Source organism: Trichosurus vulpecula, chromosome 4 (genome assembly GCF_011100635.1).
Source record: "Trichosurus vulpecula isolate mTriVul1 chromosome 4, mTriVul1.pri, whole genome shotgun sequence".
NCBI classification, from domain to species: domain Eukaryota; kingdom Metazoa; phylum Chordata; class Mammalia; order Diprotodontia; family Phalangeridae; genus Trichosurus; species Trichosurus vulpecula.
Genome location: NC_050576.1, coordinates 168,420,377 through 168,550,906, shown reverse-complemented (window position 1 = coordinate 168,550,906; position 130,530 = coordinate 168,420,377). Strand labels below are relative to the sequence as shown.

General features: G+C 37.2%; 2 protein-coding genes across 2 annotated transcripts in view; both read left to right on the top strand.

Annotated features, from left to right (window-relative positions):
- Positions 1-16,494: 16,494 nt before the first annotated feature.
- Positions 16,495-103,176, top strand: MED13 (mediator complex subunit 13). Its single transcript, XM_036755966.1, has 30 exons — positions 16,495-16,631; positions 18,669-18,903; positions 28,557-28,725; positions 42,195-42,340; positions 42,912-43,109; positions 46,190-46,384; positions 48,249-48,411; positions 48,582-48,692; positions 52,704-53,384; positions 62,993-63,209; positions 64,496-64,577; positions 67,244-67,365; positions 74,602-74,692; positions 74,809-75,023; positions 75,301-75,497; positions 76,345-77,261; positions 81,481-81,648; positions 81,870-82,093; positions 84,712-84,901; positions 86,167-86,626; positions 88,605-88,821; positions 90,047-90,238; positions 90,454-90,677; positions 92,917-93,059; positions 93,679-93,837; positions 94,030-94,215; positions 94,994-95,142; positions 96,419-96,592; positions 98,527-98,627; positions 98,957-103,176. Exons 1-30 carry the CDS (start codon positions 16,566-16,568, stop codon positions 99,087-99,089), a joined length of 6,525 nt encoding a protein of 2,174 aa, XP_036611861.1. The 5' UTR covers positions 16,495-16,565; the 3' UTR covers positions 99,090-103,176.
- A 14,635-nt stretch (positions 103,177-117,811) lies between these two features.
- INTS2 (integrator complex subunit 2) overlaps positions 117,812-130,530 on the top strand; it is a 45,831-nt gene continuing 33,112 nt past the window's right edge. Inside the window, exons 1-7 of the mRNA XM_036755924.1 lie at positions 117,812-117,966; positions 119,243-119,549; positions 120,165-120,303; positions 121,770-121,872; positions 122,123-122,236; positions 129,446-129,576; positions 129,824-129,997. Coding sequence (XP_036611819.1) covers positions 119,254-119,549; positions 120,165-120,303; positions 121,770-121,872; positions 122,123-122,236; positions 129,446-129,576; positions 129,824-129,997 — 957 coding nt within the window. The 5' untranslated portion in view covers positions 117,812-117,966; positions 119,243-119,253. The remainder of the gene's footprint in view (positions 117,967-119,242; positions 119,550-120,164; positions 120,304-121,769; positions 121,873-122,122; positions 122,237-129,445; positions 129,577-129,823; positions 129,998-130,530) is intronic.

The window sequence follows — 130,530 nt, the reverse complement described above, 5'->3', positions numbered from 1 at the left end:
AGGTGGCTGTGTCAAGAAATCTCTTTTTAGAGGTCCAGTGCCTGGAAGAACTCTTAAACTCTTGAATTTTTAAGTTATTCATGAGACAGCTCTCAAAGTTGGTGCTTCCCCATCTTTCTTGTTCTATTAGAAGGCTAGATTCTTGGATTATATTGCCTAGAGGATTCACAATTCCTCCTCATCTACACAGAAGGTTGGGATTCAGGAAGCAATATTCTTGAATTGCCGTTTTGGGCTATAAGCAAGCAAATGACCTCTATGGCTACGTACTTCTTCCACAAGGTGCTATTATTGCCGATGGCTGAAGGTTTTAGAAGGGAGGTGAAAATTCTCTCTACTTGATGGAGTATGGAAGAGGCATAAAGGAAAAGGTAAAAAGTGAGTTCTCAAGAGTTGAGAGCACTCTCAAGAGCTAAGTTCCAACATAGCAAGGCCAGCTTGCCTTTGTAAAGCATCAAGGTCATGGCTGATCCTCAACCAGTCAATCACTCAGGAATGTGTGTCACATTAGTCCATTTCATTCAATGACCAATGTCTCATAGTCTCATCAGGTTGCTTAAGGAAGTTCTTCACTTTCATCAAATATTAACAATGACAAGAACTCTGTTATATTATTAAATTGTTTAAGAAACTCAGGGGCAGTTAAATGGCACAGTGGATAGAGCTAGGACTCTGGAGTCAGGAAGACCTGAGTTCAAATCCAGCCTCAGAAACTTATTAGCTATGTGACCCTTGACAAGGCACTTAACCCTGTTTACCTCACTTTCCTCATCTGTAAAATGAGCTGGAGAAGGAAACGGCAAACCACTCTAGCATTTTTGCCAAGAAAACTCCCAAAATGAGGGAGTCAGACTCGGCTGAAATGACTTAACAACAAAAAGAAACTCAGTTTGATCAGAGACACTCCAATCTGCCACACGTATGCCCTGTTATCTGGTTGCTTAGGAAAAGTCCCAGATTTGATTAGGGACTCCTCTGATCCATTTCTTCTTACAAGTATTATTACTATCCCTCTTCCCAACTATTGTTTCCTATTCATTAAAATCAGTGGGCATAACCATTGCTATTCTTGCTCTCATATTGTACCTGCTACTCTTGGTGATATCTCACTTAACGGTTATATATGAGCCATTTTCCCTCCCCCTCTACCTTCAGTTTAAAGCCTTCTTTACAACTATCCAGGCAAACATATTCTTTCTAGCCCTCATTAGATGTACTTTATATCTGAACAAAAGCCCACCATCCCTATATTTTAAAACCTGATCCAGGAATCCAAAACCCATTTTCTGACACCCTCTTCTTAACCAGCTAATCACTTTCCGTACATTTTTTCTTCTGTGGACACCATCATCAGTTGATAGCAGTAATGAAAATACCACCTGTAGCCTTAAGGTCTTCATTTTCCTACTTAGTACTCTATGTTCCCTAGAGATACTTTCTAGGTTTCTTTTGGTGGCATCATTTGTCCCCATATGAATCATAAGTAGTGGGGATTGGTTGTCTGGTCTGGTATGCCTCAGGGGGCTTTTCATCTTACCTTGTGTACAGATTATTGAAAAGACAACATGCCTCCAGAGTTTTCATTTCAGTTTAACATATGGCCACCTGCATACCCTTCAGAAAGAGATTATTGAATGCTACGATTTTTGCTATCTATTTGTGCCACAAATTAGATGCCCTCTCTTCTGTCAGCACCTGTGGACCCTCATCACCATTCCACCAAGCACAGGAAGCTGCTTCATCCTCAAAGGATCTAGGACCACTCTCCATAGGAAAAGCCTTAACAGATTACATAACTCCAGTGGTTCAGCAGTCTTTTTTCCTTCTCTTCTTTCTCTGTCACATTCTTTCACCTCCTAACTTTCTGACACAGGTTTGACTTCCTTCTGTCTCCTTGAATTCTTTTTCTTCTTTGTTTTCTTCTTGAAGCAACGGTAGTAGGGAAGGTGTGATGAACAGGGTGGCTCAATCACTTCAATTTGTCCATCCCTCTTTAGACACTTACTAGCTGTGTGATCCTGGGCAAGTCACTTAACCCTGTTTGTCTCAGTTTCCTCATCTGTAAAATGAACTGGAGAAGGAAATGGCAAACCACTCCGTTATCTTTGCCAAGAAAACCCCAAAAGGTGTCCCAATGAGTCAGATACAACTGCAATGACTGAATACCATGCACCCTACTTCTGACCCTACATAGGTTTCCCTATGCTCTGAGAAGTTGTATCAAAGGATCTGTAATGCTATTTTTTTTTTTAAAGCTCTGAGCCCACAGCCAGAGACGGTGCTTCTGGCAAAATTCCACAGTATTAAATCTATCTCTCTCTTCTCTGGGGATGCTCCCTCTCTTGATTGCCTCCTCCCAGCTGCACTCCCACTGAGAGCATCCTAACTAGTGAATGCTTGTGGTTAATGTGGTTTATAAAGATGAAGTAAACATTTAAAACAAAGGTTAACAGACTTCCTCCCTCCTCCCTGGATGTCCTGAAGAAAGCCTTTAGGCTCCCTTGAAGGAGTCCAAGGGAAGGAAAGAGATACAGAATTACCATTTTAGGGTCTGCAGTGGGGAGGTGGAGAGGAGAGGTAGGGAGTTATCACTTCAGGGCCTAGGAGTTTGGGGATTGGGAGTGATGTTTCAGAATCCATCCCAGCACTCCTAGAACGTGATCAGCCCAAGTAACCTCAGTCCCAGAGTCCTGCCAGGCTTTGTTTCCTTTGGCATCTGCCTCTACTTGAGCTTCTGCTCTCTCAATTCCATGGGGCTACTGCACCCCTCCTCTCCAGTTCTTCTGCAAATCTCCTCAAAAACTGAATTTCTCTTTGAGTGTGACTTCTGCCTCAGCTGACTTTTAAAGGTCACCTGGGGGCATGGTCTATCATTATTTGTCTTTTTTTTTCATTGCTTCCTTCCTAATTCACTCAAGGGAACCTCCACAGTGGCTCACCCATTAGATTGTGAGTGTGCCTCCAGGGCAAAGGACTATCTTTTCCCTTTCTTTATATTCCCAGCCTTAGCACACTGTGACTGGCACATAATGGATGCTTAATAAATTTTTATTGACTGGCTACATATTTAGAGTTAGTTTAACACTTTGTTATCAGCTCATTTTCTATTATTAGCTCCTGGGCTTTGAAGGAACAACTCTTTACATTAGGTATACTTCTTTCTCTTTGATAAACTAGTCAGAAGAAAGATCCTTCTTTTATCTTTTCCTGTCAGGCAGACCAATCTGCATTTTGTACACACATAGTTGTTATTTGGTTCTAGAAGAAACACAAACAGTGCAATCTTTGTGAATCACTAGAACATTCCCCTTGCTCTCCATACTTGCTGAAACTGAAATTCCTCAGTTCTCGATGGCTCTTGCTGCTAACACATGCTATTAACACATGCTGCTAACTGACACAGCAAACTGTCTGTTCCCCTCGCTGAAGGAGAGCTCTGTCATGGGTCCTCCTAAGCCAGGATTTTTTATAGCAGATTTTCTCACCTTTTCTCAAGTTATCTGCGTATGCAGGGCATTTGATATGCAATTAGCAGGTTCCTTGTAGCACCCTAACAAAAGCAGTAGCTATATTCTGCAGTTATCTTCAAGAAGGACTTTCTGTTCTGCTGAAAGTAAGGTGTGCTGTCTTTTTTTTAAAGCTACATTACCAAGTATACAGTTGTTTGTGTATGTTTTTAAGACTATAAATCATGAAGTCAGGGATGAGGATCTTCTAATGTGGTGGCAGGTCAAATTTTTGATTTGATATCAGCTTACCCACGGGGTGATGTTACTCTGGTTACTACTGCTGCAGCCCAGGGAATAATTTTCCCAGTGGTGAGTTGCTCTGGTTATCCAATTCAGCATGGAACCTCTTAAGGTTACAGTTGAAGACCTATAAATACTAGTTAAGTTAATCATTTGATCTACATTTCAAAGGCTATTTCTAGGCCCTCAGCAGTATAGTAGCAGCTCAGTGAAGAAAGGGTTTGGCTAGCACACCACTCATAAAATGTCTCAGGTTGATTCCTTATTGGGCTTCCCCTCCATGGTATTTCCCTAATTCCTTATTCTTTCTAGCTGATTTTGGATATTTTTTTTTTTTGCTCTGGAACTCAGGCCACAACTCCCTAAATAGCTGAATCAGAGTTATCTTTGTGAACATTTGACTTCGACCACTGCTTAGCTTCCAGTTTACCTGTGAATCTTGGATAGACTTTACCTTTCTCCACTTCTAAGACTGGTCTCTTCCTTTAGGTCTTTTAAATGATGCTAATCACCAACATATATTGGTCAACAAATGCATCATTTTCTTTCTTGGGAATTAAGGATCAGGCAGTCTTCTCACACCAAATCAAAACCAAACTCCTACTCCTACTTCAGAAAATTATAGAGCCACCAGCTGGTCTAGAGGGCCTACAGCTGGTGCCCTCAGAACTTTAGGGCCAGAGCACAACGTTCTAACAACAATTGGGCCAGACTACAGAATTATCTATGCCCTAGGGGAGCTTTTGAAGTCTTATAAGAAATGACTGTACGGGTCCAGAAATGGGTGGAGTCAGCAGCTCCATCTACCAATAAGCTAATTGAGTCCCCCAAATCAGTTCACTGGGTAGGTAGAGGACCTCCTGGGGTTGTTGGCTCAAAATAGTCTATTTATAAACTATCACATACAGGCACTCCCTACACAACAGGGTAGTGTCCTTTGTAGCATTCTTTGTATCAGGAAAAGTCATTCATTGGTCTACTCCCCACATCAGTTCTTTTTCTATTGTATGACCTGGAGAGGTTCCTTCAGAAGCTCAGGGAAGATTTTCTGTGGTCTAGGACTGTCAGATAGATAAAATATTGGACCATGCAGGGGCAAGGGAACAGTTACTTCAGGACTCTAAGCCAGGTTTTGTTATATTATACTCCTACCCTGTTCAATCAATGTTTAAAAGGCATGGTTAGGCCTTTCCATGCTTCATTAGCCCAGGTAGATGTGGCCAACAATCTACCCACAATAATCTGGCAATGTACTGGAAAAGAGTTACTGCTTCATCAGTACCTCTACCATCCTCCCTATCCACCTACTGGTAGAGTGATGCTTAATGTGGAGCCTATGTAGCGTTGAGGGTACCAGATCTGCACCATCCCCACTACACTGACTATTGCATAACCAATAAATGAGGCCATTCCTAGACTGGCTTAGCCAGCTCCCCAAGTAATGAAGTCTCAAGATATCCCCTTCCTGAGCAACTCTCATGCCAAATGAATCCTACAGCCCTCTCACCTGTCCATTTGTTCTTGACCCTTGAGATCAAACTTCCTAATTACTGGTGCTGTAGAAGCAAGATTTGGTGGATTTGGGGAATATTATGGACATGGTCCTTGCTCAACAAGACTAAATGTTCCTGGAACCCCATGTTCCCCCCAATTATCAATGAATGGGTGCTTGTTTCTATCTAGCCCACTGAATCAGGAGACTAAGCCCCTAAGGACATGGGAAGGGAGGCACAATGAATTGCTCAACCTGAGTATGAACTCCTACCCTTTCTTCTCCAGGTTCTTGAGGTCCACTCACTTGTTTTGCATAATCAAGATATCCCCTAAATCTCAAAGAAAGTTATATACTACTTCAGACATTTCAGGAAACATTGGGATTAATGGGGATAGGAAAATCAACTGGCATCCTGGGGTTTGTAATTTACAGGGACAAGTATCCCTCTCAGCCTTGAGTATGATTTGGCTATTATGATCTCTGAGCTGGCAAACTTTAGTCAGTCTGTGCAGGAGTTGTTAAAGGGTAACACAGAGTCTTCAAGAAAGCAGACTGAGTGGAAGGAACGGTGACTACATGAGCTGACTAGTAATATCAGTCCAGAGATGTCATCCCTAGTGTTACCTAAATCCTAACAAGCCCAGCTGGAAAGAATTGGCTGCTCTGGGGCAACAGGCAAAAGGAGAACTTGAAAGGAAGGTTGAGCTGTGGCAGAGAAGGGAGAGGTGGAAGTGAGCCATCCTAGAATAGAGAAATTCATACTGAAGCTCTAAGTTATAATCACCATTGTAAAGACTGAAAGAAGTTCAAAAAAGTCTACTCTTTTTCCCAATCTGCCCTCCTTGCGTCTGTCCAATAACGGGTACTGTAATACAATCTGTTTGCTCTTTTACCTAAGCACTTCCTGTATCCTGCTTGTTGTCTCAAATACCAAGAAACTAGTGGTTATTTGGAAATTCACAAAATTTAAATTAAGACAGAGAGCTAAGCGTCTGTCTGAATGTTAGGGATTTTCCTAACTTGGGGCTCTGAGCTATGTGGGGGAGGGGAGAGAAGGTAGAGGCAAGCAATGCCTCAGTGAGATTCAGCTCCACCCTTTCCAGAGGGGAGGAAGAATCATAAAAGACTGAATATCTTCCATAGCACCAGCCATTGGTGTTGTTTCACTTAGATCTCATGCATGCCATTTTGAACTCCACTACCTTGACATATGCTAAGTTATGCCCTCATTGGTAAAACTTCCTCCTTAGTACCAGGAATTAGGAATATATTCGGCAGACAAGTAAGACACTGTTAACATACTGGCCTTACAACTTAACTATCAACACCCGGAAAGCTGCCAACAGCACAGGTTCTTTTGATCTGCTTAACTAAGGAAAGCAAGGTGAAGGGGTTGACAAGTTTACTTTAATTCAGCACACAAATATCATTCACTTAGTTCAGGGGAAAAAGCCAGCATCCTGAACTTCAGAGCAAATTACAAACAAAGTACAAACATCAACAGACAGACCCAATACAATTCATAGTTACCAACATCTAGGTTCAGCCCGGGAGCTCAGAACAAGGGCTGGCCCAGAGTCACGCGCCACCACTGCTGTGGCAAAGAGCTGCAAGGAACAGACAGCCAACCCCTGGTTTTTATATCTTTTTCAGCGTCAGGGGTGAGTCACACATGCAACTCACCCACGTGACCTAGAATCGTCACAAAGAGGTAGACTTAAACCCACGTGGTCTAAAAGCCTCTGCTCTCCCAGACATGTAAACTAGGCCCTCCCTGGAGTTAGCCCCACCTTGGGCCCCACCTTAGTTGCCAATCCACACCCACTAAGGTTTTACACCTAATAGGGGTTTAGGCCTGGGGCTTAGCACCTAGTGAGGCTCAATGAATTACTCAAAGGGAACAAAAGCCAAACTATTCAAGGGCACTTGTTGAACTATTCAAGGGCACTTGTTGAACTAAGTGCTAAGGAGCCCATTTTTGGTTACCAACACACTTGCCCAAGGTCACATAGCTAGTAAGTGTGTCAAGTGTCTGAGGTCACATTTGAACTCAGGTCCTCCTGACTCCAGGGCTGGTGCTCTACTCACTGCACCACCTAGCTGCCCCTTGCTTGTCATTTCTTATACCACAATAACATCCTATCACAATCACATGCCACAATTTGTTCAGCCATCCTCCAATTGATGGGCATTCCCTTGATTTCCAATTCTTTGTCATCACAAAAAAAGCTGCTATAAATATTTTTGTATAAATAGATCCTTTTCCTTTTCCTTCCATCTCTTTGGGATACAGCCCTAGAAGTGGTTATGCTGGGTCAAAGAGTATGCACAGTTTTATAGCCCTTTGGGCATAGTTCCAAATTGTTCTCCAGAATAGTTGGACTAGTTCACAACTCCACCAAAAGTGCCTTAATGTCCCAGTTTTTCCACATCCCCGCCAGTATTTGTCATTTTCCTTTTCTGTCATGTTAGACAATCTGAGGGGTAAGAGGTGGTATCTCAGAGTTGTTTTTATTTGCATTTCTCTAAGCCATAGTCTACTTTCCATGACATGCAGGTTATGATGCCTGCTTGGCTCAAACCTCCCTTAATGATTTCTTAATTGCAAGGATTGCTGTCCAACCACTAGTGCAAATATAGAATATAGGGTGCATTAATGGATTCCAAATTTGTTTTGCTTGACTATATGCACTTGTTACAGGGGTTTTCTTTTTCTTTTTCTAGTGGGGGAGGGGACAGGGAATGGAAGAGAGAAAAATAAATGCTTAATAGTTGAAAAAAATGAAATTTAATTTAAAAATCTGCAGAAGTCTATAGAAGGAAGTAAGGAATGCAGGCAAGCAGAGCAGTATTGGTATTATCATTCTAACTTTAGTAATAGTTTTAAAATAAGCAGAATTTAATGGATTCATGGTTTTATATATGATCTTTCTCTTCTTTGTACATGGAAATACTGCTGTTCGTTGATGTGTATTGAGCTTATAATTTAAAAATAAACTTTTATATACTTTTGAAAAAAAAATCTAGTGTCAAATAATCTTTATGTCTGAGGCTCTCACATTACATAAAAGACCCAGGCACATTTTAGAGAATCTCTAGTTCATTGACTTCACTCAAATAATCTGAGTCCTTAGCTATCTGACAAGGACTAGTGTGTTATGACCAGCTCCCCTTGCAAACATATGGTTCACAAAACTCCAAGAATAAAGAAGTTTATTTATAGGTCATAGAAAAGCAACCAAGCTCACCAGGGAGACCATGGTAAACAATAATACCTACCTATGAGCCAACTGTCCCTCAAGCATCTGTATAACTATAGCCACTTATCATCACACCCTGGCCAATTTTTCTAGCAATTGTTGCCTCTGGTAGGGCTCAGTACCATGTGTTTCCTTCTGAGGCTCTATGAATCTCCAACAGGTTGAACCTGTGGCTGCTTCTCATCAGTATTCCCCTTCATGTGCATCTGGCACCATGCAATGAAACTCTTCTGTGCAATGTAACTCTTCACTCCCCTTTGGAGCTCTCTGAAAAGGGTGCCCAACATTTTCAGCAGCACTCATCCAGAGTTGTCCACTGCCATTCCTCAGCATCGATCCATGATTTTCAGAATGTGCTACCTGAAAAAAAAAATTAAAAAAAAAAAAAGAACGTGCTACCTGGGGGTACCTTCTGCTGTTCTTAGTTGGCTACTTCCCAGTAGCAAAGTACTTCCAGAGAAGCCTCCTGTCAGAGGCCTATCCTATAGCTCTGAAGTTGGGGTAGATTTGCAAAGAATATTTTGATAAATTATGTATCAAATAGTATGAGTAACATTTGATAAATTATGATTTGTTTCCTTTGTAATCTGACGTATTTTATGTAGTCACAAATATTCTGAGGAGTCCATAGGCTTCACCAGATTGCCAAAGGGGATCCAGGACACAAAAAAAGGTTAAGAATTCCTGATCTAGAAGAATGGGAGAAAAACATAAAATGAGACCAAGAACAAAAAAGTACAAAGCCAGAGGAAGAGGTCCACATGAAGCACAGTCAGAGAAACACCACATGGTGGGGGTGGGGAGAGGGGGTTGTGGGGAAATATTGGGAGCATCTAAGGGAAAAAAGTGAAAAGCATCACTGGTTGACAGTTTGTTTTACATAAAGAGTAAGTCTGAAACATCATCTTTTTATTGGAGCCAGATGGTCACTTTTACCTTAGAGACAGGAGGGAAGGATAAGAGAAGGTAGGAAAGACACTGAGAAGTTTTGAGTTAAGGAGAACTGAGAGACCTCCAAAAGGTTGGGTCTCATTTTCTCAATGAAGTAGATGAGGCCATTTCTCATGAGCTAAGGATTGATTTGTGCTAAATGCTGGGAATAAAATGACAAAAAGGAAACAGTTCCTCCCCTAAAGGAGCTTCCATTCTCCTGGAGGGATGTACATGCACACAGAAAAGTAAACAAAGGTCTATACAAAGCAAGCATTGGTGTTCTTAATCTAATCTAGATAAGACTTTCAGTCCTGAACATTTGGCTGGAGATGTTCCTCTGGGTGGAAAAATATCCGTGAGTGTTATGTTAAGAAAATGACTAAATTGTCCGTACCCTTAGACCCAGGAATCCCACATTGCTAGGCAGATACCCCACGGAGATCAGAGATAGATAGAAAGGTCCTATAGATACCAAAATATTTACGGCAGCAACATTTGACATGGCAGCAGAACTAGAAACTAACTTGCAGCCTTGGGTAAGTCACTTCACTGCTTGCCTTAGTTCCTCATATGTAAAATGGGTATAATAATAGTACCTTTCTCTTGTGGTTGTTGTGAGGATAAAATGAGATATTTGTAAAGAGCTTGGAAAATCTTAAAGTGCCATATAAATGTTAGCTATTTGCCAAGTGAAATAAACGGAACCAGGAAAGCAATATAAACAGTGACTACCACGAAGTAAATGAAAAGAATCATAACCAAAAAAGAAACTGAGTGCTGTAGAATTATGATGAACAAGCTGTGGCCCAAAGAAGACATGGGGAAATGTACTTCCCTCCCTCCTTTGCAGAGGTGGGAGACTGCAGGTATGGCATATTGTACATGCTAGCAGACTAAATTGATGTATTGGTTACTTTTATTGAGCCACTTTCTTTTTTGATTTTTTTTTTGTTGTTATAAGGAAGGGTTCCCTGGGAAGGAAAGGGGGATAGGGAATTTGGTGTTTTTTCCCAAAATGTCATATCTTTTCCAACAGATTGCCTCCTCATGCCCACTCTCTCACTTATCTTCAATCTTTCCCTATCTATTGGCTGCTTCCCTACTACCTATAACATGCCCATGTCTCTTCCATCTGGAAAAAAAACCTTCATCCATCCATTCTTCCCCCACCTGCTTTCCCACATGACTCTTTCTTTTGTGATTAAGTTCCTTGAGAAGGCAGTCTAGAAGAAGTGCTTCCACTTCATTTGCTCTCTGCAGTCTGGCTCCTGACCTCATCATTCAACCAAAACTGCTCTCTCCCAAGTTACTAAGATCTCTTAGTTGCCAAATCTAAAGGCCTTTTCTCATTCCTTATCCTTCGTGACCTCTCTGAAGTTTTTGATACTGTGGATCACTCTCTCCTCCTTGATATTCTTTTCTCCCTAGGTTTTTGTGACACTACTCTCTTGGTTTTCCTCCCACCTAGCTTACCATTCCTTCTCAGTCTTTGCTGAATCTTCAACCGGGTCATTTCTGCTAACAGGAGTGTGCCACAGGGCTCTGTCCTGGGTCCTTTTTTCTTCTCCTTCTATACTATTTTACTTGGTGATCTCATCTGCTCCATGGATTCAATTATCATCCCATGCTAATGATTCGCAAATCTGTTTATCTAGCTCTAACTTCTCAGCTGACCTCAGGCCTCACATCTCCAAAGGCCTTTCAGACATCTTGAATTGGATAGATTGTAGACATCTGAAACTTAACATGTCCAAAACCGAACTTATTATCTTTCCTCCCCAAAGCTTCCTCCTTTTGAAACTGCACTATTTCTGTTGAGGGCACCGCTGTCCTCCTTACTTACCTATACTCTCAACTTAGGTGCCATTTTTAACTCCTCACTCTTTCCTGTTAATTCTACTTTGTAACATCTTTTGTATATGTCACCTTCTTTTCTCTGACACTGCAACCCCTCTGGTATAGGCTCTCATCATCTTCTGCCTGAACTACTGAAATAGACTGTTGGTTGTTCTCTCTCCCTATTCCAGTCCATGTTCCGCTCAACTATCACAATGAACTCTTCATGAAATACAGGTCTGATCATGTCACTCCATCCCTTCCCAACTCAATAAACTCTAGTTAACTTCTGATCGCCTCAAGGATCAATATAAAATCCTTTGTTTGGTATTCAAAATCCTTTATAACCTAGACCCCTGCTAGCCTTTCAGTCTTCTTATACCTTACCCCCCTGCCCCCACCCTATAACCTTTAATTCAGTAATGTTAGTTTCTTTGCAGTTCCTTCAACAAGATACAGGGATACCTTGGAAATATTGCAGGTTTGGTTCCAGACTATTGCAATAAAGTGAATATTGAAATAAAATGAGTCATACAATTTTTGGGTTTCCCAATGCATGTATAAGTTATGTTTATACTATACTGTAGCCTATTAAGTGTGCAATAGCATTATATCTTTTAAAAAGTACATTAAATTAAAAAACTTTATTGCTAAGAAAAAAATGCTAACCATCATCTGAGCCTTCAGCAAGTCATAATCTTTTTGCTAGTGAAGGGTCTTGCCTTAATGTTGATGGCTACTGACTGATCAGTGTGGTTGCTGAAGGTTGGAATGGCTGTGGCAATTTCTTAAAATAAGACAGCAATGAACTTTGCCTCATGGGTTGACTCTTCCTTTCACTTGAACAGTTAGAGGCTATTGTAGGGTTATTAATTGAACCAATTTCAATATTGTTGTGTCTCAGGGAATAGGGAGGCCTGAGGAGAGGGAGAGATAGGAATGATAGGTCAGTGGAGCAGTCAGAACACCCACAACATTTATTAAGTTTACTGTCTTATATGAGTGGGGTTTGTGGTGCCCCCAAACAATTATAACAGTAACATCAATGATCACTGATCCCAGATCACCATAAAAGCTATAATAATAATTAAATTTTGAAATATTGCTAGAATTGCCAAAATGTAACACAGAGACATGATGTGAGCTCATGCTGTTGGAAAAATGGGTGATAGACTTGCTTGATTCAGGGTTGCCACAAACCTTCAAATTGTTAAAAAAAAAATTAGTATCTTTGAAGTACAATAAGGTGAAACACAATAAGGGCATTTTAACTGACTGTCACCCATGCTCCAGCACTCACTCTCTCTCTCTCTCTCCCTCCGCCCCCCTTTTCTACTTTCCCTGGTTTCCTTTAAGCACCAGTCTCACCTACCTACAGGAAGCCTTTCCCAATCTCTCTTAACTGTAATACCTGCCCTCTGTTGATTAATTGCAGCTTATCTTGTATATAGCCTGTTTGCACATAGTTGTTTGCCTATTGTCTCCCCCATTAAATTGTGAGTTCCTCAGGGACAAGGACTGCCTCAGTCTCAGCTGTGTTACAAGCTGTATTAGGCAAGTCACTTAACATCTCAACCTCAGTTTCTTCACCTGTGAAATGAGGATAATAATGGTATCTATGTAAAATGGTTATTGTGAGAATCAAATAGATAACACATCTAGGAATTTGTAAACCTTAAAGCAGTATATAAATGCTACCTATTATTAGCTATGGTAAAGCAAAAGATAGAAAAAGAAAAGCTATTTAAAAAATTTCCAACCTTCCTTATGGCATGTATACATACATACATACATATATATATATATCAAACCAAATGTTTAGGATTTCAGTGATGAAACCAGTTAGGCTCACTCTCAGAGAACAGAAACAGTTTGTGGCCAGGCCAGATTTGAAATACATCCAACCCAGTTGAAACTTCAAGGGATTACAAACTGCTGATGGGACAGGGCCTTTAATAAGCAGGGTTACAGTTACAATCCTGCAGATGAAGCATGGAGATAGGGCTTCTGTAGAAGGTTGAGTGTACATAGTAATTCAATGTATCTGTAGGAAATCTTTCTTCCAAAGAATTCAAATAGGTCATTGAAACAATTTAACTATTAGGGAAACTGGTTGGCACAATGGAAAGAGGTATGGACCTAGAGTCAGGAGAGATCTGGGTTTGAATTCCACCTTTGACTAACCCTGTATGAGTCTGGAGAAATGACTTCACCCCAAAGGATAGAAATAGTTTTCAGAAGAAAAACGAGAACATGAAACAAGTGCTCCAGATATTTAAGTTCATAATAAAAAGAATAAAAATTAATGACCTCAAAAATGCAAATTAAAACAACTCTGAGTTCTCACCTCACAGCCATCAGATTGGTAAAGATGATATAAGACAGAAATAGTCAGTGTTGGTGGAACTGTGAATTGGTCCAACCATTCTGGAAAACAAATTGGAACTAAGAGAAAAGTCACTGAACTGCTCATTCCATTTGGCTCAGCAGTCCCACTTCTGGGGCTATACCTTAGGAAAGCAAGGTCCCAAATAGAACAAAATACTCATAGCTGTACTCTTTGTGGTTGTAAAGGGAAAAAAAAACTGGAAGTACCTGCTTTAATTGAATGAATAAATTGTAGTATATGAGTGTAATATTATTGCACTGGTAAAAAAAAAATTAACAACCACCAAATTTAAGAAATTCAATGGAAAGACCTGCATGTGTTGATGCAGGGAGAGGAAAGAAACCAGAATCTAGAGAACAGTAGACACAATGACTACATTTGCATAACATAAATGAAAACAACCCTAAAAAGCAGCTGATCTGAGATTAAATTCGATGAACAGTCTTGGGGCCTGAAGAAGAGAGGATGAAACATATCCTTCTTCACAGTAGAGAGGTGGGGAAAGCAAGGTGCTCAACTGTCTAAAACCTTAAGATGTGGTTGCTGATAGGATCAGAATGTATGTAAAGCCCTTTGTAAGTCTTAAAGCATTATACAAAGGTGAACTACTACTGTTTGTCCATTTGTTTTGCTTAACTGTTTTTCTTTGTTAATCAATCTACCAACAAGCATTTGTCAAATGCCTACCTTGTTCTGGGCACTGTTTAAGATAGGCATTGTGCTAACCACTGGGGATACAAGCACAAAAATAAGATATAATCTGTGCCTGCAAGAAACTTGAATTCTGTTAGAGAAACCAAGTACGTGTATAAGTATATGCAAAATAAATACAAGACTTTTATTTTTTTGAGGGGGAAGGCACAGATAGCTGGGTGAATCTGGAAAGGAAGGCTTCATGTGCCTGATAGTGCCTGAGCTAAGCTTTGAAACTAGGGATTCCAAGGGGTGGAGTTGCTAAGAGAATTCATTCCAGGCATGGGAAGCAGCCTTTACAAAACCATGGAATTGACAGATGGAGTATCTGGAATGAGGAATTATGAAAAAGGCAAATTTGACTGGACCTTAGAATATGTGAAGGGAAGTAATGTCTGATGAACCTGAGAAAGCCATTTGGGGGGCAAGGTTAATGAAGGAGTTTGTATTTCCTCCTAGAAATGATAAGCAGCCACTTATTTTATTGAGCATCGGGGAGGCATGATCAGACCTGTGTTACAAAGGACAGTTCAGTAAGCACGAGTGGGGGGCAAATCAGGAAATGACTGTAATGTTTAAAAAAAAATACTTCAAAGACAGCCTGGCATAGAACCAAATCCTTGTTTCTGATACTTATTAGTTGTGTGACTTCGCCTCTTGAGGCTTCATCTGTAAGATGTGTTGGACTAGATAAACCGACAAGAAGGTCCCTTCTGGTCATGATTATATGATCAAATTTTTAAAAAAGTTTTTAAAGAAAGTTACTTCCTCTTTATGGACCTCAGTTTCCCCATCTGTAAAATGGGTTTAATAATCAGTGTTGCGGTGAGGAAAGCTATAGAATTCCTAGTTATTTTCCATTGATCGATGGCCTGCTCAGCGCAATACACAACCCGCAATACTTTGTACACGAAATGAGTTGTAAAGTTAACCTTCTTCAGCTACTGTTTCCATTTTTCGCTTTTTCAGTTCTGTAACTTCCCAGGAAGGTGCCAGGCCGGCTAGAAGCGCACTTACGGTCTCCGACCCAGGAGCACTTACTAGATGGCGCTGTTTCAGCAGCCACCCGCTTCCCAGGCCGCCCCTAGCGGCGAGCAGCCGGGGCTCTGTGGCTTTCTGGTCTCTCAATCCCTTGGTCCTTTCCTCTCTCTCTCCTCCTCCTCCCCCCCCTTCCCTAGAGCCTGGGCTCACGTGACCCCTCGGCGTCCAATGGGCAGGCGGAGAGGCCGAGCTGGTCCCTGCGGCCGCCATTAAAGCGAAGGGAAAACCCGTGAATTCGGATTAAAGGGGGAAAAACACCGCCCGCCGGGCCCACAAAATGGGGGAGACGACCGCGTCCGGGCGGTGAGGCCGCGGGGGGCGGTGGGGGGGGAGGAGCGGACGGGCAGCGCGGCCCGGCCTGGTCCGGGACAGGGAGGGAGAAAAGCGAAACCACCAGTGAAGAATGGTCACAGCCCGCGGACGCCGCCACCGCCACCGCCGCCGCCGCCACCACCACCACTACCACCACCGCCGCTGCTGCTGCTGAGGAGACTCCGGGCTTGAGGACGTCGCTGGAGCCGCTGCCGGGCCGGGGCTGGGGCCGGAGCCGCGTCCGCCTGCCCTGCCTGCCCTGCCCCTTCCCTGCCTCCCCGGCCGCCCTTCCCTGCGCCCGAGTCTGGGTCCGGGTGCTGCGGCCTCTGTTTAGATTTTTAATTATTTATTTTGTAATTTATTATTAATTATTCATCTCTCCTCTCGTGCCGCGGGGGGCTGCGTGTGAGTGCCAGTGCGTGTGTGAGTGACTGAGTGTGAGTGAGTGAGTGAGTGTGAGAAAGATCGAGCTCCCGTCGGCCTCGGCTGAGCCGGGGGGCGGCGGGTCCCCGGGGCCCGGCAGCGGAGGCAGCGGCGGCGGCAGGTCCCGTCCCCCCTCGTTCCCCCTCGTCCCCGGGCGGGGCTCCTCTCTAGGCTCGGCCTGGCCTGACCCGGCCCGGCCCGGCCTGACCCTCCGCCCCGGGGCCGCGGCCGGGGCAGCCGCCGGGAGTGGGTAGAGAGGGCGGGCGGCTGGCTGGCCCCGCGGCGGCCTCCTCTTCCACCCCCCTTCCCCTGCTCCCTCGCCCGCCCGCCCGCTTGTCCGCCTCCCTCCCCGGCGTCTGTGTTTCTCTCTCTGGTCGGAGGCGGCGGTAATGGCGGATGGTGGGTTGTGGCGCCGGCGGCGGCTGTGAGGGACGATGAGTTCCTGCTTCGTTCCGAACGGGGCCAGCCTAGAGGATTGTCACTGTAACCTCTTCTGCCTGGTGAGTGAAGGAGCGGGCGAGTGGCGGCTGGAGGGAGGGAGCGAGGGAGGGAGGGAGGGAGTGAGTGAGTGCCCCCGTCCCGAGGGGCCCCGGCCCCGGTTTAGGCCCTGGCGGCCTGGGCTAGGCCCCCTCCCCGCCCGCTGCTGGCGGCTCGGGGCGCCGCCGGGCCCCTCTCCCCCCATCCCAGCGTCCAGCCCCCTCTTCGGCTCGTCTTGAGGCTTTCCCCCCTGCCCAGGATCCCCCTCCCCAAACCCTTTTCCTCTCCTCCTCTCCTGCCAGGCCCCGGACCGACCACCCTTTTCTCCTGTTCAGCTGCTGCTTTCCCTCGGTGCCCATCACACTTTTCAAAGACTGGCTTGCCCTAGTCCCTTTTACTCTTTGCCCCCTTCACCCCTTTAAATAAGCCATCGTTCAGGGAACCCAAACCAGAACCCCAAACAAAACGGAACTGGAGACCAATTTAACAAGAAGACTTCTACCCCTTTTTTCTCCTCTTAACTTGCTCACCTTTATAACTATCAGGGAGTGCTCTGAAACGTTTCAGGGATGCCATTTCATAGGTTTTTTTTTTTCTTTTTTAATTATTACTTTGAAAACAAAGTTTTTTTTTTCCTTACATTTTTTACAATTTTCTAGCCATCTTGCTCTCACTGGAACATTGTGTTGTGTGTGAGTAGAGGGCACTAGTGGAGGAGGTGCTGTAGTGTTGCTTCTGAATGTTTCTATATTTGTGTATATTTTGGTATGCATTTTAAAATATTTTGAGCAGACTGCTCCTTGTTTTAACTGGAGTGAGATGCTTGGGAAAGCTAAGCAACTAAGGAGGAATGCATTGTGCCAGATTGACCAGGCCTGAAAACATCTCAACTGTTGCAAACTTTCTCTAGTTATAAATCTGAAACTCTTAGCTTTTGTTTTTAAATGACTAGTTTGACCTTTTTTTGTTTGCCTGTGTATAAGGGAAACATTAAAGGGATTTCATAGTCAGGAAAGTTAATTGAGGGGATGAGAGCACAACTAGTTGGCAAGTGTAAGCTGCCAGTCATGTATCAGCAGTTTCATTTTTGGCACCTCCAGCTTTGTACCTTGAAGTCAGACTGAAGACATGTTGAAATACCAGCTGTTAATTTTTCCCCCTATGATCCTAAATTTTAAAGTATGAAGAAATATTTCTTTACAGTTGGGCTATGCTATAGTCATCCTTTTTGAGGATACAGCTTTCTCTTGAAACTAGCTTTCGTCTTCTAGTTTCTCCAACTTCAGTTTATCTTGTATTTTGGTTTTTGTTGTTTTTTATGGTTGACAGACTAGTACAGATCTGACAGTTCATTATAAACAAATAATGGAGACTGCCTAAAACTCTTTGTGAAGAATTGGAAGGATTTTTCTTCAAATGCTCATTTTCGTAAAATGTTAGTTATTTGCAAATACATAATTACAAGATAGTAAAAAAATATAAAACAACCCTCAAGGGGTTTGAAGGAGGCAGTACTGGATTGCCTCTGGAATGGCAGGACGGGGACTGGGTTCACATCCTGTCTGATATATACTGTCTATGTAATCTTTGGCAAATCACTTAATCTCCTTGGACCTCAGTTTCCTTATCTGTAAAATGAGCAGGATAGGATTAGACACCGTCTGAGGTCTCCAAGTTCTATACCTTCTGATCCTATGACGCTTCTCACCCTTAAGGTGTTTTCCCCAACATTTTTGACTTTATAGGCAGCCAGTTATAAATTGGAATATTCTTTGAAGAAACACATGAGTGACTTCTGCTTGCAAGGCATCCAGAGGTTACAGGTGTAAGTAAGACGTGTCCTCTGTCCTTGAGGAGTCGTATATAGCAGAAATGAATTGTTCTCTAAATAAGTTAAATATTATGATGACATAAGTATAACCTACATAACTCTTTTATGTCTTATACTTTAAAGCTTTTATTGGAAAAGCATTACAATCTCTTTAAGAAACTTTAAAGGACACATATTTTGGCTCTATGTGAGTGTAAGCTAATGTAATCACACTTTTTTTTAACTTTAGGCTGACTTGACGGGAATTAAATGGAAACGATATGTATGGCAAGGCCCAACTTCTGCCCCAATTCTCTTTCCGGTGACTGAAGAAGACCCTATTTTGAGCAGTTTTAGTCGCTGCCTTAAGGCAGATGTACTTGGTGTTTGGCGGCGAGATCAGAGACCTGGAAGAAGAGAATTGTGGTTATTTTGGTGGGGTGAGGACCCCAACTTTGCTGACCTTATTCACCATGACTTAGCAGGTGAGAATAAATTTCATGTATTTGGAATGTAATAGAGCATTATGAACCTTTCGGATTGTATTAAAGATGCAGATTTTCTTATGTGACACTAAAAAAAGTTCTATCTTGAAGAAAGGAAAAAGGGTAAGTGATCATGGATGAAGCCAGACTAAACTGATTTTGATAAGATTCCAGTTTCTGTGAATATTGATCCTGCTGTGCTTGATTTGTTTTTAACGTTGTAGATTTTCTGTGGCAAATTGTAGAATCTTGAATGTCTCTCCCAGACACTAATCTCTGTAGGCTTCTGCATCCCCGCTATTAGTTTATTTCCTACCCAGAGAATGCATACTAACATTAACCTAAACAAAACAATTCAGAATGTAAATCTGGTGTAGGGCTTCCCTGGAGGTATTCTGAAGACCAATATAAATGACTTGAATTTTATCTTCCACTGCTGTTTTCTAGTAGTGAAAATAACAACTAATTTATAACTAGCATTTCAGGCTTCTAACTTTATGATGCTTTTTCCTAGGCTTAAAGTAATTGAGAGAGGCATCGTGGCATAGATATCCATTATGGATATGGAGAGGCAGTATGGATAGAAGTCAAGTATTTCCTCCAGCACATACTGTTGATACTATCCTGGGTTAGTCACTTAACTTCTCAATGCCCCAGGTGACTCTGAAAATATAAATAGCAGAAAATTGCTGATATGCATTGGTAGGAGTTTCTTTATTGGGGACTCTCTGTATTTGTGAAATCATAAGTCTGGCCCCCAAAAAGAATTGTTAGGCTTATAGAAAGTGATAATGTTTCTTCAGTTAAAAAAAAAAAAGATTATTGTTGCTTGTATATAGTTTTAGCCATAGGCAATTGTTTGAACGTTAAAAGTAATTGATTACTTTCTTGTTATAAGATGACAACTATTAAATGAAGTATTTTAATATCCTAAGATATTTGGATAACTGAAAAGCAGACCTCATTTTAAATTTAGCTATTACAAAGTATTATTGTAAATTGACTGTCATTTTTATTTATAAAGATAAGCTTATCTTCAGATGAAATGTAATCTAGGTGTGTTATTTTTATCTGAGACTATTGTTTAGTGAAGATCATCTTTTACTTATAGGTTATAGTTATCTTAACTTTCTATTAGGAACTGAGTTGGTAATTAGATTTTATTGAAGAATAAGATATATCTATGCAATAGCGAAACTGATTTTCATGTGTGGCTTGTGGGAAGGAATCTGTCATTACTTCATAATAGTACCTTATTTCTAAATATGTAGGTATCAATTTTGAATAACCAACCTTTGATCAAAACATCAGCCCTAGTGTAGATTATCATGAAGGCAATCCGTTTTTTTTTTCCTTCTCTATGGGCCTTGGATAAGTCACCTCACTTCTGAACCCCCCTGAAATGGGGGTGGTGTTTATCCTACTTGCCTCTTTGGTTTTTTGTAAATGTGCTATACAAATAAGGTAGAATTATTACTGTACTTAAAAACTTAGGGAGTAGTTCTGGTTATGTGAGATGTCCAAATTTGGAATAGTGGAAGTATCATTTGTTATATTTAACTTTTTTTTTTTAAACCTGTACTGATAGTTTTTTTTTTTTTAAGTTACTGTTAGACTTATTTCCTGAGAGTAGTTGAGTTGGTTCTAACCCTCATCGTATCCTGTTCAGTGAGTCTGTCAATCAGCCCTAAAATTTATTTTGGTATATGTGTAAAAAGTAAATTGTGGTGCTTTCTAATGCATAAAGCAAAAAAGTAGAAGTGATGACTGACTCCTTGGTATTTTTCTGACTAAATATGAATTTGGGTATATTAATCTTCATTCAAAAGTCTCATGGGCATTTATCACTAAAATAAATTTGAAGCGGAATTCCTTGATACTAGAACTTGCACTATTCTGAAGAAAACAAGCATTGTCTTAACAGACTGTTTTCTAGATCTAGAATCATGTTTAGTCAGCTAGGCAAGCCATTTCTTATACCCTCCCTATGCCTGAGGTACTGTTAGTAATCCCTCAGAATACAAAGAAAGGCAAAAAATAGCCCCTGAGTTTAGTGTCTGAGATTATCAGAACAAGTGAGTAGAACCTAGTTTTATTCTACACAGTCTAGCACAGTTCTAGCATAGAAGTCTAGCTGTGTATGAAGTACATGTTCAGTAAATGAATGCTGAATGAATTTAGTATAAAATGGAGTTAATAGTTTGGAAGTTATATGCTTTAAGTTAAGCATGCTACTCTTGGGTATGCATTGAAATTCCTCTGTGGATATTTTTGTTTGGGTGTCAAATTACATGTTTTTCCCTTGAAATTTTTAAGGATTGTTGTGTTTATTTGATTTCTAGTGTAGCAGCTATTTACCCATACTGATGGCATTTTGGGGAAAAGGTCAGGTCTTTAATGTAGTGAGCTTTTAAAAACTAATTTTTCTGAGCTCCGTTGTTTTCCAACTGATTGTTTTTTCAGCCGTTAAGCAGTTTGTGTTAATATTGAACCTTGGTTTCCACGTCCCACTCCATTTAAAATTAAAGCAGGCATCTTTTTAGTACTAGCTCTTTAAGGTGATTTCACTGGTATGAGCCAGTGTATCTCAACAGGTACACATAGCCAATAGGTGTCGGGCACTACTTGAATGAAATTCTTCAGACACCTAGGCTCATGATGTTTTACTGCTTCAATAAAGTGAGACTGTACTTTTTAAAATATCCCTGATACTACTTTTAAAGTATCAAAACAAGGAATTTTCCAAGTGTACTTTTACAAATAGCAAATAATTTTTGATTTATCAGAGTGGAAATGATTATTATGAAATGATCTGAAGTACTATTAGTATTAGTGTATGTGTGTATTCATTTATTCTTCTGTGTTTCACACAGTGTAGTCTGTGGATTTTATCTAATGTTTCAGTTTATACAGTACCTATTTACCTATAACAAGTTTTAGGTGTTTCTTAAATCAGACCCAAATTGAGGAGTAATGAGTTCTTTTTAGGTAGGGCAGTCTCGCCTTCCCCCTCCCCAAGTCTTTCCCCTCCCCTCCCCCAGGCAATCTGCCTCCCTTTTGGAGTAATTAGTCCCTCCTGTCTCTAGCTCGGCTCTCTCTCTCTCATCTCTTCCCATCTGTGTCACTCCATTGCTTTCTTTTAAGCTCCCCTGAGAAGAGAGCAGCTGGACAGTGGGGGTGGCATCAGCTGCAGGAGGCAATCCAGAGCTCAAGTGGAGGTGTAGCACTGAGGAAAGGGGAACCGGAAGGATCCAGATGGTAGCTGCAAAGCCCCATTAATTTAACCTGAGCCTATTCTGTATGGACAGTATAAGGTGTTTTGGTTTGTTTGCTTGTTTTTGGTAGAGTATCTGACATCCTGTCACTCAGATATGACTGTGCTTCTGCCTTCTCCATTGATTTGGAAGGAACCTTGGCATTTTCTTTTGCAAAAAAAAAAAGGGGGGGGAGTAATTTTCTACCTTTTTTACTTAGGTCATCGTAGTGATTATGTTGTCAGCTTTTCCATTCTTTAAATTTCAGTCTGACAATGGCTGTTCTAAGATTTTTTTTTTAAAAGTGAAAGTGATATACATGATATGAAACATATTTACTTCCAGCTGGATAGAGCCCTTCCTTAATTTTGAAGCAAACCCCATTTGATTATTCTGAAAATAGCTTGCTTTTATATGGTACTTTTAGCAGTTTTGTAAAAGTGCTTTATTCATGATAAACCCGAGAGCTCAAGTATTTTGTTCCTATTTTACAGATGAACCTCAGGTTGACTTGACGTTTCTAATATGTGGTTCTACCTTGCCTTACCTCTGGAAAGAAATATTAAATTAGAGGGAAGAAGCTCTGCTCTTATCCCTTATTGTCAAAACTGTTTAACAACCACCGAGTTTTAGTAAAGTAGTGCTACAGTTCAAATGGTGCCAACATGAGATAGTTGATTGTATTATTTTTATGAGAATAGGTTACTGTGCACCTTATATTTTTGAGGTATTCCAAACTTTTTTTTGGAATTGTGATGCCCCACCATTGCTTAATGATATTCCTTTTCAAGCAACATCAAAGACTTACTCCTTGGCTTTTTTTTTTTTTTAAGGCTTAAAGAATCTATATGTGTATTGGTACTTGTTCTGGTAATGTAGATTGTGGACCTTCTAAAACTTAGACTGGGTGACAGGAAAAATAAAAGGTCACCCTACGTCCAATCTGGTTATGAACATGGAACTTTTTTTAATTAAAATTTTACTTTGAGAATGTTATGATATGCTTTGAAATAAATGACTCCTGAAGGTGTTAAAGCAACCAGTGTCAGGAATTTCTGATTCTTTGGTTTCCAACTTTCTTCCACCTTTTATATAGGATATCCAAAAACTTTGAGATCCAAAGTTTTTCATTGTACTAAAATTTCATCCTTTCAAATGATTGAAGTTTCTTAACCTGTAAAAGAAAGATTTGGAGGGACATGGTAGATGATCTTCAAATTAAAGGGATAATATATTCTGGGTAACTTCTGTAATTTTTAGTTAGTCTCAAGCAATGACCAGAGGATGAACTTTATAAAATTGTAGATAAGATCCTGGCATTAGATGGACTAGATGACCTCTAAGGTTTCTTATGATTCTTTGCTGCTTTGAATATTGTTCTAAATGAATGGATCATGATTAGGGCTTGAGCATCTTTTTGTGAAATGTTTTCTTTGAATGATAATAGGATTTGACCTTAAATGGCTTTTTTTTTTTTTTGATTTCACAAATAGGTAAATAGCTGCCAAGGAAAAAGGAGTAAGTGCTGGTAACACTAAGATAAATCTGAAAATAATTCATTTATGCCTTCTAATTTGTCATTTCTTTTTTCTCCAAAATATTAACTGTCTGTATGGAATTAGTTTTGTGCCTTTTTTCTTTGCTGTGCTTTTAATTTTAAGTAGGAATGTCTTTTTATTGTTAAAATAAAGGTAAAGTTTGATATGCCTTTTTTTTTTTGTATCATGTTTTTCTACATTTTGTTGTATACTGCCAGCTAAGGCTTCAATACTTAATAAATATTTGTTCAATGAATGATTAGGTTAGCTAGGGAAGTTTTTTCCCAAGACAAGCACAGATGTGGACAACTTAAACAATTCTCTGTCATCTTAGAAAATTTGTGACATTTTCTACGGTATTGAAATTGTTTTCTTCATTTTGGGTTTCATTTGCATATCACATTGAATATTTTGACGGAACTGGATAAAAAATTTTTCCTTTGTGGCTACTCTAGAAAAAAAAGGAAGATACTCCAAATTAGTAGTCAAAAAATTTAGAGTTCTGTGTATATTAACTTTTTAATTGGTAAAGTTTTATTATTATGAATCATACTTGAAGGCTCTATCACGTTGTCAGTTTGTATATCCATTATTGCTGCAGGCATAGCTTGTTTGTGATTTGGTAGATGGTCTTTGTGTAGTGCTGTGGCCAAAAACTTCACATTATAGCCAACTTAATAAAGAGGCTCTGTGAAGTGCTAAGGTAGGTCTTAGAATGGCAAAGGAGCCTGCTAGTTGAACTTCTGTACCATTTGGGGCTTTTCCAAACCCAAGTTGTCAAATTTTAGGTTTGTAAAATAGTGAAAATTATTTCTGTCACCGCAACTCTGTGAGGTATGTAATAGTATTGACTCTTAACAGATAAGGAACTCAGAGAGGTTATTTGTTAGTGGCAAAGATCCAAGTTTGTATTTTTTCCACAATATTATGTTGCTTCTTAGAATTCTAGTTCTTTCAGGTATTGTAAATAGTTGAAAATAGAGAAACTTAGCTTTTCTCCTAGAGAGCCAAATAAATGGATTTGAATAAATTTTAAAGAGACATGAAGTTGTTGGATGAAGAGGCTTTTTTTAAAACCAGTCTCTAAAAGAAAGTTATTATGAGCAGTACAAATCAAACAGAATTATAAAATTGTAAACTCCAAGTTTATTAGCAGTTTGCTAAAAGGAAACCGTGGCTGTAAGAAAATTAGATAAAGTAATAGCATCTTTCTTACTCACTCTTTTTCTTGTTTTTTCAGTCTGTATACTTGCCAGATTTTGTTGTAAAGCAAATTCTTTGTGGTTTTTACTGTTGAAGTAAAGAAGGCACTGTCTAGTTTGTAATGTGAAATTTTCAGATTCAAATCTGAAGTAAGACCTTACTTTACAGCCAGAAAGAAAGGTGATATGAGGAACTGCTTTATAGACAGGAATACAGTGTGTCTACGTGGAGATACTGATTTGGGGGTACAACTGAATCTGATGTATAGGAAGGCACTTTATAATGGTTTGGTCTGTGTGTGAGTTTTACACATAATGCAGCACAATGTTTTGTAACTGGACAGAGTTCCTTAAAGGCCTTATTAAAATTTCCAAGATGTTAATTGTTTGGTGCTAGTCTTTTTTTGTTTTTTCAAAGTAACAATGCATTGAAGGCATCCTTGTATTTTTTTAAAAAAATAGGTTTTACTAATACATTTTATTGTATCACAGCAGGCACTTCCCCAAAAGATACAAACTGACTTACAAAATACATCTGCCCTCACCAAAAAGGTTAATTTATTATTGATTTTTAACAGGGAAGAATGTATCCTTTAACTTTGCCAGTGTGGAACTAATATTGGGACTACTGTTGCCTGTTATAGACATCAATGAATGCAGTTAAGATTTATGCTCATTACTTCCTAGGGAAAGTGAATTTACAGTACTTAAGACAATGCCACACTGTAGTTAGTGTTTGCTTAGTCATTACCATACAGTTGTAGAAATACTTCAGAGACTTGTTGGCCCTCGATTAGCCTAACTGGTGGTCTGGCCTTCTCTTTGTTTTATGCAAAATTCCCATTAGTGTTAATGAGAACTATGGGCACTTTAGGGCTTAGGGAGACCCCCCACTGAAAGCGTCAAGTTCTCCTAAGGTTCGTGAGATATAATTAGAATAATGGGGGAGAGATGCTTGGAAATTAATCAAAGACGGGGAGGGCGGGGAGGGGGAGGACGGAGTTTAAAAAGCAGAACCATCAGGTAAACTAATTGCATGTAAGATACGAACTATGTAAATACCTTGGAGTGAAGTTTTTACTATATCAATAACTTATTTTCTATTTACATTTTAAGATTAACTTTTTTCTGACTTGAAATTGCTATAGAATAGGGTCCCTTAAATTACAGTGAAATCAACTAATCACGGTGTCCAATTTTAAGAACGGACATGGTGTTTCTAAACTTGGAGCTTTTAAGATAGTTTGGCAAGTATTTCAATATAATTGATTTCATTTGTAATCATGTATTTAAAACGTTCTTCTGAGAATGGGTCTATAGGGTTCACCAGACTGCCAAAGGGGATCCATGACACACAAAAAAATTAAAAGCATAGCCTTGGAATGTGTTAACTATTTTATAGTATTGTGGAGTTTAGAATTTTTAATCCTTATTTATATAAATATGTATAAGTATATAAAAAAGCAATCTTAATTTTAAAAAAGTTATTGCTACTTTAGAGACATTAAATATTTGTACAGACAAATCATGAATATAACTAATACAGTAGCATACATGCTTCTCAGGAGCTAAGGATTTTTTGAGATAAAGAGAAAGCATGTTAAAAATAGTTTACAATAAGATTAGGAATCAAGATATGGTAGGCTCAACACTGGCTTATGAGCAAGGAAGAATTTATAAAATTAAGTAGTAGTATAGATAGTTGACGCAGGAATCTGTTCATATGTCCGTTCTTAAAATGATCCTGCAGGGACAATTGGCTGGGCCTCCAAGAATATTGGTGTAAATACTTTATTTTCTCAGCTACACCCAAATATGCCTGTAATTTAGATCATTAAATCATTTAGGTAAATTGGCATGTACCTTTTTTTATACTGCCTAAACTAATGTTTTTAATTGTGAATGACTGTCAACATGAGTTTATTTATAAAATAAAGTGAAACTTTAAAAGCATTGTGGTTTTAGATGGAAGGGCATATCCATGTAATTAGTATGGGAGGAAATGTTCCATTTTATGATAAATTTAGACATAAAATATCAGTGATTAAAAAGAAATGGGGCTCTTAATTTTGATACTAAAGATTTCCAAAATGGTTTTATTTTTTCCATTTGACTCCAAATCTACATTTTAGAATGACCAGAAATAGTAAGCTTTTAGAAACACCATGATTAGTTGATTTCACTGTAATTTAAGGGACATTTTAAAGAACAACATAAAATCAACTGTTTAACCTTTGTAATGGTTCAGAGTTTATAGTGCAGTTAAAGTCCACTATCATTAAGCTTTCTAGTTAATGTTTGTTTTGTTGTATTGCCATGTGTTGTGTAAGCTCTGAATTAGCAAGTGTAAGCTCTGATAGCTACACCCTTTAATATATGCACAGCCAACTTTATTTTAAAACCTATTGGTTTTTTCCTTTGTAATTAAAAAAAATTAGCTATTTCTGTGGTGTGTGTGTGTACATGCACGCGTGTGCCTGCGTGTAAATAAGTTTTGCAAATTTTAAAGATGCTGGCTATATGCATGTTGCCCCCAAGAGGTTACTCATACTTACAATAATTTAAATGATGTAAATAAAAATTCCAGAAGTAGTTTTAAGAATAATCCTGATAATTTGTAGCAAGATTTAGAACTTTGCTTTCTATAAAGGGGTTAGAGAATGAGAATGTTTGTAATGAATTATACCCAGAATAGTCTCAACTATTCTTAGACTTGTATTTATTTTTAACAAGTGGGCAAATACCCTTAGTTCTCAGGATAGTTAATACTACATCTTAAGAATTAGGATGATATAATGGAGATACTTATCAGAATCAATAAACAAGTACTTTTTATAAAATTTGCTTTTTAAAAATAAGTTTTTGGAGAGATTTTTAAATTTAATAATATTCCTTGGCAATTGGTGATGCAGACTGGACTTATGATTTCATTGGTCTAAGCAATTCCTGGTTAAAGGAGTTTCTTTCCATGAATACAGCTTAGCACCTTATCTGCAACTTTTAGGGTTAGAGGGTTGCCTAGAACATTTAAAGATTAAGTGACTTCTTTAGGGTCTGGTCACCCAGTCAGTAGTGTCAGAGGTAGGACTTGATCTTTCTGGTACTGATGCTAGTTAGTTTTCTATCTGCCATGCTTTTTCTTTATTCCTAAGAATTGCTTAGTTGAAATGGCAACTAATATGTTTAGTTGCTAGTTATGTAGTAGACGAGAATTTTTACCACCCACCCCCCAAAAAAGTAATTGTCTACTGACTATTTGAAGTGGGGGGGGGTAGGAGGCAAAAAAGTTGAGTGAGAAAAGTTAGGACAGTAACTAATAAGTAAGACAGCTTTTAAAAACCAGTATTTTAGACATAAGTATTTCCTTTGGAACTTAACAATTAATGTGATTAAAATACTTAAGATAACTTAATGGAACAATCATTTAATAAAGCCACTATTTAAGTTTTAGTCCTTCTTGACTTAAGTTTTGCGATCCTATTTGTTAAAAATGTCATATTATATATGGAAAAATATAAATTACTATGGTTTTGGATGTCTTGTGGAAGTAGAGCTCATGAATACTGAATTAGAATATAACTTCTAGGTTTTTCTGAATAACCTATTGCATGACTTTTTTTTAAATTAGTGGGTTTTTTTTCTCCCTGTTGGCCTTGTAGAAGAAGAAGATGGAGTGTGGGAGAATGGACTTTCCTATGAATGCCGTACTCTGCTTTTCAAAGCTGTCCACAATCTTTTGGAGAGGTGTTTAATGAACCGTAACTTTGTACGAATTGGCAAGTGGTTTGTGAAACCTTATGAAAAAGATGAAAAACCTATAAATAAAAGGTAAGATATCTTGCTTTAACTTTCATTTGTTATTTGAGTTTGTTTTTCTTTGGGGAAACAGTTATAAAGAAGATTTGGAATAAGATAAACTCTGAAGTTTAGATCTGTAGTTGTCTCAAAATAATGGTATAGTCATTTCGTATAGTAGAAATGTAAAGTGAAAAGAGGAGTAGGTGAAGAGATTACATCTACTAAAGTGAAATCTTCTTTGGTTGGTAATCTAAGAAAATTAGTTTATCAAACTTGTTAGGTACTTGCTGTGTGCAAAATACTGAGGATACCAGAAATGGAAAAAAATTAATCTTTGCCCTAAAGGAGCTAACAGTCTAATGGAGGATGTGACATGCACACAAATAAGTATGCTATAAGTTGTACTATGACAGAGACCAAAGATACAAGATCTTGCTTTGTAAGAGATCCAAAGAGATAAGAAATTGAGAACAGAGGAATAATTTTCAGCCTGGAAGAGTATTGTATTTTGTCTGAAAAGTCTTTGTGTAAAATCATAGATTTAGAGATCATTTAGTGCAAGACCCTCATTTTATGGATGAGGAAAGTAAGGGCCGGTGAGGTTAAGTGACAATGCCAAGATTGCACAAAAGGAATAAGTTGTAAAGCTATTGATGAACCCAGGTCCTCTGACTCCAAATCTAACTTTCTGCTATACCGTAATGATTTAAGATAGTTTATGAATTACATCGAAGGAATAAAAGAATTTCTGTAGACAGCCACATAGGGAATCTGGCCTCAGAAGCTTTTACTAGCTGTGTGAGCCTGGGCAAGTCACTTAACCCTATTTGCCTCAGTTTCTCCATCTATAGAATGAGCTGGAGAAAAAGATGGTGAACCACTCTAGTATCTTTGCCAAGAAAACCCCAGATGGGGTCACAGAGTAGGACATGACTAACAACAAGAACATGGGGAATAGCCTGTGTAAATGCATAGAGGTAGGTGAGCAGAAAATTCAGAGGGGAAAAGCTAGTATTGTAATTTTCCTGGGATGTGTAAAGATTAGTGTGAGATAAGAGTAAATTGAAGTACCTAAAAACGCATCTGGACCATTGAGCTCGGTGTTGGTGGATAGTTGTGGGAGTGGTGCCTTAAAAGCTTACAGTGATGTGGAAAGGAAAAACACGCTATACAGCTATAATAGACAGTATTAAGTGCTTTAGGAAATTGTAAATTGAAATGCCATGAGATGTTGTCAACATGAAGACCATCGAAAACTTTATGGAAGAGGTGGCATTTGATTTAGACCTTGGAAAAATAAAAAAGAAGGAAGTAATATGTGACAAGCCTTGAATAATAAGTAGAAATTCACTGGGCAAGTAAGGAGGGACAATCTAGTTGTGGGGGCAAAGGCAGGAACATACATTGTGTGGAATCAAACAGTAGAGGATTACTTGAAAAGGTAGGGCCATACTAGATTGTAGGCTTTGATTGCTAGGTAAAAGATTTTGAATCGTACTCTAAATCACAAAATCTCAGCATTGGAAGGGACCTTGAAAGTCTTACACATGACTGCTCAGAAATCTCGCTTCACAGCATACCAGACAAGTAATCTAGCTCTTGCTAGAAGACTTCTAGTGTGTGTGAGAAATGCTATTCCTCTCCAGCATAGCTCATTCTTTTGTATAATTCTGACACTCTGGCTTTGGGACCCTGAGAAAGTCACTTAACCTCTCAGTGCTCTGGGTAGCTCTTTAAAACCTTAAATTGCTGAGAAGGTGCTAAGCTGTAGTTGTAGGAGTTTTTCTTAACCCAGAAGTTTGCAGAGCTAGTCCCTAGCTTTAATTGTTGGAAAGGTTTTCCTTACATTGAACTAAAATCTGCCCTTATTTGCAACTTTGATCTTCTAGTTTTCCCAAACAGAACAAGTCTAAGCCTTCTGCACGATAGCCTGATGGCCTTTAGTCTCTTCCCTATTCTGGTTCTCTTCCTCTGGATGCTCTTTAGCAGACTCATGTTCAAGTTTGTCAGAAACTTTTTAGGTCTTAATTTTGTCATCCATCATGTTAACTATTCTTCCCAGATTTGATTCATCTACAGATTTGATAAGTACACTAAATTATACCTTAAAAGGATCAGTAAAAAGTTAAAAAAATAGCAAGAAAGAACCCCCTGGAGCAGTGTATTAGGGATCTCCTTCCAAGCTGACATTGAGCCATTAATGACAACTTTTTTAGATCTTGGCCATTCAAGCTCCAAATCTTGTATTAACTACTATCATCTAGCTCACACATCTGTCTCATTAACAAGGGATTCAGTACATGAGATTCCAGCAATAAGAAGCCATTAAAATTGCTTGGGGAGGGTCATGGCCAGATCTTTACATAAGGAAGATTATTCTGGCAGTAGAATGAAGGATGGATTGGAGGGCAAAAAAAGAATGGGAAAGACCTGTTAGGAGGCTATTGAAATACTCTAGGCAGGTGTAGTGAAGGCTTGTATTATAGTGAAAGTAGTAGTATTAGAAAAGCGTTCAGTATTTGATTGTATAAGTGAAGTCAGACATCTTCATTAGGAAAATTATTCTGGCACTTTGTGAAAGGCATCTTAGAAAATGGAGGGACTAAAGATAGACCAGTTTAGAACTTTACAGTAGTCCAGACAAGAAATGGGAAGGGCCTGAACCAGTTTGGTGATTTTGAATGTGGAGAGAAAGGGATAGAACAATTTGGGGAGGTTCAAATAAACAGAACTTGACAACTGTTTGACTGTATGTAGTGAAAAAGGAAGAGTTACCAATCCAAGAGAAATAGCACATTTGGGAGGTGGGTGGTTTTTTGTTTTTGGTGAGGGCAGGGAAATGTTCAGGTGTTTTAGCAGGTTTAGGGTTGTGGTGGAACTTACAGGGGGAGATAACAGTATACAGCTGTAAATATGTAAAACAGGAGCTCAGGACAGAGATTAGGGCTGGATGTATAAATTAAATCTTCTGTTCAGGTAAGGTAGTGGGTATGGATGAGATCTCCAGGAGAGATTGAGAAGGCAGAGGACAGAACCTTAGAGGACTTTTTTTGAATAGGAGCAAGACTAACTTGTATCATATTGTACATAGTGTATTCTTGGAGACATTATTCAACCTAATGTGTCCAAATTCATGTAAAGAAAAGTTTTTTTACTCTATAAAATTCTTCAACCTTTAAGGAGTTTACAGTTGGTTACATTTTCTTTTAACATTTAATAGTATTTCATTTTTTTTCCAATTACATGTAAAGATAGTTTCCAACATTCATTTTTGTAAGATTTTGAGTTCCAAATTTTTCTCCATCCCTCTCTTCCCTCCCCCCTCTGCCCTCTCCAAGATAGCGAGCAATCTGATATAGGTTATACATGTACAGTCATGTTAAACATATTTCCACATTAGTCATGATGTGAAAGAAGAACAAAAGGGGAAACCACGAAAAAGAAAAAACAAAAAAAATGAAAATAATATGCTTCAATCTGCATTGAGACTCAAAAGTTCTATCTCTGGATATGGTCAGCATTTTCCATCATGAGTCTTTTGGAATTGTCTTCGATCATTGTGTTGCTGAGAAGAGCTAAGTCTATGGCAGCTGATCATCAAAGAATGTTGCTGTTACTTTGTACAATGTTCTCCTAGTACTCATTTCACTCAGTATCAGTTCGTGTAAGTCTTTCTGAGTTTTTCTGAAATCTACCTGCTCATCATTTCTTATAGAGCAATAAGAATACCGTTGCATTCATATACCACACCCAATTGATGGGCGTCCTCTCAATTTCCAATTTTTTGCCGAGTTGAGGTTACGTTGAGTAAATTTGATAATACTACTTGGCGTGGTAGTTTTTGTAGATGGGTATACAAAAAAATTTAAGAGAGATCTCTTTGGAGTGTCAGTAGCCTCCTAACAAAGACTTGTTGGTGTATTTTAACTATGCTATGTATTTAACTATTGTAGTATAGTATGTAACTATACTATATACTGTAATTATTCAGCCCATTTTGAGACAGAAGTGTAATTCTCCCTTTTCTAATTTTGACAAAGATTAATTATTAAAACTGGCCAGGTAGCTTGTGAGAAACTTAATTGGACCAAGGAAAAATTATACTCAAAATCATTGGGAATTGAACAATATGAGAAGAGAAAAAATATTATACTTCTTGGGTTCCCCTTATTCTTGATGTTGTTCAGTTGTGTCTGATGCTTCATGACCACATTTGGGATTTTCTTGGCAGTGATACTGGAATGGTTTGCCATTTGCTTCTCCAGCTCATTTTACAGATGAGGAAACTGAGGCAAACAGGATTAATTGACTAGCCCAGCGTCACACAACTAGTGTCTGAAGCTGGATTTGAACTCAGGGTCTTCCTGTCTTCAGGCCTAGTTCTCTAGTCACTAGGCCGCCTAGCTGCCCTCATTGGGTTCCCCATCTCCTACTAATAACTGTCATAGGCAGAGAAATGAGCAGGGGAAAATGGGTTTAAATTTCTGTGATTAAATATTTAATTCCTATCTTTTTTAAAAATTCAGCTTCAGGACATTTAACTTTTAGAATAGCCTACCCAACAAGATAATAGAATGCTATCTGAAATGATCTTCAGAAGTTGATTAGAAATTAAAAAAACATGTTAGGTGGCATAGTAGATAAAAGTGCCAGACCTGGAGTCAGTAAGACCTGCATTCACATACTGAGATGCTGGCTTTGGGATTTTGGGCAAATCACTTAACCTTTTGTCTGTCTCAGTTTCCTCATATGTAAAATGGAGTTAAAAATAGCACCTACCTTCAAGGGTTATTGAAAGGATAAAACGAGATATTTGTAAAGTGCTTTGCAAACTTCAAAACACTACACAAATGCTTGCTATTATAATATTTATTATTTTACCCACTTTTACAGCAGGGGGCTAAACAAGATGATAAAGGCACTTTAACAATCATCTTAGAGCAGTGCCTTGCATATGGTAGGTAGTATATATTAATTGAATTGATTTTCCTGGAATCTTTGGTACTTTTAGTCCCGTTCCCCCCAACCATTTGCCTTATTGCTTGCTTCTGACTCCCTCCCTCTGATTAAGATTTCCTTAGGGGCTAGATCTCAAAGCATTCCAGTGTCTTCCCACACTGGGCAATTTATGGATGACAAGCTTAGGTTTCTTCTCTACTCCAACTTTTGAGTGGTCAGAACTGGCCCCATCTGGATCCTGTCCTCTTCCCTCAGGCTTGATGAAGTCCTGCACGGATTTCCACGTGCACAGTGTCCTGTTTTGGTGACCTGTCCCATTCCTTCTTTTCCTTAGTTCTTTGGCCAGGCACCAGCAGTTCAGAGCCTGCTGTCTTTGTCACTGGTAGTTCAGAGCATTGAAGCGAGTTTGGTGCTTCCAGGTTGCAGTCCCTAGTAGCCTTTTCTCCAGAAGGACTTTGGCCACACTGGCTCTTGAGGCCCAAGGAAACTTCCATATCCAGGAGTCAGGGTCTCTATAGCACTGGAAGGAGGGAGAGGAGACTGAGGTGTAGGGATGGGTTTTGATATTTGATATAGACCTGTGTTCTGTCCTTGGTTCTGCTAGTGCAGAGGTGGTGTGTTGTCCTGAGTGAGCTCAAGGTCATTGAGCATCGGTTCTGGATTTTGGGTTGGTTTTTTTCCAACTTTTTTTGGATTTTTGGTGTCCTGGGCCATGGAAATAACTGAATTTGCTTTATCTTTGGTACATAATTTATTTTGGGGAGGTTTAAGAGGTTGTAGGGATTAGAGAAAATGTCTAGTTCACTATCGTGTTGCTCACATGATGCCCCCCCCCCGCCCCAGTTGAATTGATTTAATAAAGAAATACATATTCTGTTCATTTTAGTTGTAGGACTTTTTTGCTTTCCATGGAAGAGTATTTTATCAAACTTTATGGGAAGGAGGAAGAAACATTAGTAGATGAGGTATTCTTAAGCTATTCTGTTAATAACTGTCTTGTTATTTTCTGTGCTATTTTTTTGGATGTGGTTCCCATAGAGAATTATTACAAGTGCTTATTTAGTTCATTGATATCCATGTGGAACTTACTGCAGAAAAATAGTTGAGTCTACACTACGTGTTAAGCTTGTATACTCATAAATTCCTGATACATCTAGGAAGATATTTATGGTAGAAAAAGTTCATTAAGATAATAAGATAAGCTTTAGATATATGCCATCTAGTAGGTTAGTAGTGTGTGTTGATACATGAGGTTTGCATCTTCATCAGCTGTTTAAATTTCCCCAAAAAGCATAGAAAATGTTATCTTCTCATAGAAATTATTTCATTTTACTCTTCTTCAACCATAGAGGGAGAATTATAATTGACTTTTCTGTTAAATGAATATAAAAATATAATTCTGTTATTAAATCTATTTTTTGGAATTTGTACTCTGCAGTAAAAAGCTGTTGATCTTTGCCCTTAACTTGAAGAGGCACTGTAGGTTGGTGACTCATGAAAGATGAGGTGAATCCCTGCCAGGTGTAAAACAATAAAGACTGGGTTAGAGACACAGTTAAATACAATCTCTAAGCCTGACCCAGGGACTAAGTGCCTTTTAAGAAGGTGATAAACTATTCATTCAATGTGTAATGAATTATGAGATACTTAAGCATTGTGGGCAAGAAAGAATGGGAACTTCCCCCTGCCCCCTTTTTTTAAAGAAAGAAGAGTGTCTCTATGGGATTTTTTTCCCTCCAAAATGAAACCATTATGTTTATGTGTATGAAAACCACTAATTGTCAGGAAAAACTCCTGAAGGCCAATTACTGAAATGGAGTTTAAATGGCAGATTTTTAATCAAGTCTGACTCTAGTCCTAATTATTTCCCCTTTAAATATAGGGATCTGTTGGAGGTAGCAACACCTGCAGGTGGAATTTCATTCCACTAAACTAACTCAAGTTTTGACAAGTACAGGGCTATGACAATTACTACATTTTGTCGTCCCTTCTCTCATAAGCCAGATGAATCAGTTATTGTGTCCTTTAGACAGCCGCGTGGAGAGGACAGAGCCACAGCAATGTCCCAGATTGCCTAGAAAAGACCCATTTTTGTTAGCAATGGACTATTTAGATTGGGGTTATAGTTCTTGTAGTTTCCACAGCTTTCTTCTTGCTTCCCATGTTTATCTGTTCTAGACTGGAGCTACTTGTATCTCCCCTAGTGCCAGTCATCAAGGGTAAATTATATATTAATTTTGTGTTCAGTAGTTGTCTTTTGATGAACAAAAACTACTCTGGCATAGTGTCTGGAATTCTGGACTTGGAGTCAGGATTGTATGGCTTCATACTTAGCCTTTATCACTTAATAACTTTGTGACCATGAGCAAATTAGTAGTCCCTCTGAAAGAGTAGGTCATAAACTGGTTTGCATTCTGCATTGGTAGAATATGTTCCATCAGTGTCAGAATCACAGATCCTTTTTATATTGACTCAAAAAAGGATATAATAAATACAATTCCTAGTTGTCTATACTGCTCACTTTCTTAGGAATTTGAATTCCATGTCTTCAGACTTTCCAGGCATTTTCATGAGACAACTTAATTGTTAAAAATTATTCTCCTCTTTCTGATGAGAAAAAAATATTTTTGGCTATCCTTTGAACAAAATTCACTCCTAGTAAATATAAATTGAAAACAAGTATTTAATTTCCCTTAAAACTGTAGTTTGCTCATTAATTAAAAAAAAAAGTTGACTGCTCAATTAACAGTCTTCAGAATGGGAATTTTAAAAACATCTAGATATATAGTCTTTCACAACATGAGTATTGTGAAAGGGTTATACATAATGATACGCATGTGGCCTATGTTGAATTGCTGGACATCTTAGGGAGGGTGGGTAGGAAGGGAAGAGGGGAGAGAATTTGGAACTCAAAGTTTTAAAAATTTTGTTCAAAAACAAAAAAAAAAAGTTTTTGCATGCAACTGGAAAATAAGATACACAGGCAATGGGGCATAGAAATTTATCTTGCCCTACAAGAAAGGAAGGGAAAAGGGGATGGGAGTGGGGTGGGGTGACAGAAGGGAAGGCTGACTGGGGAAGAGGGCAACCAGAATATATGCCATCTTGGAGTGGGGGGGAGGGTAGAAATGGGGAGAGAATTTGTAATTCAAACTCTTGTGAAAATCAATGCTGAAAACTAAATGTATTAAATAAAAAAATATTAAAAAAAAATCTAGATAGCTCTTAGAACACAGGCAAAGCTGTAGGGCATGAAAAACTGAAAATAGATTGCACCCTATCAAAAGCCCTTGCAATGTGGTGTACCTTCAAGTGACAGGAGCACTCCAGTGCTTGCAGTTGCAGGCCAGAATAACAACGTTGTTTCTACATATTCTTCAATGTATTGCTCAAATGTTAGGTTCTAGAATATGTACAAAAGGTCCATAGATAATAAAGCTGTTCAGCCTTACCTGGATAGATAGCTTTTATCTTTTCTTGGAAATATATTGCACATATTTACATCTAAAAGTGTATTGTTGTTACTTTAATAATAATATTATCAATCTATTCTTGAAAGCTTACCGTAATGGCAGGGCTGCATAAGGGAGTAAACCTCTCTTCTCACTCCCCCCTCCTCCCAAGAGATTGTAGCTTAGCATTTCTTTAGAGTAAGTGTGACTTAGAGCACAAAAGAGATTTGACTGAATTCCCAGTAATAATAGCTAATGTATAGTATTTTGAGGTTTGCAAAGCACATTACGATATTATCTCATTTGATACTATCTGTCCTTAAGACTTAGATAATCTAGTAATGCTAAGAATAGATTGGCTGTGGTAGATTGTGTGTGTGTGTGTGTGTGTGTGTGTGTGAGATTTGGGTATTCTATAGGCATGTTTTCATCTATTTAGTTTGCACAGTTCTAATACTTAAATAGGGAGTATTCCATTCTATACTAGGAAAAATATGGTGTCTCTTTTCTTCATTTCCAAAATGCTATATACCCCATCCGTGTTTGTTATATGTACGTTGGGTTCTAAGTTCCTAGAAAGCAGAGATTTTTTTTTTGCATACTTCACCCCTTCTTGATATGATAGGTGCCCAAATATTTTGTGAATAAAGTGTCATAAAGATAAAAATGCTGTGAAGTCTAGAATAATACCTCAAAATAAAAACTACTCTGAATTCAAGGTATAGTGCTTTATGTCGCTGCTTATTGGGATTTTTTGCCATATAGAATTAAAGGGTAATGGTAGTAATAGTTTTTAAACTATAATACTGCATTTAATTTACTATAGCAATATTTAATATTAATTCAGAAATTGAAGTAACTTTTCAGGATTTTACATGTAAAAATATTCTCACACTTTGCACAAAAATGATTTTATTTTTTAAAACTTTTTTTTTTAACAACAGTGTTAATGAGACTGTATTAAAAACATGTGCTAACAGTATAGCCAGTAATATTTTTCTTCTACTGTAGACAGCTGGAATTGAAAGCTGCTGTAAGTAGGACAGTGCAGGATAAACAGCAGGAGCTGAGAGCAGTGATCACATGACTGTCTCTTTGGAATATTGGGTTGCTACAGAGACTTCTAGGAGACATATTTAGCACTTTACATCAGAAAGCTGTATTCTTCTTTCTTCCTTAAAAATACAAATGGTCATTTTAGGAGAGTGAAAGGAGGAGTATCAGAGGAGGGGAATGGTCTTCTTGTGGAGCAGTGTGACTTAAACTGTCTTGAGAATGTTTGACAACTAAGACATTTAATTTAGTTTTTGTACATTTTGTTTAGGTATTTGTTTGCATTTTCGTTGGAGTCAGAAAAGAACTAAATGATGATTTGTTAAATTTTTCTTTGGAAAATTTGTTAGTATGTTTTATGTATTAGCTTAAGAAGCATATTTCCTTGATTGTTAAGGGAGGAATTTATGTAAAATTCTGTTCTCTTAGCCTTTGTCTTAGAAATTTCTTTTTCAGTTAACAAGCATTTTTTTTTCTTCTCCCTCCTACCTGTTCTCCCCTGAAGAAAAATAAAAACTATACATACTCTTGTAACAAATGTCCGTAGTTGAGCAATAAATTCATTTATTCCCTTTGTCTTTGAAGATATAAGAACTTGAAGCATTTGTTTTAGGTTACTTATACTTGCAAATATTTGCAATTCAGATTTTTAAAAATATGTTATAGAGAAAACAGTTCTTAATCATTTAGTTGTAGCAGACACTCTTTGATGTTTAAAAATAACCAAACAGGTTCCTGTCCCTGTGATTTTAAAAATTCGTCATTTATGTTTTATCCCTTTTTTCTTGATTTTATTTTAACTTCATGATCTTTCAATTCTCATCTCTATTGTATTTTTGTGTATTTAGAGAGCTACTAATGCCATTTAAAAAAAATCTCTTTGATAAATTTGTAAGAAGACTAATGTTTCAAAACAGTTATTCAAGACAGTCCTTTATTTTGTTTTTAGCACTAGCCCCCATTAAAGGTCAGTTTATCATTTGTTGTCATAGTTCTTTATTACTATTTTATCTTGCTCTGAGTTTCCTACATGTCCCCTTTAGTTTTCACATAAATATTTTTGAGGAAAAAAAGTGAGCTTCTGTAGATCTATCCATTACATAACACATTAGAAATATCACTGTTTTATGAATTTATCTTTAGTGATTAAAGCACTAAAATGTTGATGGTTTTAATTCTCCTACCATCTTTTCTGGGTAAATCACTAACATTTATATAGTGCTTTAAGGTTTGCAGTACTTTGCCAGTGTTATCTTATTTCATCCTTACAACATGTTACCCTTTTTGGTAAGTCCTGTTATTTTCCTCATTTTGCAAATAAGGAAACTAATTCAGAGAGGTTTAGAGACTTGTATAGTATCACAGGGTTACTGCCTGAGGCAAGATTCAAACTTTGCCAGCTTTACCATTCAACTAATCATTTTAGGAAATGAAATGTAATGCATATTACTGTTTCCCTGCCTTACTGAGAAAACAGAACTTAGGATAAAAAAAAAAGACATGAAGGCTAGGTATATTGATAGTTAATCCAAAGGTATAGAAAAAATAAAAATAAGGTTTGATAAATATCCAGGTTTTATAGTAACTAGTATAGCTAGTTGTCAGGTATTCTGCATATAGAATGTATCTTTTGGTCTTTTACAGTACTTTTTCCTTTTCAGGTGTTTCTGGGAGAAATGAATATATTGTGCTAAAAAATTAAAGTTAAAAAAATCCCTATATTCAAATGATGACAATTGCAAGATTTTTTTAAATTCTAAGAATTGCATAGTTATCATATATTTAAAGAATTCTAATGACATAGAGGTTTTACCCAATTCTCTACATTACAGCAGCCTTAATTCCTGAGAGTTGACATGCAAGAACACAGTGCTGACTTCTGGGTACAAAAACTTACAGGAAAATTTAATTATTTTCTCCCTATTAGTGAAGTAAATAAGGATGTCAGAATTTGTTTACTGCCAGTGAAAAAAATAATGAAAGGAGAAACTTACCAAACACAAAAGTTCTGAAATATCTTTACCTCTCAAGGGAAGAGAAATATTGGGAACTTTGACTTTTTTATGTAAATAGACACTGGATTAAGGTTAATGGAGTATGATTGATTGTCCAGAGCCATAGTGTTTTGGGAGGAGGTTTATTAATCCATTATAATTTAAAGGAGATTGCTATTCTAAATATTGATACCTGGACAAGATTAGCTCTTTTATACAAGTAGACAATTAACATTTGTTTTGAAATAGGGACTTTTTTTTTTAGTGGCTTATTTTAGTGGCATATTTAGAATCAACAAGCATTTATTGAGTACCTACTGTGATCCATTCAACATTGAGAGGGGCTGGGCCAGACAGACAAAAACAAAGCAGCCCTTACTGGGAAGAAGTTTAAAGGCTCCAAGAGTGAAGCTTGCAGAAACGCTGGTAGAGAACTTAGCTTAGTTTGGAGCTGTATGGATAGATATGTTCTTGCTGAATCATAGAAACAATCCAAATTTTTAAATCTGCTGTTAGATTACTGAAAAGACAAATATAGATATGAGTCCACAAGCACTTATTTAGTGTGGGCTCTGTGCCAGGAACTGTTAGGTGATAGGAATACAAAGACAAAAATCAAGTAGTTTGCCCCTCCAAGGAGCTTGTGTGCTACTAAAGGGAGACAACATGTACATGTTTAAGTATATACAAACTAATTTGGCCAGAGAGGCGCTAGCAACTGAATGGATCAGAAAAAGCCTCATGAGACGGGGTATTAGAATTGAGTGTTGAAGGAAATTAAAGATTCTAAGTCATGGAGATAAGGGAAATTTGTTCCAAGCATATTTGGGGGTAGAGCAGCCTGTGCTAAAGCAAAGACAGTAGATGAAATGTTATGTGTGAAGAACATCTAGAAAGCCAGAATGCTGGAGGGGAAGTGAGATATAATAAGCTTGGAAAGGTAGGTTGAGGCCAAGTTATAAAGGGCTTTAGATGCCAGAGGATTTTGTTTATTTTAAAGGCAATAGGGAGCCACTGGAATTTGAGTAGAGGGAATGACACAGTCTGATTGGTGCCTTAGGAAAGACATCCTTGTATAAGATGGGTAATATAATATTTACTTCTGCCTGAAAAGTGGCAAGCTCAGTAACTGTTAATGAGTGGGAAATATAAGTGGCCTGTCCTGATGACTTCTTTTGAGTCAGGATTCACTACCACCTAAATCTTATATTCCATTTATAGAGATCAAAAGGCTAGTCCATTCACACTTTTATCTAAGGTGTATGTAGCATTAGCTTAAGTGAAGTATCTAGTTAAAATAATAAGTCTGTTTGCTGGTGGAGATTCCTTAGGGTCTTTTTGATTGATAGCCGCCATACTAATCAATCGACTTTATTATTTGTCAGTTACACCAGTATCCACTCAAACAAATATTGTTCACTTCCCTGCTAGCTACCTCTAGGTATTTTAATGAAGTTCAACTTGGCTATTTTTTGAAGACTGCTAGGTTTTTTAACCTGTTGTGGAAATGTACAGGAATTATTTATTTTAATATGTATATAATATAGTGACTAAATCGTGAGTAGGATGCATTTAGAAGAATTGTTTTTAAGAATGAAAATGTGAATGAAAAGGTGGAAAAAGAAAGAGTGCATAAAGAAGGTGCTCTTCTCCTCTACATTATTTTTTTACCTCATTCTCTTTCCTTCCTCTGTTTCCCCCTTTATTCTTGGAGTTGACTCTTCCAGGAATATGATTGTAGTACAGACTAATTCTGTGGATGTACTTATCTGCATCCTGGGGCATTTTTGCTTTGAACACTGTACAACTCTTTGCAACCTGCTCACTCAGATAAATCTTTTTAAATGTGCTATTTGATGGCATAATTTCTTGGTAAGTAGCAAGCTTGACTAGCATCAAATAGAGTAAATGGATCTGTTACACAAACAGGAAATATTTGGTAGTCATATCAAAGTATATTTTGGAAAACAAACCCTAGTTTTTTATTTTAGTCACATCACTTTAAAACTTAACTTTTACTCTTTTTTTTTTTTTTAATCAGTGAACACTTGTCCTGCTCTTTCACTTTTTTCTTGCATGGGGACAGCAATGTTTGTACCAGCGTGGAAATTAACCAGCACCAGCCTGTATATCTTCTTAGTGAAGAGCACATCACCCTTGCTCAACAATCTAATAACCCTTTTCAAGGTATGTTTCCTTCAATTTTGTTTTCCCTTTTTGGACAGTTTTTCTGTCAATTTATGCCCTAGGAATATCCTTACTAAGAACAGAAATTTTCAGTTGTGAATTCTTAAGGCTTCTCCTTCTGAGCCTTTCAGTAATTCTTTTCTATTACTGATGAATGAAAACTTGTCATAGCTAAGTATTATCAGAAAGCCCTTGAACATAGATATTAAGATTTCATATTAATGTATGTCAGTGAGGTATGAAGTTGTTATAAGATGAATCCTAGTATGGGATTTTTTGGGTTATTATAGAATTCCTTTTTCTAAAATACTATAAAAGACATTTTCTGTACTGCTGACTAAAACAGTCTGGTATGATATCACTTTTTAAATGCATAAGGGACTTGATTTTAAATGTTCATATTCTATATTCCACATTCATCTTTCCTCCCTCCCAGTAATACAGCTCCTTGAGAGCAGAGTCCATAGTTTGTAGGGACCATGATTTTTTGTTGTTTTTCTTGTATGATAGTAGCATCTAGTAGATGTTTAATAAATGCTTATTGTAATGACGAGACTTTTTGTGTTTCTAGTTATTTTAAGTCCATTTGGATTAAATGGCACTCTGACAGGACAAGCATTCAAGATGTCTGATTCATCCACCAAGAAATTGATAGGTGAATGGAAACAATTTTATCCTATTTCATCATGCTTGAAGGAGGTATCAGAAGAAAAGCAGGAAGATATGGATTGGGAAGATGACTCTCTAGCTGCTGTGGAAGTTCTTGTTGGTATGCATTCTTTACATATAGGTGCTAAAGAAAATTTTTTTTGGAGAAACATGGGACACTTTCAGTTATTTTAACTTCCTTTCAATGGAGAAATACTGTTTTGAAAGCATAAACTTCTCCAAAAGTTTCATTATAACGTAACAATGAAAGAAGAGAAACATGAGCATATCTTCAGAAATACTATGATAAATATGCTTAATAATAAAGCCAATATACTTAAAGTAATAGTTTAACTGATGACTCATGGAATAACACTTAGATGCAGAAATGGATTTATAGAAATAATAATGAATTACACTAAAGGTAACAGTATTGCAAAATATCTGAAATTTCCTCAAGGTGGGTACTTCTTCCAGTGGCACAGATCACAGTCCACCCTTGCATATTAACCTTTTATCCTTGAATTTTTTTTTTATAGGATCCTTCCTAGAGGGTCTAGTCAACATTTTGAAGACCTATTCATAAGTCTTTTTAACTGTTTTAAACTGCATTCCAACTGCTGTTTAGTTATCCTGTGCTCTCTGTACATGACCACCCCACATCTTTTCTGATTCTGTTTCTTTTGTAAAAATGATCATTAGTGATAAGCTAAAACCTGCTTTCACCTACCATGCATTGCTATTATTACCTGCAATTTTGATTCTTTGTGTGTAGTAGCATTCACAGCCCTATGTAGCATCATTGAGGGAATAATGGTCTTAATTTGGATTTTGTGTTAGGAGGTAAGTTGAAATTAATATGAAAGCACTGCAATTTTTCCAGTGCAGCCCAGCACCGTATCTCCTCTTGTAGTATCTACCTAAGATGCATGTATTTATAGATTATCCATCCAACTCTGAATTTGGTCATGTGGCTTTTTTTTCCTGAGTAGATTGTTAGTCTCATTCTTTTAAGTGACTATGGGTCTCCTTGAGGAGACCTGATATTATTCTGGGACTTGATGCAATTATCTCAATGCTATCTACAGAATTTTAGAAGACTTCACCCTTTTCTCTTTCCACTAGGTTGGCTTCTACAGCAAAATACCTTTTACCTAGTGTGTGGATCTCCCTTTTTCATGGCTTGCTTTAATATAAATAACTTGATTCAGCAATATTCTGATGATGTTTTATTTAGCAATATTGTATGATATGTGCACAGAAAAGTGCCTTTAAGCTCTTTCATTCTACCAACTTGAATGATTTGGAAAAAACAAAACACAATAAAGTAACAGTGCAATCTTATATTCTATTCATATGTCAATCAGCTATGTGATTGAAGATGTGATGTGCTGTAGAAAATTGTTGGCAAAAGGCTGCTTCTCTTCTTTTTTATTAAGGATACTCTCAATTCATGCACAGATTATTCACAAAGATTTTACAGCAGTTAGTGGACATATGAGTGTGTTACTGCTACTGCCACTGTTGCCTTTTAGGTGATAATAAACATCCATTATTTTTTCCATTCTCTCCACTCCTGCCCCCTAGCATTTAATATCTTCTCTTTGAGAGTACTTGGAAAAATTAGTCCTTGTTTTTCATCTGTATCTGATCTGCTTGGTGTGGTATGTGTTCCATTGGTTCTTCCCAAATTTATCTTGAGTGTCATTATCAAGTCCTTAGAAAGCACATTGAAAACTGAGATATCCATATGCAGTGGTTTAACTGTTCTTGATGATAATGGATCCCTACAGAAATACTGGCAAATCTTCACCCCCACCTGCCCCGTGTGTCTGTAAGCACCTTTCCAGTTTCAATTAGGATGGTCCACTGTAGTAGCCTCTTCAAATTTTCTGCAGACTTTTCCCTTTCACTTTACTTCATTATTTTGAAACTAGATAGGCCTTTATGTTCTGCCATCCTCTTCTGTAACATTTTGTAAATGAATTTTTTAAAAATTCTAACTGGTGTTGCCATTGGCCATGCCTCTCTGCTTGGCAGAGGAATTAAGAGTTTTGCAGACTGAGTCTGTGTTTCTAGATGCTTGGCTTCCTTATGGAGGCAGCTTTTTTTTTTTTTCCTTTGGTATAGAAATTGGTCCATGTCAATTTCTTTTCCAGTATCCATTTCCCACAGTTTGGTGTCAGTACCTTTTTTGAGTAGGCCAGGTTGGAACTGTTTTAATCACATTCAATTATATATAATTTCTCAACTTTATCTTTTGGTAGCGATTTTGACATTTTGCTCTAAATTAGTTGGTCTGACTGCACACATCCAACTGATTATAAAATAATTCTTCTATTGTACTTGAATATCCAGCACTTAGCATGGTGCTTGGCACATAATAGCCATTTAATAAATAATTGTTGGCTGATGGTTGGTAACCAGTCCTCTGCATTTTAGGGATTGTAAACCAGGTTCATTCTTTGTGATATGATTCAATGTTTGCCATGCTCAGTACCTTCTAAATTCTTTTCGAGGTTGTAAATAGCTGGACAGCAATGGTGTTCCCAGTGATTGGAGAAAAGTTAAATAGTGATGTGAATATAAGAGAATGTTATACTATAAGAAATATTAACTACAAGGAATATAAAGAAATAGGGGAAAACAGGTGATGTAAGGTGAACAAATTAGAACCAAAAGGACAGTATGCATATGTGTTGACTACTGCTATGTAAATAATAACAGAGATATTAATACAGTCAGGATAAACACACAGAAAAGGTTGAGAGGGATGTGGAAATTAATAAACACTGAACAAAATACTAACAAGTTTATGGTTTCCATCAACTTTTTCTGTATATTGTTATGGTAATTACAATAATTTTTTTGTCTTGTTTGAATATTGACTATTTAAGCTAACAACAATGAAGGAAAAAAGCAGTGTGAGGACATGATCTTGAGGTGTTTTTTTTTCCCATATCTATATCTACATATACACATATATAAAGAAAACACTATTGTCTTCTTTAGATCTATTTATACCTGGATGTATAAAATTTTAATTGTCATAGCCAACTTGAATTTCACTATTCTAGTTCTGCTCTTAGTATTTTCATATACTTTCACATATAGAAAGACACATGATTTTGGTTGCATTAAAAATCATAAAACTTGTCTTTAGCAATTGAGATAAATACTTGACTTTTCCCCTTCCTTCAGCTGGTGTGCGAATGATCTATCCAGCATGCTTTGTGTTAGTTCCTCAGTCAGACATTCCTACTCCTAGCTCCGTGGGATCTTCTCATTGTTCAACTACTTGCTTGGGTGTCCACCAAGTGCCTGCTTCTACAAGAGATCCTGCCATGTCTTCAGTAACTCTGACTCCACCTACATCCCCTGAGGAAGTCCAAACAGGTATTATAATTATAAATAACTTATTTTCTAACTCTTAATAGATTTGGTTTTTGATTGGTGACTTCAACATATATATTTTTCTTAGGGATATACTAAGTTCTAAAATTGTTTTTGCCTTACTAATTTCCATTTTTAAAATGTAAAAACATTATTACATTTTTGTTACTTAGATCAAAATGCTAACTATAAACTTGTTTTGGTAGTGGAGCTATTATGAAATAAGAACAATATTCTATAAATATTTTTTTTAAAAAAGCAATGGAGTAGATGTCACCAACTTTTTTTGGACATTTACTTGGTACTTCAGTTTCTTAATTTGCAAAATGGGGAAACATTCTCAATTGTAGTGTTCAGAGAAATAAAAAATGTGAATATTTTATATACTTTGATTTGTTTTGCAGTTAGCCCTAGTTGGACAACTCTTTAGATTTTGTTTATGCACTCCATCTAATGCTATGAGGAGAAATTTAATGAGTTTAAAGGCAAATTAGAGAAGAGTAGAAATGACTTTCATTGTTCATGGTTTAGGCTATATCTAACATTCTTCATTAGAAGGATTTACGTGTACAAGGTCTTTCACACCTCCCTTTAAAGCACTGTGTAGCTAGAATTTGCTCTCTTACTCATCCTTTGTCATTTGCCAGTTGACTTGCTTACTTTTCATTATATGTGACAACCCCAGACTGGTTAAAAAGTGAAGAAAATATTAGAATCATTCATAGTTAAGCCAAAAATGTTCAATTCTAGCCTTGAGTTACTTGACTGGTGCAAAAATCTTTTAAACAATCAGCCCAGAGAATTTCAGATGCGTTAAGATAGCTAAAATATTTTTTTAAAAAATCATTTTCTCTAATTTAAAGACTTCCATTTAGGTTGCCTGTGCATTTAGAGATGGAGGTGATAAACAATCTAGGATCATGCCTTGTACCTCTTAACACTGGCTTTGGTAGTGCTTTAGGGATTGACCTAGCGTGGTTAGCTAGAGCATTCCTGAAAATTACTCCCACTGGGTGTGGGTCCATTCTCAGACAACTACTAAGAGCTTGTTAAATAACATTCTTAAGTATGCTAAGCTCAGTGAGTTAGGACAAGCAATTCAGTTCTTTTAGTTTATAGGCAGGTCTATCCCTTTTCAATAACCCCCTTCCAAGATACTTTTTAAAAATACCATTGTCATGTTGTTTTGAGGGGCACAGTTACAAAGGCAGGTATCATATTTTAAGTTATGCAATATTAACTAGACAAATGAAGAGGTTATTAAAAATGGGGACAACCTAGCTTTTATATTAGTAATATACACCAATGCTTACTGCTGTGTATCCTGGTTTGAGAGATACTTTTCACTGGAGAGAAATGGTAGTAAATGGGAAATGTGCGGAGAATGGTTGTTTCCAAGTTCCATGCTTTCTGCAAAATAAAATTGCCTGATTTCTCTTTCTTCTTCCATGAATGAAGAATATATCTATACTGCTTCTGTATACCCCTTACTTTGATGTAATATGGCTTATAGTGGCAGTATTTTTACTATTTAAAAATGCATCTTCCCCCCCCCCACCTTGTTATAACTAGTTACTGCCGTCTAAGTGCTTGCATATTTAATTGGTTGTTTAAAATAGTCCTTTCTTAATGGGTACTGAATACTGTCTCATTTTTAGAACTTCTGTTTTTAAGATTTTTTTTCCTGTGGCTACTTAAACAGTATTTTAAAACAAATTTTTTAAAAATTTATTTCTTTGTGAATGGATTCATTGAATACCTGGAATCAGTTTTGTCAGAGCAATTGATTAAAAAACAAACCTATTAAAACAGATTCATTTACTTTACTTCTTCTACCCTGTATTCTGTTTTTTTTTTTTTTCCACAGTTGATGCCCAGTCTGCTCAAAAATGGGTCAAATTTCCTTCTGTTTCTGATGGATTCAATTCAGATAGTACTAGCCATCATGGTGGGAAAATACCCAGAAAACTAGCCAATCAGGTTGTGGATAGAGTTTGGCAGGAATGCAATATGAACAGAGCACAGAACAAGTATGTATTTCTATTAAGTTTTGAAATGGTATGTTGAAAATTTTCATTTCCAAGACTTTAAAGTTTTAATTGCTTATTTTTCCTGTTTAATTCTTTATTTTTAAAGCATTTATTTAACTTAAGCTAAGGAGTACAAAATAATGTAATTTCTAAACAATTTCAAATCTTAGGAGGAAGTATTCTGCTTCATCGAGTGGTATGTGTGAAGAAGAAACTGCAGACAAAGTTGCATCCTGGGATTTTGTTGAGGCCACACAGAGGACAAGTTGCAGCTGTTCAAGGTAGACTCAAAGTTGCTAAGTGGTCTTTTAATGCTGTTTGACAGAACAAGGAAGTGAGTAAAGAGGTTTTAACTTTAGAACTTTCAGGTCTAGGACATTTTCTCTTATTGATTGGAAAATAACAAATCACAAAATGGTGGTTTATATCAAATGCAGTGAGAATTAGTGTCTGTATGATGAAAGTGGTGTGTAAGAATTTACTTCCAGTATCAACTCTTATAAACCAGTAGCAATGTTAAATATAATTATATCCTCTTTTTCCCATACTAATGTGATTTAGTATCATTTTCACAATAAGTTTATTTTTAACTTCAAATTTTGTTTTTTGGTAGGGTTGTCTGGTGAAAGTTGAAATGGTAAAGAGGTGTTGTGAATATCAGGTACTTTAAGTTGAGTTTGAGTCCCTAAGCAAAAACTTTCTCAAGGGGTTCCACTTTAATTTTTCTTTCCCTCTAAATACTTTCCCTGTACTGTTCTGTGCCCCTAGGTACCTCTGGAAATAGTTGTTGTCAAGAACCAAGTTGCATTATGTGTGAAACAACTCGTGGTATACCTCATTGTTTAGAAACTTAAGATACTGACATTTACTGTTTGTATAAATCAGCAGATGGAACTTGTAGAAATTTCCTTCTCTTCCGTCTCCTCATTGGATTATAATTTCCTTGAAGGGTAGACCTTATATCTTCTTAATGTTTTTATCTCCAAGACCTAGAACAGTGTCTTTTGTATTGTAAACACTTAAATGTTTGGATTCAGTTTCTTTACAGGATTTAGGTCCTATGAACAGTATGGTCCAGTAAATGTGTTCTCTTTATTCATGTACTCATGTATATGAACTCTTATCTCTTGTGTTTGTGTTTACTCCATTCAGATGACTTAATTTTAAAAATTAAGGAAGAAACTTTGAATAACTAAAGAGGCTTGATGGTTATTCTGGTATTGTCAGAGGGTTGATTAATTGAGTAACATCTGTGTATAGAAATATTGAGTTATGTTGTCATTTTTCTTTTGAATCTTTAAAGAAGCAACCATAAAAATTTTTCTAGCTCAGGAATGCTCTCAGGCTATCTTACTAGAGCCACAGTGGTAATCACTACTAACCAAAAGAGCCACAAGTCTCATATCCTGAAGATTCTAATGTAATATAAAAACAGATGTTATAGGCCTTAAAGAATTTCAAGCTGAAAGGGACAGAGTCACATTTAACTCTTAATGCTTCTGTCTTAATGTCATGACTTTTCTTAGTGAATCTTATTTTGAGTAGTAATATTTACTCAAAAATTACCGATTTAACCCCTCCCAATACATTTTGAAAGTTTATTGAATTTTAAAATATGATTGGTTAACCTTTAGCTCAGAGCACTTTTTCCAGGAGAATATATACTTTTCATTTAAAAATGAATCAGTAAAACCATAGTGTTAAGAAATGGGCATTAGATAATACATCTCATGAGGAAGACTTAATATTGATTTTAAGACCTGGCAAAGACTAATGTGATGAATGTAGATGTAGTATTAGCTAGCTATAAGAAGAGACTGAAAATTACTTGATATCAGTAAAATTTATACCAGGCTTCAAAGAGTTGGTTTTTTTTTTGTGTGTGTTAATCCATAATAATACAGCACTTAAACAGAAACTTTGATAATAAATGCAGAAAATTGAACATTTATGCATGAGTTTAAAACATTAAGAATACAGAAATTTTTCTTCAATAAAAAGCAAGGAGCCAGTTTGCAGTGGCAACACTAAAAGTATACCCACTGAAAAAGAGGGACTGGGCTGAAATACAGAATAAAAATATGCACTTAAACTACTTTTATATAGTATTATAATTTCTACCAATTGTAGTTAGACAAATTGACAAACATAAATCTCCAGTGATATTTCTGAAACAATGTCAAATGAAGAAAGCAAAACCAGAAAAACAAAATCAGTTTTAACTGTGACCATATATTAGGGGAAAAAATGAATAGAGATAATATTAGTATGTGCTTAGACTGTTTGAAAAGTTATTATATTTTATGCATTGACATTTAGTTAAATATTTAGTTGCAACGTTTAATTGCTTTGTTATATTGATAATTATTGCTTTGATAGAATTGAATCTATGATCCTATCATTGTAGAAACTCTATAGTGGTGCCAGATAAGTCTATCTATACCTTTTTATTTCTGTGTAACTTTTGTGCATCTCCTCCTCTAAATCCTTAACAGGGAATCCATGCAACATGCCAGTGACCTCTAGATTTCAACATGTTGTAGCTATCTGTGGATCACATTGGCAGTACATTGGATTTCCTGTGTTTTTACTCTGCGACCTTCTCTTTTTGGGGGATGGAGGGTTCAAGTGTCACCTCTCATCTTTTATGGTGCTCCTCCTATGCTAATTTTTTTTTGGTTATATGTTGTTATCTCCTCATACCTATCTTGTTCCTTTTCATTATCCTTTGGGAAATCCTCCACTTTAATCCTTCACAAATTGTGGTATTTCATGACTGAACCATAGAGTATCCATCACCAGAAAACTGTTGATGTTAGAAAATTTACTTGCTTTAGGGAGTAACTTGGGATTATTAAAAGCACTTTGTGATTTCCCAAAGCAGTCTATTTCAACCTAGATGGTTGATAAGTTTAAATAAATAATTTAAGAATAAGCAAAAAAAAAAATTGTATACATTTATATTATAAGCAGTTTTCCAAGTGTGTTTCTCTACTTTACTATGTACCTGTAAAATATTCAAAGTAGTGTTATCAAGATGAAAGGGTAAAAAGCTAGACCTTATTTTTTTTAACTTGTTTAACAGGAAGTATATAGAATGCATACAATCAGTTATATGTTGTTTTATAATGTGAATGGTAGCATAACTTTTTTGTTATTTGGACTTAATCACACCTACACATAAAATACTACTTATTACTATATGTAATAAACTTGTAGGTGCTAGCTGAAAAATTAATCACAGAATTTCAGATTAGGGACTTTAGCAACCACTTAGTACAAACCTGTACTTGAAAGATTCCTATCTAATATACCTGACAAGTGGTCATCCAGTTTTCTCCTTCCTTCTTTGGTTCCTGGAAAGGGGGGAGGGCCAGGTTCATCCTTTGGCTTTAGGTTGAAATTGTTTTCCTTAATAGCTATTGACTCTGAATTGGTGGTGTCCTGAAACATGCCAGCAGAATTTCTCTTAACTAAACCTCCTTTGTTTAGGACAGGTAGCATGCTGCTCAGATTTCCTGAATTCTCTGCTGGGCACTTTTTACTCTGCGGTTTTCCTCATCCTTCTCCATATTTCTGAACCCACAGTTATAGATATCTAAATTTTGTCATTTCTCCGTTCCCAGATGTTTATTCTTGTATTATTAGCATTCTCCAAACAAAGGAACCCCTCATCAAGACATAGTAATTTGATTGGGGGGTGAGAGTGTGGTTGTTTGGGAGAAAGGAAGATGGTGATTTTGCTGATGAAATACAAGCTAGGGTTAGAACCTAACAGATTAGATATTTCGTGGCTTCTAGTCATTTTTAACCCAAGGAAGCTTTGGATCATTGTTTGGGGGAAATCCCAATGGTCACTACTTTAAATTCTAGGTTTGATATGATTTAAATCTAGCATCTCTCTGGGCTCAAGTTCAGAGAGAAGTTTGTCCACAGTTGGAGTTTTGATAGAGTTGGTCGGAATCATTAATACATCAGTCATAATTATTGATTTTGCAATATCATTGAATACTTATAATAAATTTTAAACTTCACTGTAACATTTGCCTGGTTTGAAAAGAATTTAAGGAAAACTGTTTTTAATCAGAAGCTCTCTGAGCTGCTAAATAAGAAAGGATTATTTTTTACGAACATTTCATTTAACGTTTTTTTTTAATTGCAAGCCACTGAATAAAGGCCCTCATCTTCCTTTTATTTTGAAGTTCCTCACCTTTTAATTTGGAAGGAGCAATAACATTAGGTATAACAGTGCCCTAACTTTTTTAAACCTTTCTTTGACTTTCCTCCTTTAGGCACAAAAATTTCAAACCAAGAAATTCTGGACAACAGGGGCAGGCACCACCTGTAGGCCAGCAACAACAAGCAGCTCCCAAGCACAAAGCCACTGAGAAGCAAGAAAAAAGTGAAAAGCCACAGAAACGTCCCTTGACTCCATTTCACCATCGTGCATCTATTAGTGATGATACTATGGAAACAGATACAGCGAATCAGAGGCTGGTGATCTCTGCTCCAGACAGCCAAGTGAGATTCTCAAACATCCGAACTAATGATGTGGCAAAGACTCCTCAGATGCATAGCACTGAAATTGCAAACTCCCCTCAGCCACCACCTCTTAGTCCTCATCCATGTGATGTGGTTGATGAAGCAGTAACTAAAACCCCTTCAACTCCTCAGAGTCAACATTTCTATCAAATGCCAACACCTGATCCCTTGGTACCTACTAAACCATTGGAAGATAGGATAGATGGTTTGTCTCATTCTTTCCCAGCACAGTTTCCAGAAGTTTTGGAGCCTACAGTATATGTTGGTACAGCTGTAAATTTAGAAGAAGATGAAGATCATAGAACCTGGAAGTATTACAAGGTCCCAAAGAAAAAAGATGCGGAATTTTTACCACCACAGCTTCCAAGTGATAAATTCAAAGATGATCCAGTTGGACCTGCTGGACAGGAAAGTGTAACATCAGTTACAGAGTATGTATTTTTATAGTCTGTTAATATAATTTTAACCAAAATGGAAAAATTGTTTTATCCAAATTCTCTAGGGCTCCAGTGTTGGTTTCCAAGTAAAATTAGCAGTTTGCCAATTTGAAAGATTAAGCCCCTTCATTAAATTCTAGGGTCACTAAATGTTATATGTAGTTGACAAACAGTAATTCCTAGGAATAAGATGCTCATTTCTTTCCATTTCTAATTTCATGGGAGCAACCACTTATCTCCAGAGTGCCTTGAAATCCTCAGATTTTCAAGTCAAGTTAATTTTAATTGTAATTGTGAAACACATTTGACATCAACTGCATTTTCTAATGCATTCTACCCTTCCCACACACCTTCCCAGCAGCAGGCCTCATATATTAAAGAGGGCTTGATCCTTATAACAGAATTATTTAAAAAGAAAAAAAATTTGTTAAAATTAACCAACATATATCAGGTACAATGGGAAAGGTGCAGGATTTGGAGTAAGAGTGCACGAATTTAATTTGCAACTGCTGTTTGCTACGTTCATGACCTTAGACAAGTTGCTTTATCTTCTCTTAGCCTCATTACCTCATGTCTAAAATGAGGGGGTTGACCTAGATAACCTGTAAGGGCCTTTCTTGCTCTAAATCAATGATCCAACGTTCCAAATCCCAATGTTATATACTGCATTCCATGCTCATAATCCCCTGCTTCACTAAAGAAGGGAAGGAGGTGATTCTCCTGTCTTTTCTTTGAGATCAGACATAGTCATTAGAATTTCATAGCGTTCAGTTTTTGTTATGGTTATATTTTTTTATTACATTGTCATTTTGTATGTTGTTTCTCTGATTTTACTTAGTTGTCTTGATATTAGTTTCTCCAAGTCATGGTGTCCTTCTCTGTAGTCATTTCTTAGGGCACAGTAATAATCCATTACATTTGTGTCACCCTAACAGTATGTGTTTGGGAGCTGTTTAGTCTTAATCTTAATCTTGGGTAGCTGATTTAAATCGAATATTTCCTTTTATTTTATTTTTTTAAAAATTTGATTGAGGGTAGAGAAAATATAGGAAAATTAAAAATCAGAATGAAGCCCGGAAGATTTAATTTCATCAGTTAAGTGGTTCCCTGTACTTTATTTTTTTTATATCTGGCTTCTTTATCTGTACCCCAGTCTGTTTGGGGGTGGTGGGCTGATTTGTGTATACATGATTAGAAAAAGTTCTGCTATTTTCTACTTCAAAAATGTGGGTAACGTTTTCATAATTAATGGAAAATGTTTAGTTTTGGATATTACCTTTGCTAATATATCATAATGCCAGTTGATTAGAGGTGGTAAAATTGAAGAAGTTACCCATCAGTGATTTGACAGGGATGATGTTAATGACATCTAACGACAGATATTTGTATATATAAAAATATATGTATACAAATACATACATACTCCGTACTCCACCTATTTTGTGGGTGAAGCACTTTAAAGCACAACATCACTGAGGTAGGTTGTGCAAATAATATTTTACAGATGAGGAAACTGAGGCTTAGGTTAAGTAGTTTGTCTGCATGCTGAATAATTCTGACTCAGTTGAGTGTTGTTTCTACTAAGTTAAATAGACTAAAAATCTGAGGTTTAATTACTATATATACACTTTGATGGGTTAGAAAAAAATTTTTGGTCTTGATCAGCGTATTGTCATTTCTGTGTTGGTGTACCTCCAAGCTCTTGAATGTAACTTTTAACATATATTTGAATCCTAGAGTATAATATTAACTTAAGTTTTCCAGTTAGTTTCACTAGAGACACTGTCTAAATATTTTAAAGAGCTTAAAAAAAAAGTGCCTAGCTTTCTCTCAATTAATTACATGAGTCTCAGACCATAATATTAGTTCTTCAATAGTGAATAGAATCTTGCATATGCTGTTTTTGCTTGAGAGGATTTCAAATTGATCAGAGTGGTAACATTCAGGTAATACTCAGCTCCCTGAGGGTAGCAAAACTAATTGAAGTAAAAGTCAGGCTATGTTCCCTGTGGAACTTGTAATTCAGACAAATCCAAGTGTTCACTTAATTCCTGAAAAGTAACTTCTTGGTTTTTTTTTTTCATTGTGTCCTCCTGGTGATATTTAATCATGCTTATGTAATTACTTCACAAAGATAAAATGATCCATTGACTTAATTTTTCTGGAAGCTTAATTTTATGCTTTTATTTTATATTTAGGTTGTGACATAACTCCCCTTTCCGTGTAGTATTTTAAAAATACATTCCATTATATTTAATACATTCCAATACATTTAATACAAAGTAAAGTGAATTTTTGCTCAGATGGTCATACTTTTTACATCTCTTTAAAACTTACATCATTTGTTTTGGAGAACTATATGTCTGTTGAGTGATGTTAAAATAGAAATTCTGAAAAAAAGTTTTTCAAATTAGCTAAGAATGCAGATTGCAAGGAACGCGTATATTATTAAAGTTTTTGGTAGGTGAGAGATTAGGAGAAATTACTGGTTACTTACATTTAACAGAAACTGGATACCACAGAGCCTGCCATATAGTATATGCTTAATAAATGTTTACTGATTGATTGGATAGTGGTTTTTGTTTAATCCTGGTGAAGATTATCTTGGACCTACACAAGAAGTGCTGACACTTGATTAGCTATGTGGGGAGACCAGAGAGAATGATTTCTTTTCTTCATTTCCTCAGCTTCAAATCTGGGTGCTGATAGTTGATCAGTGCTTTGAAGGTTTTTGCTTTAGATCTAGTGTATATTCAATGTTTTATTTATAGTTTTTTACCTTCAGGGTTTCCAGGGTTTCATTATTGTCTTACTTATCTATGATCTTTCATGTACTGTAATTTTCAACTTTATTTTTGAAGAACAGAATTTCAAAGCTGATTGCTCTTGACTGAAGTTATTCATATTAGTTCTTAGTTTTCTAAGTATCAGCTTTCTCTGAGGATGAATTTTGATTAAAGGATTTTTGGGGTGGGGAGCACTTAGCCTATCAGTTGTAGTTTCTGTGGTTTTTCATATATTTGAGTATATACACACATTTATTCTAAATGCTCCAGCTATTTTGAACTTAATCTTTGGTTTTTGTTATTTTTTGTTATGTTTAATTGTAGTATAAAATCAGTTAAAAGTGGCAATGCTACTTTTTCATTTTAAACTGTTCAATTGCATAGTTAAGCCTTAGTGTGTACCCTAAAGTGTTTTCTGGTGTAAATTGAAATGTCCCTAAAAACCTAAACTCAGACAAATACTGCAGCATGTACACACAGCAGGCTAGCTCCCATCCCTTCTCCTAATCCCTGTCATTCATTCTTTGACTTCGTTCTCATCTGCATCTACTTCAGCCCTACTGTCTCTGAATCTTCTATCTTGCTCTGTACTCTTCTTCTATTGTGTCCTCTGATATACTAATCATTAAGATACTTCCTTTCATCTTCTTGAATTCACAAAAACCTTTCCTTTTCTCCCCAGAAAACATTGTCCCTAGTCCTTCTCCTTAGTATAGAGTATTCCCTCTAGCTAGGGTGGGGAACCTGCGGCCTCGAGGTCACATGGCCTTCTAGGTCCTCAGGTACAGCCTTTTGACTGAGTGCAAGTTTTACAGAACAAATCCTTTCATTAAGGGGATTTTTCCTGTAAAACTTTGACTCGATCTTATGGGGCGCCTTACCTGAGTTCCTTAGCTGTGAGTATTCTCTCTCTCATCAAATTATTATGTATATACTTGTCTGTTTACATGTTTCATATTACACTCTTCTCCCTTCTCCCCTCTCCCAAATAGACTATAAAGGGCCAGCTACATGATGCATTGGATAGTGCACTGGCGCTGGAGTTGGGAGGACCTGAGTTCAGATTTGGCCTCAGAAACTTATTAGCTGTGTGACCCTGGGCAAGTCACTTAACCCTGATTGCTTCCAGGAAAAAAAAACAAACCACCTCCAAATAGGCTATAAGCTCCCTCAAGCTTTTTGTCTCAGTTTTGGCTCCTTGCACAGTGTCTTGTATGTATGGGCACTTAATAAATGCCTGTTGGATTGGTCTCCAGGTGTTATATTTTATAGTTAAGGCATAATTTAGCACAACTTTTTAAAACTATAGTGTTTAAAAGGATGAATACTAGATAGAGTATAGCTGTACCAAAATTCAGTTTAATTAATTTGCTTACTTTGTGCAAGGTACTAGTAAGAAAACAGCACCAGCTTTCAAAGCCCTCCATCCTTTGTCTTCTTTACCCCTCTGCCTCCTTTAACAATATATTGATCACTTTCTTTCCTTGATACCCTCTTCTCTCTAGGTTTTTGGGACTCTCTCTTGGTTCTCCTCTTACCTATCAAACTACTCCTTCTCTATCTCTTTTTGGATCCTCATCTAGGTTTTACTAACTCTTGTCTTAAATGTCCCACAGAGCTCTGACTTGAGACCCCTTTTCCTTTTCGTCCATACTGCATTCGGTGATCTCATCAGCTCCCATGGATCTCTATGCTGATGATTCTCAGTCTTTGTATCCTGCCCTCACCTCTCTGGTGACCTCCAGTCTCACATTTCCAGTTGCCTTTTAGACAAGTAGGCCAGTATATTTGGATGGTAGAGTGCATGGAGAGGATTGATATGTTAAAATCCTGAAAACTGGGAAAGGCCAGATTGTGACGAGTTTGAAATACCAAACAGAAGTTTATATTTGTTCCTAGAGGCGATAGGTAGCCATTGGAGTTTGGAGGGAGAGATGACGTATAGTCAACATATACTTTCAGAAAATCACTTCGATAGCTTTCTGGAAGATGGATTGGAGTGGGGGTAAGATTTAAAGCAGGAAGTCCAATTAGAAGGCTTTTTCAGTAGTCTAGATAAGAAGTGATGAGAATCAGCTAGGGTGATGGTGAGTGGAAAGAAGAGGATTTATGTAAGAAATGCTTTAGAGAAAGGAATTAAACATAATTATATTGTAAGATGAATGGGTTTGAGGAGCTGAAAATGATAGGATATTACTGAACTTGGCTAACTGGAAGGATGGTAGCTCTCAATAGTAATGGGGAAGTTTGAAAGGGGTGGGTTTGTGGAGAGATAGACAATGAATTCGGTGTTTGGACATGTTGAGTTTGAGATATCTACAGGACATCCAGTTTGAATAAGTTCTTGGTAACAGAAGGACTAGCTCTCAGGAGAGAGACTGGGGCTGTGTGTGTGTGTGTGTGTGTGTGTGTGTGTGTGTGTGTATCTGGGAAGAATCTGCATAGAGACAATGATAACATCATCATGAGTTTGAGTTTGTAGAGGGAGAAAAGGGTTTATGACAGCCTTGCAGGAGGATGGGGTGGGGGTGGGGGTGTCAACCACAGTTATTGAATGTGTATTGGATGAAGATTCAAGGAGACTGAGGAGATGAGAGAGGTAGGACAACTAGAGGGAACAGAGTAATTTTACTGTGTTTATAGAATTTTCCTTATTTGTTTTAAACTATTAAGATCTTAAATGTAGGTGGCTATATTAACAAGTTAATAGAATAGTTAGATGTAGAAAATAGTCATTTCAGAATGAAGTGATGAAGAAATTTAGAACTGTCTCTTGCACAGATTTAAATAAACTATGGATTAAATTGTCTCTTCTAATGCAATAGTATATACACTAAAGACCTGTAACTGTTATGTGAGTGGCAGCATGGAAGAGTGAATGAAAGGCCAGTCTTGGGGTCATGAAAACTACTAATATTTTTATTGTCCGTATAATGGAGGGAAGAAAATAAATTTATTTCTGACTTGGATGAAGACATGGGTTATATTTTTATCGTATTTGCTGGTAAGAAGCAGGATATGATATCCAACGTATTAAACAACAGAATCAGGATCCAAAAATATTTCAATGGGACAGAACAATGAGTCTAATGAAATTGTTTATCCTTATAAGATTTCAGTTCTACGTTTCATTTGAAAGAAATTAACAGTTAACATTTAAAAACAAAAATGGTGGTTTATCCTGAACAAATAAGGTTAAAATCGTACTTTACTACGTTAAACTGATCCTGAAGTACTGTATTCAGTTTTGGTCATAAGATTTTAGGAAGGCTGTGGGTCAGCTGGATGAGAAGCAGCATGATATATTGGCTAGAGAGCCAGTCTTGAAGCCAGGATGATCCAAGTCTGGATCCCACTTTTTTGTTTTTGTTTTTAGCAGGGCAGTTGGGGTTAAGTGACTTGCCCAAGGTCACACAGCTAGTACACGTGTCAAGTATCTGAGGCCGGTTTTGAACTCAGGTCCTCTCGACTCCAGGGCTGCTGCTCTACTCACTGCATCACTTAGCTGCCCCTGGATCCTACTTTTGATGTCTATTGTCTGGCTGTGTAACCTTGGGCATGTCATCACTTAATGCCTCTGCATCATAAAATCCATCTTCCTGTAAGATGCACCATACAAACCACCACTTGCAGGAAGCTTTTCCTGATTTCCACTCCTCCCCCCAAAATACTGGTGCTCTCCTTGCCTAATTTTGTGTATTCTGTATGTTTTGTCTCACTCTTTGTATATTTATCCCCAGTGTCTGGTGCAAGTTTAGGTGCTTTAATGCTTGTTGAATGATAAGAGTAGAAGCCCAAGCCACCCTAGATAATGTCTGTAGCTGAGATTAACCTAGAAGCAGATAGATAGTACAGTGACTAGAACACTGGACTCTGGTCACCAGAGTCCAAATCCCACCTCAAACATTTACCAGCTGTGTAAACTTGGGCAAATTATTTAACCTCTAGTTTCCTCTTTTGTTAAAAAAAAATGGGAATGAATAATAATAATAATAACAACAACAACAACAACAATAGCAATAATAATACCCACCATCCAGGGTCATAAGGAAACAGTGAGAGAATATTTGGAAAGTACTTCGTAAACTTTAGAAGTGCTGAATGTAAATCCTAGCTATTAAAATAATAGCCGTTAGTCAGTATTTGAGCTTTTGTAAAACTTTCCATCAGGAAGAAGTGAACCTGGCTATCAAGTCACAGTTATTTGGTTAGGAAATTATAATAGCCTGTCTTTTTGAATTGTTCCCTTTAAAAAAAAATGATAAATTTTTTCTACTTTTGTATCTTTAGAGAGGTATTACTTTATGGTTTTACGTAATTGACTCCTTAGTTGCAGCATATGTAAAGGCATTTTGTGCATGTATGCTTGAATGTGAATTTAACTTAAAGTTGTACTTTGTGACTTGAAGGTTAGTGATATTTCATGGAATATATTTAAATTTCATGCATATCCCTGTACTTGTAGGAATCATTTGCCTGTAACACTTAATATTGTGATTATTGAATACTACTACCTTTTTTGAAGGCCTACAAAAGTACTACTTCTTTTCACTTTTGAATAAGATGGCCAAAAAGTGGTCTCTTTGGGAAATTTATCTAGTTTTTTTGTCCTTAGGTCTAACTGTGCGGTTGGCCAAGTATGTCTTAATGAAGTTATTATGCAGTTCAGGAGTTACCTATGTATAAAATGTAACAATCTATGTAACAGGGTAGAGACAAGGTGTTTTTTTTTTTTTTTACAACTTTTTTCCCAATTACAGGTAAGAACAGTTTTTAATATTAATTTTAAAAAATTTTTGAGTTCCAAATTTGCTGAACTGGTAAGCAATTTGCTAAAAGTTACACATGTGCAGAGAAAAGGTGTTTTAATCCATTTGCTTTCTATTAGACTAGGGTTCTGCTAAAATACAGAGGAAAGCTTTACACTTGCTACATTGCCTCCATACTACATAATCAGACTCTTGTGTATGTGATTAGTCACTTGTAAATACATAATTGTAAAATGTTTGGGGAAAGCATTGTGGTCAAAATTGAAATATACATTGAACTAGGAATTAGGAGACTTGGGATTTAGTTCTGACTCTGTCACTGACTAGCCCATGTGGCCTTCATCAGATCACTTCAACTTTTCTTTATCTGTGAAATAGAGCTATTAATAATTGTGAGAATTTAAAGAATCAATGTGTGTCTAAGCATGTGAGGAAGAAGTACTATAAATGTGTTACCTTGTAAGATCTTATTTTAGCTAATTTCTGAGAATAAGATATTTTTGAATTTATCAAATGTATGTGTTCTTACAACGTTGGTCAAATTGCGAACCCTGTTTTCCCTTTGACTTCAGTTATTTTCTTATAAGGAATAAATATCTGGTAGTCTGAATTTAAATTTTCATTGATAGGTTTAAGCTAGTAGCCTAAGGTCTGTGGCATTTACTTTAGTATTGTAATACTTCAGTTGTCATAATACTAATTCTTGTGTAGACTTTAAATCACTTCTTTAACTGGTGTCTCCCTTTTGTGCTTCCCATCCTTTCCTAGAATATAAGAATTCCCCCAAATGTTAAGCACTTAACATTAAGTACTATATTAGGCACAGGGGAGATTATAGGTTTTTCCATACTCAGAGCTTCACAGATTTTTACTCCTTTTGACTGAGTATTTATGACTAAGGAAGCTGGGCTTTAATACTACATTTCACCAGTCAGTGGTGGTAAAGCACCAAGTTAAACCGATTTACAGTGTAGTATAAAGTCTTTAAAATTAATCTGACCTCTACTTTATCAATGCTATAAAATGAGTTTACTTAAAACAAGTACCTTTGGTACTAAAGGAAGAAAAAAGACATTAGAAGTAGCAAAGACAATAGCTTCCTCTTGTGAGATGGCAAGTGTAAAAAGATTGCCAGCTTTGGTTTTCACCCTCGCATAAGGACTTGAGACCTCTAACTATGGAAATGTTCTGAATTCTGATCGTTCTTTGATATTACTTGAATATTTTATTGTGTAGAAGTGCTTAGGATAGTGGATAGAATACTGAGCTTAGATCTAGGAAGATCTAGGTTCAAATTTTGTCTTTGACACTCTTTGTGCCTTAGAGAATTCCCTAGTACTTAACTGCTAAATTGCTAAAAAATTTACTGGAGGGAGTTCCTCCTTCCCTGGTTCTGTAAGAATCAATCAGATTCGTCCCAAGAGTTCTTGGGTTTCACTTGTTAATCTCGTACAGTACAAGTAAAGCTGTTGGTCTCAAACTTAGAGCAAAATGGAGTACCTATGCCTATATATTCTCTGTCCCCCTCACCCATTAACCTAGCAGAATTAATTAAAAGGCACGGCTCTTTTGAGGAGATAATAATGAATTGATACATAGTTTTTATTATAATCAATTTATAGCAGAAAGTTTTATCGTGTTTAATACTATAAAACTAGCCCATTTTGATTCTTCAGTCACTGTTACTAAAGCAAAATAGGTTCAGGGACACTTTAAGAAAAGGGCTTGAGGCATAGTACATTGGGTAATGTTTAAATGCTACCAAATTTCAAAGTAAAGGTAGTCTTTCAGGAAACCTGTTTTATTTTTAATGGAAAAAAGCTTAAACTAGATCTATGTTCCATTCCTAGCTTCTATTACTAAGTAGCCATAAGACTTTGGATAAGTTCTCTAAGCCTCAGTTTCCTTGTCTCCAAGACAAGGTTGGTATTGAGACTCCTTAAATTGAATGATTCCAATTTTGGGGAGGGGCATTTGGGAGGAGAGAGAAAAGCATGTATTGATATAGAGAAACAAAATTTTCTAATTTTATCTTTATTTTGTCCAGGTTAATGGTGCAATGTAAAAAACCTTTAAAGGTTTCTGATGAATTGGTGCAACAGTATCAGAGTAAAAATCAGTATCTTTCAGCAGTAGTATCTGATATGGAACAAGAAGCTGAAATTGATCCATATGCATTTGTTGATGGAGATGTGGAATTTCTTTTTCCTGATAATAAAAAAGATAGGCAGAACAGTGATAGAGAACCTGGGAAAAAACATAAGGTGAGTAGAGAAAATAGTGCTTTGAAAGGCGGTTGATAATTTTATAGGGTATTGTCATCAACTTTTCTTCTTTGTTCTTTTTATACTTTTTTTTTTGATTCAGAGCAATTCTATCCTTGCAAAGATTTTGTAAAAAGTGAATAAGTTTTTAAATGATAGCTACTGTTGAAAATATAGGGGTTTTGAAATGCTTTAAACAGGTCATGGATGAGGAAATCTTTCCTTTTTAGTCTCTCTAAAACATATTCCTAATATGGTAAGTTTGTCAAGGTTCATGGTTGGAAATTGGGTATTTTGAGTTGATCAGGCCTGTCTCCTCCTCTTCCCTCATACCCCAGTTGCACCCTCTCTACAGTTTAGTAAATGAATGAAGAAAAGAACAAAGTTAAGTTCAAGGCAGGTTTTGTACTGAGGTCTTAATGACACCAAACCCAGCCACCGTCTATCACCCTGCTTCTATTCTGATTAATGATGCTGGAGACAAATTACCAATATTCAGAGAATTAGAATGAAATAAAATGTATGGAACCAAAGCTATGCCAAACACAATTTTAATTTGTTGTACTGATCAAGGGTAAAGTTGCTGGGTATTAGAACTATTTTGCTTGAAGCCTAGTTTTCAAATTTAGTCATCTAAATTTAGTGCAATAGGAAAGAAAATATAAAAACTAAACAGATATTTGAATACCTGCTGTATGAGACATGTCAGAGAATAGATAACATAACATAATAAAAAGAACAAAGGTCTATAATTCAGGGGACTAGGGCTCTAGATCTGATTCTGTTCCTAACTTGCTATGTGACATTGGGTAAGTCAAGTGACACCTGTGTTTCAGTTTCCTCATCTGTAAAGTGATCAGCTGGAACTAGCCAATCTCTGAATTATTCTAAACCAAACTATTTTATATTAAACACTCCAATGAAAATAGAAATTGTTTGTATTTGATGTATTGCTATTGCAAAAAGGAAGTTTACACTTAGCATTTATGAAAATATTTTTCACACTTGGTACTGATCAAAAAGAGAGCTAACCAACAACAGTATCAAAAAGCTAATTGATTTCCAAAGTCTGTTCTGAGATCAGGCTTATTAACCTATACTTTTACACCTACATCTGCCACCCCAAACATTTAACTTACCAGTATTTTCCTGTAGTTATGGTAATCATTAAATAGTGTGTTATTTCTAGAAGAATTGATGTGTTTCCTATAATGAATGTATTGATTGAAGATTGGAGGGCTTTTTAAAATGAAGGTGCTAAATGCTTTCCTCATTCTCATTTGCAGGCAGAGGATGGGACGTCTAATGTAACAGTGTTATCACATGAAGAAGATGCTATGTCATTATTTAGTCCCTCTGTCAAGCAAGGTAAAAATGATATTTTAGAATATATCTTTTATTTTCAACTTGGCAATAGAAGTCTTACACTACTTAATAAAAAAGAAGGCCTTCTGACTTAAAACTTAAATATAAATTCTAATACTAGGTTTATTAACATCTTTATATTATGAGCAGTTTGAGATTATGGAGTTTCATATTGTAAACATTGAAATTTACTCCTCTGTAACCACTTAAGAGAATTAAAAAATAAGAAATCTTTGAAGCCTTTTTTCCCTTCCCAGAACTCAGTAAATCAAAAGACAAAATGGTGTAGAGAGAGCTGGCTCTAGAGTCAGGCTGACCTGGATTTAAGTCCCACCTCTGACACATATTTGCTGTGTGACCCTAGGCAAGTCACTTAACCTCTCTGAAAGAAGACTTTCTAAGACTTTTCAGTTGTTGAATAGTTGCTGATCTGTTTTGGTGAAGGGAATTCCTACACTAATGAAATTACAACTCCTCTCCCCAACCTCTAAATAACCCTTCAGTAAATCAGACTACCTGAATTTCATTTTTACCTCATTTGTTTAGGGTACAGTTCTTATTTCTTTACATGTATTAACTAACTGCTTGTTAGGAAAAGTGCTTTATTGTATTAGTGAATAGACTGGTAGGGAAAAGCTATTTGCTAAGGACTCCCTATGGAGTTCTAAGCTCTGTGTCTGAGTGAAGTTACTCATGAGAGTAGAAGAGAAAACTAATCTGAATCGGAAAGTGCAAATGTTCATGTATTGGGTAGGAATCTATGAAACTACATGTTAGAGAGCTTGACGGTATAAGAACATTTAGAGTTGCAGAGCCTTGGTTGTCACCCTTGGACAATCCCCTTGGTTGTCATCCCAGTGAATCCTTGAAGGAAATGCAAAACTGTCAGAAGGTGACTCTGGGGATTCTGTTCAATTCTGAAAGGTGAGGCCATCCTACAGTTGCATCTCAAAGGAGGAAGAGTTTTAATTCACTCTGCCAATAGACCAGGAACCTTGTAGAACTTGAATGAAGTGTATTGCAGTCAGAATCTTATAAGTTAGAAGAAAAAATGGTGTTAAACTCTGAGAAGTCCAGACTTGAATGTCTTTATCACAAAATGTCTGGTTTTTCTACAACCCAACTTTACTGGATACTATTTTCAGATTTCCATTTATACGTTATCAGTTTAAGCAGCTTGAATTCTAGTAACTTTTATTATCAAAATGAGAAGTTGAATCTTAAGTAATCTCATATTTACTAATTGAAAGACTTTTGAATACTTGGTGTCTGTGAACAGTTGACTTGTTTGCCTCTGGCCATCATCCAAGATGTCTTGGTCCAGTAATGTCATTGGGGAGATTTCCGTTTGAATGTTTACCACCTGAGATGTGCTGCCATTTTCCTTCTACCTTTAGAGATTATCATTGTACCACACTACCCTCCTTTCTGCTCCATCCTTTTTTAGGCAGTCTTTCTTATGTACATCTATTTAAAAATAAAAACAAAAACACCTGACATTTACATTTATATTGTTCTTTAAGGTTTGCAAAAGCACTTTAAATACCTTACTTCACTTGAATCTCGTTACTCCTACCTAACTACCTTAAGAGGTAAAGGACTATAGCTGTTACTCCCATTTTACAGATGAGGAAGTTGAGCCTTACAGAATTTTAACTTCCACATGCTCTCACAAGCTAATGTCTCTTTTGATTCCAAGTCTAGCACTCTATCCACTATTCCTTACAGCTGTTCTATTCCAGCTGTCATACTGGATTTTTCTCTACCATATGGGGTTGTGACCCACAGTTTAAGAAACACTGAAGGGGTTGCGAGTGGAAAAAGTTTAAGAAGCCCTGCTACAGAGAATGGTGGCTTAGATTATGTGAAATGTTATATGAAGAATATTTGGAACCCCTGGGATATTGATACTGAATAGAGAAGACTTGATAGGGGAAAATAAGTGAGACCTAGAATCATAGGATTTAGAGCTAGAAGGGAAATTGGAGATCATTTAGACCAGCATAATCATTTTAAAATTGTTAGACTTCTTTTATAGAACTCTAGTAGTCAGATTTAGAACCATCAGGTGGAACTTAATTAGAAAGGACAAGGAAGGTTTAAACTAATTACAAGAAAAAAATCTTGGCATTTAGGAGTGTCTAGAAGTTGAATGTGCTCTTTCATGACATAGTGTGATCTGTTCCTAAAAGTGTTCAAGCAAAGGCTAACATACCATCTGTCAAGGGTATTGTAGAAAGGGCTCCTATATTGAGTGTGAAGTTGAGACTTTAATACTCTAATTCCTTTTCCTTTTTTTTTTTTTTTTTTCTAATTCTTATTCTGTTATTTCAGGAAACTTTTTTCCTCTTCATTGCATTTGTGCTTTGCAAAAAATCACATTAAGTGAGTTTTATGTTTTTTCTGTTTTTTTTTTTTTCTGTTTTTTCATTACAAATGTTTGGTGTTCTAACTTCATTGCTGATTAAACCAACTTCATTGCTGATTAAAGTTGCACAAAAGCTTAGCCACAACACCTAACTTCAGATGTTTAAGGTTTCAGAAAGCATTTTAAAAAACAAAAGCCAAATTTAAGAATACTGCCTCTTTTATAAGTTGGAAGCTTCCTCTAACTGATTTAAGTAGCATGTTATATTACCCATCATATAATTTTTGCTCGTATTTTATAGATGCACAACGTCCTGGTGGTCATGCCCGTCCTCCATCAACCAGCCTCATTTATGATTCTGACCTAGCTGTCTCTTATACTGACCTTGACAATCTCTTCAATTCTGATGAAGATGAACTAACAGTGAGTGTTACACTGCCCTTTTGGACCATCATTTAATCTGGACTTGTCACGAATTTACATGAAATTTGTCTTTCTTTTAAAAGATTTTTAGTGGATTGGATTATTGAATGGGACACTTTTGAAGGGCTTGTTATACTGGATAATAGAGCTAGTGGTACTATTACTGTGTAAACCTGGGATATAAATGCAAAAGCACCTTATGATTTCTGCACACATAAGGGAGTGATGGCCAGGGAGGGATGATGAGAGAATCGTTTGAGGATTAGATTGACAAACTCCATCCAGGCACTATGGTAGAGTTGATTTATTCTTGGTTCCAGTACTAGAGGGGTGGAGAGGAGGCAGTGGGATACTGAAAGAGCTCTGTGGCAAGAAGGTTGGGGGTGCATAGGGGAAATGAAGCATGATGGCTAGGGCTTTCCTAAAATAGTGGTCCAAGATGGGTAACCAGTCAAACGAGTTAATCAGTTAAAAGGTGGAACACCACTGAATTGGAGAAGTAAGAATCATGCTAATCAATTTCATTTTAATATTATTTAACCTGTCTGATACAGTGTTCTTAATATTAACAAAATTGTGCTATGTGATTGTGTACTTTTGAATTAATTTGACTATGCCAGAGACGTTGGAGAAGGAAATTTAGTGTCAATAGAAATGCCCATTAAAAGACTTTATCTTTGGTTTGTTCCCACACCTTAAAAATAGTGCTACATAGGGCAGAAGGTTGTATATATTGTCAGATGTAGTCTCTGTATCTAATGTTTTGGCTTCATTGTCTTTTACAAGGGGAGCCTCAATTTCTGTGGGGGTGAGGGAGGTGTATTTACAGAAATGACTATGATGTAAAAACAAAGGTTCATGTATGTAGAGCTGGAAGAAATTTCAGAAACCAGCTTCCCCTCCAAGAAGAGAATTGGATTAGCTGGTCTCTGAGATACCGGTACAAGAGGAAAAAGGCCCAGGAAAGTTAAAATGATGTGTCTCCACAAAGTGCATAGGTAGTAAGTAATGAGGCAGGATTTGAACCCAATTCCCCTTGACTCCAAAGGCAGTACTTTTTCAGCTGTAGTAAACGATCTCCTTCCTTGAGGCAAGCAGCTAGGTAGCACAATGGATAGAATACTAGGCCTGGAGTTATGAAGATCTGAGTTCAAATATGACCTCAGACACTTAGTAACTGTGTAGCCCAGGGCAAATCACTTCTGTCTGCCTCCTCATCTGTTAAAAAAAATAGGGATAACAATATTTCTGAGGGTTGTCATGAGAATAAAATAATATATTTTTAAAGTGCTTTGCAAAATTTAAAGTGCTACGTAAATGCTAGCTATTATAGCTAGAGATCCTTATTTTTTTATATGGAGGAAAAAGTATGTAAGTAGTTAAAATTCATGTTGTCATTAAGCTGATAAGTGATAATGACTCTTCCTTTGAAGTTGCAAATCACCATATTATAGAAAATTTCATTGTGAATGGGCAAACCCTAGTTCTGTTTTAATTATTTTTGTTTCTAAACATACTTTTCTCAATGAATCTTTCCCTGTTCCCCCAAATACTGTTTGTAACAAAGAAAAAAACCAGTTCAGCAAAGCTAGCCAATATATCCTCCAAGTATGACAAATATGTATTTCCACATTTGTAGTTTCCTAGCCACCTCACCATTACTCCCCCCTCCCATCTTTAATCCCCCAAAAAATTTTAAAAAGGGAACTCTAGCATTTAATTCTATAAACAGCCATTTCAGAAAACAGATGATGGTTAGATTCCCTATACCAGGGGTTGGTAAACCAAATCCCACCAAATCCTGCTCATTCCTGTTTTTGTACAGACTGCAGGCTAAGAATGGTTTTTAATTTTTTAACTAAATCTTTATTGCATTTAAAAATCATTCTTGGGTCACACTGCCTTAGACTCTTATGTCTTTGGAAAATTAATGAAATATAGACACAATCAATTGGCACAATAAAAGAAATTGCAAAAAGACAACTTGGGAGATTAAGGTGCATGGTACCTTTCTTATACTAGAACAGGGATTTTTAACCTGGTGTTCATGAAATTTAAAAAATGTTTTTAATAACTTTCAATAAATTTCCTTTCTAATCTTATATATTCAATATATTAATATCACACATCTTTCCCTACAAACCATATCTGTAGTACAAGTCTTTATGTACTGTTGCAACAGATTTTTTTTTAAAGAGGGGAAAGAGAAAGTGTTATTTATATTAGTCATTTCAACACTCTACTCACACTGAACCCTCTTTTTTGACAAAGAAAAAAATTAGTAAAAACATCAAATAGAGTGACTGCATTTAGCAACATAAGCAGTATTGTAATCTAGTAGTTCTCTACCTCTATTCCATGATGGTTAGATTTCATTATTTCTTCTCCAGGCCCTTTATTGCTTTTTTCCATGATAAAGCTTCCCTTTTAGTGATTTTTTTACTTACCTTTCTATAGTTATTATGCATATTCGTTTGACACTGATTATTTACTCAGTGTGAGCTGGTAAAGATCTTTTGTATTTTCTCTGAATTTTTTTATTATTTCTTACTATACAACAATACTTCATTATATTAATTTGCTATAGTTTTTTCAGAAATTCCCCAGTGTTGTTGTTCAGTTGTGTCCAATTTTTTTGAGACCCCATTGGCAGTTTTCTTGGCAAAGATACTGGAGTGGTTTGCCATTTCCTTCTTCAACTCATTTGACAGATAAGGAAGCTGAGGCAAACAAGGTTAAATGACTTGCCCAGGGTCACACAGCTAGTAAGTATCTGAGGCTAGATTTGAAGATGAGTCTATCTGGTTCTAGGCCAGGTACTCTATTCACTGAGCCACCTAGATGTCTGATTCCACAGTAGATGAGCATAGTTATTGTAGTGGCTATCTACTCTAATCCATACACAAAAGGAATCCCCACAGTAACATAACCAATAAGTTTGTCACCTATCCACTGCTTTAAGATCTTCAAGGAGGGAGATCCCATCATTAATTGAGACTGCCCATTCTACTTTCGGAATTGCTCTTAACTGTTGGGTAGTTTTCCCCTGACAGTAAGCCTAAATAAACTTCTTTGTAACCTCTACCATTTGTTTCTGGCCTCTGGAATCAGAAAAAGTTAATCCATCTGTATGACAGCCCTTCAAATGCAAGAAGATGGCTATTATGTGTCATCTCTCCTACCCCCAGCCTTGAGTCTTCCTTCTCTTTTCTATGCCCAGTTTCTCCAACTGATTCTTACATAATGTGGACTCAAAGCCATTCACCATTCTAGTTGCCATCCTGTAGACATTCTTCTTCATCTTATCAGTAGCCTTGGTAAACTGACACCCGGACTGAAAACAGTACTCTAGATGAGGTCTGAATAGGACAGAATCCAGTGGGGAAACTATGCCTCTCAGTGCCATCCATGATCACATTAATTCCTCCTCCTCTGCCCCCCTAGCGTCAAACAGACTGCTGAGTCATTAACTTTGTGGTCTCTAAAACCTCCAGATGTTTTTCAGAACAGCTGCTGTCTAACCATACCTGCCCCATATCATATTTATGAAGTTGATTTTTTTTTGTATTGGCATTTAATTGCATTTATTTATTTTATATTTGCATTTATCCCAGTTGAGTTTTATCTTAGTATATTCAGCCTAATGACTCCAGCCGGTCGATCTCTTTTTGGATCCTGACTCTTGCCTTTTAATATGTTAACTGTCTTTCTTAAATTTGTGTCATTTTCATATATGGTGAGCATGCCATCTATTCCTTTGTCCAAATTATTGATAAAAATGTCAGCTAGCACAAGGTAAGGTGCGTATCCTTGGAAAACTCCACTCAGGGTCCTCCTGTTACATTGACATTGAACCATTAACTATTCTTTCAATCTATCCTGTCATCCAGAGCCCCCATCCCCCCTCACCCCTCCAGTTATTTGTTAGAAGGTGCTGTTTATATGTCATAATAGAACATTTATGAAGCACTTAGTATGTTCTAGGTACCCTTGAGTGCTGGGAATACAAATACAAGCAAAAAGACAGTTCCTACCCTCACAGGACTTGTATACTAATGGAGGAAGACAGTTTATAAAAGGGAACTGGAAAGTGATCGGTTATGGGTGGCAGGGGCAAGGCTGTTGGGGAGAAGTAAGAAAATGTAGTTAATATGTATTAAGCACCTACTTCAGGCTAGGCACCCTACTAAGCATTAGGGATACAAAGATTAAAAAGGGTTCTTGTTCTTGGGGAGCTCACAATCTAATAGGGGAAGACAACATGCAAATAACTTTGTAAACAAGCTACATACAGGATAAAAGGTAATTAATCAACAGAGAGAAAGTACTAGAATTAAGGTAGATCTGGAAAGATTTCTGTAGATGGTGGGATTTTAGCTGGAAGGAAGAGATAGGGAGAGAATTCTTGGCACTAGGAAATAGCTAGTGAAATGCTTTTAGTAACAAGGGTGGAGTGAGGAAGATCCTGGTGGCCAGTGTTGATGGACTGAAGTGTAAGGGTGGGGGGGCTAAGGTGTTAGAAGTCTGGGAATGTGGGAGGGGTATATTGGTTATGAAGGTTTTTCAATACCAAACAAATGATTTTATATTTAATCCTGGAAGTGATAAAGAGATGTTAGAGTTTACTGAGTAGGTGAGGAGGTGGTGCGAAAAGTAAGGGAAGAAATGACATTGTCAGGTCTGTGCTTTAAGAAGATTACTTTGATAACTGAGTGAAGGTTAGAATAGAGGGAATAGAGACTTGTGGCAGGGAGACTAACCAGCTGTCCATTTCCATAATCCAGGCTTAAGGTGATGAGATCCTACACCAGGGTGGTGGCAGTGTCAGAGGACAGAAAGGGGAGTATACAAAAAAAAAATACTGCAGAGGTAAAACTGACAGCCCTTGCCTTCATATTAGACATGAAGGGTGAGAGAGAGGAATTGATGATGATGCCTGGGTGATGATGGTGCCTTTAATAGTAATAGGGAAGTTTGGAAGGATGGATGGTGTGCGGGGGGAAGATAATGAGTTTTGGACATGGTTGAAGATGTCTTGGGGATGTCTAGTAGGCAATTGGAGATGCTCAGTTGGAAGTCAGGGGAGAAGTTGGGGCTAGATATGTAGATCTGTGAATCATCTGCATAGAGATGATAATTGAATCCCTGGTAGCTGATAGATCAATAAGTGAAATAGTATAGAAGGAGAACAGAAGAGGTCCCAGGACAGATAATCCTGTGGGACACCCATGGTTAATAGTTATGCTGGACTGAGAAAGTAATGAGATAGGTAGGAGAACCAGGAGAGGATAGTGTTATGAAACCTAGAGAGAAGAGGGAATCAAGGAGAGGTTGATTGATGGTGTCAGAGGCTGAAGAGATTTCAAGAAGGATAAGGATTGAGAAAAGGCCTTTGAATTTGGTAATTAAGAGATCATGTCAGACATGAGAGCAGTTTTGGTGGAACAGTGTGATAGAAATCATACTGTAGACTGTCAAGAGTATGAGGAAAGCACACATTTGGCTTTTTTCAAGGAGTTTAGCCACAAAGGGCAAGAAAGATGTGGGACAATGGTGGAGATGAAATCAATTAAGTTTTTTGAGGATGAGGAGAAATGCATATATTTGTATGCAATAGTGAAGCAGCTAGTATACTTAGAGATATTGAAGATGATTGAGAGAGTGGGGATGATAGAGGGGCCAGTCTACTAGAGAACACTGATGAAATGAATTCACTTATGCAGATTAGAGGAGTTAATCTTGGTAAGAAGGGCCACCTCCCACCTCTTCATGCGAGACAGAAATGGAAGAGGAAATATTGGCAGAAAGTATGGTGAGTTGGATAGATGCATTCCAGATCCAACACAGGAAGCACAGTATAGGTGTACCTGTGGCTTCAGTGCTGTCATGAACTAACTTAGAGTTAGTTAAGGAGGTATAAAAGGATTGTCTTATAGCAGTAAGGGCCCTAAATTTGTCCAGAGTCAGAAGTGGAACCAAGAGAGAAATGAGCATAGATGGCCTACACACTTAATGAAATGGTGATTCCATCCAGGGCCCCACCAATCAGAGACAAGAACTCAAGAGTAGAGGCATCTCTAGGGTGAGAAGGCTGCTGGTAATGAAGGGGAAAGCCCCAAGAGTCAGGATAGAAGTGAGCATGGATGTCCTGGGCCCCTCATGAAATTATGATTCCAGCTATGAATATTAGTGTATATTAGATTTTGTTTCTGTCTTTGAAGACTTCCTTAGGGTATATACTCAGAAGTAGAATTGCTAGAATAAAGACAGTTTAGTGACTTTTCTTACATGATTCTAAATTGAAATCTAGAACAATTGAACTATTTTACAGCTCTATCAGCAGTATATTCTTTTTCTTGTTGGCCCAGAGCCCCTCTAGTATTCTCGATTTTTGTAATCTTAGTTTGGATGTGGGTGGTAATTTGCATCTCTCTTATTAGTGATTTGGGGTGTGGTTTAATGTGGTTGTAGTTTGCAATTTTTTAAAATGTTCATACTCTTTAGCCTCTTATTAATTAGAGATTGGGTGTTGTTGGAAAAAGCTTCTTGATAGGTCTTTCTTACTCCACACTCTTGCCCCCGCCAGTGTAGCCTACATGTGGATGCTAGAACAATTGCTCTTAATGCATTGATTTGATTATGTGGCTCCCTATTGCCTACGAAGTTCAAATTCCTGTCATTCATGGCCTTTCTACTTTGTCACCATCCTATCTTTCAAGACTATATTTCTCCCCTCCAAGTGGTCAATGCTCCCACTACATTGTGTTGCTAATTTGCTCTTTGCTGTCCTACCTTTATTGCTTATACTGAACCCAGTTAGAATGTCCTCCATCCCACACTTCTTAAATCCCTACCAAACCTATAAAAACCCAATTCAAATTCTACCCTCTTCCATGTAGTCTTCCCTTCCTCTGATAAAAGCTTTCCTCCTCACGCCTCATAAAAATACTCTTTTGCTTTGTAACTCTAATGTACTGGCCATGTAGTTTTATAATGTATTATAGTCATTTATATTTGTGTCAGTCTTATCCTTTTGGACTATAAGCTACGTGAAAACTGGGAATGCATCTTTTCTAAAGTTTATGTCTTTACTGTCACCTCACAGACTATACTTGTTAGGTGCTTAGTAAATGTTTAACAAATAAAACAAATGTTTTGTTGAGCAGGCATTCATTTTGAATTATTAATGACCCAAAATTGCACCAAATAAAAACTTTCATGTAAATTTTTTAATAGCCTGGCTCTAAAAAAACACTGAATGGCTCAGACGAGAAATCTAATTGCAAGGAGTCAAAGGCAGGAAATTTGGATCCACTATCATGCATAAGTAAGTTCCCTAAATAATTTGTTGTATTTTTAAATAGATGAAATCTTAAGTTGGCCACTTTTAATTTTAAACATTCTCTTGATGTCTATTTTATATCAAATGTGTGTTTCTGATAGGCACTGCAGATCTTCATAAGATGTATCCAACACCACCATCATTGGAACAACATATTATGGGATTTTCCCCAATGAATATGAACAACAAGGAATATGGCAGTATGGATACTACACCTGGAGGAACTATCCTAGATGGAAATAGTTCCAGTATAGGAGCCCAATTCAAAATTGAGGTTGATGAAGGATTCTGTAGTCCCAAACCTTCTGAAATTAAGGTAAATGAGTTTATGCAAAAGAAATTTTCATAAATCTTTACAGTCTTGTAGTTAACAATACTAACTTTTGGCATTGACTATACTTTTTTCCTCCCAAATTTATTATTAATAGAATTGTAATAGTAGAATTTCCTTGTTAGAAAATGACTGGATTTGGATTAAGAAACCTTTATTTATGATTTTTTAAAATTTCCACTTAAAATTGACTAAGTACTTAACTACCTCTCTTTGAAGTTAGAAAAGTAAGACATTGTAAGTTTGAATTTTTATCTTATAGGATTTTTCATATGTCTATAAACTGGAAAATTGTCAAGCTCTGGTGGGATGTTCCATGTTTGCACCTCTAAAAACACTCCCCAGCCAGTGTTTGCCTCCTATCAAGCTTCCAGAAGAGTGCATTTATCGGCAAAGTTGGACTGTTGGGAAATTAGAGTTGCTTCCTCCAGGGCCCACCATGCCTTTCATCAAAGAGGGGTATGATTTATATCCATGTGTTGTATAAAACTGAATCTTGAGAGAAATACATTGTGTATGGCTTTTTAAAAAAGACTAACTCCTCCCAGGTTTTTCCAGTTTTTAATTTCTGTTTGTAGCAGCAAAAATTGATGATATATTAAAAAATGCTTTTGGGTAAATAATATGACATTGGGCATTCATTTCTTCCAAAACATCTTTCTTAGCATGCCTAAACTAATGGTGTATTTTGATTCACTGCCTCATATCTTTAATTAGGGAAGAGAATCATCTAATAATTTTTTTTAATAGTGATCATTATTGCTTCTTGAATCATGTAGTCCTATTATACCTGTACAAATTTCATATTCGAGACACTTGTAGGTGTTTTGGATGTGATTGTATGTAAGGCAGCTAGATGGTGCAATTCTAGGGTTCAAATCATGCCTTAGATACTTATTAGCTGTGTGACTTTTGGTGAGTCACTTAATCTCTTTCACCTGTTTCTTCATATTTAAAATGAGGGGGCTAGATTTATGCCTTCATAAATCTATAGTCCTATGGATGCTACTTATTACATTACAGTTGTGTGTGTTTCATTTATTTTGACAAGTCCTTTCTAGATATTTTGTGTGAGGCTGAAATATTAACCTTTCTTCCTAAAGAAGTGTTGTTGACAATTTTTTAATTGTGTAGACTGGGTACCATAGGGATAGATTTTTTTTTTAATTGTACTAGTTGTCAAACCATATTTTTTTTTAAATAATTATGAATATTTCTCAATTCTAATTTCATTTTCTCTTTTTCCTTTTTTTTTTTTAAAAATTTTATTTTTCTATATGAACTTCTCATCTGGGGAATGTTACAGTGATGGAAGTGCTATGGATCAAGAATATGGCCCTGCTTATACTCCTCAAACTCATACTCCTTTTGGGATGCCTCCAAGTAGTGCACCTCCCAGTAATAGTGGAGCAGGGATTCTTCCTTCCCCCTCCACCCCTAGATTTCCAACTCCACGAACACCAAGGACACCTCGTACACCTCGTGGAGCTGGTGGGCCTGCCAGTGCTCAAGGCTCAGTCAAATATGAGAATTCAGACTTGTATTCACCAGCTTCCACCCCATCAACGTGTAGACCCCTAAATTCTGTTGAGCCTGCAACTGTTCCATCCATCCCTGAAGCACATAGTCTTTACGTAAACCTCATTCTTTCAGAGTCAGTAATGAATTTATACAAAGACTGTAATTTTGACAGTTGTTGTATCTGTGTCTGCAACATGAACATCAAAGGTGCTGATGTTGGAGTTTACATTCCAGATCCAACACAGGAAGCACAGTATAGGTGTACCTGTGGCTTCAGTGCTGTCATGAACAGAAAATTTGGAAACAGCTCTGGATTGTTTCTTGAAGATGAACTAGATATCATAGGACGTAACACTGAATGTGGTAAAGAAGCAGAGAAACGTTTTGAAGCTCTCAGGGCTACCTCTGTTGAACATGTCAATGGAGGACTGAAAGAACCTGAAAAATTGCCTGATGAGTTAATATTATTGCTACAAGATCAGTGCACTAATTTATTTTCACCATTTGGAGCAGCAGACCAAGATCCTATTCCCAAAATTGGTGTAATTAGCAGCTCGGTACGTGTTGAAGAACGGGATTGTTGCAATGACTGCTACCTTGCATTAGAACATGGACGTCAGTTCATGGATAATATGTCAGGAGGAAAAGTTGATGAAACTCTTGTGAAAACTACATGTTTACATCCCTGGGCCAAAAGAAATGGTAAGTGTGCTAGCTTAATGTTTTGGTTTTTTAAAACTTTTTTCCTTCCATATATCTGTTTGTTTTCAGTATTTATCTATTACAAAATGTAGAGTTTCTTGTATAGCTAGCATATCTCTCTAAATGAGAAATTGTGGTGTGTACTACTTTAAATTTTTCGGGGAGACTCAGACTGGCTTTTATTATTAGGTACCTTTTTACAAGATGGATCCAGTGACTTGAGTTCCTCTTCATATGAAGAAGGAATTGCAAATGTTTAGCCTGAAGAAGAGAAGACTAGGCAGGGTTATGATAGATGCTTTCAAGTACTTGAAAGGCTGTTTCGGTAGGGAAAGGATTAAACTTGTTCTCTTTGACCCTAGGGGCAGAAATGGAAAGAATTGGTAGAAGTTGCAATTAGGCCAATTTAGGCAATATGTCAGGGAACACTTCTAACGGTGAGAGCTGCCCCAAAGTGGAATGGGCTGCTTCAAGAGGTGGTGGGTTTCGCCCTCCTTGGAAGTCTCCAGGCCTAGTCTGAATGACCACATGTTGGGTATGTTATAATGGGGATTCATTTTGTATGTGAATTGCACTAGATGAACACTGAGGTCCCACTTCTTAAATAATATGATTCTGTGCTTTTTATTAGCAGTAAGTCAATCCATCTGTGACTGTGTATTTAAAGTTTTCGCAACAACACACAGGAAATAATTCTGTCCTTAGGCTGGTACACTTGGCCTAGGGTAGATTACTTTATGATACTTTCAGTAGAAATAAAGATATTCAGAAAAGTGAGTTTGGAGGCTGAGGAGGGGAGATGAGTTCTGTTTTAAATAAATAATGCCCAATAAGCAGTTTTTAATGCTGAAGTAAGGCTTAAGAAAGAGACTTTTTCAATCAGTCATTAAGCATTTATTAAGCACCAAGTATGTGACAGCACTGTGCTAAGAACTAGAGATACAAAGAAAAGGAAAAGACAGCCCTTAACGTCTAGGTAGGAGCTCACAGTCTAATGGGGGAGACAGTAAACAAATATGTATAGATAAGTTATATACAGGAAATACATACAAAATAATTAATGGAGGGGGAGGCATTAGAATTCAGAAGATTGAAAGGCTTCCTGGAGAAGGTGGGATGTTAGCCGGAACTTGAAGGAATGGACCGGTAGTAAGTAGAGATAAGGAGGGAAAACATTCCAGGCTTGGGAGACAACCAGAAAACATCCTTGGAGCTGAGAGATGGAGTGTCTTTTTTGTGGAATAGCCAGGAAGGCCAGTGTCACTAGATTGAAGAACATGTGGCGGGTTTTAAAATATAAGAATACTGGAAAGATGGAGAGGGAAGTATTTCATATTTGATCCTAGGGGTCATATGAAACTACTGGAAATTTAGCATGAAGGTGACATGGTTCAGCCTGTGCTTCAGGAAAATCACTTTAGTGGTTGAATGGAGGGTGGATTGGAGTGGGTACAGACTTAAGGTAGGCAGACCCACTAGTAGTGCTTTTGTAATAGTCCAGCTCTAAGGTGATGAAGTACCAGAGTGGAGGCCATGGGGGACATGGCCATGGGGGATAGGGGTTGGGAATAGGAATGTGTTCAAGAGATGTTGCAGAGTTGAATCTACAGGTTTTGACAGCAGATTGGATTGGGGGTGGGGTGGGGTGGGGGCGAGAGGCAGTGAGGAGTCAAGAATGACGCCTGGGGGACTTGAGAGGATGGTGTTGCCCTCTATTGTAATAGGGAGGGTAGAGTGGAGGAGAACTTAGGAGGAAAGATAATGAGTTCAGTTTTGGATATGTTGAATTTAAGGTGCCTACTGGACATCCAGTTTGAGATGTGTGAAAGGAAGTTGGAGATTTGGGACTGGAGGTCAGCAGAGAGATTAGGGCAGGATAACTGGATCTGAGAAATCATCAGCATAGAGATGATAATGAAATACATAGCTGATGAGAGCACAGAGTGAAGTAGCAGAGAGAGAAAAAAGAGCCCCCAGAATAGAGCTTTGTGTTTCACCCGCAAGTTAGTGGGTGTGACCTGATGAGTTTCCAGCAAAGGAGACTGAGAAAGGGGAACAGGCTTTGACTAGATACATAGATCAATTAAACTCATGAAAGCTGATGAGGTAACTGAGAGGAAATAGGGTCCCAGGACCTTTGGGTATATCTACAAATAGGGATCATGCTATGTAAGATCATCCTTTAAAAGAGATTGAGAAGGAGCAATCAAGACAGGCAGGAGGAGAACCAAAAGAAAGTTGTGTCATCGATACCCACTGTGGAGAGAATATCTAGGACGAGAGGGTGGTCAATAGGGTTACATCCTCAGATCAATAAGGGTAAGCATTGAGGGTGGGGGGAGGAGTTTGATTTGACAGTTAAGACATCATTAGTAACTTTGGAGAAAGCATTTTTCATTTGAGCAATACCTTACTGTTAAAGTATGTCTCAGGAATTACTTTCAGGGATCACTTGTAATTAAGAGCTAACATTTATTTAAAAAAAATTGTTTCAAAATGTGGACCTTGAATTGTTTTGTCTTGTGTTGGTTTAGTTTTGCTAATTCAGTGATTCCCAAGACTGTTTTTTAACAAATCCGTTTTAAGTTGTTATGAAACTGTACATTTTAATTATAATAATCTGCATTTGTAATTTCATTTGGAATAGAGGTGTTGGCTTGCCATGAAGACTTAGTCTCAGAGACATAATGACTTCCTGGAGGTCCCTGATACATGCCAGCTCTGTGACCTGGACTAGTCAGTCAGTTACCCTCTCAGTGCCCTAGGCAACTCTCTAAAACCATAAATTACAGAGAAGGTGCTGATCTGTATTGGTAGAGAGAATTTCCTTCACAGGCATTTGCTGCATCAAAGAAACCACAGGTCTGGGCCCTACTCCTTTTCCCCCAAAAGGATATATCATGAAATCAAAACCAAAGTAATATTGGAATTCACTGAGATAGGGAACTATTTTGTGTCCCAAATAGTAAAAATGTTATTTCATGGTCTTACTGTAAAGTATTTACTTAAATAAAAACAAATAGGGTGGAATATTTTGGTATTTAACAGATTTAAGTTGGAGTATAAATGATACTGCTTTGAGGGGAAATTAAAACTAAAATGTTTGAATTAAGGGTAATATCAGGCCAAAATTGGAAGGCAACTGAGTTAGGGAGAAGAAGAGTACTGGGAGAAGAAGTGATTATATCATGGTTATGGAAGCGGGGAACTGAAATGGCATGGCAGTGATAATGTAAATTTGCATTCTACACCTTCCTTGTAGCTAATGATTTTATTTTATTCTTCCTTAGCCATTGTTTTTTAGAAAGTTAGGAGAAGAAGGGAACTCAGCAAAATTATCCTTTCTTAATAGCTGACATAAAACTCTATACAATTTACAATTTACCTTCTTATTTGATCCTAAATAGCTCTGGGAAGATAGACATTAAAAACAGTACCTTTGCCAGTTTTGCAGATGGGGAAATTGAGACTCAGAGGGATTCAGGAGTTAAGTGACTTTCTCATAATTATATAGGAGGTGGGATTCAAGACCATGTCTCTCCTGACTCCAACTCAGCAACCTTTCCTTCTTAAACGCATGTGATTAAAGTAATGAAATACTGAAGGGCAGGTCACAAAAAGGAAAAAGAAATGGGGGCATGGGCAATCTGTAGATTAAGCAGTAACTGAATAGCTGAATAAAAAAAATTGACTTGAATGTTAGTAGTTTGAACAGGCCTGTGAGGTATCATATAGCTCTATACCAGAGTTTCTAGAGTTATCTATTTTTCATGATACTGTAGGAAAATTATATCACAAGAGAATTCCAAAATCCAGGTTAGAGTTAATGTCTCTATCCTCACTATGTAGACTTTTTTTCACCAGGACTGTTGATTTATAAATAAGATTAATATGGAAATTCTGTGAGCAGTTTAATGTGTCTAAAAGACAGAGGAAAAGAAATGAATTTGATTAAGTTGTGAAGTCAAAGAACAACTTGTATAGTTCAGTTTTATCAAATATCAGAATTATAGGAGTTTGGTTTTTTTTGTTGTTGTTGTAGGTCCCTAGAAGAATTATCTGTCCAAATTTTTCCAGATAGTTCTTTGCAGAAATAGGCTCTTTATAAGTAGAAATTTAAATATTCATGATAGTGAATGATTCTGCTGGATTTAATAACTTAATATTTTATTGATATCATAGAGCTAAGATAATTCTTATTTTTGTATCCTTCTTATAGCTATAGATGTAAGCATGCAGTGTTCACAGGATATCCTTCGAATGCTCCTGTCCCTTCAGCCAGTACTTCAAGATGCCATTCAGAAAAAACGAACAGTGAGATCTTGGGGAGTCCAAGGTCCTCTTACTTGGCAACAGTTTCATAAAATGGCTGGCCGAGGCTCATATGGTAAATAACATGTATGGAATTATTGATTGGCTAAGGGTCCTTAAATTACTGTGATCTTTTGTGAGATCTTTATTTAAATTTTAATAAATTTTTTAAAAAATCTGTAGTGGCCCCAATTAAATAACTTAATTTTTAGTTTTGTACACTGCTTCATATTAATCTAAGAGTCAATTTCTTCTACTTATGCATATGCTCTTAATGCACTTTTCTTTTTTTTAAAGGAACTGATGAGTCCCCAGAACCACTGCCAATTCCCACATTTTTGTTGGGATATGATTATGATTTTCTGGTGCTCTCTCCATTTGCCTTGCCTTATTGGGAGAGGCTGATGCTAGAACCTTATGGATCTCAAAGAGATATAGCATATGTTGTACTATGTCCAGAGAATGAAGCCCTTCTGAATGGAGCAAAAACCTTTTTTAGAGATCTTACTGCAATATATGAGGTATGTGTTCAAAGTGAGAGGTATGGGATTTTAAAATATCTTATACTTTGTGTTGCTATCTAAACCTAACCTGTGAGGCAGGAGACTCAATTAAGATGTGGTGCTATTGATGCCAAAGTGGCCAGGTGTTCAGTTTCTCACATGGGCCTCACCACACTCTGTGATCTAGTTTACTAGCCTACTTACCATTTTGTGCACATGACACTACATGTTCCACCTTCACACCTTTGCTCTGGCTGAACGGTGTTCAGAACGCACTCTCACCTCATCTTTTGCGTCTTGTAATTCCAGTTTCCTTTAATATTTAGCTCAGTGAATTCCTTTCCTTTGTCCTCTCCTCCCATGCCCACCATCCCCTCCCCGTCCCCCCATTGCTAGTGCCCTTCCGCCTAAAACTGTTTTGCATTTATTCCTTATATTCATTTTGTTTACAGTATCTATATACTCATATGTATGTTATCTCTCCATTTAGACTGTACATTCTTTGAAGGAAAGAACTTGTTTCACCCTTGTCATTCCAACACTATCATGGTACCTGGTACTGTGCTTAACTGATTTCACACACTCTACATTCCAACTAAACTGGCCTTGCTGTTACCTGGACTTGACATTCTGTCTCCTGCTTCTTAGCAGCATTTAACTTTAAGGTTAAATTCAGGTTTCATGTCCTTGGGGGACGCTTTCTCGCTCCTTCTAGTTATTAGTATTTTCTCCTTCAGGCCATCTTATATTGACTAATCTATGTAAATATTACATCGCATAGTAGAAATTCCTTGCAATCAAGAACTGTTTTTCATTTGTCTTTATGTCTATAACGTCTATCACAGTGCTTTTTATACTTGTTTTTTTGGTCTAGAACTGTGATATCATCATTATAGGATTGTTCTACTAATGCACATTGACAACTCATTTGTAATTTATAGTCTTAGAGAATTGGCGTGGTATACTCAGGTTATGTAATTTGTGTAAGTTCAAAATTCTAGTATGTCAGAAGTGAGAGGACTTGTAGCCTGATTTTCTAATTCCAGGGTCGCTTTTCCATCCACTATTCCATTCTACCTTGTAGGTAATAGATATTTAATAAATATTTGTTAAATTGAAAGAAAAGCTGATCCATTGCACCCGTAAACTTAAGCAGCTGACTTCAGATGTTTCATAGTTCACACAAAGTTTTCAGGGGAGAGTGGAATAGCATGACCTGCCATCATAACAACTTATAGCATATGTTGTGTATGAAGAATAATATGTTACTTTATAACTGACAGATTGGCTTTATGTTTATATTTGGGAAAGGGATGAAGAGGATATATATGAGAAAATACAACCCTTAGTATTGTATTATTATGATTTTGGCCCTGGCTTGCTCTGTGGCCATAGGTAAGTCACTGGGTCTCTTTGGACTCTAGTTTCCTAATTTGTAAAATAAAGGGGATGTTTCAGCCCTAAAATTAGAATTCTTTGTTTTTCCTGACTTGCTTCCTTACCAGTTATTTCAAGTATGCATCTTGTCAGTTTGTGTGGATGAAGTTAAGGTTGGGGTGTTTGTGTACACATACATATATAGTACTAAGGGTTGTATTTTCTCATTTTAGTATATTTTTATTTACCTTAAATATACCAGGAAGACAATTTCTATAAGAACTTAAGCAAGATCTTCCAACTGATCATAAATTTCAAACATGTACACATAATGACAACTATATAGAGGTATTAAGAATTTCATTTATTTCAGTATAGATTTTTGTTGTTGATATTATTTTGGCATTTTAAGGTAATTTTGGGGAAGGGGGAAGTATCTCTGATTTTATGTGTGTAGAAACTTTCCTCCAATCATTTGGATCAGCAACTCTCTCACCATTTAGTTTCTTACCTGAGGTCCTGGGAAGTTAAATGATTTGTCCATTGTTATACAGCTAGTGTATACTAGAGGGAGGACTTGAAAACACAGTAGTCTTTCTGACTCTAGGACCAGCCCCTTTATCTGCTATATATCACATTGCCTCTCAAATAAAGGCTAAATACTCAATTTAAATGTCTAAACATTTTTTATTGCCCATCTGTTTCTGCATTTTACAGTTTATTATTACCAAGTAATGTAGTTTTGCAGGGCAACTAGGTGGCACAGTGGAGAGAGTGCTGGGCCTAGAGTCAGGAAGACTCATCTGGCCTGACACTTCCTAGCTGTTTGACTCTGGGCAAGCCACTTAATCCCATTTGCCTCAGTTACCTCATTTGTCAAATGAGCTGGAGAAGGAAATAGCAAACCACTCCAGTATCTCTGCCAAGAAAAGCCGAAATGGTATCAGGAAAAGTCAGATGCAATTAAAATAACCAGACAAGTAATATTGCTGTAATTAATTCCTTGCTACTTCACTTTAATCATCAATGTGTGGTATTATAATTTTGAGTGAGAAAAAATGAGTGTATCTAAAATTCCCAAGCTAGACCTCTAACAGCATGTATCATTATTGCTAACCTTGGTGCCATAGGCCTTTGGCTTTCCTTTAAAAGGGACTAAGGGGATGATTTTTCCTTATTTTTTAACAAATGCTTTCAAAAAAACATGTGTCTGTATATACTATGATGAATTCACTAGTTTTGTTGTTCTCTTTATGTAGTCCTGTCGATTAGGACAACATAGACCCATTTCACGATTATTGGCTGATGGGATCATGAGAGTTGGATCTACTGCTTCAAAGAAACTTTCAGAAAAGTTGGTAACTGAATGGTTTTCTCAAGCAGCTGATGGCAACAATGAAGCATTTGCTAAACTCAAGCTGTATGCACAAGTCTGCAGATACGACCTGGGTACTGAATTTATATTACTGCAGGGGATGGTGGAAAGGGAATTATTTGGGAATTACAAACTATTCACATATGTGACATGCATTCTTTGATTATTGGGCCTGAAAAGCATGAAGGATTTTTACTTATAACTCAAGGTTAGTAACTTTATGAATGGATTGAAATCAGAGACTTGAGCTTGTACAACATCCTACAATTCATTGTTCACTCTAAGGATAGTACAAACTACATTACTGTTGTCTTGTAGAATTCATCAACATAAAAATGAATTTTGTTGTTATTTCTATTTAGTAGCATTTTATTTTTTTCCAATTACATGTAAAGATAGTTTTTCAACATTCACTTTTATAAGATTTTGAGTTCTAGTTTTTTTCTTCCTTCCTTTCCTCCCCTCCCGAAGATGGCAAGCAAAAAAATGAATTTTTTAAAGGCAGCATGTTTACCTGACAGATATCCGACAGAGTTTAGAATTGAAACACTGAAAGGACTTCATTAAAGGTGCATTCATTTATGAAGTTTATATCAACAACCTTAACCAACCTTAGAGGAAGGCTACAGTTTAGTCATGTTACTCATTTTATTATATGGCAAAACTTTGGACTGTTGCTGAAAATTTGCTAGGAAGTACTGTGTATCTCTTAGCATATTTTATCTAATGTTTGGTTCATCAGATCATAGATTTAGAGCTAGAAGGTCTTTAGAAACCATTAAGCCCAAGGTCAGACAACTAACATCAACACAGAATTTGAACTTAGTCTCTGACTCCTGTTTAGTGTTCTCTCCACTTTGCCACTTAGCTGTCTCAAGAAAAGTACAGAAATACTACCTTATGAGAAATGTTACAAAGGGAAGTTCATTTGTCTTATCACCCATTAATGACTTCCGAGGGGTAGGGTTGTAATTTAGTAATAAATTGCTTCATAGCAGTGATGTTTACACAGTGTTAAATATACAGCAAAGTCTTCACCTTTTAAGTTGATAGCCCTCTTCAGAAGAAAAAAGGAAAGTTTCTTATTCTTTGAAAATAGAATTTTTTTTAACTTGAATGATCATTTACATGATGAATGCCACTTTACATCTTCATTTTTAACCGGTGTCTTAATTTTTTTTATTGTGTAAATACTAGGAAATGTTATCTTGCACATTACGGATGCTTAACATTTATTACAAAAAATTGATTAGAATTTTCTTGTTAAAATATTAAAAGGAGACCAAACTGGTCAGTAAAAATTAAGAATTTAATATACCATCTGCTCTGTTTCCTTTAGGTCCTTATCTTGCTTCCCAGCCATTGGATAGTTCTTTACTTTCCCAGCCAAATGTGATTGTCCCCACAAGTCAGTCTCTCACTACTCCACCTCAGCTGACAAATACTGGGAATTCAAGCACTCCGTCTGCCGCCCCAGCAACCACAACTAGCAGCACTATGACTATGACTTCAGGTAGTTCTGTGTCTTCTTCAGTCGCCACAACTAATTCTACTTTGACTACAACTTCATCATCATCCTCTTCCACCAACATAAGCAGTGGAATGTCAGCCAATAAACAAACTTCATTTCCACCTTTTGGAAGCATGAATAATGCTGCTGCTGGATCTATGTCTACACAACCAGCCACTGTTCAGAGTGCCCAGTTAGGGGGGCAACAGCCCCCAACTCTACAGACTTCTGGGGTTTCTGCAGAGGCATCCTCTGGTCCAACTCAGCCACATCCAGAAGTGTCTGAAAGGTAAAAAACATTTATAAATAAGAAGTAACCTATGTTTGGAATAAATTTTAGACTTTGTTTTTTATTTTCCCTTGGGAATTTAATTTTAATGAAAATTTAACCTGTAATAGTTTACATATACAAAACTTTAAAACTTGAGGAGGGGTTTGTGTATTTCCTTAATTTTTTTTTAAGGAACTGAGTTCTAATCCTTTGGGTCAGAGTTTACCACATACTAGGTTAGAACTCTGCATGCACGAGTGATCCCTTTCCATCTCATCTTAATGAAATTGCCCACTGTGTCATCCTTACTCTCTCACCAAACTTCAGTCTCCTCTTGTCTACTGGTTGTTTCCCTAGAACATACAAACACCCCTATTCTTTAAAAAAAACAGCAACAACAAGAAGAAACCTCTCACTTGACTGGCCAGCTCCATTAGCTATTGTCCAATATTTCTTCTTTTTATTCCTAAACTCCTTGAGAAGGGCATCTACATAATTGGTGTCTCTACTTCCTTTTCATTTGGAGCTTTGAACTTCATCATTTATATCTCCAGATTTACTGAAAGTCTCTTAATTGTTCAATCGAATGTCCTTTTTTTTAGTCCTCCTCTTTCTTGACCCTTCTGCAGCCTTTGTGACACTGTCAGTCACTTTTCTAGGTTTCTGTGTACTACTCTTTCCTGATTCTCTTCCTCTCTGTCTGATTGTTCCTTCTCAGTCTCCTATGCTGGATCTTAATCCAGGTCATGCCCATTAACCTTGGGAGTCCCCCAAGATTCTGCCTTAGATCCCTTTCTCTTCTCCTATACAATTTTCTTTGGTGATCTCATCAACTCTCATGGATTCAGTCATCTCTTTGATGATGATTCCCTGATCTGCTTATCCACCCTTAAGTTCTCTTCTTAACTCTATTTTAGTATCTCTAACTGCCTTTTCAACATTTTTTTGAAGAACTCTTTATGTTCAACATATCTATAATCAACACTATCTTTTCTTCCAAGCCTTCTCTTCTTCCCAACTTTATTGTTAACTCTTGAGAGCACCACCATCCTTCCAGTCACTCAGGCTGCTAACTTAGATGTTATCCTCAGTTCCTCTCCTTTATGTCTCTCTTCTTCTCTTGCCCACCTCCTGTCCCCCCATTTCCAATTTGTGGCCAAGTCCTTTGATTCTACTTTTGTAACATCTCTTTTATACTCCTCATTCTGTCCTTTGATACTGTTACCACCCCAGTACAGGAACTCTGTCACCTCAGGCCTGGATTATTTCAGTAACTACCTGGTCAGTCTTGCTGTCACAAGTCTCCCCCCCACTCTAGTTCATCTTCCACTCAGTTGCCATAGTGATCTTCTTCAAGCACAGGTCTGACTAGGTCATTCTCCTATTCAGTAAACTCCAGTGGTTCCCTATCACCTTGAGGATCAAATATAAAGTCTTCTGTTTGGCATTTAAAGTCCTTCATAGCTATCCTCCTACCTTTCTAGTCTTATATCCATGTACTTTATACTTCAGTGACACTAGCTCTAGCTTCCTCGTTATTCCTCAAAGGAGGCACTCCATCTCCAGACTTTTGGCATTTTTTCAGGCTATCTCCTATGCCTGGAATGTTCTTTCTCTTCATCTTCGCCTCCTAGTTTCCTTCAAGTTCCTATAAAACCTTACTTTCTAAATGAAGCCATTTCTGTTGTTTTTTTTTTTTTTGAGGGAGGAAGGCAGGGCAATTGGGGTAGGAAGCCATTTCTAATCCTCCTTAATACTAATGCTCCCCACCCACCTTAAGATTATCTTCAATTTGTCCTATATATAGGTTATTTATACGTAGCTGTTTGCATGTTGTCTCCTATTATACCATTAGCTCTTTGAGAGTATGGATTATATTTCACCTTTCTTTGTATCCCCATAACATAGCATAAAGCTGTACCTGGCACAATAATAGGCACTTAGTAAATGCTTATTGACTGTTGACTGACTCTTAAATTTTCTTTTTAAATTGTAGCACTATGGATCGTGATAAGGTGGGAATCCCAACAGATGGTGATTCACATGCAATTACTTATCCACCTGCAATTGTTGTTTACATAATTGATCCTTTTACATATGAAAATAAAGATGAGAGCTCTAATTCTAATGTATGGACCTTGGGTCTACTTAGATGCTTCTTGGAAATGGTCCAAACTCTTCCACCTAATCTCAAGAGTACTGTTTCTGTACAGGTAAGGGTGATGTATCCTAAGTCGTTTAAGATTGTGTGAAATAGCTTGGTGTTTGGGTAAAATTGGGCATTTTAAAGGATATTCTTTACTTTTCTGGATTTAAATCAGTTTTCTAAGATGTCTATATAGCAGCAACAGCAACTTGTTGCTTATGTGGGAGGGGACAGGAAGAGAGAGGGAGAAAAGAAAATGTGTATGTGTGAGAGGTAATGATAATGTAGGAGAGTGTGTGTGTATTTTAATATTTTCCATCTGATACTTTCTGGACAAAGAAATTAACATGGCAATCTGACTAGCTTCCAAAAATGTTTCATTTACCTTGTCCACTTGCTTGCATTCCCCATCAGAAACAAGGAAAAATAGTTATATGGAAGTAATTGAGGTCTGTGGTGCTAAAGGGTGGGGGGTGGAGGAGGTGACAAGGGGGAGGGGACATTTGATTTCTCTGTTATACATAATAGGGTTTGTACAGATTTAAAGGAGATTTTGACACATCTCTGTTGTCTGTTACAGACTATACCAGAAGTAGCTAAAAGTTGGGGTGAGCTAATACTGTTGTAGTTCTTAAACTCAGAGCCTTTGATTTTTATCCAGGTTGACTGTTTATCAAAATCCTTTTAACTAGATAAGAAATTATTAGGAAGCTTCATTTTTTTTTTTTAGCTATACTTTATAGCCACATTTCCCAAATTGGGTTCCATGGAATCCTGGTTTTGCACATGTGAATGTGAATAAGGTTCCATGAGAAAATCAATGCTAGCTCCAAATGGTCACTGACATCTTCAATGTGTAGCCTTGTTCCTGAGACCGGTTGGAGCCAGGGGGAGGACAGAACAATTTGTTGTACCTGGAATAGGGGAAGAAGTAGAGGAACCTGAGAGTGGTGAGCACTCATGGTGGTGGGGCATCACCACTCCTTCCTTCATTGTGACAAACCTTAGATTTTTCTTTCACCTGCATTGTGATTTTTTTCTCTCCACATTCCTTTGTCTTCCCTCAGCAATTACCATCATTTATGGGTTTCATCAGTATATTTCAAGACTAAGAGTGTTCTGTGGCCAAGTAGTTTGCAAAAACACTGCCTTATCATTTACTTTGGTTCTCTATCAGTGATTGAGTTCAACATTCTGCCAGAATATCAGTCGCATATATTTGACCAAGAACATAATCTGATCTCTGGATTACATATTCAGCATTTGTAACATTATTTGTCTGCAATTTCTAGATTGTCCCATGTCAATACCTGCTACAACCTGTGAAACATGAAGATAGACAGATCTATACGCAGCATTTAAAATCTCTGGCTTTTTCGGTCTTTACCCAGTGTCGGAGACCACTTCCAACATCAACCAATGTAAAAACGTTAACTGGCTTTGGGCCAGGTTTAGCGATGGAAACTGCCCTTAAAAGTCCTGATGTGAGTATTTTTCTTGACCAAGCAAACTCTTAAAGGAGTGTAGGTTTAATTTTTTTTGTCTGTGGTTAAGTACAAGAAAAATACTTTATTATCTTTTTATCATTTTCATTTCCTGATTATCTTGTGGGTTGTTTTTTTTAATAGGATCTCAGATTGTCATCATTAAAATTATTCCTTATGATGGCATTTTAGTACCTCAATTTCCTGTTTTACAGAGACCAGAGTGTATTCGGCTTTATACTCCTCCTTTTATTCTGGCCCCCGTGAAGGACAAACAGACAGAACTAGGAGAAACATTTGGAGAAGCTGGACAGAAATACAATGTACTTTTTGTTGGCTACTGTTTATCTCATGATCAAAGGTGGCTTCTTGCATCGTGCACAGATCTATATGGAGAATTATTAGAAACTTGCATCATTAATATTGATGTTCCAAACAGGTAATAAAATTTCACTAAGTGTGGGTTTTTGTGAACTTTTATTTTAAATAGTTTATTTTAAATAGTCCTTAAATATTCTCATCAAATTGCTTCCTATGAGTAGGTTTAAATAGCATCTTTCAAATTTGTTTTTTTTTTTTAAGACCAAGAGAAGCTAAAGGGAAACCCCATATTTTAGGGTTTTCACTTAACCTTTTTTTTCTTTTTTATTAGTTTATTTTGAATATCTGCTTCCTCTTTGAGTTTCAGAGTTACCTCTTTTTAGTTCTGTATGTATATTTAGCTATTAAGTCTGTGAGTATTTCTTGATTGCCTAATACTGTATTCCCACCACTTTGCTAGGCTTCGTAGGAAGATAGAAGACATGAACTTCATTGGGAGGCAAATCTAACATGCAGTGAACAAACTTAAAATAGTTTGTTTTGAGTCAACTTTAATTAAAGGCCTGATGGCATTTCAGTAGAATGGTGGATCTGGAATCAAATTCTGCCTCCAGTGCCTATTAGCTATATGGCTATGGGCAAGTCACTTAGAGCCTCAGTTTCAACATCTATACAATGGGGATAGTATGTATAAGTTACCTAACTCAGAGGGTTGTAGTGAAGCTCAAATAAGAAGGTATGTAAAGCATCTTGTAACACAATTCAGAGTGTTAGATGAATAGTAGTAGTTTTTAAAATTATAATTATTTTAAAATTTTATTATGGGTAAAAAAAATTATTATGGGTTTGGTCATCATAGGATGGTTGTGATAGAGTACTGGGCTTAGAGTCAGATCTGGGTTCAAATCCTGGCTTAACTACTAAGTAGTCCCATGACTTGTAAACAAGTCTCAACTTCTGAGATTCAGTTAAAATAGGAATATTATAGTACTTACCACATATAGTGCTGAGAAAAGCACTTCAAAAACCTTTTAAAGTGCTCAGTAAATGTTAGTTATTATTCCCACAAAAATGATACAAGGAGGTCAGTAAGGAATAATGTATTCAAATGAATGGTTTTTTTTTTTAAAAATCTAGTTAGAAATGCCATTTTTGTTTTGCACTTAATAGTTATATTTTATTATGGTGTGAGATTGGACATGCGGATGGCACTTAACTACTTTATAATTTGAAAGTAGAAGACTTGGGTTCGAGCCCCAACTTTAGAAATTGGTGGTGTGATCACAGGCAAAGTCATTTGACCTCTCTGAGTCAATCTCCTTACCTGTAGAGTGGTATCATGAGGAAAACACTTTAGTTATGTAGAAAATCTACCTGTAGTTTTTTTCCCTTTCCTTGACAAATTTGTAACTTGACATTTTTTAGATACTTTGTCCCAGAGCTAGTAAGTTGCAAAGGTGAGATTTAAACCCAGGTCTTTGGACTCCACATCCTTTGCTCTGTGGACACTGGGCCAAACTGTCTCTGCTCTGATTGGGAATCGCTGTTTTAGTTATCTCTGTTGGGTTATTGAATAAATGAAATGAAGCATTTGTTAAGTGTTACTGAGTGCAAAGCGCTGTGCTAAGCTCTAGAGATACAAATAGAAAATCAAAACCCTCCTCTCAGGGTGCTTACGTTCTCATTTATTGCAATTGATTTGTGAGCTTTCTTGTCAAAATTAATAACCTGAGAGGTTATACAGCTTACCCTTGACATTCAAATAAAGTGTTGACCTTTTTTCCTGTAACAGAGTGATTTGCTTAGAGGGTTGTTTTGGACAAGAATACTATCATTCAAAAGGACTATCAGTACAGTTTGCAAACACTATACTGACAGCCCCCTAAAGTTTGTGTTAAAGGAATTTGGTATGGAGTTTTTAAACATTAATAATGAAATTGAATTTTGATATCTTGGTTTATAGGTATGCATTCGTTGTATAATGGGCACATTCTTATTACGTTGTTCTGACTAGGTAAAACGAAACAGTGGTATGACAGCCATTCTGGATGTAAGTTTGTATCAGTTCTAGATACAAGTTTTCTGAGCTAATTTGACCATCTGAACCAGCCACAATTGAGAATATCTGTAGATAAGGTTTTAAACCTAAAGCATGATCAGTTTTGTGAGCTAGGCTTAAAATATTTGACATGCCTTTCCTGACATCTTTTTCTATACAACTTCCTCCTGCCTTTAACTTAGGTAGTTGTACGTATTTTGAAAGAGGTTATTGAATAAGAGTAAATAGAAAAGGTTTTCCCTCCTTTGTTAGCTTCTTTGGATATCAACAATTATTTCTTTTCATTTGTCCCTCATAGAGCTCGTAGGAAAAAAGGTTCTGCTCGAAGACTTGGTCTCCAGAAACTGTGGGAATGGTGTTTAGGACTTGTACAGATGAGTTCTTTACCATGGAGAGTTGTAATTGGTCGCTTAGGAAGAATAGGGCATGGAGAATTAAAAGGTAAAAATTTGATTTCATTAATTTAAATTGCTTTTATGTATGAACCACATGAGCATGCATACAAACTTCAGAATCAGATTGTAATTAGATTCTATTTTTTCTAACCGTTTTTGAAAATGGTTAGAAAAAATAGAATCTAATTACAATCTGATTTTTTCTAACCATTTTCAAAAACTCCAAATTAGCTTTATATAATGTGTATCATTGGTTACTACTAGAATAATTTTTAAGAGCTACATCCCAAAATATAAGATGGAAAGGCTTTTTTTTAACCTTATAATATGCTCATGAGTATTATTCTGCCTTTGACTTTCTTGTTGCATTCCTTAAGGTTGTTACTCCTTGTTGTTATTATTGTTTAACTTCTAGCTCACCCACCATCCTTTGTGCAGGTTCTCACTTAGAAACATCCCTTAGAAATTGGGTAGACACTGTAAGCTAAGGGAATAAAGAATGACAAGAGACCATAGCAAATAATTATTAGCCCCTGCATTTGAGAGAATCCTCAATTAAACCATTAAATGGTTTTCTCTTGTGTTGTAAATTTTATTCCTCAAGTTAACATTATCATCATTGATACATTGCTCGTGTACTATTTCTTGAATGTTATTACCCACAGATTGGAGTTGTTTGCTGAGTCGCCGCAATCTGCAGTCTCTTAGTAAAAGACTAAAAGATATGTGTAGGATGTGTGGTATATCTGCTGCTGACTCTCCAAGCATTCTTAGTGCTTGCCTGGTAGCAATGGAGCCCCAAGGATCTTTTGTTATCATGCCAGGTTAGATATCTTGCTTATATTTGAATTATTCTTTACTTCTTTCCTGCCTTTAAGTTTGTAAATGTAGGGTATGCAAAAAGTCTTAAAACAAAGCTTAAAATCGCACATATACTTTTGGAATACCTTATATTACATGAGACTCTGTTTATCCTGATTTTTGCTAAAGGAGAAAACTTTCTGGTTCTCTTTCAGATTCTGTGTCAACGGGGTCTGTCTTTGGAAGAAGTACCACTCTGAATATGCAGACATCTCAGCTCAATACCCCACAGGATACATCATGCACTCATATACTTGTATTCCCTACTTCCGCTTCTGTGCAAGTAGCTTCAGCCACGTACACCACTGAGAATTTGGATTTGGCTTTCAATACAAACAATGGTAGGAGTTTGTGCAAGCTTATATAAAAATTAATAAAAGAACATATTTTAAAATTTATTTTGCATTCCCTTTCATGTTGATTCTCACATGCTAGAATTTTAATAACCAAGTATCACAAAATAATTATAGATACCTCTGAGTAATAATTGTATCCCTAGTCAAACTTCTATCAAAAAAAAAATGAATAAGATTTCAGGGTTACTGCTAATTCTCTTGCACAATTCCAAATGACTTCTCAAATCACTTGGTACAAGTATTCTCTCAGTATTTTATGGATTTATACTACAATTTGAATATTTTCTTTCATAGTGAAGAAGATTTGGGGTCTGCTTTTTAAAAAAATGGTTTCATTTATAGGTATATGATAATAATAACCATAATTTTATAGAGCTTTAAGGTTTGCATATATTTTTACATATTATCTCATTTAATCCTCACAAGAATATAGTGAGGTGGGTGCTGTTATTGTCCCCATTTTCCAGTAATGAGAAAACTTGAGGAAGAAAGAGTAAGTATCTTGCCCAAGGTCAAATAGCCAGGAGGTGTCTAAGGCAGGATTTGAATTCAGGCCTTCTTGACTGAAAGGCCAACACTCAAACCACTATGTTAGCTAGGGAAATAAGGTATGTTTCCATGTCTACCCCATCTCTATATCTCTGAAGGTCCATTTTAGTGAGCTTAAATAATAGATTTTCTAGATATTTTCTCAAAAAGAAAAAAATTCTATGGAATTTGGAAAATATTTTATGATTTTCTCCCCAATTTTTTTTCTATACAGATGGAGCAGATGGAATAGGTATTTTTGATCTGTTAGACACAGCAGATGATCTTGACCCTGACATCATCAATATCCTTCCTGCATCCCCAACTGGGTCCCCTGTACATTCTCCAGGATCTCATTATCCTCATGGAGGTGATGCTGGCAAGGTAACTACCATAATAAAAATAGTTTGTCATCCATGTGGCAGGTGTGTTCTTTACTCATTCATCTAATAGTATGTTATGCATATATACATATGCACACACATATGTATGTGTGTATAATATAAATATAATCATGCATAAAATAAATTTCTTTTGTCTCCTGGATGTTGACAATAATTGTTCAGCACTTGTCCCTTACTCTTCCACCATAGCTATCTCAAATTGCATGTCATGGAATGCATCCTTTAAGGCTTGATAAGTACTCTTATAATTATGACCTCTATTGTCTGTTTCATTTAGTTTTTTACAAAGTGCTGATAGAAAGCTACAAGCCTTTGTTTACAGTTTCTCTTTTATCCTACCATTGCCCCTACTGATCTCCAGGACCACATAAACTTTGAAGTTCTAATTCCAAGTTGCTGCTGCTCTAGGCAGCGATAGTGCCACAGATATTTTTGTAGTCTCACATATTAGGAAGCTACTCAAATAGCTTCTGCAAATAACAGAGTTGTACTTTTGAAATGCAAGTTTAGAAAAAGGAAAATTAATTATTCTTTTAATGTTAATACTAATTGTATAGTAGACTTTCCCGGATACCCTGGAGTAGTCTTTCAAATTCCTTTTACTACCTATTACTGAAACTATTTTGTAAATGAAGGATTGGGCTTCAAAGCCTGTCAATTATAACTGGTAATATCTATCAGAGATTAAAAGAAATTCACATGAATCATAAGCAAAAATTGGTCTTTATTTAATAATGACATCAAATATTTTCAGTGTGTCAATAGATATGTCATTTCAGTAGTACTGCTACATGGTCTCAGGATTCTTGCTTATGTTTTCCCATGAACTATACACAAAGAATCCACTTTCTGTGTCTCTCAGAACAGCACTCAGGATTTTTATGTGTTATCCCTCATTCTTGCCACATAATCCACCTCCTTTTCCAGTCATATGTTTCCTTAGTGATTATTTTGTCATATACCATAAGCAAAACGCTGTATAGCTTCTTTGTGCCCATACAGCTCTTCATTGCCTTTTGGCACTTTGATTCCTCAGAGGTTGTATTAGATTGCCAGCCATCCAGCATCAACAGAAAAATAGGTTAAAAAGGTTGGAGTTTATGGTGAGGAGTGTTTTCATAGCATTACATGTACTACACAGTTTCCCAAATGCGATCCAAAGAGCCACACCAAACATCATAACTCATATGTTTTTATGTGGATGTTTCTTTGTTACTCTTAGAAGAATTCAGTTTTATCTTTTGTCCATTCTAAAGGGTCAAGGTACAGATCGGCTGCTTTCAACAGAATCTCATGATGAAGTAACAAATATCCTTCAGCAACCGTTGGCCCTTGGTTACTTTGTATCAACTGCCAAAGCGGGTCCCTTACCTGACTGGTTTTGGTCAGCATGTCCTCAAGCACAACATCAGTGTCCCCTCTTTCTTAAGGTATTACTATTTCTATGCCTTTTATGGGGTGCTAATTGATAATTTGGGACATAGGGGCAGAGGTGTGCTGGACTCCAGGCTGGCAGTGGATGGTTAAATTTTCAGCGTTCTACAAATCTAAACTTGAACAAAGGGATAGAGAAAATGTTAATAATGCAGATTAAATTTAAAAGTGTGTACTCTATATATTTTGGGAACGAGAACCCAGTTAAATATTTACTAGCACATCCCTGTGTGGGGTTAACCACGTTTTGCAATGTAAAATTTTAAAATTATTTATTTTTTTTTTGACCCTGAGTCCTGGGGGCTAATCATATAGGTGCCAAACTTAGTGCAGACCACCTGATTAGCATAGTTCACTATAACCCCTAACTCTTGTGCTCAAGCAAATGTCAGACTCGACCATCAATGCTGTATTAATAATAGCTAACGTTTATATAGCACTTACTATATGTGCTTGGCCCTGTGTCCTTTACAATTGTCTTATTTTCACAACAGCCCCTGGGAGGTAGGCATTATTATTGTCCTTATTTTACCGTTGAGGAAACTGGGGCAGACTGAGGTGAAGTGCCCTGCCTAGGGCCATACTGCTAGTGAGTGTCTGAGGTCATATTTGAACTTAGGATTTCTGATTTTAGGCCTGGCACTCTATTCACTGTACCATCAGTTGCCTTATTTGACTGTCCAAACATAAACATTGTAGTCATGAGATTCTGGAGTGGGGAAGGACCATAAAAATCATTATCCTGCTATCTAGTCCCACCTATGTAGTCTCTTTGTCAGAGAGATTGAGAGGCTGCCCTGAATTCCGCTGGGAGTTGGTGCAGAATGAGGTCAGAGCCCCGGTTACCCTCACTGCCAGTGGAGTGTTCTTTCTCCTGGACAATGCTGCATCACTTTAGAAGGTGATGGTTTGTACCATCTTCCCAAAGCTCCTGACAACTTCAACATTATTTTAGCAGCACACTTTTTATGAGTAAATAATAGTTGCCTATTAAGTTTTGTGTGGTAATACCTATGGAAAAATGTCAAAATCAGGCAGTGAATTCTTATGTTCATGCATTCGTGAAAGATCATGAAAGTCTGAAGTTCTGAAAGTCCATACTAATTGACTGTGCTAACGAGATAATGTTATACCTAGATAGTTTCCATCCTTTATATTTTGTTTTATGCATTTCAAAACATTATACTGAGAAGGCTTCATCAGAGGGGTTCATGACATACAAAAAAAAGGTTAAGAATCCTTGATCTAATGGATTTGAGCTCTAGAATGCAATGCAGCAACCACCAAGAAACTATTTAAATTCTTTTGGTATGCTGAAATTTGTTTATCCTGAATATTACTTGTAGGACTATAACGTTAGGGGTAGGATAGGCATATTTCCTATCTTCTAGTAATCCTTAGCTAGTGACAATGTCAGCACCCTTGGTTCTGAATAATCAAGTAAATTAGAACTTTACTTTCAGTGTTCCTTTTCTTAGGTTGTACCCTTTCTTCCTGCCGCCTTCCAGGTTCAGGGCCCTGGGCAATAGATATGTCTATGTATTATGGCACTATTGACTTGAAAACAAAAGTGGTTCATCTCCCAGAAGATTAAAAATAATTGTATTTGAGATTTGACCTCTAGTGATTATTACTGTATATTTTGAAGCTAAAGATCTAGGCAAGTTGATAATAATAAAGTTACAGAAATCTCTGTTCAGACTGGTTGCCTTATGACTGAAAAAGCAACAGAAGCAAATGAAAAGACACTACGTAGCATCTCAGAATTTTGTCATCATGCCACATAAGGAAACCATTTTTTTTTAATGACTCCAATTAATTGTACGTAGTGAAAACATTCTCATTTTACTAATCTAGTTCGGTAACAGAAGAATAAAGGCAAAACCAATTAATTTTCTTCAAGGCAGTTTTGTTTCATTTTCTTTCCTAGGCCTCTTTGCACCTCCATGTGCCTTCAGTGCAATCAGATGAGCTGCTTCACAGTAAACACTCCCACCCACTTGACTCAAATCAGACTTCAGATGTCCTCAGGTATTGCCTTTCTTACCATTAAGGTAGAAATTTGATTTTCCTTATGGAAAATTCCTATGGCTTTATTCATTTAATTTTTGTTTTGGATGGAACTCATGTAGAAGACCCTTTCCAAAAAGAACTTTTGGATAATTCAAATAAGTGCTTCTCTCCCTCCCACCCCTGCCCTCAAGTAGGCTTATAAGACTTTTGAATACTTTTTTACCTCCCTTCTCCCTCTTTTTTTTTAAAGTAACTTCAGTTGAAAGAAATGGAATTTAGCACATAAAATGATTATAAATACTGCATTCTAAATAAAACATGACTTACGATGTTTATTTGTTTTTCAGGTTTGTTTTGGAACAGTACAATGCACTCTCCTGGCTTACCTGTGACCCTGCAACCCAGGACAGACGGTCATGTCTCCCAATTCATTTTGTGGTGCTGAATCAGTTATATAACTTTATCATGAATATGCTGTGATCTTCTGAACTGTGCAAGAAAAGAACAAGGAAAAGGGATTTTATTTCATTGCAGGACTAAGTTATAATCTTCTCAGTGCAAGTCATTTGTGATGGGGTATCATTCTTCTTACTTCTACAAATATTGTTTTGACCCGGGGGGAGGGGGCTGTAACCCTGCTGTTTTTCACTGATCATATACCGAACTCTTTAGGATTATGATGATTGATCATACAAAATGTATTGTAACATTTTAGTAGCAAAAATTAACTTTTTTTTTCCAGTCACAGTATTTGTGAAAGTAATGAGCCATAGTGCCCAGTCATGTTAAATGAATATTAAAAGCATGGAGAAGAGACACAAGGAACAATGAGTTCAGCATATGGCTTCAGAACATCAAGATGTTCTTGTATTGGATTATAGTACCTAGTATTCAAAAATGCCTGCATCTTATTTATTGTAAGTTTTTAAATGTATAAATTGTCTTATATTTCTTAACCTCTTTTATAAAAATTTTCCTAGAAGGTTTATACTGCCTTCTTGCTTTAAAGCAATTGGTCTAAAATATATGTAATCGTCTTAATTAAAAGTTGCAGTAGGGTTGCTTTTAGAGTATTATTTTTTTGTAAGGGGGTGGGTGGGACAGTAAATTTGTATTGTCTTGATGTACAGTTTAATGGGGATAGAGGGGGGTTAATGTCCATGCCATTGTGTGTGGAGGATTTACAGCTAAGCTGTAGTTGCAGAGTACATGTACAGTAATGAAGTTCACTGTGTTTATAAATTGAAAAGGTACCGGGTCTTACAGCATTTTATATATCACACCTTTACAGAGTAACATGATGGCAATATACAAGTGATATTGTTAGGTGGTTTAACTTGTAGTGAGAATAAAATTAATTCTTCAGTTATATTTTGTACTATGGTTTAGGGCTATGACTAATATTTCAGGCCTTTTCCATTAATAGAAATTTAGTGTTTATGAAATACTTGCTACCAGATACTGATATCCTGATGTTAATATGTAATTTTTAACATCATGCTAAAAAGATTATCAGTTTCAATGCCAAGTTCTAGGTATGCTGATGTTCTATGACATTATCTCCAGGGTCTCTACTACAGGGTTGAAATTTAGTCCAGCTCTAACCATTTTACAAATATTTTTAAAAGCAGTCACTCTTGTTTTTTTTTTTTTTTTTTTTAAAGATCAGGTATGCGTGGGTGTGTGGGTGTGTGAATGGGGGCGGGGGGTGCGTGCAAGCAAACTGTGGTGTAAATAGATTCTCAGTGAATTCTGGTATTCAGACTCTATTCCACTAGTGAAATAACCATTTTCTAAACTTCTTAAACCTGATTCCCTTTGCCTTTTTTATTTATTTAATTTCCTTGGTTTGGAGGTGGCAGTCCCAAACACTAGAGTCCATACTTTTCATCATACAGCTCAGATAAGGTGCATGCCACGGAGGTTCTCACCTCCCTAAAGAAGGGACTTGAATTTGAGGGACTTTAATTCACCCCTTCCTTCATCACAACTCCCCCTCCCTCTCCTATTACCCCTCCTTTTTGCACATGCCAAGATGATAGCTGCAGTTATGCAGCTTCCACTCCCTTGAAAATCCCTTCTACAGTGCTGTTCACATGAGAGCCCATTAGCCTCCTATTTGGAGGTAGGACTGACTTGATTATGTAAAATGCCGCCTAGTCTACCTATTTCTTGGAAGCAGTCTGGTAAAACTCCTATTAGTACACTCACTAATCTTCTACAAGGACAAAATCACTTGTATTTACAAAACTCCAATTTGGTTTTTTTTTTCCCCTGAAACTCCTATTTCGTAAATACAAAATAACTATCTGAATTATCACTTTCATATGAACAACCTAATTTCTTTGAATTGTGTATATAAAAATAATAGCAACTCTCATTTTTTGTACAAAAAAAATGTTCCATCGATGACAAAGGTTTTCAGTCATTTCTTCAAAATAATAGTGCAATCCAGATGGTCAACTTATTTTGATATTGAAGTGTAAAGATCACATCTCTGCATTAATTTTTAAATTATGCTAACACAATACAGAGTCAGTTGGCATGTTTTGTTCTGTAGCTTTTTAAAAACTTGGCTGGGATTTGAGGGAAAAGAGGCTAATTTGGAATTTCCAGAAGTACCCCTTTTTATATTTTAAACTCAGCAATGACTGTCCTTATTTCCATTGTTGAAATTTATTAGCCTGAAGTGAACACACCTTCAGCTTGAAACCAGGTAGAAGTAAAATTTTAAACTCTTGACAGTGATTTTTCTACTTGTAGCCATAAGAAGGAACCAGGTTCCTAGATATAGACATCCAGGAGCATAATATACAGTTCAATTTATGTGGGCTAAATATTCCCCAAACAAAGGATTTGCTGATAGGATTCCTTCTCTTTACCTCTCTCCTTTCCAATGCTCTCCCTTTCCCCCCACATGTCAACTGAAAGTCAAATTGAAAATTATCTAATAGCCATTAGGAAAGGTCAGGAGACCCACTTCAGAAAAAAAAAAAAAGAATTTAAGATTTTTATGCAGGATGATGGATCTGCTTGACATGATATCCATTGCAGGCAATGGAAACATTCAAACCAGCAGCGGCAAGAAGCATGCTAAAGTTAACCTATTTGGCTTACTTTTAAATAAAATATTTCTTACCTGTTGAATCAGTTTTCTCAATAGTGATTAACATTCTACCCCTAGGGTGGTAATGACTAATTTATTATACTGACTTATCTACAGAACTGTCACAGATGGGTAAGAGCAGTTTTTTAAACGTGCAAGCTAAATATTACAGTTTGTACCAATGGATCATCACCAACTTGAATCCTTGTTCATTACAGTGCTCATATCTGTGTTCTGTGCAGTTGTCCATTAGGAAGCAGGGTGGAAGTTCAGTATTTGAGGATTTGAAGTGATAGTTACATAATGTCTGCTTCCAGCCAGTCAGAAACATCTAGCCATACTTTTCTTATGCAAGCCATTCAGTTATCAGGACTGTGAATTAACACTGTATGAATAAATTTCTGTACACCTTATTGTTTGGCCAGATGGCCACCAAGTGTACTTATGTGTAATCCTTAAATTTTAAAGTAGCTGTAATTTTTAAATCTTTCTAAACTTTTCTGAAACCACTAAAATTAAGCTCTTACTACTTAGTCAAATATCCTCAGCTGTATTCGTACTCAATTGTCAGTATGGCACAGATTACTGTATTAAAATATTCTCCTTTCGTCTTCATATTTACCTTCTGAGGTAATTTTTTTAACTTAATGTGTTACTACAAAGATTTGCAGATCTTTAATCAAGCACTATGTTAATACTGTAATATCAAAATACTATGTCGCATTATTTAAAATGTTCAAATTGAATAGATTAAAAGGAAGTTTTTAAATGCTGTTGCATCATATAATTTGCTACACAACCACCTATGGCATCGCATATCAGTCTAATACATTTAATGTTACACAGAAGTAATGCTTTGGTCTGGGTTTCCTCTAAAGAATTTAGTTTGTCTAAATTAAGTAAAAATGTTCTTGACTTACTTTTGTTTGTCAAGAAAAAATATCAGCTGGATATCCTTTTTGGTTTTTTTTGTGGACCCAGAACTATGGTTCAGATTTTTATTTATGTGTTTTCTCTTTCAGTGGAGTATTAACTAGCAAAACTGGATTTGGGACCTAAGATACTCCTCATGTTGACTTTTTCATGAAGTTTTAAAATAGCTTTAGATTTCAAGGTAAACTGGATTTGCGGACCTTAAAGTTACGGGTTTAAATTGCAGATTGTGACATCATTACTGGACATGTCAGCAGCATCATAAACCCTCTCAAAACAGCTGGGTCACTTTAAATAAGGGGAGTTTTTAAGTTCTTATTTAGCAATGACATTTAGTATGGTCCAATTGTGTTTTTTTAACATGATAAAAAAAGAGAATAAGGAACAAACACTATTGCTGCCGAATGCCATAAACACTGAGTTGTACAAATTGTGATTGAGGAAATGAAAAAAGGTTTATACTTTTTAAAAAAAAAAAAAGAAAAAGAAAAAAACTTCAAATGGAATAAATTATTCATGAAGCCTTCATTGTGGTGTCTCATTCTATTGATCATATTTTTATCTCAAGCTTATGCAAATAATAAGGAAGCAGCTATTTGTAACACATCGTCACATAAATGGGAGGAACATTCTAGAAAGCAGTTCATGAGTTCTTCAAAACACTTTTACCAGCTCATTAGTCTCTGAAGTATTCATTTAAAAACAACTTCTAGATTTTAAAATCACATGTATATACATTTGTTTATGCATACATTCAAATATGTTCGAGACCATTTACCTTGAAAAACTGATTTAGTTGAAGAAGGTAAAAGAAAACTATCATTTAGAATCAACACATAGCCTTCTTCCAGCTTCTAGTTTCAATGAACTGGCCCAATGTGTTTTGCATACATGAAGTGGGGCATAAGACAATGCATTTGTTTCTAATTCATGCTGCAAATTAGCCATGTTCTATCAATTTTGATGGAACCAGTCTTTGGACTCTTTCTGTCTTAAGTTTTTTTTAAAAAAGCTGATCACATGACCATAGCTGGAATTTGTTGCTGTCATTTTAAGGTAGTTATGAAGGGATGAATTTTTTTAAATTAGTAATTCTTTAAAAAAAAAAGTATGTATTGTTGAAATTGAAAGTATACAGTGGATAATGCTGCCTCCTACGTTTTACATCATTTTTTGATCACTGACGATTTGCATTGCTTCTGATTAATTCTGCACTTCTACTGCAGTACGATATATTTAAATAAAAATGACTGAATGCAATATGAAGCTTCTTTTTTGTATTCACTTACAGTTGCAAACAACTTTACTGTTTTTAATTTTCACTTGAAAGCTGAGTAACTTCTTGCTACTAAGGGATTATTTATCCAAATAAAAATATTTTTTGTGACTATAACCCAGTTAAACTTTCCTTTACTTGAGATTACATATGCTTTTGCTTTAAGGACTTGAGACTGCTGTGTTGAAGGAAATCATATTAAGTTAGCACTGTTCATGGTTTGATATCAGATATTGTTAATTTCCTGCCAAACTGCTTGAATTACGTTTCTACCACAGTTAGGACTTGTTGAACCATTTAAGTATTACCAGTTTGCAAAATACTGTTATAGTGCTGTTTCTCTTACCCTTCAAGCAGGGAGTTTTAACCTTTTTTTTTCTGTTATTGATCAATAGGACAATTGAGTAAGATCTATGGATTCCTTGGATCAATGTTTTTAAATACATAATACATTTAAATACATAGGAAGCCAATTATGTTGAACAGTTAACAAATGATTAAAAAAAGTATACAGACCCCAGATTAAGAACTTGTGCTATAAGGGACAGCTAGGTGGCGCAGTGAGTAGAGCACTGGCCCTGGAGTCAGGAGGACCTGAGTTCAAATGTGGCCTGAGACACTTGACACACTTAGTAGCTGTGTGATCTTCGGCAAGTCACTTAACCCCAATTGCTCTGCCAAAAAAAAGGTTCTGCCATAGATGATCAGAGCCACAGAAATTTAAAAATGAATAAATGTAATTTAGTAAATTCATGATTTATTGTTCTAGAAGATGTTATAATGCTTAAGGAAATATTTAGTAATTGAGTAGTCCATGCCATTATATATGAAATGAGAGCCCACAATAATACAGGCTGGTTTAATCAGTACACTGGTGGTAGAATTTAGGTACTGAGATAGAGAAAGATGTACGAGACATTTTGGAATGAAAGTGACTAAACGTTGAATCCTAGAAATATTAATTTCTAGGGTAAATAAGATGGCGGGTGTGGCTACTGACCCTACTAACCCACATCATAATTGCAGTCTGCCTAAGTAAACCATCTTTTGAGTTGCCACAAAATTGATTGCTATCGGTGCTGGAATGCTGGGTCTAGACCTTGTGTTCTCGGACAACTTATGAACCTGGATTCAACTCCACTAATATATCCAAAGGGACTCTAGTAAAAGTTATTATACTTGGGATTTTGTTGTTTTCTAAGATTTGGTGATAATTTCATAGCTGAATTTATAGTTCTGCTTTGGCAGAAGTTATAGTCTTTGAAAATTGCTATGCTTTAAAGTTGTTTAAATTTAGATAATAGTATAAGAAAGTTTATGGTAGGTTAACAATCAAATGAAATGGGTTTTGGAAAAAATCAATGTAAGGAATCATCTATAAATATGGTAAGCTACATCTACCCTGATTTAACAAAATTTAGCTAGTTCTGATTAGGTAAGGTGGGTTTTTTCTTTTTTTTTTTTTAAATAAGTTTATTTTTAGTTTTAAACATTCACCTCTATAAGTTTTAAATTTTCTCCCCTTCCTTCACCTCTGCCTTCCCAAAATGGCACACAATCTGATATAGGTTCTACATATACATTCCTATTAAACATTTTTACATTAATCATGTTGTATAGAAGAATTGGGAGTAACTATGAGAAAGAAAAAACATAAAACAAGAAAATAGTTTGCTTCAATCTGCATTCAGACTCCATATTTCTTTTTCTGGATGTGGATAAGGTGGATTTTTTTCTAAAAATTTATACAAAACAAATCCTCCCTGGAGATCACATGTATACAATAACCAAAATTAGGTAAGACAACCAATTTTTCAGTAGATTCTGATGTATCCTATATTTTGTTTGTTTATCTGTGTTGCTGAAGCTTCTGCCAATTTTTCCTTTTCCAAATCTGTTTGAACTCATCATTTGTGTGCTCTAGAAAGTGTTTGAACCTAGGTCATCTTATAGAAACAAATCCAGTACTCTTTCCCTAAGAGTATTTTTCCCTCACTATGATGTAACAATGTGTACAGACAAGTATACACTTAAAATGAAAGATAGCAGAATTTGAAATGAACTTAAAAGGGGCCATAGAGTTTTAGATGTTCATTTACTTCTACTTTACTGCACAGTGTTTAGTTAAGAATGTTATGTAGTCATTTGATTATAGTCTTTATGGATGGTTAAGTTTATAATAGTATTGAGTTTGGGGGACTTTACTACTTAAACTCTAATGGATCCTAAGCAGATCTTTAGTTTTCTGGGTCTTAGGTTCCATATTCTGTAAAATAAAAGGGTTAGACTACATATGACTTCCATGGTCCTTTCAAAAGCATTCTTCATTTTTAAAAATCTCTTTAAGTCACTAATCTTTTTGGTTATTGATTAAATCTCATTTACTAGATGTTTTCTTTTTCCTCGTAATGGCTTATATAATTTTCACCTATGTTTGGAGAAAAGACCAATCCAAACATTTAAGCAACTACTATGTGCATAATTAGTGATCTACTTTAATATCTCTTGTGACCTTCTAGGTCTTCAGGTGTGGCCTTTTGACTGAGTCCAAATTTTACAGAACAAATCCTTTTAAGGGGATTTGTTCTGTGAAGTTTGGATTCAGTCAAAGGGGCCGCACTTAAGGACCTACTAGGACATTCGTGGCCTTCAGGCCGCAGGTTCCCCATCCCTGCTTTCTAGGCTCTTGAAGGCTACTCCAAAAGAATATAAGCTTTGGTAGCTTCGACCGTGTTGGAAAGGGTGTAGAGAACAGTCCTGGCAACCAACTGCTTTATGAGGGTCTGCCTAACTAAAGGAAGAAAGGCTTATTACCATTAGCCATCTACTTGTTGATGGAGTCTTTGGCCATGACACAAAAAATATAAAATGATTCTCAGTTGGGTATAGCCCCCTCTGCTCCAGGAGTGAGCAGTGGAAAAGCATTGTTGGCAATCAGCATTAACTTAAGTGTTGGCACTCTAAATGTTAGGTCTTTGTCCCATTAATGAATAAATGGATAAATGATTGGAGAAACTAAACCATCAGTCTTGATATTTTTGCCATAAACCTGAAAAAAGGAAGTTGCAACTAAATGCATTGATGGCTCATAGGCAATACTGAGCCCAATAAAGAGTTGGTCTTACTGTGTTTAAAAAAAAAATCTTAGTTTTATTAGCACTTATACGTAACCATTTCAGAATAAATATATTCTTTCCCATTTTCAGCTCAGCCATCCTGATAACAAAGAATGCTAAAGGGGGAGAAGAGGAAGCAGTTAACAAAACCAACCAATTTAACTTTTTCACCAGCACATGCAACATTGTATACCCATATACTATCCCCAATTATATATAAGGGAGAGTCAGTCAATATTAAGTGCCTGTTATGCCAGGCACTGTTCTGTGCAGGGGATATAAAGAAGGCAAAAGACGGTGCCTGCTCTTTTAAAAATTTCTTTTTCATAAATTAGGTTTAGTTTTCAACATTCATTTCCATAAGTTTTAAGTTTCCTCCATCTCCTTCTCCTTCCCCCTCCCCAAGACAGTGCAATCTGATATAGGTTCTACATATACATTCTTATTAAACATTTTCACATTAGTGCTATTTTATAGAAGAATTAGAACAAATGGGAGGAACCATAAGAAAGAAAAAAAAAAGCAAATAGTATGCTTCAATCCGCATTCAGACAGCATATTTTTTAAAAAATTGCATTCCAAATTCTGCCCCTCCCCTTTTTCCCCTTCCCTGAGACAGTAAGCAGTAGATATAGGTTATACATGTGCAATCATGTAAAACATTTCCCTAATGGCCATTTTGTGGGGAAAAAAAAACTTGGAACAAAAAAGAAAGTGAAAAATAGCATGTTTCAGTCTGTATTCAGACATCAGTTCTTTCTCTGGAGGTGGGATAGCATTTTTCATCCTGGGTCCTTTGGGATTGTTTTGGATCATTGTATTGCTGAGAATAGCTAAGTCATTCACAGTTCTTCATCATACAATATTGCTATTACTGTGTACAATGTTCTCCTGCTTCTGCTTCCTTCACTTCATCAGTTCCAGGTTTTTCCAAAATCATCCTACTTGTCATTTCTTATAGCACAATGATACTGCATTACAATCGTATACAACTTGTTCAGCCATTCCCTAATTGATGGGCAATTCCTCAATTTCTAATTCCTAGCCATCACGAAAAGAGCTGCTAAAAATATTTTTGTATAAATAGGTCCTTTTCCCTTTTTTAAAAATGTCTTTGGGATATAGACCTAGCAGTGGTATTGCTAGATCAAAGGGTATGCAGTTTTATAGCCCTTTGAGTATAGTTACAAATTGCTCTCTAAAAGGGTTGGATCAGTTCACATCTCCATCAATAGTCCATTAGTGTCCCAGTTTTCCACATCTCCTCCAACATTTATCATTTTCCTTTTTTGTCATATTAGCCAATCTGATAGGTGAGGTGGTACTTCAAAGTTGCTTTATTTTGCATTTCTCTGATCAATAGTGATTTAGGGCATTTTTTCACATGACTATAGATAGCTTTGATTTCTTTTTCTGAAAACTTCATATCCTTTGACCGTTTATCAATTGGAGAATGATATATTCTTGTAAATTTGGAAAGTCCCTATTCTCAGAGCTTGAAGTCTACTGGAAACAATATGCCAACAACCATGTATATATGTGCAAGATAAACTGAAAATATTAACAGAGGTAAGGCACTGGAATAAGAGAGACAAAAATCAGAAAAGGTTTCCTTTCTTTAGAAGATAGCTAGAAATTGAAAGAAGTCAGGAGACAGAGATGAGAAGGAAGAATACATTTCAGGCACGGGGAACCGTGTGTTGGCAATCAAAATGGGCTCTTAGCACTTAGTTCAACCAAGTGCCCTTGAAGAGTTTGGCCTGTACCACCTTGCTTCAAGGGCAAGCCTAGTTTACATGGGTTTGAGTGACATGTTTGTGACATCAGAGGCTTTTAGACCACATGGGTTTAAGTCACATCTTTGTGATGATTTTAGGTCACGTGGGTGAATCGCATGTGTGACTCACCCTTGACCCTGAAAAAGATATAAAAGCAAGGGTTGGCTTTCTCTTTTTTGGAGCTCTGACCCACAGCCATGGTGGCACATGTGACTCTGGGCCAGCCCTTGTCATGAGCTCCCGGGCTGAACTTAGATGTTGGTAACTATGAATTGTATTTGGCCTGTCTGTCGATGTTTGTAATTTGTTTGCATTTGCTCTGAAGTTCAGGGTGCTGGCTTTTTCCCCTGAGCTAAGTGAATGGTATTTGTATGCTGAATTAAAGTAAGCTTGCTATCCCCTTAACGTTGCTTTCCTTAGTAAAGCAGATCAAAAGAACCTGGGCTTTTGCAGGTTCTGTGAGCTGGTCGTCGTTGATTTTACACCCCCACAGCAGCTGCTAGCCGGATTGTTGAAACAAACAGCCAGTGAAAAAGCAGGAGTTGGGATGAGTATTAGAGGAATCGCAAAGAAGTCAATGTGCCTAGATTGAAGAGTACATTTTGGGAGAAGGGGTGTATGAGAATAATGTAAGATGTAAGAAGACTGGAAAGGTAGAGTTCAACTGGTTACAAAGGGCCTTTAAAGCCAAACAAGATTTTCTATTTGATCCTGGAGGTGATAGTCACTGGAGTTTGGGGTGGTGGTGATGTGAACCTTTGCTTTGGGAAGATCACTGGCAGCTGAGTGGATGATGGCCTGGAGCAGAGACAGACCAGGAAGCTATTAACAGTAGTGCCAAGTGTGAGGAGATGTCCTGTATCAAGGTGATGGCAGTGTCAAAGGTCAAAAGGGAGAGTAGACAAGGAATGTTACAAAGGCAGTCCATGGAAACTGATGAGATCAAGTTAAATAGTACAGAAGAAGAAGAATGAAATATGCCTCAATTGATGCCAAGATTGGTCATTATAATAACATGGCATTTAACTTTGGTATTTTGTTTTATTAACATTGTTGTACATATTGATTGACTTCCTAGTTCTATTTTACTCCACATTCATGTTGGTTTTGTCAAGCTTCCCTGAATTCTACCTATTTGTCATTTCTTGTGGTCTAGTAATCAATTTAGCACAATTTGTTTAGTTATTCCTCAATCACTGGGCATCTATAGCATTTCATGGGGCATTTAGTCTTGTGTTTTACCACTCTAGATAAATCAAGTTCTTGATGAGCTTTTTGTAATCAACAAACATCTCTTAAGCTTTACTAAGTGCCAAGTAATGTCCTAAGTGCTAGAGGCATGAAGGAAAAGCTCCCCGCCCCCCCCAAAAAAAGCAATCGCTCTCAAGGAGCTTTCATTCTAATGAAAACAAAATGTAGGTTCAATACAGAAGAGATGGAAGACAGCTTTAGGGAAGGGAACATGCATTTATTAAACACCTATTATGTGCCAGGCACTGTGCTGAGTGCTTTTACAAAATCGCCTCATGTGTCTTCATAATAACTGTGAGGTAGTTCCTATTATCCCCATTTTACAGTGGAGGAAATGAAGACGCAGATGAAATGGCTTACACATTACAGATAAAGGGTTACACGACTAGTGTCTAAGGCCATATTTGAACTGGCATTTTCCTGATTCCAGGCCCAGTGCCCTATCCAATGCCCCAACTAGCTGCAGCTACCATTTGGGGGGACAGGCAAGGACCCTCCAATTTGAGCTGTCATAAAGGAAAGCCAAGGATTCTAAGAGGGAGAGCAATCTAGGTATGGTGAGACCCAGTGTAAAGGCACAGAGATAAATGGAGCATTTCTGGGGAACAGTAGGTAGGTCAGTATGGCAGGACCACATGGAGGAGAATGAGGCTGGAAATATAGGAAGGGGACAGGTTGTAAAGAGACCTAGAATAGTGACAATAGGAATGGAAAGAGGGCAGATCCTAGAGATGGTGTAAAGGTATATTTAACAAGATTTGACAACTGATTGGATATGTGAGTTGAAAGTAAGAACTCAAAACTGACACTAAGGTATACCTGAGTTCCAAAATGGTGAGTGTTTGAAAGGAAATGCAATAGATTTCATTGTAGTTCAGCCCAGGGTAACCTATCTTGCAAATCTGAGCTTAACCAAATGTGACAAAGGTAGACATTCACTAAAAAGAGGCATTTGAAAACATTTTTAAAAGAAAACCAGAACTGAAGAGATTTTTTTGATTCTTGAGCACCTCAAACAAGAGAAATGCAAAAGGAGTGAATAAATGTAGCAGTCAAGGATAGCAATAGCAGAGAGGCCAATAAGAAACTTCTTTTCTTAATGTACACAAGGAGATAGAAATGTTGGGGTTTAGGGGTGCTTAGGACCCCAAAATGCCAACATGTCAGGTCCTGCCCGAATGAATTTGGCCAACGTTTTCTTTCACCCGAAGTAAAACAAAGTTTATTAAAGATTCATCATATTGGGTTGACTCTTAAGAAACCTCACCATTTTGTGATGTTTGTATTGACAAGCAGGCCAAATAGAATCTAAGCGAGATTGAATCTCAGCACTTCACGGAGGCAAGATGGAGCTTATATACAGAAAGACTGTGGGAGGGATCTAGGGGTGGTTCTGGGGTGATGGGAGGAAGGGTCTAGGGAGAGTCTTGAGGAGGAGCCTAAGGAGGATCTTTATGGGACTCAGGTGAAGAGAGGTCAGACTCCAGGAATCAAGAAAATGGAATTTTGATGGGATCAAGGGTGGGAAGTAGCTGGATAATGGAGGGCTAGGCTAGGTTAAGAGTAACAGAGATTTGGACCTAGGGAGGCAAATGCTTCATCCAGGGGGCTCCCAGAGCCTACACCCCATCAGAAGGTGGAAGTCTGGTGGAGGTAATAGGGAAGAGGCAGAGCATGGGTCATGGAATATAATGCAATAAGAATGGAAATTGGTTCAGGGACCACAAACACAAGATACAGACCCAAATGGAGACTTAACAGTGAAATACTAAATAATGACAAGGTCAAAGAATAAATCATAGAAACAATAATTACGTAAAAGAAAATGCTATTCATCATTCTTGAAGAGGACCAGTGACATGAGGAGGGTGATATCTTGACTTGCAAGTGAATTGGATTTAAGTAAGGCACAGCTGTGTCATCAGTGTCCAGTGGCAAGACACAGGTCAAGACCATGGACAGTGTCACTGGGTACCTGGCCCACCCTAGGCTATTTACCACTCCTTAATCCCGTCTAGATCTTCTCACTGTCTTTTCTTGTATATAAGTACCAATCTTACCCTCTTTAAATTGCTCAGATTCCCTAAGAATCTTGCAAGCTCCTATTGGTGTCACAACAGATTTACTAGGAATCTGGAATCTGCCCATCATGCTGGTGTTACAATAAAACTCACTACTCTGACTGAAAGAAGGCTTGAGTGGTTGAATTCTTTCAATGCAGACCCCTGGTACCTAGAACCCCAAACTGCAACAGAACTAACTGGTTAGGCCCCCAGGGGTAGCTACTAGTAGTGAGGGATTGTTTAACCTTCATTCTTGAAGAGGACTAATGACATTAGGAGAGTAATGTCTTGACTTGCAAGTGAATTGGATTTAAGTGAGACAGAGCTGTGCAAAGTCATCAGCCTCACTCTCTCCTCTAGAGTCATCAGAGTCCAGCGGCCAAAATAGAAACGAAAAAGAAAATGACAATGATAAAACATACCAAAATTTCTTGTATGCAGCTAAAGCAATCCTCAATGGAAAAATATTATCGATACAAATGTACATTAACCAAATTAAAAGAAAGGATCAATTAACTAAATGTGCATTTTCAAAAAAATAGCCAACAAATAAGCCTAAATTCAAAATTGGAGGGGAAATGGATAAACTAGAAACGAAAAAACACAAAGGATAAATAAAACCGAAAGCTGGTGCTTTGAAAAGACTAACAAAATTGATAAACCTCTAACTAATCTGGTTAAAAAGAGAGCAGAAAATCAAATCGATAAAAGAGAAAATGAGCAAGGTGAAATCACAGCAAAACTAGAAGAAATAGAAAGAATAATGAGACCATATTATGCATGGTAATAAACTAACAAAACTAAGAACACAAAAGAAAGAGGAATACCTTTTAAAAAATCTAAAATACCCAAATTATCAGATGACCAGATAGAGATCTTAACCCAGTCTCAGAAAAGGAGCTACCAAAGGAAAGCTACCAAAGGAAAAAAAAATTGGTCCTGATGAATTCACAGAACAATTTGAGCAAACTTTTAAAGAACAGTTAGTATTCATACTTCACAAACTATTCTCAAAAATTGAGAAAGGAAACATGCTACTAGAATTCTTTTGTGAGTTGAATATGGTTTTGATACCAAAAGCAGGGAAAGCTAAAATAGAAAAAGAAAACTGTATGCTAATATCATTCATGAATATTGACTCAAAAATTTTAAACAAAATCCTTTCGGATTATGGGGAATTTTCCAAGAAATTATTCATTATGACCAAATGGGATTTATACCAGGCATGCAAGGGTGGTTCAACATTAGGAAAGCAATCAATATAATTATATTAAAAACCAAAACATACAAAACCACATGATTATCTCAAAGGTACAGAGAAAACCTTTGACTAAGTAAGACAGTCTTTTGTACTAAATATCCAACAAAGTATTGATGAGATTCAAATAGACTGGTCAATGTACAGCCCATTATTACCACTCAAAGTCCACTTTAGGAGATAATGAGATTCAAGAAGACTGGTCAATGAAATACCTAAACTAACTTGGGCTCCTGGGTACCTGGGTCCCTCTGCTATGGGCTGAAGGATAGAATAATGAAGTACTTAGATATGCTCAAAACTCTGAACTCTCCCACCCCCTTGTCTCCATGTCCCTGGTTACATCTCCCTGTCCATGGCTGGCTTTCCTCTATTAGAATCCCTTGCTTCTCCTGGCTAACAGTTATCTCCATTAGTGGGTGCATTCCTTAAGCTGTGTCTCCCTCCATAGGGGGCCCTCTCCCTTGGAGGGGCTGCCTTCCAGGGGACTGCCACACTCTACTTAAGCTGGAGTCTCCCTTAAGAGGCAGAGGAGCTTGCTTGGTTCATTGTGTTACCCAGAATAAATGCCTTTATTTGATTTGGAGACAGCCTGAGAGAATTCTTTTGAGATGGACACTGACACGTATACAACATGCACCTCAACATTTTGGGGTGCCCCTCAACCTCAATAGTATAGGCATAGAAAGACATTTTTTCAGTATCAAAAAACACCTATATAAAACCAAAAGCATCATATGCAATGGGGATATATTAAGATCTTGTCCTATAAAAACAGTGGTAAAACAAGGATGTCCCCCTTTCCCATTATTTTTAATACACTTTTGAAAATGCTAGCAATAGCAATAACACAATAGAAAGAAATTAAGAATATAGATAGGTAAAGAGGAGATAAAATGATTCCCATCTGCTTATGTTATGGTGATTTACTTGGAAAATCCTAGAGAATCAGCAAAGATACTAATTGAGACAATAAGCTTAAGCAAAGTTGAAGGCTACATAAGATTATACCAATAAGATGCTCTTGACAAAATTCAATCCCATAGAAATAAATGGACTTTTCCTTAATATGGTAAGCGACACTGTTTGGGATCGCTGGGAACCCTGAAATGTCAGGGTGGGGTCCACTTGGAGTGAATTCACACACTCAAACTATCTTCCAGTCAAGGGGCAAGGTTTATTATAATGCCAAAAGAAGGGGACAGGGTTCCCAGTGAACCTGAAACTTAATGGGGATAAGACTGACGCTTACATACAAAAGGGACAGTAAAAGGTTCTGGATGGGAGTAAGGAGTGCTAAGTAGTCTGGGGTGGGCCAAGTGAAGTAGTGAAAGGAATGTCAAGGAAGCTAATTAGGTGATCTAGGTGGGCTGGGGTGGGCCAGGTACCTTGGTCAGAGGTGCCATTGATCTGGGATGCTGAAATGTACGGGAAAATTCGGGGACTCAGTTGTTTTCAAAGACATGGTCTTTTCCTTTTAGACAGTAGGTATCTGTCTAAAACCAAGAGTCAACATTAGGTGTAATAGAGAAATGCTAAAGGCCTTTCTAATCAGATCAGAGGTAAAGCAGACTATCTATTATTGCCAGTATCATATAGTTCTAGAAATACTAGCTATAGTGATAAAACAAAAATAAAGGAAAAAAGTTGTTGATGGAATAGGCATAGGCAAAAAGGGAAAAAACTACTGCAAAAAGTAAAATATTCTATCTAGAGAACCTTAAAGAGCTAAATAATATTAATTGACACAATAACTTCAGCATTTCTAAATATTGCCAATAAACCCAGTAGGAAGAGAAATTTCATTAAAAACAATTACAGAATGTATCAAATATCTTGGAGTTGACCTACCAAGAAACACAGGAACTATAAGAATACAACTGCAAAACAATTTTTTATGGAAATAAGGATCTAAATAGTTGAAGAAAAATTAATTACTGAGGGGTAGATTATGTCCAGAGCCAGCTAGGTGGCACGGTGGATAGAGTGCCAGGCCTGGAATTAGGAAGACTCATCTTTCTGAGTTCCAATAGGCCCTCAGACACTAGCTGTGTGAGCCTGGGCAAGTCACTTAACCCTGTCTACCTTAGTTTCCTCATCTGCAAAATGAGCTGGAGAGGGAAATGTCAAACCACTCCAGTATCTTTGCCAAGAAAACCCCAAACGGCATCACGAAGAGTCAGACATGACTGAACAACAACAACAAAGACTATGTCAATGTAATACAAAAGAGAATACTACCTAAATGATTACCTTATAAAGCTAGACAAAAAATTCTAACAACGAAATCCACCTGGAGGAACAAAAGGGCAAGAATCTTAAGAGAAATAATGAAGAAAAATGAGAAGGGGGCCTAGAAATACTAGATCTCAAACTATACTACAAAGCAATATTATCAAAGTGCTTTGGTACTGGCTAAAAAATATTGAAGTCAAGCAATGGAACAAATTAGGTACACAACATACAAATGCAAAAAACCCATAAGTAACAGTGTTTGATAAACCAAAAGACCCCAGCTACTGGACTAAGTACTCACTATTCAACCAAAATTTCTGGAAAAACTGGAAAGTAGTCTGTTCTCATATACACCAAAGAAATGAAAGAAATAAAACAACCCACATATTAAAAAAATATTAATAGCAGGTCTTCTTATATCAACAAAGTAGAAATTAAGAGTGTGACCATCAATTGGAGAATGGTAAAGCAAATTAAAGCACATGAATGTCATGGAATATTATTGTGCTATAAGAAATGATGAAAGGGAGAGATTCAGAGAAACCTGGGAAGACCTGTATGAACTGATGTAGAGTGAAGTGAGCAGAACAAGAACAATTTATACAATAGTAATGATGTTGTAAAGAAAAACACACAGCATTGAGCAACCACAATTCCAGGAGATCAGTGATGTAGCATGCTATCCACCTCCTTAAAGAAAGGTGATGTAATATTATGACTACCATATGTTACAAGGATTTTGTATTTCTTTCCTCCTCTCCTCAATTGTGGAGAGAGAAATGAGAGGAAGAGGCTATCCATTGGGTTATCAGACCAGAAAGTTAAAAAAAAGTCTCTGAAGCAATTTTTTAATGCACCGAAAACGACAGATCAGAAAGAAACAGGACAGCTTTTAAGTTTACATGTTAAACTTACTATATAATTAAAAGCGAAAGCAAGTCGTATGGCAGTAAGATTCGGTTTCATATTTAATCCTCTTTTTCGATTCTGCTTTGTGTGTGGAAGTGTGCATTTTATTTGATATTTAAGGATAAATAAAATATTTAGCTCATGCACCACTTTCTGTAGGAATCCTTTCCTAATTTTCCCCAACTGCTAGTGCTCTCTTCGACCCCTCAAACTACGCTGTAATTTTGCATTTATTCTTTATATAGTTATATACGTACTAGTCTCTCACGTCAGAATACACTTGGCTGGGTGTGTCGGTGAGAAGCCTGCAATCCCTGTTACCCAGGAGGCTGAGGTTGGTGCCCAACTTGAACTGGGGAGTTCTGAGTTACAGTGGGCTAAGAAAAGTGGGTGTCGGCACTAAGTCTGCCAATCAATAATAGAATAGCGACTGCGGCATCCCTTGTCCCAGAGAATGTACTTTTAGAAGGAAGCTGATAGGCGCCTTGAAAGAGGGGGAAAGGGGAGAGAGGGTGGAAAGGAGGAAGAGGATAGAGGGGGAGGGGCAGTGAGAAACAGAGGAAGAGTAGGATGAAAGGAGGTCAGTAGGAAGAAAGGCAGAGAGAGGGGAAAAGGGAATGTGAAGAAGAGGAGGGAAAAGAGAGGGGGAAGAGGAGGAACAAGAGAGAGGAAGATGAAGGGAGGGAGGACGGAAAAGAAGTGGAGGGGAAAGGGAGGGGAAGGAGATAAAGGAAGAGGAGGGAAGGAAATAGGAGGAGGGAAGAGAGAGGAGGAAAAAGAGAGAGAGGAGGGAGAAAAGGAGGGAGGAGAGAGGAAGAAGGAGGAAGGGGACAGAGAAGCAGAGGGAAGAGGAGGAAGAGAAAAAGGAGGGGACGGAGGATGAAGGGAGGAGTAAAGGAAGGAGGTGGAAGGAGAGAAGGCGAGAATGGGGAGAAAGAGATAAAAAGAAGAGGGAAAGGAATGGAGGGGAAGAGGAAGACGAGGGAGAGGGGTGAAGGACTGCAAGAGGAAGAGAAGGTAGAAGAATACCAGAGACGAAGAAAGAGGGAGGAGCGAGCCGCATCCCACTTCCTCTTGATTGCCGCCATCCCCTCTTCCCCTCCCCCGGGCCCTCTTGCCCTTAACCTGCTACGGTGGCCGAGAACAGTCATTTCCCAGGGATGAATGAAGGTACTGCGGGACGCGCGCTTCCTAGGTCGCTTCCATATTCCCGTCCCTCTTTTCCTCCCCCCTCCCCGGGTCTCCTCCCCACTCCTCCCCGTCCCTTCCCCACCGAGGCCGGGTCTCTTTCTGGCGCCTGCGCTTCTCGCAGCGTGGGCGCGTACGGGAGGCTGTGCGCGGCTCGGGCTCCAGGCTCGGGTATTTCGGACGCTGCCTAGGCTGGGCCCTGGACCCGGGTCGCGCTCCCGATTGCTGCCGCGGTCTGCTTTAGGTAGCTGGGGTTCGGCGCGGGAGGCCAGCGGGAAGCGCAGGGCCTAGAGCGCCTCTTGCCGTTAGATGGGTCGCCTCTACCGGGCTCGGGCACTTCGGCGCGGTCCCAGCCCGGGCCCCCGGGCGAGGATAGGGGAGGGAGACGGGGAGGAGGAGGGCGGAGGGGGAGGGCGGGTGGAGAGGGCGGGGGCCCAGCCCCGCGACCCGGGCGGGGAGGGGGCGGGGCGGGCCCGGGAGAGCCAGGGAGACTGGTGTGCAGCGCGGCGGCCTCGGGCCGGCCCCAAGCCTTCCCTTCCCAGCTTCCAGCTAGAGCCTGGGGAGGCTCCAGGAGGAGGGAACCTGGAGCCTCCTTCCCGGAGGCTTCTAGAGGAGCTCAGCTCCCTTACTTTGCAGAAGAGGAAAGTGAGGCCCAGAGATCGTTTCAAGCAGCAAAATACATGAGCTGCGGTCCCAATCAAGGGCTTCTGGCTTCGAATACAATGTTTGCATTTTCCCCGTGGAAATGAGGCGAAGTCTACCGTAGAACACCAGTGTGTCGCCATTTACTTTTTATTTAGATGCCTTTTCTGAAAGGAGTGGAAATTTGACTAGTATTAGTGTCTACTGCATTGTGGCAGTACTGTAAGGGATGCACTAGAGTCCAGAAAATAGGAGTTCGTTGCTGGATTTTGATACTTAATAGTCCTGGGATCCTGGGCAAGCCACTGAACTGAAATGCCACTGAGCTTGAGGTAGTAGTTTGTGGATAGAAGGCCGAACTGTGAATCTGAATTCTGCCCCAAGAACTTAATAGCTTTGATGTGGTAGTATAGTCATATAACCCAACAGAATCTTTGCTTCCTTCTCACTAAAATTGGGGGGATGGGAGGGGTTGGACCTGGTGGCCTTTCAGGTTCCTTCCAGTTTTAAATTTAAGATCCTATGAGTTCCTCAAGCAGAACCTGGGTGTAGTGAAAGGAACTGGGTTCAAGTCCTACCTCTGAGGTTTATTCCTTGTGTGATCTCGGGCAAGTCACTTAACCTCTCAGATCCTCAGTTTCCTCAACTGTTAAATGAGGGGGTTGAACTAGATGGCCTCTGAGGTCCCTTTCAACTCTAGATCTATGACACCGTGACAACTGTAGGTATAGAAAATACAAGGCATGGTTCCTGTCTTAAAGCTTATATGGTATTCATTTTAACGATTTGCTACATTTACTTTTCATATGTTATATGTACTATGTTTTCTTAACAGTTTCTTAGGTATCCCCTAACTTAAACCTCTTTTTCTTTATTAGGGTTAAGAGTGATGATGGCAGAGTGTACAAATCTTCAGTTTGTCAGCCCGTTTGCCTTTGAGGCAATGCAGAAGGTTGACGTTGTTCGTTTGGCCTCCCTCAGCGATCCAGAATTAAGACTTCTCCTGCCTTGTTTGGTGCGGATGGCGCTGTGTGCTCCAGCTGACCAGAGCCAAAGCTGGGCTCAGGATAAAAAACTTATTCTCCGCCTTCTTTCAGGGGTGGAAGCTGTCAATTCCATTGTTGCATTGCTGTCCGTGGACTTCCATGCTTTGAAAGAAGACGCCAGTAAAGAGCAACAGCTTAGGTAAGGAATCCCTTGTCACAACCTGAGGTTTAGAACTTAACTAGGCATGATACGATGATATCTGTTAAAGACTTTAGCTTGAAAAGGCCAAGGTTCCCCACTGGGTCATCTTCAGTTGTCCTGATCCGTAGCTAGCCACTGGACCCAGATGGCTCTGGAGGGGAAAGTGAGATTGGTGACTTTGCACAGCCCTTCCTCACTTAAATCCAAATCACTTGCGTGTCGTGGCATCACCTCCCTGATGTCGTGGTTCTCTTTGAGAATGAAGGACAAAACAGCAAGGCATGATGTACCTTAGAGCTTTATAAGATTTTCACAGGATGTAATTTTCAGAAAAGGGGAGTACAGGAATCGAAACTTTGCTGCTCTAATCCTGGGGTTTATGAAATAAATTTATGGGTGATAATAAGGGTGATAATACATAGATTTGTATTTGTTTTGAATTGATGAAATGAGATCATTGCTCAGAATTACCAGTACATATTTAGATTTTCTTAATTTCTCTCTCATAGTTGCTTTTTTTTTAAATGATCATTATTTTTTTGGTTCTAATTTCCACAATATTGTTTGCTCATTTATTTATTTATTTATTTATGTTCTGGTATTCTTTACTAGGCATAAATTTGGTGGAAGCAGTGGAGAGAGCATCTTGGTATCACAGCTCCAGCATGGACTGACGTTAGAGTTTGAACATAGTGATTCACCTCGTCGCTTGCGTCTTGTGCTTAGTGAACTTTTAGCAATAATGAACAAGGTGAATTTCTTCTGCTGACAGCTAGAGACTCACTTGACTTGATATTTCATTGATTTAGAGATGAAAGGGAACTCAGGCCATTCAGCCCAATCCCCTCATTTTACAGATAAGAATACTGGGGCCCAGGGAGTTAAATGACTTGCCCAAAGTCAATTATTGATTTGAACCCAGATTCTCTGACTATGAAGACTGTGCTTTTTCCACTGTACCACACTGATGTGTAAGGTCAGTGATAACAGTGCTAGGCAGATGACCATTCTTTACTGTGTATCGTTCTGCTTTAAATCTACCAGGGCTTTTATCTTCAAAGGCTAACAGTACTTCAGAATATTGTCTTACAGCTTGTTCTTTCTTGCCTACCATCTTGCCTCATTTGTATCTTATCTTTCTTCCTCCAATACAGAGGATTATCAGACATTATTATTAATTATCTGAAAAATTAACTGCTGTTTATTGAGTGTGATGCTAATGTAAAATGTTTGGGAAAGTCCATCATTGTAGGTACTAGCTACTTTGCTAAATCATCATTTATGATCACTTACATCAGTTTTGGTCCTGATTGCCAGAGGTAAAAACTGATGAAAGCTGTTTTATTAATCTGGGACCAAGGGGACCAAATTCTACTAATTTCTTATTTTTTCCAAAGAAAGTATTTTAAATTGTTATATGTAGTCTGATTTAAGTGGTAGTTTTGTATCATGATTTAAAACATGGTAATCTTTATAATACTTCCCATTAGGAGTAGATTGGTTTTCTGTTCTTAATTTTCGGTACTGCAGCAATATAAAACTTATTCTCCTTATATATTTTTCTTTTCAAATTCAGTATATGACACTGATCAAATAAATTGATCTATCATCCTCCATTAATCGTAGTATTTAGATGGAAGGTTTGCTCACTTCTGTTTACATGAAATGTGATGACAAAACTGAATGGGAAGAATATTGAATTTATTTTGAAATAATCATTTGTTATTTTTAACGTTCTGGTTCTTGAGTAAATGCATATACCTTGTGTCATTTTATAAGGGAATTTGGATTTGTTCTCTTCTTGTGTCACTTTAAAACTTTTAAGTTGTTAGTCTGAGATTGAAACATGCTACTTCAGTTAGCATTCTCGGGTCATGGATATGTCTTATCAGCTTGCAGTGGGTTCCTGTTCTTTTCAGTCTTTTTGCTCTACCCAAGGAGTAGTTATTTGAAATGCAATTGTTGAGGTTGATACTGACATGCATAAATAGTTATTCCTATTTTCTTCAGGTGATTTTCTCATTGAGTTTTCATGTAGTTGAAATTCTGATCAATATCAGTGAATAATTATTTATTTGGAGGGCACATAATGATATTTTGAATATTTAGAATACCTTTTGATGGATAGAAATAGTTCTCAGTCTTAAGGAATTTAATTCCTTATCTGCAATTTATTGGATCATTAGCTTACTTGGAATTTTGGATCTTTTTTTGTAGGTTTCGGAGTCAAATGGAGAGTTCTTCTTTAAATCTTCTGAGCTTTTTGAGAGTCCAGTCTATTTGGAGGAAGCTGCAGATGTGCTTTGTATTTTACAAGCAGGTACTGTGCTAAGATCCATTTCAGAAATAGTTTATTCTTCAGTGATACAATGTAACACTTCAGCATTGAACATGGTGTTACTTTCAAATTGCCAACCATAATATTTATTTTAAATGTCCACAATAGGAAGGAAAGTTTATGGGACAATAAAGTTTCTAAGTCTATCTGAATTTAGATCACATCAACTAATTTATTGAAATATTACATATTGCTCATTTTATTAACTGAAACACACCTTGTTTGTCCACAGAGCTTCCTTCCCTACTTCCAATAGTTGATGTAGCTGAAGCCTTGCTACATGTTCGAAATGGATCCTGGTTCCTGTGTCTCTTAGTGGCCAATGTCCCTGATAGTTTTAATGGAGGTAGGTAGAACTTATAAAATGGAATATTAAAATTTTTTTGATTGGATAACTCAAGGGCTTGATTTTTTTTAGTTATGGAGAAACATTAATGGAGATTTTGTTTGAATATTCTTAGAAATTATGGCCATTTAAGATACTGGGCTATAAACCCAGTATTGAATTCTCTGGTTCAAAAGGTATGGTTATTTAGGAAATTTAGACAGTTGCAATTTTGAAATTTTGGAAAGGTATTTTTAGGTCAACTGAAGAGTAGCCTGAGACAGCATGTAATCAAATACTGGGAAAATATATATTTTTTGTAAATTGTTTTTTCACCATTGCTGCTACTTTGCAGACAAACCAAGTTTAGAATAGAAAATGAGGGAGACCAACTTTCTTGTCTTTTATCTCTACTTCAGATTAGTAATGTAATGACTGGAAGCTATTGCATTAATTTATTAGGGCCTGAAATAAATCAAAATCAAGTCAACAACTCTTTATTGAGTTATTTACTTCATGCAGGATGATACGTACTCTAACTTGGTTCCCTTAAGGCTCTATTTGAGAATCAATATTGCAAGGAATTGTTATATTGGTAGTTTTAGCTAAAAAGTTGGGGAGTTTTTGACCATTCTCCCAACCTAGTCAAGTCAACCCTCAGTCAAATGATTGAAGGAATTTATGTTGAATATTATCGGGGAAAGAGGCCCTTATGCCAGCTGCAGTGTATTCATCAGAGACATCTGATACAAAGATTTTTTTTTTTCCCATTCTGTTGCTCCTTTCTTAACCTAGTTTTGTCTGTGCAGAAGTTTTTCAGTTTCATGTAATTAAGCTTATTTTATCTTTTGCAGTTTCTTCTAATTCTTGTTTTATGAAGAATACATACCCTATGCATAGCTGTGGGAGGCATCAATAATTATTTAATAAACAGCCCTGTGTAGTGTAGTGCAGATAGAAAGATGAAACAAGACAGTCTTGATCTTTAAAGAGCTCACATTTAGTAGTTATGTAAGAAGCTAAGTGAATAGGAATTAGAATGCTGTGTAGGAGTGAGTGAGTGATTATGGTTTGAGGTTCCTCCACACATGCAATCATGTTAGAGAAAAATCACCAAACTATGCACCTGGGTCCACTACAATTTATGTTACATGTAATCTCAACTGACCTTCACTTCAGCAAAACAATTTTTTTACACCCCTTTAATTAGCTGACTATGCCATTTATTGAAGCACCTTTTCCAAACGTTTTCATCCCTCTTCAAACCTTACATGACTCTCGACCTGCTGCTTTTAGCTGAAAATCTTGCCTCATATTTTAATGAAAAAATTGAGGCCATTCTCTGAGAGCCCCCTCTTCTCTTCCTCTTCTCACATCACCCACAGGTACCTTCTGTCATCATTTCCTTCTGTCTCATATGAAGAGGTGACACTTTTTCCAAAGCTAATCTGCATGTACAAGTGATCTCATTCCAGCTTGTCGTCACCCACAGATTGTCCCCTTTATCATACTTATTCTCTCACTTGTTTTGAGTCTCTCCCTGTCTACTGGCTGCTTTCATACTGCCTGCAAATATGTCTACGTCTTGCTCATTTTCAAAAAACGTTTACTTGGTCTATCCATCCTGAATAACTATTGTCTTATATCTCTCCTGTCTTATTGTAACTAGCCTCCTTGAGAAGGCCTTCTATCTATAATAAATGCCTCCACGTCCTTTCCTGTCAGTCTCCTCTTAACTTTCTACAGTCTAGCTTCCCTCCTCTTCATTCAACCAAAACGACTTTCTCCACAGTTAGCAATGAATTTTTCTTTTTTCTTTCTTTTTTTTAATTTTTAATTTTTTAACACTTTTCTTTTTAAATTTTGAGTTCGATTCTCTCTCCCTTCCACCCCATTCCCCACCTATTGATAATGTAAGCAATGTGATTTCAATTATACGTGAGGAATCATGCAAACATATTTCCATATTAACCATATTTTAAAAAAGCAAGAAAAATAAAGTGAGAAAATTATACTTCAGTTTATATTCATAATTCATCAGTTCTGTCTGGAAGTGGATAGCATTTTTTTTTATCATGACTCCTTTGCAATTGTCTTTGGTTTTTTTTGATCAGAGTAACCAAGTCTTTCACAGTTGATCATTATTACAACATTGCTGTTACTGTGCACAATAATCTCCTAGCTCTTCTCACTTTATCTCAGTTCGTATAGGTCTTGCTATGTTTTTCTGAAACCACCCCCCTCATCATTTCCCACAACACAATAGTTCTTCATCACAGTCACATGCCACAACTTGTTCAGCCGTTCCCTAGTTGATGAACATCTCCTGGCTTTTCAGTTCTTGGGCACCACAACAATTACTGCTATAAATATTTTTGTGTGTATTGGTCCTTTTCCTTTTTCTTTGATCCCTTTGGTATATAGACCTAGTAGTAGTATTACTGGGTCAAAGGGTTTGCACAGTTTTATAGCCCTGTGGGCCTATTTCCAAATTGTTCTCCAGAATGCTTGAACCAGATCTTTACTCCTCCAACAGTTCATTTTTCCCTCTTCCCCTCCAGCATTTATCATTTCTGATAGGTATGAAGTGGTACCCCAGAGTTGTTTTATTTTGCCTTTCTCTAAACAATAGTGACTTAGAGCATTTTTTTATATAACTGTAAATAGCTTTGATTTCTTTTTCTGAAAATTGCCTGTTTATATCCTTTGACCATTTGGTCAGTTGGGGAATGGCTCTTATTTTTATAAATTTGACTTAGTTCTATATTCACTATATATTTGAGAAATGAGGCTTTTTTTTCAGAGAAACTTGCTATAAAAAATTTTGTCTTTGGTACCTTTTAGCAAAATGTAGTTTCCCTGATTATCCCTTTCAGTTAGGTCTATTTTTGCTTTTGCCTTGTCTATGATCATGATTACCCTTGCCCTTTTCATTCAGTTGAAGCATATTAGATTCTGTCGCAGCTCTTTATTTTAATTCTGTGTGTGTCTTTCTGTTTCAAGTGTGTCTCTTGTATACGGCATATCGTTGGATTATGGTTTCTAATCCCATTCTGCTATCTGTTTCCATTCTACGAGTGAGCTCATTCCATTTATAATCACAATTTTGGTTCCTAACAGTGTATTTCTCTCCATCTCATTTTCTTCTGTTTGGTTTTCTCTCTCTTTTTATCCTGTCCCTCCTCTAAAATCTGTTTTGCTTCTAACCGCTGCCTCCCTTAATCTGCCCTGCCTTTTGTCATAACTCCGCCAACTCCTTTTCACTTGTCCCTCCCCCCTTATTTCCCTTTTAGGTAAATTACATTTCAATGCACAGCTGAGTGTGTGTGTATATGTGTGTATATATATATATGTGTGTGTGTGTGTATATATGTCTGTATATGTGTGTGTATGTATATATAGACATCTATATGTGTATATATATATACACACACACATATATACACACACACACACACACATATATATATATTCTTCTATCTTTGAACCAATTCTAATGAGAGTGAAGTTCAAGCATTTCCCACCACTCCCACCCCACCCATTTTCCTCTTCATTGTATGAGCTTTTTCTTGCGTGCCTCTTTTATGTGAGAAAAATTTTCTCCATTCTACCTCTCCTTCCCCCTTCTGCCAGTGTATTCCTCTTCATTTTTTTTGGTGATCATTTCAACATAATTGACTCACATGTATGCCCTCTCTCTATGTAAACTCATTTTAACTGCCCTAATAATGATAAAGTCTTAGGAGTTCCATGTATCATCTTCCCATATAGGAATGTAAACAGTTGGAGTCCCTTATGATTTTTTTTTCATGTTTTCATTTTTATGTTTCTTTTGAGTCTTGTGTTTTAATGTCAGTTTTTCTATTCAGCTCTCGTCTTTTTATCAGGAATACTAAAAAATCTTTTATTTGATAAAATGTCCATTTTCTCCCTGAAGGATGATACTCAGTTTTGCTGGGGGAGGTTATTCTTGGTTGTAATCCTAGCTCCTTTGCCTTCTAGAATATCGTATGCCAAGCCCCCTACACCTTTAGTGTGGAAGCTGCTAAATCTTGTGTGGTCTTGACTGTGGCTCTATGATATTTGACTTATTTGTTTCTGGCTGCTTGAAGTATTTTCTCCTTAACCTTGGAGCTCTGGAATTTGGTTGTAATATTCCTGAGAGTTTTCATTTTCTCTTTCAGTCTCTTTCAGATGATAATCAGTGGATTCTTTCAATTTCTGTTTTACCTTCTGGAGCTAAAATATCAGGGCAGTTTTCCTTGATAATTTCATGAAATATGATTTCCAGGCTTTCTCTTTGATCAAGACTTTTTGGTAGTCCAAGATTCTTAAATTATCTCTTTTCCTCCTTTTTCCAGGTCATTTGGTCTCCCTATGAAATATCTCACATTTTCTTCTATTTTTTCATTCATTTGACTTTCTTTTATTGTTTCTTGATGTCTCATGGAATCACTAGTTGGCTTCCACTTTCTTAATTCTAATTTTTAAGGAATTATTTTCTTTAGTGAGATTTCGTACCTCTTCTTCCACTTGGCCAATTCTCTTCTTTAAGGAGTTCTTTTCTTCAGGGAATTTTTGTGCCTGTTTTACCATTAGGCCAATTCTTTTTTTTTAAGCCAGTTCTTTTTTTTAAGGTGTTACTCAGTTTTTTGTGTGCTCTTTTACCAAATTGTTAATTCTCTTTTCATAATTTTCTTGCATCACTCTCATTTCTTTTCCCAATTTTTCCTTTACCATGCCTTTCTTTAACTCTTCCAGGAATTCTTGTTGGGCTTTAGATTCAATTAGCACTTTTTTCTTTGAGGCTTTTTTGTATCTGTTTCTTTGTCTTCTAAATTTATGTCTTGGTTTTCCCTGCTACTATAGTAGCTTTTTATGGTCAAATTCTCTTTTTGTTGTTTGCTCATTTTCCACATCTGTTTCTATGCTTTAAACTGTGCTGTAGTTGGGCTTTGCTCTCCTGGGGATGGGGAGGCACTGTGCCAAGTTTCAGGCATTTTTGTGGGATCTGCATGTTTTTGCTGCTTCCAAGGTAGTGTGATTCTGGGAGAAGTATGGTCACTGCTCTCCTGGTCTGCACTCTGGTCTTTACCCAGGAAAGGCTCCTAGTCTCCTGCACCTGAAAGCACTAATGTTCTCTTTGCCTTAGAATTGCAACTAGGGCCCCTGTTCCCTTGAGACTGACCACTAACATTCCTCTTCACCTTGGAACTGCATCCCAGAATGGTGTATGGACAGTAGACTTACCAATCAATGCCACTTGTATCCAGTGCCAGCGAGGGGTCCCCTCTAATCTCTTTTTGACCAGTTTTCTGATCCCCTCACTGTGCCTGGGCTGAGAGCTCTTGGAGCTGCTGTTGCTTTCACCTCATGTGGGTTCTGGACAAGTTTCTACCCTGATATTGCAAATTCCTCCTACTGACCTAAGTTTTCTTAGGCTGGAAAAATATCTCACCCTGTCACCCCAAAATTTGGTTTGAAGTTTAAAGTTGCTTGGAAGGGAATGTTGAGAGAATTCAGTGAGGTTGCCTCTAATCCATCATCTTGTCTCCACCCCCAGTAATTGCTTAATTGCCAGATCTAATGGCCTTTTCTCAGTTGTCATCATTCAAAGCCTTTGACACCGTTGATCACTCTCTTCATGAAATTCTCTTCCCTACAAGTTTTCAGGATGCTGCTGTCTTCTGATTCTCTCACTAATCTAACTGCTCCTTCTCAGTGTTCTTTGATGAATCTTCATCCAGATCATGATAATCACATGTATCCTTTAGTGCTCTGCCTTCTCCCTCTGTACTGTTTTACTTATTAGACCCCACAGATTCAGTTATCATCTCTATGCTGCTGGATTCTCAAATCTAGCCCTAACCTCTCTGCTGAGCTCCAGTCTTGCATTTCCAACTGGCTACTGGACCTCTCAAACTGGATATTCTTTAGACATATTAAACTCAGCGCGTCCAAAACTGAATTCATTATCTTTCCAAACCGTGTCCCCTTCTTAACTTGCCTGTTGATGTTAATGGCACCATCATCCTCCTTGTCACCCAGCCTCTCAACTTAGGTCTCATCCTTGATTGCTCACTCTTAGTTTCTATTTCTAATTTGTTTCTAAGGCCTGTAAATTTTACCTTTGTAACATCATTAGCATGTGACCCTTTCCCCTTTGACACCTCCCTTACCCTGGTGCAGATCACCTTGCATATTGACTATAGCAATAGCTTATTTGTGAATTTTCCTGCTATAAGTCTCTCCTTGCTGTGGTTCATTCTCCACTCATTTGTGATAGTCACTTCCTACAGTCTAGTGACTCCCTATCACCTCTGGGGTCAACGATAAAATCTACGTTTTGGCATTGAAAGACTGATAATTTGTCTCCCCTCCTCCTTACTTTTCTGGTCTTCTTACACTTTAGAACCCTCATCGCCAGTACTGTTAGGCTTAAGTGATACTGGCCTCTTTGCTGTTCCTCATATAAGACACTCAATTTCCCAACTTCAGGCATTTTGCCTACCTTTTCCCCATGCTCTCCCACCTCGTGTCTACCTCCTTGCTTTCTTCACGTCCTAGCTAAAATCCCACCTACAAGAAACTTTTCCCATTCCTCCTTTATTCTAGTGTCTTCCCTTTGTTGATTGTTCCCAATTTGTTTTGCGTATGACTTGTTTGTGCATAGTTTTATCTTGTCTCCCCTTTTTAGACTGTGGGCTTTTTGAGAGCAGGGCTCATCTTTTACCTTTTCTTGTGTCCCCAGTGCTTTGCACAATGCCTGGCACAAAGTAGGTGCTTATTAAATGTTTATTGACAGACTGAGGAAAAGACCTCATGAAGGAGGTGGCATCTGAGCTGAGACAGAGATGGTGGGGAGAGTTGGCAGTGGGACCCCATTCATGCTTAGCTGGATGAAGATAGGAGAGGACATCAAGAAACAGCAAGTAGTCAATTTTGTTTTGAATAGTGTGTGAGAGGAATAGAGTACAGTAAGACAGGAAAAGGTAGGTTGAAGCCAGATTTTAGAGAACCATGAATGTTAGGCTAAGGAGTTTTAAATTTCACAAGCATTAAGAAGCTTCCTCAGGCAGCCTTCAGAGATCGCTGATGCTTGGTGCTGTTTTTGCTTTTCTTTGTATCTCTGGAGCTTACTATGCTTTGCACAGAGTGAGCCCTTAAGTGCTTGTTGATTGTGTTAAATAGCTTATGATGTTGAACTGATTGAGTCTTCTTAATGTTCAGTTTGTAGAGGATTGATTAAGAATGGTGAACGGCAAGATGAGGAGAGCCTGGGTGGACGGCGTAGGACTGATGCTCTACGTTTCCTATGTAAAATGAACCCTTCTCAGGCCCTGAAGGTCCGAGGCATGGTGGTAAGAGACTTGATTTTTGATGGGGTAAAGGGAATGAAAAGGTCTTTAAATAGGTAGTATTTTGCCATTGTTGAGAGCAAAGACTTTTCTCTAGGTAGTCTGAATGCCAATCTTTGGAATTAGGTATGATTTCCTTAGTAAACATTTTACCTTTCTCTCTGAACCTTTGTTTTTTGTAAACTCTAACCCCAGGTTTGCCAGCCCTAGTTGCCATCCATTGACCTTGGTTTGTTTTCTGTGCTGTTAGGTGGAGGAATGCCACCTGCCAGGCCTTGGAGTAGCTTTGACATTAGATCATACTAAGAATGAAGCTTCTGAAGATGGAGTGAGTGACCTGGTTTGTTTTGTTAGTGGTTTGTTGCTTGGCACAAATGCAAGAGTTCGGACGTGGTTTGGAACATTTATTCGAAATGGACAGCAGGTAAGAAACACTGGGAAGTGAGAATTAAGTGTTCAGAATTTATTAGGGGCTGCTGAAAGGGGAAAAACACATTTACTTTTAAGGTGGTGGTATTTTTCAAAATAAATTGTTATATTGCATTTAATACTTATAAAATGCATTATAGTATTTAAAAATTTTCTCAAACAGTTCTTATACAACTCCCTCCAAACCCAATAATGGCTTGTTGTCGTGGATCAGTCTTCAGTATAATAGTTGCTCATTAACTCAGTGTGTAATGGTAAGAAGTTTAACTCATTAATTCTGATTCTACTAATTGGATATTGTAATAATTCAACCTAGGTTGGCCTGATCCAAACTGGGCAATACTGATGTTTACATTTTGACACTATCATTTTTTTTTTTAAATAAAAAAAGTTTTCATAGAAAGTTGCATTGGAACACACACTTTTATTGTGGATTTTCTTTTTAAAAATTTAATTCTTTAAATTTTATTCCTGCCTTCCCCCACCACCATTGAAAAAAAAAAGAAAAAGACAGTATCCTTTTTTAAC

Excerpts from the sequence above, each read along its gene's own strand:
- MED13 (XM_036755966.1), top strand. The coding sequence starts at position 16,566 with ATGAGTTCCTGCTTCGTTCCGAACGGGGCCAGCCTAGAGGATTGTCAC. Across the intron at positions 43,110-46,189 it reads TGCTGTGGAAGTTCTTGTTG|CTGGTGTGCGAATGATCTAT; the intron begins GTATGCATTCTT and ends CCCTTCCTTCAG. Across the intron at positions 48,693-52,703 it reads ACAAGTTGCAGCTGTTCAAG|GCACAAAAATTTCAAACCAA; the intron begins GTAGACTCAAAG and ends TTCCTCCTTTAG.